At 38.8% G+C, this 144,179-nt stretch overlaps 1 protein-coding gene across 2 annotated transcripts; it reads left to right on the plus strand.

The window, feature by feature from the left end:
* Nucleotides 1–16,048: 16,048 nt before the first annotated feature.
* On the plus strand, nucleotides 16,049–89,316 carry TLE1 (TLE family member 1, transcriptional corepressor). 2 transcript variants are annotated; one of them, XM_058824173.1, is made up of 20 exons: nucleotides 16,049–16,605; nucleotides 17,193–17,293; nucleotides 18,811–18,874; nucleotides 18,969–19,013; nucleotides 37,411–37,473; nucleotides 38,283–38,387; nucleotides 57,186–57,390; nucleotides 58,146–58,162; nucleotides 65,437–65,553; nucleotides 68,589–68,642; nucleotides 70,235–70,387; nucleotides 71,234–71,378; nucleotides 72,077–72,267; nucleotides 73,692–73,768; nucleotides 81,248–81,497; nucleotides 83,158–83,405; nucleotides 85,097–85,244; nucleotides 85,655–85,805; nucleotides 86,227–86,303; nucleotides 86,468–89,316. In XM_058824173.1, the coding sequence occupies exons 1-20, from the start codon at nucleotides 16,582–16,584 to the stop codon at nucleotides 86,573–86,575; spliced, it is 2,343 nt and encodes a 780-aa protein (XP_058680156.1). In that variant the 5' UTR covers nucleotides 16,049–16,581; the 3' UTR covers nucleotides 86,576–89,316. The 2 variants fall into 2 exon arrangements, with proteins under 2 accessions (XP_058680156.1, XP_058680155.1); XM_058824172.1 differs by having other exon boundaries at nucleotides 38,283–38,357.
* The last annotated feature ends 54,863 nt before the right edge of the window (nucleotides 89,317–144,179 follow it).

The following is a 144,179-nucleotide window of genomic DNA, read 5'->3' on the forward strand; positions in this document are numbered from 1 at the left end:
GCAACTCACTTGTTTTTTTTTCCTTATTTAAGAAAGGCTTATTAATTCTCACTAAGATACATCACAGGTCTAAGAAAACTGAGTCAAGATTTATAAAATGGCTAATACGAAAAAAATCACAGAAATTACTTTTGTAAATAATGTAGGACCTGAACTACAGCATAAAGAGAAGTATATTAAATGAGTTTTATTATTTCAAACATACATATAAAAATATGAAAATGCCTGACTTTCTGCTTATGAGAAAGCTGAACATACATTTGATTTAAAATGTAAGTTGATTGATTTTTTCATACTTTCCACAGTTTTTATCACTTAAGCATAGATGAAACAGAGCTTTTTAGTATTACATAAACCAAACCACACAATCTGTATAGAAATGTCTGACTTCCAGCAAAAGATTGTTTTAAAGTTGTTTTTGGTCAAAGGTTAGGAGAAACTCTACCAGAAAGACATGCCTTATGACCAACATTATCAATGTAGCATGTGCTGGCTAGCATGAAATCCATCTGTCTGTGGATGTGGCTCCTTCCTTTTAGAGTTACTGCATCTCTATTAGATTTAGATGTTTAAGAACACTAAGCTGTGATTTATGTTGCTTGGAGTTCTTTCTTCTCATGTTGGCTTAGTTGCTAAGTCTTTGGGTACTCCAGATGCCTCTTACTACTTTTTTTCAGTTGCACCTCTTTTCTGTCATGAATTTTTAACTAAAACCTTAATATTTGACAAAAAAAAAAAAAAAGTATCTTTGTGGTTACATCTGACTACGCACCCCAAATTTTTCATGAAGAAGATGAAATTGGGGCAGTACAGAGGAACCTGCACAGAACTGTTCCATGTCAAAAGCACTGTTTTGCAGTTACCAGGTGAAAGTATCTGATAATAGCATCCCCCTTGGCACAAGGAGAGGGGAACTACTTGCAGTGCTCCTTTACAAGGAATGTCAGCACCACTCTCTTCTGAAAAAGTAAGCTTCTTCTCTTGGTGTACCTATTTCCTATCCCTATATTTTGTGGAAAATGAAGACAGTGTTCCCAATGGCTGGTGTTGGTCCTCTCTCATGCTGGCGCTTTATCTTGTTGTGTTAGTGCCATTTCAGCAGTTTGCATTGATCAATAAAGTATGGTTGCTATTCCTGTATTTCAGCACTTGTAAATGCCAAATAAAAAATTTTAATACATGAAAAATTCAACGTTTTGACAGTTGCTTTTTTCCAGTGGAGGTCTGAGTGTGCTCTTTGAAAGTTATACTAATATATCATTAGCACCCAATTATATTTTTTCAGTTCTTCAAGGTTGTTTTGTGGTTATTACAGCAAGTTCCCCATTGCAATGGGTTGGACTACTTCACCCTTACTCCAGAAGGGAAGTCAGTGTACTGCAAAACTACAAGAAATTACAGAACATTTTTTTCTTGCAGAAGTGCTTCAAGGACCAGTTTCCACCAAAATACCCAGCACATGGTTGATAACAAACTCTAAATGAGATAGCATGGACACTGGAAGTGACCTAGCTGTGACCACTAATTGAAAAGCAGGTTTATGTATCTTTACTGTATTTTGGCATGCTTCCAGTCCCATCTTAAATCTTTTCCACAACCAATATGTGGGCATAGACCCACATACTTTGAAGAAGAATCATAAATTGTGGAGAATAGTTTGGTCAAATGAATGTTTGTTTCTACCCTTAAAAGCACATCTTTGATGACATGAAAGAAAAATATAAATATGTCCCAACAAAAATCACACAACAATCAGGTAATAGAAGCTAAAACCTGGGCAATTAGCAAACTGCTCCAAAGCAATTATTTAAAAAGTACTTTTAAAGAAGTATTCAGGGTTTTTTAGCCAAAATTTTTATTGCATTCTAGTTAAAAGAGATACAGCGCTAGAATAAAATTCTATGAAGTTCCTTTTAGGCGGAAAACAAAAAAAGCAAAAGGGACAAACCCCAACCTTCTTATTGTAACTGCTTCCCTCTGTAACCTTCAACACCTATGGAATCCTGATACTCAATTTACAACCTGCAGACTTATTTTTGAAACTAAAAGGAGAGGTCTTTTAACAGGAAGCTGTAGCTGGATTTTTAAGTTGTTACTCAACTGGAAAGAATCACTAGATGCATAACCAGCCTCAGTGACAGAACTCCCCACCATGTCCTTCAGGTACCCGTGGAAAAAAGGTTGGGTTTACAAATAGCAGAGAAACGCCTGAGCCCAACCTACCTGCAACAAAATAAAAACTCCACTTGACTAAGCCCTTTTTCTTGAAATACTTCTAACACATGAATATTCAGCTGATTTATGTAAAAGATTCGTTTTAAGTGGCAACAAACAACAGACACTTTGATCCAGACTGATTAAAACAAAATTTTGAATTTGAATATTTTTAATATAACAAAAAATGTTATTTGACTAATTTATTCTTTGCTTTACAGAAACATTCTGACTTCCCTTTAAAGTAAATGGGATAGACATCAAGCTAGACTTTTATTTTTTCCAATCTGGAATTACAAGACTGCATGAAACAGGGTTTCATATTTGTGGTTGTTTTCACCCTTAAACCTGAGGGTGTTACTTGGTATGTTAAAAAAAGAAGCCAACCAGTGATTATTTTGTGGGACCAAACCAACACCATTGCACACGCAAAGTGGTGTAGGAGTGTCTGAATTTATTGGCTACAATGTTCTTTCATAAAACCTGAGGGCTACATCACAGCAGAAGTTTTTGGATTGCCCTAGTAAACCACTGACTCTTTCACTTTGCTGTATATCTGCTGAAGAGCAAGATGTAATTTCTGAGTGTGTCCTGACAGGATTTTCTGCATCCTTGCATGACACATCTTTTCCCCCTCTCACCAGTAAGTAGGCAGCAGGGATAATTCAAATGGGAAAAGAGAGAATGGTGTGTGGAAAAGAATATAATATATTCTAAAAACAGTAATGGAGAGCTTTATTTTTATTTTATTAAAATATAAAATACAGACATATCGCAATTCTATATGAGCACCAACGCTCCAAAAATCTTAGTCTGGTATATACAAAATCTTCATGGTACAAAAATCTCAGTCTGGTACTGAGTACAGCTTTTTTCTTGGGGACCAGACCCAGTGTAAACAAAGGAAGAGAAAAGGTGGAACAACAGAGTCTCATATTTAAAAACATGGGAGTCAAAACCCATCTGACTGAATCATATAGCCCCAGAAATGGACAGAGTGACTTGCAACAAAAAAATCCATAAAATGTCTAAAGCACAACTTTGAATCTGTTAATATGGTGTCACTTTTACCACTGATTTTGCATTTAATAAAATCAAAATGTTTAATAAAAAGAAGCAATATATGTTGCCTTATTTTTGTATAAAATTTGGAAAAAAAAAAGAAACAGGAACTCAATATGCAAGAATATTCCACCATGTCCTTATGTTAAGTTAAGGTCTTTTGGACTCCTAATTACAGAACCATCTCCAGGAGCTTTTTTCCTCTCAAGGTACCAACAGATATATATGATTTAATTTAAATTATTGTCCATGTATTATTTTGTCGTAAAAGCTATATTAATATGTCTGTTTTCCCAGATACACACGTTTTCAAACAGATGATCTAAATGAAGGTGATATGCCTTCCAGCAGGCTGTTTGCATTTATCAATGTCATGCCAATACTTTCAGCGCATTTTAACACCATTTTTCAGGTGCCAATTCAGTTTGCCATTTATACTAAGGAACAGAAGACCTCAAATGCTGAAAACAGAAGACAACAGGATTTCCTAGCATCTGATGCTCTTAAAAGGAATGTTTTTAACCAGAATGTTAACATGCATTTTGAATAATCATTTGGAATGGGAAAAAAAAGGGGGGAAAAAAGAAGTGAGGTTACTTTGGTTTGACTTCATGGCAGGAACTAAAAGTTTAACACCTCTGGATCTGGATCAGGTTTTCTTCCCAACCCTTCAGGTTCACTGAATGCCCTCCCTGGGAATTAAACAGATCAGTATTTCTTATCTCATGTATATTCTATGTCTACATGGATGTAATTACATGTATATATATATATATGTATATATATATATGTATGTATATGTGTATATATATACATATAAACATAAACAACTTCCTTATTTACTGAAGAACAGTAAATTGTTTTTTCAAAACAATCAAGAAACAAAATTACACCCTGTATCATATAATATTTTATGTCTTAGCCATAATTTTGTACATACCACACAGTGCCCTAAACAGTACCTGTGAGTTGACCTTCTTGCTCAGCTAATGCAAGATAAAGCTGGGAATAGCATTTAAGCATTTTTCTATTATTTAATATGTTCAGGATATTTATAAAATATACTTTTCCAGAAAATTTGGGAAAGCATTAATATTCACTTTTTCATTCAAGTGATATATCTTATTCCTATGTGGGCAGCTAATTGTCAGATACTGGATGGAAGATGGAGTTCAATCAGAGGCTTAGGGTAGTATATTCTGCCCTCTATAAAGCAAAAATCTTCCTGGATTGGCTCAGATGCTAGTAGCCCAGGTTCCTGTAATAATCTCTCACTCAGTGAAAAAATATCTAAATAGGCCCAAGACATCATGAAATAGTTTCTCAAATGTTTTCAATGGAAAAAAATTCAACAAAGCAAATATCTAAAGCAGCATCTCAATTAAACTCTATTTTCCACTCTCTCATGCTTTTAAAATACTACGCCAATAAATCTTCGTTTTTACTGGAGATTTACTGTAGATATCTTGCAATGATATAAAAAAGTTCAGGGCATTATCAATGTAATCAACTCATTGATTTGAATTGATTTCTATTTTTAAAGTTCTGTTACATTCCTATTAGAAAGCTCTGTTAAATGAAAAAATCCAAACAAATGATTGATAAACCAAACCAAACCAAAAAACCCAAACCACCTGCCCAAAATCCTTCCAAAAAACAACAAACCAAAACCCCCCCAAAAAACTCCACCCAAACAAAAGCAAGTGACAAAAGGATACCTTGAGAAAGAACTCAGGAGCTGCTTATAAATATTTTTAGTACTGTATTCCAGATAAAGCATATTCTAGTACTTTGTGCAAGTAAGTAAACTAACCCCAGATGTTCTTCATAGACAAAACAAGAAGATATTAATGCAGAGCAGCAAAAGCATGAAAGACCTTGAGATAAGAGGGACGAAGAGAGACAAGTATTCCCTATGGTAAAATTCTGCACCCAGCAATACTTCTGCAATTTTCCAGGTTCCTTGAAAGGAAAGCTGTGCTGGACAATTACATCAACACAGGTAATTCTGGACAGTTGCTTTTTTCTCTGAGAGAAAGGAAAATTCTCAGTATATCTTAGGGCATTCAGTGTATTTTACTAAACATGTCAGACACCTAGGATGAAATCCTACTTCTCCTGAAGTGAATGAGACCTGTTAAATGCACAGAGCCCTACAGTTAGCCTGTACCTCATTCATTGAAAGTCTTTCATGCTTTATGACTCAGGGGATGGGGACACACATCAGCTTGACTTATGCTATTAAACAAGGTAGGATAATGTGTGAGGCAGAGGTTAGGGCAAGGGTTAGGGTTGGGTTTAAGGTGATGAGGTTTATGGCTGTGCTGCAGCTGGCAGCCCACATTCAAGGGAAACCATTAGAAGACAACCATCCCGGTGTAATATTCCATAAATGACCTGTTGCACTCCTAGGACCTTCTGTGAAATGTCCGACACCCTGGGACAGAAGTAAATTGGGACAGAAGTAAACATGCTTCTCTCTAGCCCCTATTGTTTTCAAACACAAAATACACCAGACTTTGTTGAGCAATTTGCTTGTGGGGAGTTTCACTCAATTGAGAATTCAGAAGTTGTCTTGCGGTTTGGTTGACTAGTTCAAAGAGAAACAACCAATACTCAAAACTTATTTAAAGACATGTGGGACTTTGTCTGCACCATCTGACCAGTTCAGCAGGAGTCCTATGAGAACCACTTAAAGAAAAATCCTTTAGAGCACAGTCTCTTCATTTCCTATTACATCTCAGACTAAGACTGACCCAAAGTTCAGCAATCTGTGATTTTTTTTTTCCTCCCTACATTTATTTGCTTTCTTTTTCCTCCCAGAGAAATTGATGGAGAGGAGAGGAGAGGAGAGGAGAGGAGAGGAGAGGAGAGGAGAGGAGAGGAGAGGAGAGGAGAGGAGAGGAGAGGAGAGGAGAGGAGAGGAGAGGAGAGGAGAGGAGAGGAGAGGAGAGGAGAGGAGAGGAGAGGAGAGGAGAGGAGAGGAGAGGAGAGGAGAGGAGAGGAGAGGAGAGGAGAGGAGAGGAGAGGAGAGGAGAGGAGAGGAGAGGAGAGGAGAGGAGAGGAGAGGAGAGGAGAGGAGAGGAGAGGAGAGGAGAGGAGAGGAGAGGAGAGGAGAGGAGAGGAGAGGAGAGGAGAGGAGAGGAGAGGAGAGGAGAGGAGAGGAGATTTCACTTGCAGATGTAAAAAGAATTGATAAAAGTTCTCCTTATTGTCCCACCTTCAGAGGACTAATAATGTATCAAGTGAAACATCTTATTCAAAACCAAAATATGGACAATATAAAATACTTACTTCAGTGTATAATAATGCTAAATGCTGCATGTGCACCTCTATTCCTGTATCCCTTGTGCTGCTTACTCTCTGCTTTTTGGGGTTTACATGGGTGAGATTTGCAAAAAAAAAAACAACTATTTTATTGCAAAATTAATGAAGATATAATGGTTTCACTTATGAGATTCAGTCTGTTCCCAAAGTACAATCCCCTGCCAGTTTTAGGGCATAGACATTCTCCTGAGTTATGCTCTACGGTCATGTTGCATTGAGATTTTCTTCTTCATGGATGCTACTTAACTCGGACAGCTGAGCACCTGAGCATGCATAAGCACATTAACAGACAGTAAAACTACAGCAGAAAATGTGAGAGGCTGGGTAGAAAATGTCTTACTACCAACTATTGAATTTATAATAGTAAATTATGAATATGTGCCTACTTTTCATTGCTTTTGAACTCAGGCAGATAGATGGAAAATCCTTCTTTTTCAAAAGACACACACACAAACCCATCCAAACAAACAAACAAACAAACAAACAAGACAACAGAGACCCGAAACAATGAAATACAACCCCTCCTTGCCCCCACCATTCCCTCCACACCCAAGCAATGTTCAATACCTCACCTATACTGTACTCATTGCTCTCTTGTTTTCAAAAGGTATCCTGTCAGTGACTTTGGCTGCTCTCTCCGCAACAAGCAGTATTAACTCTTCATCATGCTTTCTTACTGATAAATATTCATATATTTGCACGGCTAACCATGATTACTCTACTGTCTGTGTAATCATGATGTGGTTTTCTGCAACAGAAGGCATATCAATATTTTAGAGGCAGTAATTGTAAGTGGAATTTAATGGGATGTGTCTATTTTTCCTTACCTTCATACAAACTCCTTATTGGGTGATGCCAATGATTATGAGCATACCAGTGTATCAGAACAGATGAATAGTTGCAAGACATGCCTTTTTGATTGGATGCTTCATGTAGACATTCACTTGATGATACATATTAGTGACAATTCTATGTGTATGTCAAATGGTGGAATTTATCATTTTGCATTTTGGAAAATGGATATACTCTATTAATAATCACTGTTGTCATTACATGTTAGCCCCTCAGGATATAAACTGAGACTCCTGCACTGAATGTAGTGGAAGGGCAGTGTAAGTAGAAAAATTGAGAGGTGGATAGTGCTGAATGACTGAGACAGTTAATTATTTCCTTTTTATACTGTGAGCAACTGTTACAGTTCACAATTTTGCCTGAAGTTCAATGGCATTTTACTGAGGAAACTTCCATATTTGTTAAGAACTGCATCACGCTGGTACTGATATGTTCCCTCCTGATTTAATTCCTCTCCACAGTTCTCCTCCCTATCACTACCATCACAACCCTTGAATTTCTCCACTTTTCATTGAGTCCTAAAAAATACTTTTGTTAATTCCATTCTGACAAGAATATGGGAGCCCAGAGCTTTTGAGGGATGGGAGAAGTTGGAAACAGACTTAATGCCTTTTTGCCACCACTTCTGGAAAAGCATTTCCACAGACATTGCAGCTCTCGCACGCCAGCCCATTACAGCATCTGCATTATGAAGAGACAGCAGGACAGGACAATCTGCTCTCATCTAGATTCTACCAGACTGAAATCTGAGGTCTGGACTAGAAGGTTGGTACAAGAGCAGCTCATACAGCATTTATAACCTCAGTGGGCAAGAACCTCTTCTGAAGGACAGAGAGGCAGAGGTATAATAGGAAACAGCTGCCAAACTCCAGCCAGCTTTCAGCTGAATCTGCTTCCTATTGGCTGACAGAGACCCATGATTCCACACAATATTTCTGTACTACATCTGTTCTTAAAGATTCCTAAAGGCTGCTGTTTTTATAGGTGGAGAACAGATACTAGCATAGTACTAGGTAGGAGGATAGTACCTTCATGTACCTTAGCAGTGGCAAGCTGGTTGCTGTTCCTAATCCTGAAATGCCAGGGCACTTGGAGCCATCTCCCCCTCTCAGACAATCCTTTTCTTTGTACAATGGAAGTTCCATCAGCCATTTCCACAGATGTTTTGAAAGCATCATTTCCACAAGACTATTTGCCTCAACGCTATTTCCCCTGTGGTTTTAAGTCTAAGAGTCTTTGGTGATCTGTAGACTCTTACTAATGTTATTGACAGCTTAGGGGGGAAAAACTCCTATTAATCCTGTCAAAAGACTATGTATACGGAACCAAAACAGGATGGAAAAGTTTTCATAATTTGCCAGGCAAGGAAAAATAATAGAGCAAGGAAAAACTGAAGTGCAATGGTTAACTGTACTTCTGTGGCAACCTTCCCTTTTAGGTAGCTCCTGAAAAGGGTGATAAAACTTCCACAATTGCATGGCGTCATTGGTAAAAACACAGGTGTTTTGCATATGTATGTCACACCCAACCTACTATTCTGTATGCATGGCCATGATCTGGTGAAGTCTGACAAAAAGACGTCTTTATTCAAGCAGGTATTGTCATGGAGTTCAAAGGGACTACTTCCAGGAGTAAAACGTTGTCGTGTGTGATGACAGGATCAGGGAGCTGGTATGATCATGCACTCTCATTTACCGTACAAAATAGACACAAACTGCTCCTTTAGTTGTCACCTCCGGCCTCATTCTGCTACGGACTGAAGTGTGGTACGCTGGCAAGTGGTCTTTATTAGAAAGGTCATTGACACTTTCAAGCAGCCTTTGAAAGGTGGCATTGCACCTAGAAGGTTATCAGGCCAGAGTCATGAAGTCTACAACAATTTCTCTGTCAATATTGTAAACAGGTAATACATCTGACCTCTTTTCGTACTTAACAAAACACAGATGATTAAAGTTCTTTTGCTCCTCTTTCACCATTCTGTCATCCACGTATACACTTTCCCCAAGCTTTGTCTTGAAGTACCCTGCAGAAGTAGTGAAGTTGAGAAAGAGCTACTTTAATTATAAGTACCACAGTAATGAATTCAAGTGCACTCATTTATCATAAAGGGCTTCCCCATCTGTCTCTAAAGTATGCTCAAAAATGCTGTGTATTTGATAACATGAATGTTGAGAATTTAACACATTTTAGTTTTAAGCACTCCATTTTGGCTAGCTTTTTGTAAGATTGTACAACTGACTTTTGACTAAAGGAGCAGATTGGGGGTGGAGGGGGGAGTGTGTGGGGGGGTGTGTGTGTGCATGTGTGTGTGTGCGCGCGTGTGTGTGCATGTGTGTGTATGTGTGTGTGTATGTGTGCGTGTGTGTGTGCGTGTGTGTGTGCGTGTGTGTGTTCATGTGTGTGCATGCGTGCGTGCGTGTGTGTGTGTGTGTGTGTGTGTGTGGTCTCTTCCTAATTTATTTGCACTTCAACCCACTGGGATCAAGCTGCAATCCCTGTAGGCAAAAGAAGATTAGGGAAAGCGACTGACTGTTTTTTCCCAGACACAGAAGGGAAAGCGACTTCTCAAGTACCGCAAGTTTTTCTGGCCACTGTACAAATTGTTCCTTAGTATGGAGAGTTTCCAAAAGACCTAATTAGTAACTCGCTACAAACATTTCTTTGCATTAGCTAATGATCCGGCTACACTTGTAAGCAAACAGTACCAACATATCTAATCAATGCAGAAAACCAACAGAATGCCTATTAAACATCTGGATGTAATTTTCTAGTTAGACTTAGAACAAAATGAAAACATATGCAGGTTTCTTTGATCTATGCCTCAACAAAGAAACTGTCGATAAAAAAAACACACTGGCCAGTCAATGTGTCATTTTCATAAAGCTCGGTCATTTCTTTTCAAATGTTCCCAGTTTAATTTTTTTGGTTTCCTGCAATCTCTAATTTTACCATATTGTGTGAAGCCAAAAGGGATTCTTTGGATCTGATTCTATTTGAGGTTTTACTGCTGCATAATCTGCTACTGACTTGGGTTTTTTTTAAATTCAGCTCAGGGATTTTTTATGGGTGAAGGAATGGGGGAAGTGAATACAGTCATAATGGTAAAATGACCTAGTGCAACTTTTTGAACATTTTTGCCTACAAGGAAAGCTACTAATTAAAAAGAAATCAAATTACTAAGAGGGTATGCAATGGCTATTAGCCAAAAGACAGTAAATAATTAGAAATGTAATTGCTTTACCCTGTTCACATCATTTGCACTTCACAAATAAATGAATATTTAAAAAGCGATACTGTTTTTCATGTCCTTATAATAATTACTATTCTTTCAACTGTGTAGACAGTTACTACTGTACCACATGTACTGTATGATTCAGGGTTTTTTTCTATTTCACCTGCACCACATTAAAAAACAAACAAACCAAACCCTAAAACAAACAAACCAAATAGAACAACCCCCATCCACATTAATACATGCATGTTTCTCTTTCAGTTGAAAATCCAGTGATCTATCTAAAACTTTGAAAGCGTAAACTCTACTGAATTCTAGAATTGCTTCCTCTATTGGCTTGCTCTCCCAACATAGAGAGTAGAAGAGTGGGACAAATCACACTAAATTGTTTACTGCCCACCTGCAGCTAACACCTAGTGATTAACATCATCAACATCTTTGTTTTATGTGCCAGTTTGCACAAAGTTAAAAAATATTGCTCATAAAAAGTACTGTGAACACTGAAGAAAAAAATAATACAGTGCATTAAACAGAACATTATGGTTTCACTAAAGAATGGATGCTACCTCTGAAAAACTTCCAGTACATTTAACCTACATTTTGGACCCAAGTGTGCTTTTTTTTCACCCAAAGCTCCAACTGCTTCCAGTGTGAATTTTCAGTAGCCAGTTTAGGACTAGGCCCTTTGCTTTATGAGGTAGGAAGATGACACTAAAAGTTTTACAGTAAAAAACAACTGACTTCAAGCAACAGAGTAAAATGGGTGACTGGACAGGTTGGTTGGGAGGGTTAATACTGAAGGAGATATTTTTATTTTTGAAACATGAGACAGACATTTAAAACAAGTATTTTTAATCCAGTTGGACAACTGTGTAGAGTATATAAAGCATTGTGGCAGAATGATCTGGTATGAAATGCTACCTACTTGAATACAACATGCCTAGCTATATTTTGCTGTCTTTCTATGGTGTAAATAGTGAATATTGCTATGGAATGAGAATGTTCAGTTTCCTGGAATTCATCCAGATTTATGCCCATCCAACAAAAATAATATTTTTATGCGTTAATGAGCCAGTGATGATGCATTATAATTAGTTAAACATCAGATCATGTTGGTTGTTATTCCTGCTATGTAACGTCAGTAGCTCTCATTTGAAAAAAAACCCAGCACATTTGATTCTACTTCTGCTTGTACAGCTCTTCTATCTCAAATACAATGAGTAAGATTCAAAATGCCCTTAAGTGTCTGATTCCAGAATCAAAGTAGGTTAAAAGCGCTTACTAACAAGAACCAGGAAAACAGAGCTTTTCTCTCTCTGTTAAAACATGCCTTGGACGTCTTAATGTTGACAAATACAGGTAACGAGACATTTCAAGTTTTCATGTAGGTGAGCAATTAAGAAAAAACCAAACCCCTTTTGTTTATGTTCCAAAACACAGTGTTGTTTTAATGTCATATCTGTCAATATCTCATTAACAACTTGTGCCAGCAGGTTAAGCAAAGTACAGCAAAAGTTAGGTAAGTGTTACATTATTATAGACTCCATAGCTACTAGGTACACACACAAAGTATATAATCATGGTTTGCATTTTTATGGCACCTTTCATCTGAAGATCTAAGTACTTTAATAAGCATTAAGTAATTAAGCTTTCCATTGCCATGAACAGAGCAGCGAGTTGGCTAGTCCAAGACAACAAGGGAAGAGCTGGAAACAGAATGCAAGATTTTAAGGTTTGCTTATGCAGGTGGAACACCAGACAAGTTTACATTCCCATCCTGGGAACCACAATCTATCAAAGCTCACTATCGAGGGTATTTTGTGCCATCTCTTAGAAACCAGTAAAAGCCCACGTTTATTTATATGTTCACCAGGATGCACGCACGTATGCACCATGAACATAAACAGAAACACACATGTGTTCCTATACACCTATATATACCTATAGGTGTATATGTACACCTGCAGGTACAGACCCCATTGCACGCAGACATAAATATACATATATACACACATACGGATGTGCACAGAGACACAGATGTATCATTGCTCATTGACAAAACTCTGCAGTCCGGGAATGAAGTCCAAACTTTTCACGGCAGAAGACTGAGGAGGTTTCACTCCCTTTTGTGTTGGATGTTTTAAAGTAAAAATACATAATATTTTAGGAATAATAATGGGAAATTATCACTCTGAATGAGCAAAGCTTTGATATTCAAAAACATTAAATTTCCTATCAAATATAAAACAAAGACTACTCTTTCTTTAGGATACAAGATGAAGCACAATAGAATTCTAAGGAAGTAATTTGTATCTAGTAAAGACTAGTGGGGAATTATAAGAAAATGCAGACTGCAACAACACCCCTACCGTGTTTAAATGATGCGGTTCAACATTCTAAGACCTCTTTTTAGGCAGCACACAAGTATTTACCAACAGCAAAAGTGTGTATTAAGGCAGTGTTTTAAGTCCAAAGGTATTTCACACTTCATTGTGGAATTCTGCTATGAATAAGGTGCTTGCTAATAGAGGATATGTTTTGAAGTGTACTTCCCACTGCCAGCTATGTCACCATTTGTCATCTCCCCAGCAAGCACACACAGTCTGTGGAATTTGTTTGACCCTCATCTATCTCAAGTGGGCCTATAAACCAAAGTTATTGACAGCTTTCCTCTATCAAGCCCCTCTTAAAAAGAAGCCAGTTTTACCCAAAGGACAACTTCCGTCTTATCAGAGGGTCATTCCAACCAGCACAGCAATTGGCGTGCCCCGAGCCGCACAAGCACGTGGGAGGGCTTATCCCTCCGCACCTCGGCGTTTCCGCGGCGCGCTGTCAGCAGGTGCCACGGCCCCGCCGCCGTCGTCTGGCGGGCGAGGCGGGACCGTGCGCCCGACCCGCCCGCCGCGCTGTGAGCGCGCGTCGCCGTGCAGCGTGCCCTGTGCGGTGTGCCCTGTGCCCTGTGCGGTGTGCCCTGTGCGGTGTGCCCTGTGCCCTGTGCGGTGTGCCCTGTGCGGTGTGCCCTGTGCCCTGTGCGGTGTGCCCTGTGCCCTGTGCGGTGTGCCGTGTGCCCTGTGCGGTGTGCCCTGTGCGGTGTGCCCTGTGCCCTGTGCGGTGTGCGGTGTGCCCTGTGCGGTGTGCCGTGTGCCCTGTGCGGTGTGCCCTGTGCCCTGTGCCCTGTGCAGCGTGCCCTGTGCGGTGTGCGGTGTGCCCTGTGCGGTGTGCGGTGTGCCCTGTGCAGTGTGCCCTGTGCGGTGTGCCCTGTGCCCTGTGCGGTGTGCCCTGTGCGGTGTGCCCTGTGCCCTGTGCGGTGTGCCCTGTGCGGTGTGCCCTGTGCCCTGTGCGGTGTGCGGTGTGCCCTGTGCCCTGTGCGGTGTGCCCTGTGCCCTGTGCAGTGTGCCCTGTGCGGTGTGCCCTGTGCCCTGTGCAGTGTGCCCTATGCGGTGTGCGGTGTGCCCTGTGCAGTGTGCCCTGTGCGGTGTGCGGTGTGCGGTGTGCCCTGTGCGGTGTGCGGTGTGCCCTGTGCGGTGTGCGGTGTGCCCTGTGCGGGGTGCGGTGTGCCCTGTGCGGGGTACGGTGTGCCCTGTGCGGTGTGCCCTGTGCAGTGTGCCCTGTGCGGTGTGCGGTGTGCCCTGTGCAGTGTGCCCTGTGCGGGGTGCGGTGCGGTGTGCCCTGTGCGGTGTGCGGTGTGCCCTGTGCGGTGTGCGGTGTGCACTGTGTGGTGTGCGGTGTGGTGTGCACGGTACCCTGTGCGATGCGCGGTGTGCGGTGCGGTGTGCGGTGTGCACGGTGCCCTGTGCGGTGTGTGCAGTGCACTGTCCCCTGTGCGGTGTACGGTGCGGGGCCGCTGCCTGTGCCGGACGGCGCTGTGCGGTGTGCCCTGTGCCGTGTGCGGTGTGTGCGGGGCCGCTGCATGAGCCGGACGGGGCTGTGCGGTGTGCCCTGTGCCGTGTGCGGTGTGTGCGGGGCCGCTGCATGAGCCGGACGGGGCTGTGCGGTGTGCCCTGTGCCGTGTGCGGTGTGTGCGGGGCCGCTGCATGAGCCGGACGGCGCTGTGCGGTGTGCCCTGTGCCGTGTGCGGTGTGTGCGGGGCCGCTGCATGAGCCGGACGGCGCTGTGCGGTGTGCCCTGTGCCGTGTGCGGTGTGTGCGGGGCCGCTGCCTGTGCCGGACGGGGCCGCCCGGCAGCTCGGGCGCAGGCAGAGGGGTCGCGCGCAGGCGCCGCCCGCCCGCCGCCGCCGCCGCCGCAGCCCCGCCCGCCCGCCCGCGCGGACCCCACGTTACTTTGATTGACAGCTCGGCCTCCCGCTCTCCTTCCCGCCGACCTTCCCCGCCCCCCCGCGGCGCCGCGCGCTCCGCGCACTCCCATTGGCCGGCTGCGAGCGCTCGCGCCGCTCCGCCACACAAACGCTCCCCAGCCAAAGCCGAGAGGCGGTGCGACTCCGGCGCGTGCCATTGGCTCGCGGGGCCGCGGCGCGTCACGGGGCCACGTTGGCGGCGGGGCCGGCGATTGGGCGGGCGCCCCCCCGCGCGGCGGCGTGGGCGGGGCCGCGCGGCTGGTTAGCCGGCGGAGTGTGAAACCGCGTGCTAATGTAAGCGGCGCGGGCGAGCGCGGCGTGTCCAGCTCGGCCGCAGCCGCGCTCAGGTCCCGCCTAGCGCCGCCCGCCAGGCCGCCGCCTCGGCTCCCCCTTGCCCTTGGGCGGTGCGGAGGGGACGGGGCAGAGGAAGCCGGTGGTGTTCCCTTGCGCTCGGGTTCGGATTTTTCAGCTGGGGGGAACTTTATATCCCGGGTCGACGAGGAGCGGCGGGCCACCGCGGAGGAGAGCGAGGATGAGGATGATGCTGCTGATGTCGCCGCGATGTATCGCGCTTGGAGGGCTCTGGTGAGACGCGCAGCTCCCAGATCCGCGCCCGCCTGTAAGAGGCTGTAGTGGTGCTGTTGCACGAAGGAGCTTCCCGTCTGATTTAAACCTCACACGGACGCTTTCATCTCTATTTTATTTTTTTTAAATCTTCCCCAACGGGGCTGGTTGCCTGGACGCTAAGGCCAGCGAGCATCTTGAGGGGTTTGCTTTCCTTTTGTCCTGGGGACTTCTCTGCAACTAACGGAAGAGTCTGTGCTGCGTGTGTGGTACCCTTTCCTCTGCCCTCCAGCGTTTCGTGCATGTGCTATTGGAGCTGCTCCGATCGGCGACGGCTGTGCAAGAGCCCCCGCCCGCCTCCTTCCTCCTCCTCCTGCCTTCCTCCCTTGTTCATCGCTCTGTGTCTTGCCGGTGGTTTGGCCCCTGCGCCGACGCCTGCGAGCAACGCGTCCCTGCTGGAGACTTTCTGTCGCCCCCCTCGGCTTGCGACGGTGCGGCCGCGGACACTGCGATCCGCTCCCTCCGGCTGGATTTTCCCCTTTTGACAAGGGGCAGAAGAGGAGAGAGGAGTCTCCTCCGCCTGGGATTTTCGGCCTTACAATCGCATCAACCACTTGCGAGTCCGTGAAGGGGATTATTCGCCGCCTCTGAGGGGCGGCTGTGGCCTCCCGGCTGCGCCCCGTCGGGTCCCGTCCCGCCGCGCCCGGGCCTTGCGGGCGCCGCCCGCCGGTGGAAGCGCAGCCGAAAGAGCGCGGGGCGCTGGTGACCGTCCCAAGCGCGGCCCGTACGCCTTTCCCGGACACCTTCAGCCCTCCTTGGAACAACAGCAACAAAGGACGCCGCGGCTGGGGAATGTCCCCGCGGCGGGGGCACTGAGCCGCGCCTCGCCCCGCTGCTGCCCGCGGCGGCGGAGGGAAGGCAGTCGGCGAGTGTCGACGCTCCTGTCCCCTGGGCGCACCGGGTGTGAAGCCGAGGCAGGGCGGGGAGTCTTGCCGCGAGAGCCGCGCTGCGAGGGAGACCCGCCGCGGCCGGAGCCATGTTCCCCCAGAGCCGGCACCCCGTAAGTACGGCTCGGGCCGCCGCTCCGCGGGCGCGGTGCGCGGGCCAAGGGCAGGGCGCTGCGGAGCGCACCTCCGCTCGCTTGCTCGGCTGGAGCTGGGGGGCAGGAGGGAGGGAGGGATAGGAAGACGCCCTCACAAGTTAATTCTCTCCGGGATCGAGCGGCTCGTCCTGCCTGCCGGAGCGGCCCCCAGTACTTTTGTTGCGTGGGCAACTTACTCGCCTTGGGCAGGACGGCGGGGGTTCGCCGCCGGGCCGGGCAGCATCCGCCGAGCACAGAATGGGGCTGGCTGTGCCGCCGCGGCGGGGGTCGGCGGGAGGAGTCGGCACTTCCCGCTTTCGTGTAGATGGCGGCGGCAGGAGCGGGTGGGTCGGAGCCGGAGCGCGGTTAACCTCGGCCCCACCGCAGATGAGGGACGGGAAGGTGGGTAACAAGTGCGCAGCGCCCCGGGGCGGGAACGGGCCGGGCCGGGCGCTCTCTCCATCCCTCCGGCCCGGCCGCGATGGACAGCGTCCCCTCCTCTTGCCCGCGGGGCGGCCGCGCAGTGTCTGAACGTGCATCTTTCTCCCGTGCCGCCGCCGCGCCAGACCCCGCACCAGGCTGCGGGCCAGCCTTTCAAATTCACCATCCCGGAGTCGCTGGACCGCATCAAAGAAGAGTTCCAGTTCCTCCAGGCGCAATACCACAGGTGAGCGCCGGCGGGCCGCCCCGGGAGCAGGCGCTGCGGGGCCCGGAGCAGCGCGGGCGGGGGCTGCAGCGAACGGGCGCGCCCAGGCGGTGGCGTGCGGCTCGCGGAGAGCCCCGCCGAGGGAGCGCGGGCAGCCCCGGTGCGCGGCCCGGCGCGGCTTCCGGGTGCGCCAGCCCTGGGACGCAGGCCTGCCCCGGGCACCTGAACTGTCCGAACCGGAGCGTTCGGCGTCTCTGCGCGTTCGAACAAGTGCAGTGTGTCTTGGGAACCCGTATGTGTGTATGGGTCACTTCAGTGTGTCCCGGGAAAACCTGCGCCAGTTCTGTGGCACAGCCCGTTAAGGAGGTTACTTCTCATGTTTGCTCATTTGTGTGTGGTGTTAATGCAAAAATTAATAAAAATTCCAGCGTCCTGTGGTTAAGAGCCAGGGAGGACGGTGAAAACACACAAGTACTTAGAGTAGTAACACAAAGTTTACCATAATCCATGGAAGTTGTGGGATGCACTCCTCGTTGCTGCTCTGCCCTTCAGAAGTTCTTTGTGGGTGTGTGCTTGCTGCTGAGGTCCTTTCAGAGATTTAGGGTACAGGTTCTTTTTGATTCTGGTCATCTGATGTCGAGGATCATTAACCTTCACTGGTTTTGTACTAATGTGCACCTGAAACATTTGGAGTGAAGTAAAAGCTTTACGCGTTTTCCAGTCAGAAATTGCTTGGTTCTAGTTATGCTTCCTCTTCCTTTACCTATGATACTGTAGTCCTAACTTGCTTAAGCCATTTATTGGTTAAGAAATACAATGTAAACTCTAAACATGTGGCTTTGTAGTTGTGAGTGAAAAGTACTGCTTGCACGCTAACTCGCTAACTAACACGCTAACTATGTTCCATAGGATGCTTGCAAGTATCATTAAAAAATCAGTTTGATAGAAAAGGAAACATTGAGGGTCAGTGAAAGTAATCAGAATTATATCACAGTTTGTGATGAGACATGCAAATGCAGCTTAACTTTTGTTTATGAAAAGAAACTTGCCAGTAAATGATAGTCAGAATTACCAGTTTTCAAGCACTGGGCAAGGTAACATTTGCTAGAATGTATTTAAGGTAAGAATTATACTCAAGTTATAATTGTAAATGTGAGTGGTGTAACTTGGCAGTCATTTACTAAATGCTGTATAGAAAGAAATGCCTCTCTTTTTATCTTCTTACTCCTGAGAAGTACTTACGGGAAATTCAGACCCTATTCTAACTTGTAAGTTGCAGCACTTAATAGCAGCTCTTTGTCAAAGTATGAAGAGTCGATATGTTTAGGTTCTGTAGACAGTTCAGGCCTCATACAGCACCCGTGAAATGTTCTTTAAATTTCTTCTTTGGCCTTTTTATTTCAAGTATGATTAAGTCTTTCTATGTTGAAAGTCAGTTTATGAGTTTTTTTTAATTAGCAGCTTCTGTCAAAATACAAATAGGGAGGGTAGATGCCAAAAAAACGATGTGTTATATTAAAACATGATCTGTTTTGTAGCCTTAAATTGGAATGTGAGAAACTGGCAAGCGAAAAGACGGAAATGCAGAGGCATTATGTGATGGTAAGTATATTTGTTTTTATCTCTGTTTCAGTAAATATCTCCTAATACAATGTAAGTCAGTTTAAGAAAATAATGTATGTTCATTTATTTGCAGTACTATGAAATGTCGTATGGATTAAACATTGAAATGCACAAACAGGTAAGACATTTTGTTTTCTAAGCTGCAAAATCTGCAATCTGTCTGGTGCATTTAAATGTAGCTGTCCTGTTGGTGATCAGATGATGGTATGGTGTCTGAATCAATAGCCTGATTTGTAGCCTGATTAGTAGACCTTTGCTTACCTCCTGTCAGATGAGGTGTAGATTAGGTTAAGCAGCAATACCTTTTTTGGTACTGGTTCTGAAAGACTTGGGCATAAATAGGAAAGGTCTTGTATCTGTGGTTTTAAAAATGCAGTTCAGTAACTTATAAATTTGAGGGTTTTTTGGGTTGGGTTTCTCTTTGTTTGTTTGTTTTGTTACTGGTAGAGGTGCTGACATGTAGAACTGGTCCCATGTCTGTGTAGCATATGTAGTCATAGTTACTCAAATCCCTGCCTTGTAAAGGTATGAAGAGATTAGTGACTTGGAAAGCTCTAGTTATGACTGAGTTTGCAAGTTCCCATAAAATTCACACTTATGGCCACTATAATGGTGAATAAAAAGAGTATTGAACTGGAACAAGACACTAAGGACCTCATAAGAGAAGAAAAGCTAAATGATTGCACAGCCCAGAGGACCCTCAATTGAGTAGTCATTGTCTGCCAAATAAAGCATTAATGGCAGGGTGTAAGTATTCTGTAGATATGCTGACATTCACTTTTTCATCAAGATGCTAGTACAATAAGTCTTTCAGAAATCGATGGCCTCTTAAAAAAATTATCATTAGATGAAGTTGCACAGTTGGACACATTTCAAAGTGCAACAATACAATTCTTTCTTGATGTGTATGTGCTATTTCATCTAAAACTCTTGTTTCATTAAATTAAAGAGCATGGCTGACCGGCTGGGGCACAGCGAAGAAATTGATTAGTTCAGGCTTCAGATCTTCAGTATATTCAAAGACATTCATTAAGCAAGTGAATTACGGAGTTGAGTTTTGCTTTTGTAACTCTGAACTCTTTGATTTTTTTTTTTGTTGTTTGTTTTGTTTTCCCCTGAAAATGCCATATTTGGTTGGGTGGCATTGTAATTCCATGATAGCTTTCTATCTCCAAATCTGGGTAGGTACTCTTTAGGAGTTTGGAGGGTTTTTGCTTGTTTCAATTCAAAATGCCATTAAAAGAAGTCATTATGACTACCTTTTTTTTAAAATAATGAACCAAATAACCAGATGGAACAGCAAGCTTAGTATTTGACTTGGTTCTGTACTGTAGCCTAACAAATTTTCTTGTGTCTTGTGTTTTAGAAGAATGTCAGTTTTTCTGTGAGGTGACTTTTCATAGCTTTATGATTTTGAGATTTTTTTCCCTCGCATTTTTTTTCTTCAACAATTTCTTGGCATACTGTAACCTATGAGGATGCCGGTATCTGTATAGGAAGATCATTTGCTGCAAAATGAATGTTATTTTCAGGAGCTCTTTGAAGAGAATGTGTGATTTCAGTTAGTGTACTAGGAATTAACTTTAGGTAAAATCAATTAAACCCACAGGATTAAAGTGGGTGAGAACTAAGGTTCCTACTTTGACCTTAACATATGTATAAAGGTTTAATGTCCTGTATGTGTGGCAATTAGAATTATGTACCCAGTAGGCGGTGATACTTCGGAAGCTTTTAAGATTTATGACAGAGCATTATATCTGTGTTAGTTGTAGCTGGGGAGAGTAGTGCACACTTGCTCTGTGCGTGCTGTTAAGAAAATAATAGGCTTTTGAAGGTATAAGTACATTTCTCTGGATGTGAGTCTCAGATACTATGCTCTTACATGTTAAGTAATTCTAATTTCTGGTAAAAGTAGCACCTTCATGTTAAAGGCTGTTGATTTAGATTCCTGCAGTGAGGATGCCAAATGGTGTTGCAGTTCAGTATGTAGGTGGCCTTAGATTACAGGAAGAAAAAAACCAAAACAAGAGAAAAAAAAAAAAAAACAACACCAAAAACCCCCCCAAAAAAACTAACAATGACATTCTTCTGAATTTCCACTGCTAACGATAAGTTCTGAGGAGGCTTTTGACAGATAGTAATCATAATTCTTATTAACTGGTGACGTCTACCCCCAAGGGTGTAGCCAGGCTCAAATTGATGCTTTTTGCTGGCTGATCACCAGCATGGCCTAAGTGCTCATTATGTTGTAGAAAGGGCCTTTGGAGCTCTCATTACGTTTGACAGGAATACTCTCTAGGGGGAAACTGGGCATTAGCTAGACTCCTGACAGGCTGAAATTATTCCTGCTTTATGGCTTATAACCAAATGCTAGCAAGGCATCATCAGGGGACACGAAAAATTGTCATTTCTGACAACATCTTTGTTACTGGAAAATGCAGTGATGGGGAAACTTTCCAGTGAACAAGCTTTAACATTTTTAAGGTCTTCCTCCTGTTTGGATGCTGTACTTGCTCTGTGTGAAACTCTTCAGATTGCTTGGGCTGCTGTTTGAAAAACAAAATTACACTGCAGCAGAGCTTATTTATGGAGTGTGGTGTGTACATCACTGTTAAGGTACAGTCACTTAGATAAAATGAAGTACTTGCAGTTAGCCTGCATGTAAATGAGTTTGAGTTCTTGTACTGATGGGTATGTGTCAGCAGTTCTGTCTTAGTTTAATTTAATAATCTGTTATAATTTAACTAAAATAAAGTTAGTCAAGACTTGAATGTTGCTATAAACAGACTTAACTGAGGTGAACTTTGCATACACAAACAGCAGAGCTTTTCATTTGAATATGTTGTATTTAAGTCCAGGAATGGCCACAGAAGGGCTTCCCTCTCAAATCTAGCTTTGGCCCTTTGCAGTGCTTAACTGCGTGATGTGTGCTTAAATCAAGGTGCTGCTGCGTTTCAACCTGGTGGCTGAAAAGTGGTCGGGAAATAATCTTTTTGCCATATTTGTATCTGGTTTAGATTTGGTTTTGTTTGTTTCCTTCTTTTTCTGCATAGGTTTTTAAACTTTAATTTAGGAATTCCAGAGATTTTTTTTTTATGAAGAGCATGTTTTATGTACACACCTACACTGTGTTCGTAGAAATTATTTTAAGGTGAGTAGTTACTGACCGAGTTTTGCATATCTGAAACAGAAACAACCACCTGAGGATTTGTTTAGGTAGGATGTGGTTGGATTTAGATGTTGTTTTCATATGTGTCACGATAGAATGAATAAGAACATTGTGTGGTCTTCAGTTTCTTTTCTGTGTTATGCTGTCCAAGTGAGATTTTCCCCAGTGTGACATCTGTGGCTGGCAAAGCAGATGAATCAGCTGCTATTGCCAAGATGAATAGTTGGTTGGGTGTTAAAAATCCTGCTGTACTTAGAGTTCCTGCCCTTGGCTCCTAGGGCACTCTGTCTTTAATTTTCACCATCTCTGCTTGTCATCTTCTGTCATAAGTCAGAAGATAAGGTTTCCTGTGCATTTAATGTCTGGATTGGTTAGGTGCAAGATTATCTTTTGTTCATTGGCAGGCAGCCACAGGAAAAAAAAAAATCAGCAGTGCTGAACCAAGTGCTAGACTTATAAACTACTGCAGCGTCTGGGTTTCTGCTCTCCCAACAGTTACAGCAAGGTTTCCTTCTCTTTGGGTGGGTCTTTTTGATCCCTGTGACCTGCCTGGAGGCAGACCTGTCATTCAGTAGCTTGCCTGTTGTAGAAAAGTATACAAACTCCAAAGCTGCATTGTGTTAACCAGTTGTACAGGAGTTACATGTCTGTTTTATCCTGGACTGTTCTGTGGAATCATTTCTAATGCTTCATGGCAAAGGACAAAGTCTTTTAATGATATCTCATTAGAACATCAGTCTTCAGGAGAGGGTTAAACAGGAGGGAATTAAGGAGCTTAGTTAGCTCTCTGCAGCTCTTGAGTAGGATGGCTTTGCTGTTGAAAGGAATTTAAAGATAAATTAATTTTCCTCTTTTTTTCCTACATTTTAATTATTGGAATGAAAAACTCCTTAAGGTTTTGGTGGTGTGCAGTGAATGTTTCAAGAACATTTTACAGTTGGCACAGCCACAAAAGACATGCAAAAACTGTTTTTATTTAAAAGAGAAAATGGTAGTCTTGATTGTGACAGTATTTTTCTCTGAAAAAATTGTACTTATTCTACAAATATTTGGTTTCTAAATGAGTACAGTTGTGTCAGCAGCCTAGCTATTTCAACCACAAAAAGAGTTGCCAGTTTTAAAGAGGAGAAAAGACTCGAGTAATTACCTCAACTTTCGTGACTTTTGAACCATATTTCAAGCTTGAGTCCAACATTATTGTGAAGGAGTTATCTGACAGATTCAGGGCACTGTGAAGTACATCTCCATGTGGCTTTCATAAAACCGTGTTGTCAGATACCATCCATTATGTCAGCTCCATATAGAACTTAATTCAAAAGCGTGTCAGAGTGTAAACACTGTACATATGTTAAATAGGGCCTGATCATCTCTCATTTTAGACTTAGTCTACCAGATTTCAGGTTCCTCGAGGAGCCAGAGTGAGGAACATTATTCCTACCATCTACATTGTTACATTTCCCTTGCATTGCAGCGTCTGTTGCTGTAGTTTGTGTCTGTTCAGTTCGAGGGAAGGAAAAAAAAAGTGCTGGTAACTTTCAGGGTTGGGGGAAGAGTAGGAGGGGAAATGCTTTCTAAATCTGCAATATCCTTTTGTCACAACAGACTGTGGGGAAAGCTTAATGGTTTTCCTCCTTCTGCTGGTTGTTATACAAAATGAAGCTGAGCATCTGAATTGCCTTTTGTCCCTCTCTACTTGAGTGTTTGCAGCAAAGTGCTAAAAATGCAGCATCTCCTATGCAAAATGGAAAATTAGGATCCTTTAGACTTGATGGATCACCACTGGCATACAGTAAAAGCCTTTTAAACCAATTTTGGATCAACTGGCACTTATCGGAAGACTGCACAGTACCTACTTTAAACATGATGACAGCTTTGAATGGAACTAATGAAACTTTCAACTTGGGGTAAGATTTAGGGACATCTAATGGCAATTATGTCAAACACTACTATTGTCACTTTCAGCATCCAAATTAGTTGGATTCTTAAGTGTAGGTATTTGAACAATAGTTGCTTACATAGCTCCTCTCAGAAAGGGGAAAAATAAAGGCAGGGAGAATTCATAGTTTTGTCCTCATTTAATTGTCAAAACAACTAGTTTAACAGATTAGTCCTTATGGTTACTTGGAGGCTACGACTTTTGAAGTTCTTGCAAGTTGATCCCATAGTCAAGCTGAATTTGTAATCTGTGTTCTTGTAAGTGTCAAATTTCTACCTAAAACAGTTTTTTGGAGGTAATATTGCATGACATGTCAGGGCAACACTTTCTAGTGTTTGACCTGCCCTTATTGTGAAGAATTTTGTCCTTCACCAACTGGGAGTTTACCTTTCCGCACTGGTAACCATTGTGTGCCTTTTGTTCTTCTACTGTGCACCTCTGAGAAGCAGCTGACATAGTCCTCTCCATAATCACTTCTTTTTCAGCAATGAGGTCTTGTCTACCCATTAATCCCCTTCTTCCTGAAGCTGATCAAATATATTTTCTCCCTGGTATGATGTGTGTTCTGATTGCCTGATCATCTTACTGGTGGCACTTAGAGACTTGCTCCAGTTTACGAGCATCTTCCTTCTTGCCAAACAAAGGGAACAGAAAGGAGAATTGTTTCAGTCAGTTTGTAGCCAGTTGGTTACAGTCATTCTCCTGTGTCTTCACATGAGGTGTAGCCTCCATCAGCACATGAGTGTGGGGCTGATGCATATTCAACTTTTTCTCCAGAGCCCTCCTCCGCAAAACTGCTTTCTACTGTGTTTACACTATTGCTGAGCTGTTGTGGGGAGAAAGTTGTTCCAGATTTAGGACAACCCCCCACCTTTGTTTGCTTTGTACCCGGTTTCCACTGTATTAGATGGTCACTGCTTCTCAGGACAGAAGCTGTTGGTGCCTCGCTGTGTTTTCACTGGAGCCAAAGTGGTGTATCTCTTGCAGCCCATCTGTGTTGACTCCTTTTAAGGTTGGGCAGTCTCAGCTTAAACAGTTGCGAAGCTTTCTTTGATCGCTTTCTTTTTACTCAACCTTTTTGAATTTTTAACTTAGACTTTTGAAAAGGGGAACCAGAACTATATGCAGCTCTCAGGATCCTGGTGAATGAGAGATTTGTATTATCACCTTTTTCTGTTTTCTGAATGGTTTTTGTTTGGGTTTTACTTTAATTTTTATTTCTTTTTCAGTAAAATTTCCCAGTTTTTCCTTTTCACTGCCATGAAATGCTTAAGTGCTGGAGACTCGTTTCACATTTGAGTTCTTACAGTGAATGATAATTGTAAGCTCAGGGACCATCATTTTACGTGGCTAGGGATGTCTACTCCTAGTGTATGTAAAACTTGTTTATGTACAATTGTTTCATTGCACATTTACTCTTGTAAGGTCTCTTTGCAATTCTTTAGCTGTTGCTTTTACTTTCTTATGGATAAAATAATGTATTTCTATTTCCTTGAAGCCTTTGTGTTTACTTTCTTTCTAATTCTTTTATGAAGTAATTCCTTTTATGGAGCAAGTTTTCTTACTTGCCGCTTGCTGTCTTTTCCAGGCTGTGCTGCTGATCATATTAGTAAAACAGATTGCAGCAAAGGCCCCTGTGAAACTCCACTAGTGAACTGTTTCTGGCTTAGTGCTGGAGGTGATTGAAAAGTGGATTAGAGCTTGCTGAAATTGAGTTTAATCTTAACCGAACTCTAGTTAAATCAGGTTAGACTTAAAAATCAGTTATTTCCTGAGGTTGTCTCTTTTAAGAAAGAAGCCCTAGTGCTGCACAAACAAACAAAAACCTCCAACAAAACAAAAAATTTAAATGCTACAACCCTGTCAAATAATACTGTAAGCCTTTTTTGATTCCAATTTCCCTTGAAAGTATTTTGATTATATTTTCAAGTTAGAGATTTTAATATTGTTTCCGTAGGTTTATATGAATCTTGACAGCATCCAGGTGGGCTGTTTGGGTTTCTTTTGTTTTGAGTGTTAAGTCTTATTAGCAAGCCTACTTATAAAATACACTTTCTTGTCATAGAAGGAGACTAGGACACCAGATGGTTCATCACAGGTCCAGTTTATTGAAGAAAGCATCAAACACTTACACAGCAAATAAAAAGCTTATGAATATTCTGTAAGCCAAGCAATCTATTGGTTAAACTATACCATAAACTCTTCCTCATTCCTTAGGGGTTACATCTCTCTTTTCTCATGTCTCTTTCACTGTTTGTTATTATACTACAGCTAGGCCCAAGGACACGCTATCTAGCAGGTGCAGAACTTGGAATTAGCCAGAGCTTTGTAATTTTCCAGTCTCTAGCAGCTAAATTCCCAACACTTTCTAGTATGGGGAAATCAGTTCAGGAAATTGTGTTTGGTGAGTGTCCCTGAATTTTTTTATAATGATAATACTCAGTGTCTAATGAGAAATTGCAGAGTGTATTAGAAGTGTCTAGTCGCTAAGTGGAGATTGGCGAAGTTGCTCCTGCCTTTTCTTTTTGTTCTTCAGAACATTTGTTCTTTGTGAACAAAGTAGCACCGATGATTAAATTACAGATTTAAGTTCTTTAGGGGTGTTAGGTAAACTTTGTGTCAGGGCTGTCTATCTGAAAGTATTTTGTACTTCACACATGATCTGAACAGCTAACTACCCTTTTTGGCTATGTGATAATAAAACAGAAAACTGAGGTTAAATTGTGTTTTGGTTTAAGACTTCTTAGTTTGTTTAAGTTTTTGGATTTTTTTTTTTTTGTCCCCCTCCCTCAGCAACATGGATGTTCTCTTTTTGCTGCTTGTTCTTTTTTTTTTTTTCCTTTGTCTTGAAGCTTTTTGATGTTTGTGTAAACAGTTGGTCCAAGTAACTTACTTGTAAGGTGACCAGTCACTGTATTGACACAAGAACAGACACAATAGAAAACTGCATTAGGAGGCAAGCCGCTGGGATTTGCAGTAAATATATTACAGAACACAAGTGCATTGCCGATACTGCTTGTTTAGCAGTTTGCAAGGGCAGTGGTGGTATGGATTTTTGAATTAGAAGGGAAGGACTGATCTTTCTGTGTGCTGAAACGTCTAGTTGATGGCTGAGGATAAAATTGATTTAGAGAACAAAATGCTGCCATCTCTACTTGTGCCATTTTAAAGTCTTCTATGGATTAGCAAGCAAAAACAAAAGATAGCTTTCATTTTGGAGAATGGGAACAGGAATGGGTATGCTTGCTGACCTGCATCTTGATAAAAGGCATTAAGTCTATGAGAACCTGCTTTTGTTAGCTCAAGAAAAAGAAAGGAACGTCTGAAACTGGGTGGGTTTTATGATCTGTGGAAATCTCCCTATTTATGAGTTTGTTTTTTAAGTGTTCTAAACCCCTTGAAATGCCATGCTCTCTGCTTCAAGACATGATTATCTCAACTTCAAGTATAGAAATTTGAATTAAGCTGGGAAGAAAGTGTAGGGTTTTCATCCTTTCTTGGGAAAAATGACTTACAGAAAGATCATTCTTTTGTACTTTTGCTCCAACAGTTCCTATTTACAACAAAGCCTTTTGTTTTGCTTAAAAAAAAGGTAAAACATTCATCTTTCTTTAAGGTGCAAGGGTGTAAGGTCATTCTGAATTTCTATTGTTGTAAAATATTGGTGTAAAATTTCTATTGTTGTAAAATGGCTGGTTATAAGCTTTCCAGCCATTACTTTTCAGACAGAAACTAGTCTAGCTGTCTGTGACCTCAGATGGTGACTATAAATTGTCAGTTAAACAAAAGCAAAATTTTCAACAAGACCTATGGAAACCTTTTAGGTTGTTTATTCAAACTGAAATATGAGCTCTAGAATCACGTCATTAGCAGGGACCTAGTGCCTCCCTGTGTCCTCCTAGCAGGATCAGCTATACCAATGTCATTACTGATAGGATGCTTGTTCTATCTGTTAGCAAAGACTTCAACAGCAGTGGCAACCCTCAAGCTCTTCAGGTAACAGATTGCTTTTATGTCCTTGCTGTTGAAGTGCTTCTTGAGTTACAGTTTCAGTCTTTTCTGAAACTTCAGCTCTTTACTATGCGTTTTCTTCACCCTGGACAAGGAGAGCAAATCATTCCCCTGCCTTGCAGAACCATGCTGCATACCTCTGAAGTCGAGTGTTCATTCTCTGAATGGTGTTGCCCAGCTGAAGTACAGTACTCCAGGGGAGGAAATGCCTTGCTGAGTGGCACAGAAGGCTTGCTCAGAATACGGCTTACTGCGGTGGCAGCCTTTTCTGCAACAGCCTGCTATTGACTTATGTTCAACTTCTGATCCTCTGTGACCGAGAATTTCATTCCTAAGGCCCATTATTTCCTTTTCTTTTATGTTCCTGTCTAGGCATGCTATGGGCCTTTATCCCTGTCCTTTTTACTTTTCAGTCCATTTTTCCATTCACTGTAAAGTGAGTTCTGAAGCTATTCTCTAGCATATTCTGTCTTTCTCAGCTTGAAATTCTTTGCAAATTGAGGATTAGGGTAAATGAAGAGATCCTTATGCTTGTTAGTGGGAAACACTAAAAAATACTGGACTTATCATGAATGCAGGACTTCTTAGTTTCAAAAAAAACTCAAATTATTTTATCCGTACATGGTTTAATAATCAAGTGGTTTTGTCCTTTTTCCCATGAAATTTTTGATGTGCTGCTAGTGTTGTTCCTAATAATGCTATGACTGTCAGATTCTTAGCAAAGATGTTATCATCTTTCTCTCTTCTCTGTAATTACTTTACCGTTTTTGGACTTTGCATAAATCTGATGTTTTTTGCTGAAAAATATTTCGGACCTGTGGTTTTTTATGGCATTTTTGTCTATTAGAATGCAATTTAGATAGTCTTTTTACTATTGTTTCTATTCTGTAAGCAACAGAATATATATAAAAATAATAAAATGGGTAAGGAATTTAGTGTCATGTTCCCAAAGTTTTGCTGAAATATTTCTGAACCTTTTTCCCTATGCAGTGAAAATATCCATTATGTTCACCTTCCTTACAAATCCTATGTGGTGGGTAGTTCCACTAGTTACTATCAAAGGAGTTGTCAATCCTTTTAACTTGTTATTCATTAGTGAGTCAACTAATGGCACCTGAAGCATTGATATGAATAAGTGTTTAAATTGTTTTTCTGACTTGATAGATTTTTGAAACTGAGCTGTGACTATACTAAGTATTTTAAAATGGTGAAACTGCATTTAGAGTAGTACATGTGACTTAGTTGGTATACTTACTTTGGTAGTTATTTCTAAAGTCTGATTGTTGCATAATTATTAGATTCCCCCCCCCTCCAATAGTTCAGACCTTTGTCTTAATATTTCTCTACTTATTGTTCTAGTAAATAAATTCTTGTCTTACTGCTGTTACAGTCTTACTTGAATGTTGACAAGAACAGAATCCTGACTGCAGCTTTGTTATTGACTTGCATACTGTAAATGTATGTGCTTGGTTTGAGGAACTTCATGCTCTGATTTGTGAGAAACTGATTCCTGGTACTTCTCCAGCTCTGTAAGAGCTTTGACTTTCTACTGCCATCCCAATCAAACGGCTCAGTGTGACAAGTACTGAAAAGATATTTGCAGAAATAGGAAATAATTTTAAAATAGCATCCTAAACTAAATTAAGAGCTGCTGGTGCTCTTTCCTGGTAGGAGTGTAGCAGTTAGGGTTATACTTTTTATGTTCTTTTATCTTTCTGTGCTCTTTGTCTCCTCTGTTACTGTGTGGTGCAGTGTTGCTCAGTTGTCCAGAATAAATCAAGTTCTTAGTGACCTTAAAAATAATACTGCAAGGTGTGCTGGGTAATTTTGGAGACCATGCTGCTTATAGAGCACCATAACAACTCGTTAGATGAGAAGAGGGGAACTCATTGATAGCTTATGTTTCTCAAAAAAACCTCTTGGTTCTCCTGATACTTTGGGCTATTCTCCTACTGGATGGATGTCTCCTGTGAGTTTATTTAGCTACCTGATACAGTGGTCTACCAAGCCGGTCCTTTCCCAGTTTGTATTATAGCAATGTTTTCTGCCTGATTAGTTGTTGAGATGTTTGGCAAGTCTCTAGATGTCTGCAGTATGGTTCAAAGAAATTGTGTCCCTGGAGGCAAAGGTGGCAAAGACCTCTTCTGGATTGGAGTCAGCCGTTGATTCTCTCAGCATCTCTTGTAGTCTAAATAAAAGTGGGAACTCTGTGTCCTGGAAAACAGCTTGAAAGTAAAACAAAGCTGTGTGCTCAGTTTAGAGATTTAAATACTTCTGTGTGTATTTAAGGTTAGCTTAGGCTTGGAAACCAAACAATGGAACTAAAATTTAGATAAACACACCTTTTGTAGTTGTGAGTGCTTAAGCAAGATGGGCTGAAGTTAGATTAGAGGAGAAATGTGGTAACTGCCCTCTTTAGCCAAGTTTAAGAAGAGTCTTGACATAGTCAAGATATGTGAAAGGAGCACTTCGACATCCTGACAACAGACTCTTTGTTGCCCGTTGGCTTTGTTTCAACAGGACTTACAGCTGTAAATGGGACGGGCAGTTGTGTACAGTGGTTCATTGAGTTACACACAGCCTCTCTCTATTTTTATAAAGCATTGAAATTAGACATCTGAAATATATCCAGTCACTTTACACTTGAATGGGATCCAAATCTGTAGTAGATAGTTGGCAAGTGTAGCTGTTGTCTTATGCATCATATGTAGCTTATGTTTAAATTATTGTGACCTTTCTGTAATTTAAATGAACATCTAAGAGGATTCAGATAAAAGTAGTTTAGGTACTGAAGTAAAGCTCTCTAATTTCATTTTGGAAACTATGTAGCATTCAGTATCTTTACAATTTTGAATTTTTATTCTGTTAATATTTCTGCTACTTCTTTTCCCCACTCCTACTTGCAATAAAGTGGTCTTTTGGTTTTTTTATTGCTAAAGATTTTTCATCCCAGTCTTCTGGGATTTTAATATCATTTTGTGGGTGACTGATCTCAAAATGAGTAGTACTAATGTGGGGCATAAGGAAACTGTATTTATTAATTACATGTCATGCTAAACTGAAGTTTATGCCCAAAATTCAGAGATTGTTTTTGTTGCTGAAATGAATGCTACCCATTGCTTCTTGTCAGATTGATTATCAAGTATCTGTTGAGAGTAAACCTTCTCACTCCTTCCTATTGGTGAGAGTACTAGTGATGAAAGTGTTTGTAATTTTAATTACAGTTGGAAGGCCGACTTCCACAATTTGTCACAGGTTGGTTAGTACAGCAGTAAAAGGGGAGATGGATGTGGCTACTTGTGCAAGTCTATTACTCAGGAGGCCTGTAAATTTGATTGGCTGCTGCAGTTCTTCCAGAATCATTGGATTTGAGAGCAATAGAAAGATAAGATATCCAATTACCCAAATGATTTGCAGGGTTAGCCAGTGTTGTCATGGAAACGCAAGTTGGAAGAAATTAAATTTTAAGCAATAAAATAACCTTAAAGCACGTCTGGGAACAAGAAAATTTGGCAGTGGCACTTACCTGAATTGAATCTCAGCTTGACATGCTGTTGTTTGACATTGATATAGTGTGGGGGCCTAAACTTTTAAATAGCATGTTGCCTTTATTTTTATTTTTTTTTCTTTTGCAGCCATTGCCAAAGTGGAATGTAGTGTATTAATTTTAAATAAAAGGGCATTCATAATATATGCATATCTCTGTGCTCAACCTGGATTCAATAACATGAACAGCAAAGTTCACAGAATGCTAGCCTTAATCATTTGAAGCTTTTGAGTGTTTAGGTTTTGAGATTTAATTATAATTCCAACATCCCCTCATCCCCTGAATTCTTAGCAACTAATTTTTGGAGATGCTGGAGTCTTGCTATAGCAAGTACTAACAAAGCATGCAGAAAGCTAAGTACAGTGAAATGCATTTTTTTCTGTAATTGCTCTCTGAATGTGTCTGCTTTCTCTTGTTTTTGAAGATTTTGATCACACAAAGAATAAAGGCTTTGTCATTTAAGTGCATTGCTTGTTTCAGTGATTCTGTTGGAAAAAATAAAACACTAAATGGATATTAAATTTCAACACAAGACTAAAATATACAGTTTCTTACTGCATTTCACAAGTTTTGGGTATTTGAATGAGTTCTGCCTTGCAGCAGGAATTTAAAAAAATGGTCAAGCATGTCCCAGAAAGAGGGCTTTTATTCACATGCCTTATAGACAGATGGAGATGAAAACTGGGCTGAGGTCAAGCCATTCACAGCATTCTCATAGGCTTCGATTTTTCTTCTCATCCCCACCACAGATAATCTCAAATGATTCAGTAATGACCAAAAGTGCAACGTTGACCTTTCCTCCCCAGTGGATTACTGTGTTACATGCTGTAAATGGCAGGAAGTCCATTTTGTCCTTCCAGGAGGAGTTCAGTGTTGTACTTGGCTTTCTAATTCCTGAAAGTGTAAGCAGAGGCAGAATGCTTAAGAATTACCTTCTAAAGCTTTTGTGAATGTGTTTTAACAGTATATTCCTTTGTGTGCATTAAAGGCTGATTCTCTGATTCTTTTGCTTGAGGGGAATGATTTGGCACATGTTTCTTTGGTATTATCAGAACATTGGTGGTTTTTGCTTTATTTTTAATCAGGTTGTTCTTAAGCTGTATTTTTCTGAATTTATTACAAATTTTACTTGCAAAATTGGATCAAAATAATAGCAAAAATAAAAATGTAAAAGAATACTTCAGAACTGGTGATAGATCAGATCTGAAAGCACTGCTCTAACTTTGTGATACTGGAAGTTCAGTGCAGGAATGAATAACAAGCTCCTGACATGAAATGGACATTTTTAGCCAAGCATCGCTTTGTAAAATAGAATCTGGACAGCTTTGATGAGCCTGGGCCATAATAATGGAGCAGCTGTTGCAGGGCAAGTGATTGCTAAAACTGAAGTGTTGTAAGATTTAATTTTTGTCTTAAATCACCATGGATCCTATAGCTGAAGTTAGTACTGGGATATGTATTGGTAGACACTGGTTGGAGAAAACCCAAAATTACTCCCCTTGAAACCTCTGAAACTGAAAGGGGATTAACTAATTCTCCTCAGAGAAAGTCTGTGTTCTTTAACTCCAAAGTTAAACTGCTGGTTCCCATAAGTTAGGGCTTTTACTTAGAGCTAAAATACACATGGGTGTTTGTTATGCCGTGAAATACAACCTGAATACTTGTATTATACTTCCTTTTAATTTCATTGCAAAAATTTGTCCTTTTCAAGAAATTGTGGTGATTTAGGTATGATACCTTATGTGGAACTTTGGAAAGTACAGGCTATCAAAGTGCAAAATTATCTGGAGCAGACCACTCTAAAGGAAAACAGGTCAATACTTTTTTTCTAACAATAAAGAAGGAAAACAGAATTCAATTCTACAAACAAGTTCAAGTCCATAGTAAAAAGCCTTGTTTAAATGAGTGTTGTATTTAGTAACTAGTCTGGCTGCTTTGTTCTTTGTCATTATGTTAAGAATTCACTTTAACAAGTGTGCAAGACAAACTTAAGTACAAACACTTGAGTTTGGCAGTGGTTAGGTCAAAACATTTAAGTCCTTAACTAAATGGAACAGAGGCAAAAAAAAATTACACAAGTGAAGAGAAAGAAATCCATCTGCTGAACTTAATTTTACAAAATGCAGCTGAATTCCTTCATGTTAATTTTTAATGATACTTCAGAAAGGAGGGTAGCACTTCAGTCAGGGGTCTGACAAGCTAGTCATTTGCAAATAAATCAAAAGACAATCATTGCAGCAGCAAGAACCAGTGAATGATGTAGTTTTGTTATTCTTTGATGGGCCTCACACTCAAGTTCGCTATTAAAAATGAATGTATTCAAGAGGCTCTGCATTAAGAACACAAACAATTAAGGGCACTTCAGATGCTTTGCTAAGAGCTGCCGTAGAGCTCAGAGGACTTTCATGAGAGATGCAGGCTTCTGTAGCCTGCTTTACCAAGGAGCCACAGAACATGAGCAATTAGTCATGTTGGTCTATGTTTGAGCAGCTTTCTGCAAAGTTTCCTTTGTTTATTCATCCTTAGGACCTCTTTATTTATATGTCTCAAAATGAGCAGTTAGGTAATAGTTATGTTATATTCGAAGGCCTCTAGAAACACGAGATAAGTACCTTTATTTTAAGACTTTCAAATTCTGAGCCCCAGTCTGTGGGCTTACTCTAATGACACCAGTAACTGATGTCTAGTCTTGGTTAATGAAACTGTCCTTGACTCTTTCAGAAAGGGGTTTTGCTTTCCGGAGTGAATGTGTACACACTTACAGGCACGTGTGCACGCATACTCAAGGGTGTTTCACCTTAAAAAGCAAACATGCATTGTCTATTGAACTGTTGCATTTACATTTAAAGTAACAAATGTTCATTATTTCTCAATTCTTAAGACAACCTCTTGCAACTCTTGATCAGCAAAATTACATAAATTGTGGATTAAAACTTAACTTCGACAAATTGCTAGACAACAAAAAATTTTTTTGACAGGTTTGTGAATGACTTTTTTTACTTTATATTAGAGTGCAGCAAACAGGAGCTGCATGAAATTCCATAGTAGATAAACAGTTCTAAGTACTTAAAACGTGTGTGAAAACTCTCTTAGACAAACTGCCTTTTAAAGGCAAGCAGACTTTTTTATGGTTAATTGACTAGTCATTTCAATTTTCAGTGTAGGTGTCTCTTAACTGGCACTTGTAACAACAGCAAGAAATCTCAAAATAAACTTATTTTAGGCATGTACATTTAAGTTTCTCTAGCACTGTAGTTGAATTAAGATTGCTGTTCACATATGGTCTTCAATGATGCCCAGGTTTGGTAAAGACAAACTAAGAAGAATACACTTTTTTTTTTTTTTCCTTTCTGTTCTGACACTGTTGGGCGTGATAATACTTTAACAGAAGATTGGTGTGGAAAGTGGGAAAGTTGATTATGCCTTAATTTTTAGAAAATAAATTAAATATCTAACTGACCTTCACTGGATGGCAATTATAACCTGATGCACATGATACTGCATTTTTGTCTTACTGTTTGATGTCATGTATGATATGTTATTACAGTGTAGGTCAGATGTTTGGGATTCAGAGCAGAAAAATCCAATAATATGGACAACTTGCATGTGTTACAGACTCTACTAAAAATAGGATTGCATTTTTTCCCCTTATAGCAGCAATAAGAACATTGACCTTAGAATAGGGTAAATGTATAGGCCATTTGTGTGGCCCATACAGGCCAAATAACTTTGCAGTAGACACCAAGTGAGTTTCTTTACTTTATTCCTTCTCTATCCTCTCTTGTCACCTGCTGTGATTCATACTTGTTCCTGGCTGAAAAACAAAATTATTCCCATTGGTCTAGGGCAATTAAGTCTTGGATCCTAAACATCTTAGCTAAACATCAGCCAAACAGATTGCTATGCAACAGACTACCTTTCCACAGCTGATGTACCCTGCTTTCTGGAGAGATATACTAGGTATGTGGAAAAATGCCCATTAGTACATGCGTTCGGTTTTTTTTTTCCTTTAACATAGAAATACCAACAGATTTGGTAATAGTTAAGTCTGATGACCAGTAATAGATAAGCTGGTAACTTCCAAGTGTTGACTTTGCTATTATGTGTGTAGTATGAGTACTAAAGGCTAAATATGGAATTATAGATGTTTTGTGGTTGTGGCCCAGACAGAACTCTGTGAAATGATCGCTGTTTCTGTTGAGAATAGAGATATGTTCACCTTCTTGCAGGGGGCAGAGATTTCCTGTAAAGCAACTGTCACTTCATTGCCCTTAGTTAAGGGAAACCTTTTAATCCTAGGAAGAAGCCATCCCGGAACTTCTTTGGAAGCTTCTGCAAAACTGTATAGTTTTGGCTGTGTCAAATATCAGGCTTTGGTCAGGTGGAGTGCTTCATGTCAAGAGAGATGAAGTGTTTTACAGGTCTAGATGCCATCATGTATTTTCCCTGTGTCTGTCAGAGGTTTGGAAGGAGGTGTTAAAGTTGCTAATTATGCTTAGATCCCAAATCACCTGTCTCCTGAGACATAAAGCTAGAGGGTTGATTTTGTATTCCAATTAGGATGTGACTGATGTATGAAGATCAACATACCACAGCATCTTCTTGAAAAACCTCAGAATTATGGAAAGGTTCAGGAAAAGGCTTGGCAGAGAGTTAACAGTTTTAGTCTGACTTAAGTGAGTTTATCTTTGCTCAGCTTTAATACATGAGATTTCATAGAAGGCCTAATGATTCATAGTAGTGACTGCTTGTTTCTTCTGTCTTGAAACATTTAAAAAAAACCCCAACTAACCAAGAAATGTCTTTATGGATTGATTATATGACAGGGATGGACAGGAGCTTTTCAGTGTCTCTTACATGAGTTGTGTTCTTGTCTAGGTGCTGATTTTGGTTTTGTGCAACTGTGCTACAGTGACTGAAATTGCTGTTTTTAAGGAAAACTGAGGGAATTGTACAGGTAGCTTGAGGGTTAATTATAATAGTAGCTCTGAATTGTGGGCAGATGTATGGGTCTGAAAGGCTGTAAACACAGATAACACTGAGTAATGAGAGAAAAGGATCCTTTTACCCCACCAGGAATCCAGGGTTTAGGTTGACATGACAAAATGGGACATAGAGAAGTACAAGATATATGAGGTTGTTGAAAAGTGGGACTCAAATTCTTTGTCCTGCTGTAATCTCTGTTGATTTCCCTGAAGGACTGTTCTGTTCTTTTCTGGTTCCTAACCTTGTTCTCCTGCTTTTCAATGTTTCACAAATATGCTGTTCATAAGATCACATTTTCTGATCTATTTCTTTTTTCCTTGTTTGCATTATTTTAATTCTCTTTCAATATGGATTTTAGAAGACTGCACTTTTTGTCTCCATTCTTACTCACTTCTGTTTTAGTATTTCTTTTGTATTCCCAATGGTGCATTTCTGTCTTTTTACCTTCTAATAGGCAGATAAAATTGATCAGGAAAGAAGCATTTTTCTTCTACTCCTGCTGCCTTCATATTATGCTGCTTGATAATTTGAGTAATAATAAATCTACCTTTTAAAAGGCTTTATCTTGGAGTTAATGGGTTTCAAAAATCCTCTGCTTAATAATGAAGTATATACAAGGACCAGATTTGTGCCTAAATGTGTGTACAGATTAGGTGCTTTAGACATGGCAGATGTCCTAGAGTAGCTAACAAAATCTCTTTCCATGTCTGGGCTTGTATGTTAAGTATTTATATTTGCAGTAGTGTGAAAAATGGATAGTATTTTGTTACTTTCTTCACTGTCTGAACTTAATATAATCCTGTATAATAGTTAATATGTCAAACCCCTAAAATGCAGTTTTTAATCAAAATACTTTTACTCTGTAGACAGAAATTGCGAAGAGATTGAATACAATTTGTGCACAAGTCATCCCATTTTTGTCTCAGGAAGTAAGTAAAACTGTTCAGCTGTTAAAGTGTGATTATGTTGTTTTTCTGTTTGCAAATTAGCTAGTTTTAAGATGTTAATTTTATCACAATACACAAGTGTAAGGAACATCTGTTATAGCTGAAGTGTGCAAACCCCCTGCTAATTTGATCTAACAAATCTGAGTTCAAACTAGTGACAACGGCTCAGCCTCATTCAGTGCCTGAGGAGAGTGGGAGTCTGTAAAATAGCAGCAATACAAGAAAATGCTTTTGTTTCTAATCATGGTGATTGTTTATTAGATATTCAGTTGTCAAGTGTAGGTCTAGTGAAATAAGAATGCTTATGTTCTCTACATAATTTATATCAAAGGTGAGTGTTTAGCTCCTATGCAAAACACTATTTAAGTTTTTAGACCTACATTTAGTCTGAATGACTGAGATTTTAGCATGTTGTGGGAAGCTTTTCCTTGTTTAAAATTTCAGTTGGTTTTGCTATGTAGGCACAGAGTCCATAAATGTTAAAATTGAAACTAATGTACAGTTGACCTTGTCCTGTTGGCTCAATTAAAAATGATTATTCATCTGCCAGACAACAAATAATGAAGGGACTTGGGGGAAGAGATAAGCTGGCTGCCTTCAGGTCTCTTCTTTCCTTTTGAGCAGGTGAAAAATAGGGTATTGTTACCTTTTACTTGCATGAGATGTCTTGCAATGGGTACTGTGGGCTTCTGCAGACAAACTGGTTATTCAAGTATTTGTGATCCTGGTTTGATACGGTGTGGTAATACCTTAACACAAATTCCTCCTTATACCCCTTCTTCTTTCAACAGCATCAGCAGCAAGTGGCCCAAGCTGTAGAACGTGCCAAACAAGTGACCATGGCTGAATTGAATGCCATCATCGGGGTACGTGGCCTTCCAGGTCTACCTCCTACAGTGTGTATAACTTGCTTTCATATCTTACTGCTTTGCTATTTTTTTAAAACAAACTTAATGTTTTGATTTCTGACATTGTTTTTATGCCCAGTGTTGATGAAGTGTTTTTGCTTCACACAGATTTTAGCAGAGATAAAGGTAGTAATTTACTTTGTCAGAACATAATTTTGGCCAGCGGTGCTGCATGTAACAAAACTTTTCCTGCAAGAAATAGAGTTTTAGGAGAGTTGCTTGTTTATTTATGGGTATTGTATGTCAGTTGAGCTAGATACTTTTTCCTCATGCTTTTTGTGACACTTGAGTTCTTGGAGCTTATACAACTATTCATTCTTCTTTCTTTCCCTTTCTTGTGAATCTTTCATGAATTTTAAATTAGCAAGCTACTGAATAGAAACTTCACTTCCTTTTGAAGTAGTATTAATTGTCTGACACAGTGTTCTAATAGCCTTTCACCAAGAATGTGCTTTTAAATATGCTAAAAAAGTTAATACTACTTGCTTGTGACTGGTTGTCAATCACAAGTCATTTGCTTTGTATTAATGAACTTTTTGAACCATACATTCCTTCCACTGTATGAGTTCATTTCCCCTGCCACTAAGTCTGGAATATTTCTCATGTTTTCTGCCCTTCCGACTAAGTGAAAGAAGTAGCCGAAACAAGAACCTGTCCTTTCTGATTTTATTCATATGTGAGTGCCTTGAGCGGATTCAAATTACTCATTTATCAATTTATGTTAATTGCTTGTGAGAAGATGCCCTGCTGGTCTTTATAGTTACCTCAGACACTTTGTAATGATAATTAGACATGCTGCTGTACGGATTAACAGTGCCATAGTCCAATGACGTCTACAGACAATGGAACCAGTTAATCCATCTGTGCTTAAAATTACATCCCAACTGGAGATGGAAAAAAAAAAATAGGAGAGAGGGAGGATTAAAAGAATGAGCCTCAGCTTGAAAATGCTCCTTTCATCAGTTTCTCAATTGCAGATCTGCAGTCGGTTTGCCTGTGGTAAGCTATTGGCAGTCAATTAGGTGAAATAAACTGGGAGGGTGACCTTCATTTCCTTTTAATAGCTTTTCCTCCCTGAAATGGGGAGCTTCAGTGGATTTTCAGCTTAAATTTTATTCAAGCTGCTTTATTACACTTGACAGATTAGCTTTGCATAAACATACCCCCCCTTCAAATCTGTGCTGTTTTTCCTTCGTATCAAATTTTGACTGTTACTTAGTTGATTTGCTAATCACATCTTAGAAACCCACACAATTACATCTGTATTTGTCAGAATCTCCTCTATGCTTTGCTGGTGTAATGAATTAGTTTATGAATACCTGATTTCATCTTTGAAATATGCCACATGTACATTTGTGGTATTTGATTAGCAAAGATTAGAGAACTGTTCTTTCTTACATTTTTTAAAACAAATAGCTTCTTAAGGATGAAAATGGAATGGAAAACTCTTCATTATGAAATAGTTTTAAAGAAGAGTTTATGCAGTAAAAGGAAACATATTAAAACATACTTTTCAAGATTCTTTCTTGCCTTAAAATAGTGCTACTTAGACAAACCAAATTTTGCTATCTCAGGCATGTCAACTGCTTTTTTTAATGTCTGCACCAAAGTCTTAAAAGCCATAGGATCTACAAGTACCACATGCAATTAAGAACTTTAGGGGTTTTGGGGAGCAGGGAGGGAAGCTCTTTGGAAGCAGAAATAATAGGCTCTAACATTTTGGTTTTATAATCATCTAAGATTTACCTGAAGAAATACTGTTCCTGTGTCTTCTGAAAGACTCCTGAATGATGCCATACAAATCCAAAACTGCGAGTGAGGAAATTAACATGCTGGGCACAAAACTTGTTTGACCACGGAGGTGCATGCATTTCCATAATGCCAAAATTAGATGTATGTCCCAGTGATCTTTTACAGTCTTATTAATCAATAGTTACCTTGTGCTCCACAATAAGTTTCATGCTCTGACATATGCTTGGTTTTGTTTGAAAGGGACGGTGTATGTCCTGGAAAATCTGAATAGCATAAAATCAGGCTGACAATTCAGTGGACCTTTGCTCCCCCTCACTGAGCACTGAGGGTGTCAAGCCCTTTCCCCAGAGGGGAGGACACATCAGAGGCCTGTCTGTTCCTACAAGCGGCAGCTGCACCGAGGGTGAGCACGGCACAGTTTGACAGCAGCTGTCAGTATTGTCCAGGGGCCCGACTTAGCGTAAAGAACAATGGAAGGGCCATGCTGCTGAAGTGCAGTGTCTTTCAAGATAAGAAAAGATATAGTAATTTAACGGTTTAGACACCTATTATGGGCATGAAAGATCATCAAACTTCTTTTCAGGGTGCAAATAGGCTGGACCAGTCTGTAACTGTAGAAGATGCAATTGGTGTCACACTACCTAAAATACATGCATATGATAATTCTTGAGGATAGGAGGGAAGTTTATTTTGCTAGCTGGTACTAACTTGCTTGGTTTCTCTTTACTAAATAAAATTCTGCATTTCTGCTAGGATTTGCCTTTTTTCCCCCTCTTCCTTTATGTCCTTAAGGGCCATTGTTTCCTGACACCAGATGATTCAAGAGTTTCCCAGTTGGCTTTTTTCAGTTAGAGAAGTTCATGTTAGTCCTGTGCAATGTATGAAATCTGGAAGGAAAAAAAGGCTTTTAAATTACTGGAAAAGTATTTTGAAATACAAAATTATTTTGAACTACATTTATTTTATACTTTTTATTTCCAGTTGAAAGGAGGGAAGCCTATTAGAGGACAGACTATGAGAATAGAGACTTACAGTCTCACAGGACCAGGATTTTTCAGAGAATTTTACTACAAAATCAAAAGCTAGGCTTTGGAGTAGGTGTATATTAAGCACGTACGAAACAGAATGAATAAATTGACACATTTTTTTAAAGAAAGTAATATAGTTGGACTCAGTGAGCTTGCAAGCAGTGCTAATCCTCTGTGTTGATTAAAAATTCTTACTTCAGGAAAAAAACCCTGGATGATGTTTGGTTATTAACAGTCATACTCTTGGCCTTACACTCATCCTACATGTTCTTGAAGGCTTTTACTGTCAGCCATGGGTTAGCAGTGTGGCTAAACAATCTCCTTTCAATTTTTTTCAAAGATAGCACCATTTAATATTTATTATATTAGAGTAGAATGAAGTAGCAATTTTGCTAGATAAATAATGAACAAAGCAGAAACCCTAACTAAAAGGATAAGTGCCCCCATTAACTCCTTGGCCTTGCTGCAGCTGCCAGTGGCGTCCACTTCTGTAGTTAAGGAAGACTGTAGATCATGGTATGAAAGAATTAGGTAGACTATTATGGTGTAACTTGAAGGCTTGTTTTGGCTTTTTTGTGGATGGTTTGGGTTTTCTTGTGTTTTGTTTCAGTGTCTGCTTGGTTTTTGTGGGGTTGTTTTTGTGAGATATGTCTAGAAAATAACAGGTTCATGTTAGGGAGTATAAGTGATTTAATAAGTTAAATTGGTGTGTCTAGGTGTGAACAAATTGAAGGTTAGATTTACTTTCCAATCAATAAACTAGTTTTATGAGTCGAATATGAAAATATCTGAATGAGAAATACAAGCAGCAAACAGGAAACTTTCTTCAGCACAGTATTTTTGATGCACGATTTCAGCATACCACTGAGAAGCCAGGTATGTCTTATTTTTCCTGTTGAGGTGTGTTGCTAATGATTTAGTGAAATATAGTATCATTTGGGCTGACAGTTCTCCTGAGACAGATTGAGTTGTTGGCCTCTGAGAGGCCTCTCCGCTGTTGCATGAGGTGATTGGCTAAAGGATTAGCAAGATGTGGGATTATTTTTTCTCTCTTGGCTGTGGTTGCCAGCTATCTCTGGGATTGTAGTGTGTGAAGCTTAAGAGGATGAGGTTAACCTCTTGAGGGTTTATTCTTATGAGTGTGTAGTTAATCCTTAGAAAGCCTATAAATAACTAGGCTGTATGTTTCATTATAAAATAGAAATACAGACTAGAGCAGAAATGAATGTAGAATTTAGTGCAAGGGAAGAGCTAAGCAGCTGTAGCATTACTTTAGATCCTTCTCAGGCATGATCTGCATTATGTGCTGAGGGAGGGGAAATTGCCTAGTTCTTTTAAATTAAATAAAATGAGATCTAGTGAGCACAAGACACTCTCCTCACTTTTAACATAAACTGCATAACCGCAAGTCTAAATTACTCAACTCTGGCAATAGGAGCTCTATTGTGTAGCAATATCCTGGGTTATTCTTCATATTTGAGAACACACAGAAACTCCAATTTAATCCTAGAATTCATGGTACTTTTAGTAACTACCCAACTTAGTTAACCAGTTTAAAGTAGAAAGCACAGGAGGAAGATACCTGTCAGCATGATGCTGAGTGTTCTCAAAATACCAGTCCCCAAACAATGGTCAGATTTTTACTGTTGGTGCCACTAAGATTGGAGGAAAAATATGGAAGTGGTACTGGTATGTATTGGTAGCTTTTCCTACTCAAAAGAAAAAATCTGGTAGAAGGTGTGTAAAATATGAAAGAATGGTATTAATCAAACTTGGTTTCCTCTTGATGCCTCACCCCCACACACCCACTCTCTGTGGACTGATGGGAAATGAAGAATCTTGGAGCAGCAATATAGAGGAAGGTAGTATCTAAACAAGACAATTTTCTGCAGAAGAAGATATTCTCAGTCGTTCTGGAGAGAGCAAAATTGCATCCAAAAGTCAAATGGAATGGAGTTGCAGGCCAGACCTCCCTTGTCTTGTAAGGCTTCATGTGGGTTGGATGGAAAAAGCTTCACCTTGGTTCTTGCCCAAAAAGAAAAACAAAAGAACTTCAGGTGGCTCTCATAAGATCTAGTATCTAAACTGCAAGTCAAAGGTGAGACCAAGTATGCAGTTGCAAATTTGTGGAGCCTAAGAGCTTTCAGGAAAAGAGTGAAAGTGTGACAGTTGAACAAAAATATTGTTAACTAAATAAAACCTGAGGATATGCAGCTGCAAATGAGAATGCCGAGAGAGGGCAGATTCTTATAACATAGTGGATACCAAATGTGAGTTGGTGCCACTTGCTGGATTCCTTCCTATTGAGTGGGTGTTGTGTACACTTTGAATGCTGTAGATCTCTAAACTGGTCTGTTTCTCAGCAGAGGTGGAGTAATTTTGGTGGTAAAATGTGTGTGTGATGATAGTGAAAAAAAGTCTAATTGGAACATGTGGTTTCAGGAAGGGTTAGATAGAAGGATTTGATATTGGAGAGTTGATTGATTCATTTTGTGTACTTGGCTCCAAATTATTCTGTTTAGACTGGTTTAGAAAGAATGGCTTTGGTGACATATAAGGCACAGAAGTTGGATGCAAATGCTGGAATAGTGCAGTTGAAAGAAAGAATTTGCAGAATGTGGTTGGAGCAGTACGCGTATATATTCATATATTAAATTGGCATGGAGGGCAAGTTATTTAATCCTAGAGGAAAGTATTACTTCCTCTAGAAAGTGATTTAACTCACCTCTCTTGATTCAAGTGTATAAGCAGAATAGCTTACGTGCTTTGAAAATAGTGTTAAAGTGGGTAATATTCATAAAAATGAAGCTTTTAAGTAAAAGGAGACAAAATGAAGAGATGCACATAATTTTTCTCTCTTAAAAATGTCTTCTTTGCTTTCATACTGAGATATGTGGGGGAATTGGAGTAGATAGAGTCTGTGGGCTGAGATAAAATATGATGTAACCTTCAGTACTTGTCTGGAAAGTGGTTGGAAATGTGGTGTGTTGGGAGGAGGAAGGAGTTGGGTGGGAGAGCTGAACTCTGGTTGGTGCAGACAAAAGAAGAATTCAGCTTGGACTGTGTATGAGGAGAAATGAAATGTGAAGAAGTTAGTTGAGTAAGGACAAAGGGTGGTTCTGTTCATGGAGCTGTCCCTCCCAGCGTGAGTAGGAGTAGAGAAAGTTGTTGGGACTTAGTATGTTGAACAGTGTAGAGCTGCAGGTTGACCTGCTTTGCAGTAGAAGTGGTGCAAAGAATGAAACATACAGATTTTGAGAAGAAAACACTGGTAAACTGAGGTGAACTAATTGCCGCTGTGTGGATGGGAGTGAAGTGGACTGTGCAGGCAAAATACACCTCTGACTAGGTGTCAGTGTCAACAGTGGGGTCACTTGAGAGTAGGAAGGTGCAGACAAAGGTGCAGGTGGAGGAAGAATAGGGGGACACAAGTACTGTTCATATTAAACATTGGAATTGTACAAGAAAATAGCAACCTGCTTGCTGTGTTTTTCATGGAAGAAGAGCAAGACAGACTTGAGATAGGGGCTGTGGGAGTACTAGACAAGAAGCTTGCTTTCCTTATTCTTGATTACAGAGAGGCTAGCATAGGCAGTTGGGACAACTTCAGGAGATAGTAAAGGCATGACAAAGATATGATTTTTCCACAGTAACTCTTCAATATGCATAAGAGTTTGTTTCAATTGCAGAATTTGTGCTGTCTAGTAACTGCCTTGTTTTGGAATTTTTCAGAGTACTTGCTGAACTACCAAGGTCATTATCTTGTATAACAGTTAATTGCCTGAAATTAATACTCAACTGCCTGAAACAGTATCTCATACTATTTATAAAGGTGCTGGCTAACTGGCTTTTCAGACTGAGTACTTACAAGCAGCAGTAGTTAGTAAATAAAAGCAAGAATTAGCAAAAGTGCTTAAATGCCTGTTCAGAAGTAATTGTTTGGTGTGTCAAAGTTGTTGTGGAATGTAGAGAAAACATACAAGTTTCTGATCTTGGCTTGGAACACTAAATAAAGTGCTGCTTTTCTTATGACTGTCATATTTTTAATTTGTTATTGTCTCTGAAATGTTTTTGTAGTTAGTAGTAGGTGGGACAAAAGGATAGTGAGTATAATTTCAAATCCTCTATTTACCTTGTGGATTTTAATTTACAAAAAGCCTTGCTACTTAATAATTTCTGTCATGTTCAGGAAGAGTTAAATTTCTGGAGACTAAAAGTGCCTGAAAGGAAAATAAATACTTTTTAAGATAATCATACGTCAGTAATAAAACCCTCTAGAGCAATATCTGTAAGTCATTTCCAAATTGGTGCGTGCTTGAACTAGTTGTTTTTGGCAACTGTGCAGTAGGAGCATGCTTTTGAAGTGTTGTTGGATGGTGCTGGTATGCTAACAGTAGCTAAAAAGGCAAATACTAGATTTGAGGTTAGAAGGTGAGTAATAGCAGGAATTTATGATTGCCGCAGAAATGAAATGTGCTGGCAGTTTCTGCAGAGCAGAAGCAGTGGTGCTGACAGCTTCATTCTAGAGACTTCAGGCTTGCATCTGAGCCTTCAGAGAAGGCAACATGTACTTGTCTAAAATTAAAGAAGAGCTTTGTTCTTGAACTGACTTACACTGACAGTGATAGAGGAACATGAATGTTTTCAGAAAACTAGCCTTTGTCTTGTCTGGACCAGGAGATTTTAAGGTCATCTTCTGCCACTTTTAGACTGTGGTTCTGAATTTATTACTTTCTCTTAGAGTCTGGGAAGTCCTTTGATGGAGACATGTTTTCCCAAGCAAGGATCATTTTTTCTGTGGTGACTCTGACTCTCCCTTCCTGTCCTGTGGCATCTGTTTTTTACAAAGGCTTGTCTGGCTCTTCCATTGTGGCAGTCCTTCTCTCCTGGTTGCCTTCGGCTTTGCTGTTTATCCCTTATTTATTCAGAATTTAGCCTAAGAAATGAAAAAAAAACAATAACAAGATTTTATCTAAATTAAAAACAAGGTAAATAACATAATTAATACAAGGACCCTTAAAAACATGGTCTTATGATTCAGTTCTGTTTGGTTTTTTGAGGTTTCTTTTGCTATGAAGTAATTGAGACAGGTATTAATCTTAAATGAGCTCTGCAATACACATTTTTTCATATGTTCAAACACACCGAAGAGCTACATTTTTACATAGAAGCATAAACACTCAATATGTATGTAACATACGCAGAACAGTACATGTAATATATAATAAAAGTTGTATGTAGCAATATATTAGTGATACATTGAGATGTAAAATATTGCGTGTATGTCATACAAAGTATGGTGTGTTTGTACATACATAAAAGGTTAGACGAGCAAAAGGCCTTCTTTGGTTTGTGGGCTGCTTGTTGTATTGCTCTACTCATGCTTCAGTGGGTCAGCACTGCACTGGTACAATCTACAGTTTTAGGTTGACTTGCATTGCCTAAAAGCACAGGGGAAGAAAGAAAACCCTTTTCTGTCAGCAAAAGCCTTTGTGTGGGTGCAGCCATGGTAGGGGAGTGTTAATGCACCTTGGGGAGATGTCACTGGGCTGGAAGAATTCCATCTGCTGGCCATGCCCTGCATCCTTGCTGCAGGGCTCTCCCTGTGTGCCGTGGGATGATGCACAGGGGCTGCCCAGCCTGGAGAGGCTGCTAGTGCAGACCTGCTCCGGTGAAAACGCCAGTCCTGCTGGCAGTGCTGTACGATTATTCCCTCTGTGATAATGGGAAATCCTGACATTTAAGAATTATCACTAAAAATTTGTTAAATACTTCATTGCTGGTCACTTTAGTGGAAAAACAGCCGATGGGCTTATTCAGTGGGTGTGGTGGAGAATCATTTGGGTGAGGCCACCCACACCTGTCATTTACTGTTTACAAAAGTGATCTGAAGTGTATTATCTCTTATCTTTCTAATTCTGGTGCCTGGGCTTGCCCTCGAAGATGCCAGGAGAAAAGGCAGTGAAACCTAGCTGTTTACAGTAAGACAGGAAGGCCCAGAGATGATAAGAGTTGCGGCTCAGGTTTGTACAAAGGGAAAGATAAGAATCATTTCTCCCTTGCAATATATAGTGGAAATGTGGAAAAGAATCAATGATAAATAAATTACCCTTGAATACTAATTTTAAAATGCTTTTTGAATTACATTGGGAAGCACTGAGGACCTGTTTCTTAGTTCTGTAGGTGTAAAACTAGCTACATTATTAAAATTTAAGAGTGGGATCCTGTGATTCAGCAAAAGTACTGGTATGTACTGGTACTAGCCATGTAATTAAGAGCAGCCCAAGCCTTTCTGGTATTGGAAGAATTTTATTCTCTTCATGTTGAAAAAATTCAAAATTTCTCATAAAAGTAGAAAATATTTCAAAATGCAAGCCAAAGAATACATATATTCAGAATCAAAGAATGGGTAAGGTTGGAAGGGACCACAAGGGGACATCTGGTCCAGCCTCCCTACTCAAGCCATGTCATTGCTAGAGCACATGGCACAGTACTGTGTCCAGATGGTTCTTGAATAGCTCCCTTGAGGGAGACTCCAAAACCTTTCTTGGCAATCTGTGCCAGTGCTCAGTCACCTGCACAGTAAAGAAGTTCTTCCTTGTGTTCAAGTGGAGCCTCCTGTGCATCAGTTTGTGCCCATTGCCTTTTGTCCTATTGCTCAGCACCCCTGAGCAAAGCCTGGATCCATCCACTGACACCCTCCCGTGAGATACTGCCAGACACTGATAAGCACCCATCCGTCATTCTTCTTGAGGCCTCTCTCAGCCTTTCCTCATATGGGAAGTGTTCCATTTCCCTAATCACCTTAATAACTTCACCTGCTGAACGCTTCACCAGGGCTGAATAGAGGGGCTGGATTACTTCCCTTGTCCTGCTGCCACTGCTCTTCCCAATGCACCCCAGGACACCATGGCCCTTCCTGGCCACCAGGACACACTGCTGGCTCATGGACAGCTTGCTGTCCACCAGGAACCCCAGGCCCTTCTCCTCAGAGCTGCTTCCTAGCAGATCAGCTCCCAGCCTGTGCCGATGCCTGGGGTTATTCCTCCCCTGTGCAGAACCCTGTATTTGCACTTGGTGAGTTTCAGAAGATTCCTCTCTGCCCGTGTCTCCACCCTTCTGAGGCCCTTCTGAAAGACTGCCCTCTGGGGTATGGCCACTGCTCCAGCTCTGTGTCATCAGTGACACATTTGCTGAGGAGGCATCTGTCCCTTTGCCTGAGTCACTGATAAGCAAGTTAAACAATAGTGGAGTCATTTTGAACCTTGGGGTACATGCTTCCAGTCAGGCTTCATGTTGTTTGGAAGTCGATTCATGGACTACTTTGAGCATTTTGCTGGACCTTCTGCATCTTTTTTATTTTAATAGTTAAAGTGACACAAGAGCTTACTGTACTTACAGTAGAGCACTGAAATACAGCTTCTCTGTCTTATTTTTTACCTTAGAACTGAAATTATTTGTGGGAAAAGGGCTGTTTGGTGAATGTATGTGCAAACTGCCTTTATCCCTGTATAGCATCATTTTCTGTTTTATGAAAGGCAATTTATGCAACCCTTTACTGCTTAAAAATGTTGTTGTGGAATTTATACTTATTAGTGTGGTTTGCATTGTCTGAACAAGTGAAAACAGGAAATAGGAAAAATTTTGAAGAGCTTTCTGTTCAGAAATTTAAGACTTGAGTTAACTTACATCTTCTTTCTGACTTGGATATTTGCTTTCTGACATAAATTCTCTTCCCACTAAAGTTGTGGGTGTCATTTGGTTTTTTTGTGGGAGAGGAAAATCAGTGTGAAGACCCCAAGACACTAACTTGTACATTTCCTTTGATAAAGCATGAAAAATGAACAGGATTTCACCCATGAGACAGATGGGCCTTTAAGTAATCGTGCCACTGACACACAAATTCTATATGTGTGAAACATACGGTTTTGACTAGCTTTTGCCCATGTTGTCCTTTTATGGACTTAAATTTCTGTAGTACCATGACATTTCATGTGGTTTATAAATGGAAGAGACTTACTGAAGACTCTATTCTTTGTTTCTGAAGGGACATTCTCTTCCCACATTAGGCACTGTGGCTTGTACACATAAGGATAGTTCTCAAACAACTTCTGCTAACCCACATTCTTGTTTCATTAGCTAGACATGCAGTGGTGGGCACTTTAGAGTTTGTTTACTGTTGTAGAGTGTGGCTTTCTTCCTGTCAGAATAAAGGATTTAGAAGACAAGGAAGCAAGGAAACCAGATTGACCAAAATAAACAAATATTTCAAAGGAAGTATTTAGAAAATTAAGAAATTATAGTAGTAGGTGACTCACTTTAATAAAACTTGTTTAAACAGGGAGACAACAGTAAGCAGTGAGAATTGGCACATGGTCTAGTGGCAGGCCTGTCACTAGCAGGGGGCTACAAAGTTGATTAAGGAACTGAACCATCTCACTTAAGAAGAAAGGCTTACAAACTTGGGCCTGTTCAGCCTTGGGAAGAGATGATTGAGATTACTGTGATGTCCTTATCATAGTCGATCCGTATCTGGAGAGAGGGTGTCAGTGGATGGATCCAGGCTCTGCTCGGTGGTGCTGAGCAATAGCACAAGAGACCACTGTCACAAACTGATGCCATGGAAGTTCAATTTGTATATGAGGAAGAACTTTTTTACTTTGTGGGTGACGTGGTGCTGAAACAGATTGTCCAGAGAGGTTTTGGAGTCTCCCTCACTGGAGATCTACATGGGCTACATGGACACAATCCTGTGCCACGTGTTCTGGGATGACCTGGCTTGAGTAGGGAGGCTGGACCAGATGTCCCCCTGTGGTCCCTTGAAGCCTCAGGTGTTCTGTGATTCTGCAGTCTGCAAATCATAAAATTGGTAAAGTTGGAAGAGACCACTGGAAGTCATCTGACCTACTTGCCCCTGCTCAAACAGGACCACTGAGGACAAGTTATGCAGGACCATGTCCATACAGCTTTTGAGTTCAAAAATGGAAACCCCAAAGCTCCCTGGGTAGCCTGTGCAAGGGCTCAGTCAAAAATGAGTGTGTTCTAATGTTCAAGAAGAGCCTCCCATGTGTTAGTCTGTGCCCATTGCCTCTTGCCTTTCGTCAGGCCATCATTGGTGATAGGCTATTAATGTAAGGGACTGGGGAATGTCCTATGAGGAGGGGCTGAGGGACCTGGGACTATTTATATTGTTGGATGCTCTCTATTTTGTTCATATCTCATGTAAGGAGAAACTCAGAACAGGACATGGTAATCCAGCTGTAGTTTCCACAGTGAAAAGTAGAGATGGATCCTCTCTCTAGACCTGCTGCAATACTTTGTCTGATGCAGCCCAAGACTCACCTGCTTTTCCACAAGGGAACATTGCTGCTGACTCCTGCACAATTTGGTATGGAAGGACCTTTTCTGCAAAGCTGCTTTCTAGCTGTGTGGATCCCAACATAAATGAATTTATGGTATTGTTCCTCCTGGTGTAGGATATTGTACTTGCCCTTGTTGAATGTTGTGAGATTCCTGTGAGTCCATTTTTCCAGCCGGTTGAGTTGTCTGTGAATGTGATCTCAGTTGTCTGGTGTATCAGCAGCTCTTCACAGTTGTGTACAGTCAGCAAAAGAAAGCAAACTCAGACCTTAGTTTTGTAAATTGCTGCAGTGGTACTGAAGATTAGGGCTGAAATAGGTCAGAAGGAAGTGTCTTGTGGGGACTATTAACACACTTTATTGGTGATATTATCAAGGAAAAATAAACATGTAGAAGCATCCTGAAGGAAACATGACAGCTGCTGCCAAAGCAAAATTGGGAAATGGAGCAGTAAGCAATGCATATTTGGTGTTTCATAAATAAATCTGTTTACCTATGATAGAAAGGTTTGGATTGGAAGAAACGTTGAAAGATCAAACCAAAACCCTTTGCCATGGGGACAGGAACACCTTTCACAAGACAGGTTGCTCAAAATACCATCCAAACTTGACTATAAGCACTTCCAGGGATGGGGCATCCAGTGGCTCACCACCCACCACATAAAAGTTTTGTCATTGTGTCCAATGTAAGCTTACCACCTTTCAGTGTAAAGCCACAGCCTCTTGTTCTGTAGCTACAGGCTCTGGAAAAAAGTCTCTTTCCATTTTCTTATAGACACACTTTGTATCTAAAGATCTCAGTAAGGTGTTCCTGGAGCCTTCAGGCTGAACAAGCCCAACTTTGTGATTTTCCTTAGGAAAGCGTTCCAGCTCCCTCAGATCATTTTTGTGGGCCTTCTTTGAACCTGCTGTAGCCCGTTAATGTTTTTCTTGCACTATTGACCCCAGAGCAGGGCATGGTACTCCAGTAAGCATCTCATGATGTAGAGGGAAGAAAAGGAACAGAACCACTTCCTTTGACCTGCTGGCCAAATCCTTTTGATGCAGCCCAGGATACAGTTTGGTTTCTGGGCTGTAGATGCAGTAATCCAATGATTTGTCTTCCAACCCCCCCCCAGTCCTTTTCAGCAGGGCCATTCCCAAGCCCTTCATCCCCCCCGTCTAGAAATTGTCACAGGTCAGTGCCAGACATTGCATTTGGCCTTGTGGAACCTCTTGAGAACCATATAAGATGGTCCCACTTCTTGGACCTGTCAAAGTCCATCTTGATGTCACCCCTTCCCTTAAGTGAATCAATTGCACTGCATGGCTTGGTGTCATCTGCAAACTTGCAGAAGGCACAGTTTTTTCAGTCCCATTTCCTGTGTCATTGATGAAGGTATTGAGTAGTGTTGGTCACATTTTGGGCTCCTGAGGGACTCAGCTCATTCCTGTTTTCCACAGAGGTGTGAAGCCATTGACTCTTTGGGTTAAGTTTCATTGACTCTTCAGATGCAGTTCCTCATCCATGTAATAATCCATCCCTCAATGCAATATTTCTTTGAGTGGCAAGAATTTTGTGAGGGGCCGTATCAAAGACATGGCAGAAGCCTTAAGTAGGTGATGTCTTTTACTCTTCCCATGTCCACTTTTGTAGAAGAATGTGAATATATTCTTCCAAGTGCTTGTTTGTTGTCCTGAAGCATGTTCTTCCCTATAGCTGAAATACTCTTTAGAAAGTACTTACAGAAATTTAAATGTAAGTATTAATTAACAGCTTAGAGTGTCTGTTGAGTTTCCTCCTGCCAAATTTGACTGTTCATACAGTGGATTGTACATACACAGCTTTTGGCTTTTTTTAGGATGAGGGAAAAATGGGATGTGAAAGGAGCATAGTCTTGAGTTACTTCCTTTTTTGAAAGGTTATATTTGAAATATTTGTTTTAAGAATATTTCTAAACAGTGATGGAAAAGGTTATTCCTTGATCAGCTACCTGTATGTGCTCAGACAGTGTCCCTCTTGTGTTTAGTGGTTGCAGATATTTGATGCAGGCACTCATTTCCTTAAGAAATTCAAGGAAGCGAATGAAAGACTGGAAGATGTTCCTTTGGAAAGGAAGTGAATGTGATAATGAAACTGAACACAGTAATGTTTTCCAGATACTTTTTCAGAACACCTCTATGGAACTTGGAGGCAACTGTTGATAGTATTGCTGATGCTAGTGCTGATAAGATTTTGGAAACGTTTTTCTGTGTTTGTTTTTCAAATGTTTATTTAGAAAAAGCCCAAGAGAAGACAGCTCTTGTAGTCTGGGACAAAGCATAACCTTTTTTCCACCGTTCATTTGCAGTAACATCTGAATTTTTAATTCAGTGCTTTTCAAGAGATACAGAAGAGTACATCATACATCTGTTTAAGAACAGAAGAATGCTCTAAGTACTTAATGATAAGGATTAAAAACCTTATATTTAAGTGAAAAAGGTGTCAAAGTAAAATCAGGTGTTTGAGACCTCACCAGAGCTGCTTTAAGGTGAGGAGTAGGATTGTAAGAGCTTGTTCTCTGTCTTTATGAGCAAGGAGCCTATAGGAGACCTATCTCTGTTTAATTATAGGAGCTCTGTTTCACAAAGACATACTAACTCTGTCTTTGGAAGTCTTTGTCGGAGATTGAAAATCTAATTCCACATTTTAAGTCTTGATTAAAGATCTCTTCATAGCTGGACTTCGCCTAAAATGTGGGAGATAAAAAGCTGTACTACCTTTAAAATTGTTAGGAGGTGCTTGCTCAGGCACAGTAATGCTGTTTTTTATATGCCGAGTTTCGATCTTTACGGTTTAGTTATGGAGACACTGGGAAATAAAAAACTGAGGCAATAGAACCTACATCTAAACAGTACAGTAACGTGAGTTTGTAATTCCTTTTCTCCCTTTGCAAATATGAAGAACTTCTAGGTTTGTAACAAAATGGTGGGTGAACTACAGATATTTTTAAAATCACTGCTGTGGCTAATTATCTTAAGTGCAGTCACTTAAGTATGCATCATTGCACTCTTCTCTACCTTCCCACTTTCCTCTGAAAGTGGACACAGCCTTTGCTCTGCAAGTAATGATAATAATTGGTACTAAGACAGACCTGTTACTCATCCTTTTTTGAGCACATTTCTTATGGCAGATGTCTAGTTTTTAATTAACTGCTAATGAACATGCCTAGTAGACCATGATACTGCTGCCAGCCTACTCCGTTTTATATCTCACTGCTGCTAAGCTCTTAAAAGGTTACAGAGCAGGCATTAGTGTCTTTGAAGTGATGGGAAAGTGATTATATGCATAACATAATTATTTGTAGGATCTACTATGGCAAATATTTAGTTGTTAAATGCATCTGGTGAACATTGCTGTTATCCCTCTCCCTATTCTTTATTTTTTTCCTTTGTGTGCAGCACATATTCCTTTTATCCCTTCTACAAAGATAATACAATGTAGTTTTAAAAATTAAGGTTTTTTTAAATAAAAATAATATGAATTTCTGGAAAGGATCATCTTTATGAATGATCCTTCATCTCTTAGGGAGAACTTCAAACCTGTTATGAATAAATAACACATAAGCAATAAATCAGTGCATTGAAGCCCTGAACAGCGATGAACATCAGATAATAAACATGAAATCATGATGTAACATTGGTGGCTTAAAAGACCATGATCAGGATTTCAGTAATAAGTCAGTTTCATGTAGTGCCATATTTACAGATCTTTGTGTACCATGCCTGTAACTAAACATTTGGAAAGCTACAAAAATGTGCAGGGCAGCTTTGCAATGCACTTGCGGCTCTCACACCACACCTTGCCCATTGCTCCCCACTGTCTGTGTGCAGCACCACCAGAGAGCACAGGACCCAACCCTTCCACTCTCACCTTCACAACCTCTTACAGAGCATTTATCTGTTCCTCGTTTCTCAGACTTTCATAATGTGTGGTATGTAGGCTACAAACCAGAGCCAGAGAAATGGTAGGTAAGGTGCCCCTGACATTTCTTAAAATGTTAGCTTGTGCTTCTTGAAATCAAGTGTGTTAACTTGTTTGCTGATTAAACCAAGCAGGATAGAGATGAATAAGGGTTATCCTCCTACACTTCCCAAATAGTAGGGGCAAAAATGGAAACAATTTAACTCCTGTTCCAGGTTTCAACCTTCCCATGGTCACTCTGCAAAAGAAGTTAGTTTGGGCTTATTGCTGGAGAAGGGAGGAGCCTTTTTGCCATGAAACGAGTTAGGAAGGAATAAATCAGTTTTTATTTTTAGGCAGTTGCACATAAAACTTGGTAATGTGGGGTGATAGTGCAGCTGGAAACAAGTAAGACTGATGCCCACAATGCTGCACAGTACTGCTCATTGAAGTTGCCTCAGAGCTAGAGTGCAGATGACTGACCTGGCTGAAGTGGTCCGTGAGGAAGGAGGTGACTAAGTTACCATCTCTGAGAGAGACAGCCAAAATATCAGGTTATCACCCGTTTTGAGGAAATGTGCTGGAAACTACTGAAGTCTTATTAAAGTCAGTGTGGAGAGGGATGTCATATTGCTCTTTAGAGGCTGGATTCAAAAAACAGGCAAAACCCCCAAACCAAACCTCTGCAGACCTGTCAGAACTTATAGTGCTCCTTACTGATAGTTCTTCATTTAAGTGAAGCTTTACTAGCAAAAACTTGTTGATATTGTAGAAAGTGGTCTACTGTGTTAACTACTTTAAAATCAAAATGATTCCTAATGCTTCCTTCAAAATGTTGCCTTTTGTAAACTCATTAAATTAGAAGAAGAATAATAAGTTCTCTTTTACCTTGTTTTCCAAACAAACTGAAAAGGGTGATGATCAGATGTATGTTTTGAAGTGTATACTAGCATGGCTTTTTATACAGCATTCAAAAATAAATTCCTGATATGTGTGTGAGAAAGATTTGATAAATATGTGGCTTTACAGAATTGACTAAATGGATTGTGGTAAATTTAAAGATTGAAATTTAGAGATTACAATCTTTATTGTAATTTAGAGATTACAAGACAAAGATTGTCTTGTAATTTAAAATAAGTAAATGCATGACAGTTAGGACAGCAGAAAAGTGAAAAATTAGCAAGTGCAGTATAGAGTTCTTGAATGTCAGCCCCTGTGTCTGCATAATTTTATAAACAGCTCAAGGCATATCTTGAGATGGGGTTATGAGAAGTAAAAGTGTAGGAGTTCAGTAGTAATATATATAAATAGTGATAAATAAATTCATTCATATACCGGTAGATGTTATACAGGTATGGTTGACTGGTTGTCTTGAAAAGACTTCACATGTAAAGAAACAGATTAAATATTGCTGCATTATTTTGAGTTGAGGTTTTTTTGGTGTGATGCGTGAGATATTGTAAACTGCAGTCCAGGAATGATTTCAGTAGCTACCAGCAGTACATGTAAAAATTTTACATGCTGCTGCAGGACCACTAGCATTCACCTGGTCAGACTTGAGTTCATCCTGTTCAGACATACATTTATTTGTCTCCTTTTTGATCCCGTGAATTGGATGGCACTCCAGCTTTTTGCTGGTGTCTGCCTTGAGCAGAGAGGGAGAGTGACCAAGGTGGAGAGCATTGTTCTGTCTCCTATTCACATGTCCAGACACAAGGAAGCAGGAGAGAGAGGCAGAATACCTGTTAACCTGGAGCAGATTATGGGAGCTATGACTAAGCTAAAGGTGTTTTTGAAGCTTCATTTTCTAAAAAAAAAAAAAAAAAAACAAAACAAAAAAAAACCAAAAAACCTGTGCTAAGCATTTTAGGCAAATTAAAAGGATAGCTGAACTTGGTAAACATTAATAAAACCATGGAAGCTTTAACTAGAAAATACTTAAGCTATGGGGAAGACATTCTAACGTAAAAACTCTGTTTCTAAAATCACAGATTATTTTAGCAGATTGGTTACAGGGTTGTGTGTCCACTCATTATGATTTTGATCTTGCAAACTCCTTTTAAAAGAGGTGGATGTATTCATTAATACCATGCTTCTTGTTGAGAATTCCATGCTCTCTAAAATACCTGGATTTTCAGCTCAAAGCTGGCTCCTCAACAGAACATTGTCATGAATAATTTCCCCTCTTTCCCTTAAAAACCTTGGCTAGAATAAAATACAAATAAAACTTTACTAAATATGGTGTTCATTGTATCTTTTACATTCTTTAATATTTAGGATAGAAAGGTACTTGCTGCTTCCAAACTGGGGAAAGAGAGGGATGTGAGTTTAAACCAATCTTGCTGCTGGAACTTTTTTTTTTTCAGAGCAGTGATACAGCTTTCTCTGGAAAGGGAAAGGTGTTTGATTCTTCTGCTGCTGTTCTGTGTTGTCAGATATGCTGTGGCAGGCAGTAGCTGCCCAAAACAACCTATAATTGCTGAACTTATGCGTCAGGCTGCAAAATAAGTTTTTCTGGGATGTGAGCAGAGTTGTCCTCAGACAGCATGATACAATGCACTTATATAGTGTGGTGGGTTAAAGGGGAGGGGCTAGATTAAGAGGAAACAAATAAATGTCAAAATTCACTCTAGAGTCTCAATAATTAACCAAACTTCTGCCTTATCCTTCCCAAACTGTCTGCTGTATGTTGTTCTTCTGGGGATGATGATACCACTGGGAACAGCAGCAGCAGTTGCAGGCTCAGCATCTCTCCCATGGCCACGGACCTCCAGTGCCTCTAACACCGCATCCATCAGGACTTCAGCCTCCAGGAATCCCTCCACTTGGAAGCAGTGCTGGCCTTCTTGCCCTCTCCAGTGCTTTGGGTGGGCAGTCTCACTTGGCAATAAAAGATGACAAGAAGCATCACGATGCAGACCACCACAGAGGTGAGAGGCATGGCAGGCCTGATTAGGACATTGTCAAATTTGCGCATTGCTGCAAATTATATGCATCTCTAAAGAATTCAAGTTATATAGAACAAAAAAAAAAAAAAAAAAACTGTTGGCAAACTTTAAAATGTCTGCATATAAACCACTGAAGAAAAATTCAACTTGGAATTTTTCAGTATTTTAAAGGGGATCACTAGGTGTCACCTGCTCTATACTTTGCAGGGCCTTTTGACATCCTGGTAAATGCTTAGTTGTAATAGTAGTGGCCTGCACCATATTGTGGAAGATTGTTAAACTGCATAATGGTGATTTTTTTCAAACAAAGTAATGTTGTTAAATGGGTGGGTGGGAAAGTAGGGGGAACAAGAAGTTAAATTTTGAAGTGAATGTGTTCAAGCAAAGGGTTTAGATAATTGTATCTGTTACTTTAGTTTCATAAGCTTAAATTCTAGTACTCAGTTAAATATTGGGCAAAATTGCACTTGACTAATTTTTGAAAAGAAAATAATTTATTCTGTCATGAAATAAAACTAGGCTTTGTGTATGGTTAAACTGTAAATCATGTTTACAAAATACTGTAATTTTCAGGAAATCACTGTATTAGGAATGTGCAATGACTTATATAAATAAAAGCCATTTTAAAACTGTTTGTGGCTTGTGTTCTAATTTTTTTTCCCCCCTTTTTTATTTCTGTTCTTGCCTCTGTGTCTGAACGGGCATGTCTGTCCATTTCTTGGTTACTGCGGGAGCAGACAGAGAGCCAGGCACAGTAAGTACCAACATTGCTGCTAATGTTTCCATTTCCAATAATGTGATAATCGGATGATGTGCTGTTTGTGTGTTTTGTCTTCCTTTTAGTTATTTTCATGATACAAGGTGTGTGTGTTTTCTGTTAAGATATGTCTTGGTTTATGTGGGACCCCTGATCATCTGTTTGATGGACTGTATGAAGGAGTCTTGTTTCTGAGCAGAATGCTTTTAGGTAAACTTGAACTTTAGTTTGCTTATTGAAGGCAGAAAGGGGGCACAAAGCTGCAAATCAAAAAGGATGTTGCAAATACAGCATTTTTAGTCCAGACTTGAGATTTTCAATCTCTAGGATTTTCAGGAATCAGAGTTGGAGAACAGGTGAGAAATTTAATTGTGAGAATTTTAAATGTGTCATGATGGTGTTTGGCCCTAGGAGGTTTTATTAACTGCATATGTTGAAGCCATGCTAATGTCACTGCTGCTTAATTTATGCTTCAGGTGTAACTCCTACAGTGATACTTTTTTCCCTGTAGACAGAAGGTGCAATAGATTTGGCCTTCTCTGAAAATCCCTCTAAAGAACTATTTGCTGCTTTTCGTGCTGTTTTAAGTGGTATTGCTGTATTAATCTGTTAAAGATGGTCATGTGCAACTTAATTCAAGTAACAAAGTTCATTCTGTTTGTTTACATCAGAGGTGAATTTGAGCTCTTTTCTCAATTACAATTTTGTTCCTTTTCTCAATTACAAAAGACAAGAACTAGGAAGATTTGACAGATAGTTGTACAGTGCTAAATTTCTGACTTTTATTGCTGCTTATTTAATATATATAAAAATTATTTCCAGTAAAGAATTGCTTGACAATTATTTACTGGAAACTATCTGCATATCTTTTGCAGCAGTCTTTTAGTTTTAGATTGCTAAGCAAGAAGCATTCATTTCAGCTTGCTTAATGTTATTAATGGCAGTGTGTCTGCAGAAATAATTTTAAGTTGGGTTTTTTATTAAGTCTCTGACTTATTCAGGGCTTTTTGCTCAGTGTGGGACATACTTCTTTGAGTGCTCTTAGTTGACTGCAGGAATCCCCAGCTAGTGGTGGCTCTATGTTCAACTTCTAAGTTCAACTCTATGACTAAAATGATCAGCTGGGAATTATGGGCTCTTCAAGCTTCTCTAATTCTCTTACATTTTTAATGGAATTTTCTTTTAATGCAAAATACAGTTTTAAGGATAATAGAATATGGGTCCCAAGTACACAAGGGATAGCAACAGGTTTGTTTGGTTGTTTTGTGTGGTTGAAATCCCTTTATAACATTTGGGTCATCAAGATAAAATCAATTTGATTTTCAGAACAGCATTTTAAAAGTAATGGTGCTGCTAAAAATCCTGACAGGGATGCTTTCGTCATCCAAGCCACCAAACCCCAGGCAGTTTGTAAGTTACCTATATCCACCATGATGTTTGCTGTTACTGTGCAGTTCTACAGTATGATTTCCATCAAATATGTCTAGCATGACCTTCAAGCCCTATCAGTAAAAGCTAAAAGCTGGAAATGTCAGCTCAAAAAGTTAAAATTTAGCGCCTGTCTATGGGGTTTTAAATTGAGGTTTTTGTGACATAACTTTGGGTTAAAGTGCACTGTGACAGATTGGAGCATATTAATTTTTAAATTAGATGTGGATTTATTTTTTTAAAGTCTCCTTAGATAAGCAGTAATGAGCTTTTATGTATTGTATATGTAAAAATACACCAAAATGAGTGACATTCTTGTATTATACAGACATGGTTTCATTATTTTTTATTTTGGCCAGTTTAACTACTTTTGTTATATCTAAATTAGTATGATGTTTTTCTTGTATATATTAGCTCAAGTTCCAGAAAGTAAAATGAAGAAAAGTTTTTTGGTAAATCTCACTCATTTGTCTAATGAGTAACATATAAGTTAGTAATAATAGTATACTTCCTACATGAATGCTAAAACTGTGTTGTCAGGTTTAAATTACATGCCTAGGTGGGTAATGGCTGGTGGGTTTTGACTGATTTATCTCTTAACTGTCCCAAACTGAGTCGTGTTATTGTGCAAATGCAGGCGTCCCTTCTAATGTGGCAAATTCTGGCTGCAGGTAGTGAAGCCAGACAAAGGAAGCAAGTTTTGCAACTGAATCTGAAAGCTTTGGGAGATACCAATATAAAAGAACTTTGATATCCACATTTTTTTCTTTAGGAAATGTGCTTGCAGCAGTTTTCAAACTCGTTGTACATTTTCATTTATCACTTGTCTTCCCACTAGTCTAGTATCCTGTTTGGACAGCACAGAAATGCAAATGTTTTGATGCACTCTGTTGTAACAGTAGTAATTTTCAGACAGTGAAATCTTACTTCATTGTGTGTTTAGGATTTACATTAGTTGGTATTTTTCTTTTGTCCTCATGAAAAATACTGAGCTTATTTTCTAAGGCCTAGGAAGTATTCATAAATTTTCCCAGATATTTTTTTTGCATTCATTGTTAAGTGTAAATATTGCTATTGTTTTGTAAAGCAAATGCTCTTTTCCTACAGTTGAAAAATATTCTATGCCCTGAGCTCTGTATCCTATTCTTTGTCTCCCAGTCTTGGAGAAGTTGGGCATGAACAACTGAGTGCTACTTCATTGAAGATATTATGTGCAAGCTGGTTTTGTTTTGTGTTTTAATTCTTTCAATGGGGGAAAGAAATTAATAAAAGTTGTTATATGGAAGTCTATGGTACTGATCAGCATACCACAAGTATGTTTCTTGGACTTTTTGAAGAAAGAATGGCTCCAGGGATTGCTGATATATAAGAGCTCTGGGTTGCTAGAGCAGTTGCAGTTTAGTTTGTAGCTGATAGAAGGCAGGATAAGGTTGATGACAAAGGGCAATGGGTTTGAGATGGTCTGGTAAAAGTTTTTATGGATACCTTGATTTTGACAAACAATAGCTCGAAAATACTGAAATCAACTTATTCTTTGTTAATGTCTTCTGATTGTGAACTCAATATAAATTAAAGTGGTACTTGAAAAAAAATGGGAGGTCAAGTAGCTTTCCATCAGGAGTAATTTACACAAAACTTACTGACTTCCTAAGTCAGCTTTTGCGTTTTCGACATGCATGTTTCCAGTAAGCATATTGAACAAGTTGAAGTTGGTAATTCTGGAACAGAATAGCTTTGAGTGCAATCTTCTTTTGTCTGTCTGGGGGATATTAAAGTCCATCTTCCAGCATCTACTCTATTCCTGTCAGTGAGTCCTAACAAGGAGCAACTGGTGTTTTGGGTGTAGTTGCTAGACTTGATCCTGTTTTGCCTACTCAGCAAGGAATTGTACCTGTTCCTGTCCATGTGTGCATATCTGTAGATAGCACTGCTGTGTGGTGCAGTGGCAGGGCAGCGGTCCCGTGCATGGTTAAATAAAATAACCACAGAGGCTCTAATGAGCACAGCAGGCAAGCCCAAGTTGTTAGCTGTGGTAACTGGCTGAGATGGCTGAGGGATGTACAGCGAGTCAGGGAATGGCCAAGCACAGAGCAAGCCATCACACATCTTTGGGGAAAAGGGAGCGAGAGGACTAAGGAGCCCAGCACTAGAGAACATCTTAATTGGGACCAGGTGCAGTTGAACCATCTGCACAGATGTAATGTAAATACTGTTATTTAATTGATGTAATGATCAGCATAAAGTCAGTTGTCAGTTCTGCATGTGCTGTTCTGTATGAATTGTCTGTGCTGTATTAATGGGATAAATGAGGTTCTCTCAGCCTGCCCCTCTGGCCCAGTTGAGGTTGGGAAGTGATTCCTGTGGGGAGCAGTGTGGCAGTCAAAGAGGTGCATTTGAATAAAGTGCATTATATTCCTAGTAGGGAGCCTACATTCTTACTGTGCATCAGGACCAGGTTTTTGTTTCGCATTTGCCTTCTGGTGGTTTCAGTATTAAACTTTTGCTGGCAGCAGAGTTGCTTCCAGATCACAAGTTACCTGTTGTACAGCATTTATACAGTCTGGTAATTCTGATAGGAAAACACATGGAACTGATTTTGACCACTTCCTCTGACCTGAGCTTCACGATTTGTAAATGTTGCATTGGTAATCCTTAATGAACTGAACTCTTAAGTATGAAAGGAGTATCCTCAGTCATGTATCTAATCTGTTGAAATTAAGACAAAATAAAATTTGATGCTATGCAGTTTCTCTTTAGGATATAAACTGCATGCGTATATATATATATATACACACATTATTGCCCGTTTTTCTGAATCATTATTGAAGAGCTATCCCAGCTAAAATTTTCTGTAAAGTTATTTTAAAAAAATTACAACCAAATTAAGAATTCTTGTCCCGTTTTTGAAAATAAGTCAGTTGTTAGTAGACCTAGTTAGGAGAACTAAACAGATCTCTCTTCAAAAGAGAAAATAAGGAAACTCTAATGTTGTGAGGCTGTTGCTGCTGCCTTCTGGCTGGCCCTGTTTGACAGTGGGCATACAGCAAGTATAAACTCTACCAGAGATAAAATGAGGAAAGGTGGCTTTTAGTATGTTCTCACTGTTCTCTGAAACTTATCATTACAAAGGTAAGAGATATTAATAGCCCAAGGCACCTATGATCATCTCTTTACCAGTTCTTGTATTTTCATTTATTTAATTTTTTCTTCAGTGTTCTCGATTTACTATTTGCACTATTGGAAAATATTCATATTTTCACATTGTTGAATGAAATCTTACCTATTTGGTAGTTTGAATTATGGTAGTACTTTACAGTAGCAAGCTGTTTTTTCTTTACCTGGTTTTAGTCAAAGTTGTTAGAACTTTCTTGAACTTCTATGGGAAACAAAGCAGGAACTTTTTAATTTTTGAGTTTACTCATAGATTTTGCCATAAAAAGAGCAGAATCTTATTTGCAATTTCTGATGTAGCTGCTGGGAAATGAGCTGCTCTACAACAGCTTCCTAGCATGGATGCTCTGATCACAGAGAACAGTGGTTTAAATTAATGTGGTAAGTTATAGGTAAGTGGTGTGAGTATGACCATAGAGGATATGTTTTGCAGAATAAGCTTGTAATGTAATTATATGTTAGTGTGAGAAACCAGTCTTTTGGAGAAAAAACAAATCTAATAATCTTTGTTTGGTGTTTAGGACCCAGTGGGAACTGGCATTTCCTATGTTATATTTCACAGTTTTGAAATTCGACAAGACAAACAGTATAAAATATTGTCAGCATTGTTTAGGTAGAGTAGATTTAAAAAGAAAAAAAAAATCAGCTATAGTAGTTATGCCTATAGGTTGTCACATTTTGCAAGCTGTAACTCCAAATAGCAAGCTTGCTAAATTTTTTCCAAGTGTTGCCTCTTTGCCGCCTTTCTGCTATTCATACATTTTTTTTAAACTAAAGTGAGGAGCTGACTTTTTTCTCTTTACTGCATTTGCTTTAATTATTTTAATCTCAATTCTTCAGTAGAAAAATAGAAATTTTTAGTTATTGTTATCAAGGAAAGTATCTCTTAACCAAAAGACTTTCTTCCTTAAGAGGAAGATACCTTCTGGTCAAGTTTTAACTGACATCTTACTTCTTAAGGTGTTTCTGCTGCTTCTTGAGATGCTTCTACTGCCACAAGCATGATGGATTTAACATTAAAATGTTGAAAATTAGTTTTAATGGTTTTCAGACTAGTGAACCCCTGAGTTTGTGTGCATCTGGGAGGAGATAAGGGGTTAAATTCCGAATGTATTTGTCAAGGCAATTAGTTCAATGATCCAACAAGCCCACCTTTTAGCCACAAAACATTTCGGTAAAGACATTATTTTGAGCTTCTTTATACTGAATTTCAATAGACCCTCCTATATGCTTTATGTAAGCCCTTTGGCATTTGTTTAGCTTGAATAGTCATGAATAAAAGAGCTTAGAGTTGGCTTTAAAGTGCAGCTTCTGAGTTAGGAAAAAGAGGATTCAGATTGCCTTATATACCCTGTTTCCTTGTCCTTCTCCTTGGGGCTAAACATTTGTGTCTGAGCAAAACTATCTTCATGTCTTCAGGTTTTGAAGGGGAAGCTATTCAGTGCACAGTTCACTGGCTATATGTATAAATTTATGATATATTAAAGTAAGTATCTGTCTCTTGGGTAGATCTAAATATGTCCTTTGAGGGCTTACACCGAAGTTCATGTTGGTATTAGACTTCTCTCTTGAGAGAGATGTGTCTGGATGTAAACGCCTGTTTACTTATATATTTATGTGAGCCTATATTTATTTATCTAAGCATGTACTTAGCTTTTAGGATCTAGGCTTACCAGGTCTTTGTGAAAGGAGATTTTTTTCTCAACCCATTCAGTATTGTTCGCAGCATTAACACATCAGTGAACAAATTGCCCTCTTGCATATGCTAATCCTGCACTTAAAAGAACTCATTGTAACACATTTTAATGCTTTAGCTGGAACTGAGATGGAGATGGGAATCGGGAATCACAGGCATATCAAATTGTCATGTGACTGAAAAATGTCTAAAATGCTCTTTGGGTCAACAGTTTGTACTTAGCATAACTTAGCATGAATGAAAGCAGTCCATGTAGTTTGAGGAAAAGATTAGTCTTTGCTTTTGTCTTTTGTGTGCCTGTGTTGGCCTGGGTTTTTCAGATCAAGTCTGATTAAGCAACACTTTAGCCTTAATTTCACACTAGTAGTGAATGTTATGCTGGAAGTAATATATTTGATCTTTGTTTGCAATCCATTTGTTGAAGGAATCAAATTGGAGTTAACTCCAGCTAACAATTGATTACTGCATAACCGTATTCAGCACATACTTGTTATTTTAGGCATTAAAGGCAAGCTGTTGTTTATCTGTCCATACCTGCAGGTGTAGGTACCAAAGCCACATCTATTTATGATGCTCTAAAAGTGACTGATCAATCGGATTGTGTAGTAAATCCCTTTTATTATATGTAATCTGAACATTAAAAAAATAATTAAATTGTTGTTACTTGCTCATGAATAAACTGCAAGCCTTCTTCTTCTCCTAAACAATAAATTCAGTTGAATTAATTAGTTAAATACATGGTGACTGACAAGTGAACTAAACTTTTGATAAGTTGAACAATGAAAAGCCAAGCTTCTTAGAAGGTGTGGAGTTGTATATGTTTGCCTGGAGGACTTTGTTTTGAATGAAATTGAATTAAAAGACTTAAGTACGTATCACGTTTCTAAAACATCTATCATATGAATTTGAGTTTTTAGGAATATATGGAGGAATCCTAAAAGGAATCTTTGATTGACCTTGGTTTTTGTCTTTACAGAGTAATTCTCTGTTGGTCCCCGACAGTCTACGAAGCACAGATAAACGCAGGAATGGCCCTGAATATGCCAATGACATCAAAAAGAGAAAGGTGGATGATAAGGATTCCAGCCACTATGTAAGCAAATCTGTGTCTAGGAAATTATTAATTTATTTGCACATACTGTGCTTGTATGAGGAGTAAAAGAGCTGTGAAGACCAAGGCAACATTCCTATAGATAAAGTAGTACATGAATATATGTGCCAGAGAGGCACAGATTCAAATCTTAGGAAGAGTTGTGATTCAGTAGTTTATATATTGTGAAGTAATAGTCCTCAATAGGAGTAGCTGTTTGGGATTCACTGTGCTCTGGGGCATTTTTCAGAGTTTGACATTCTTTCTGGACTCCTCTAGAAACTGCAGGTTTGTTAGAAATGGATGGAGAATTTTGTTATTGAAAGGAGTTGGTAAATTGTAATGATAAGTAGTTATTACCATGCTGAGTCATAATTACCATTACAAATTGCATATGCTGTCAAGCTGTACCAACTTACTGAATTTTAATTCTGGCTGATAAGGCAATTCCAGCAGAAAGTAAATTGAAATGTTGAAAGTTCAGAGTTTTGTGTTCTGCATTTTTAACTAGCTCGCTTGTTGCTTGGTTTTAAAGAGACACTTCAGTGCAACAATGTGAGTGAGCATCAGAAGGCTCACATAGGCTTTTGACTTCAAGTCTAAATTCTCAGCCAAAACACAGGATGGTACTTAAACCGGCCTAAGAAACTAGGACTGGTGTGAGAGAGTACTGAAAAGCAAAATTCAAATCTATTAGAACATACTGCACTTTAATACAGCAATAATGTGGCAAATTATCTGGTTTATGTGATTTGGATCACTAATTAGTTCTTGGTTACTGAAACCCAAGACAAAATTAGGTGCCATTTTATTTTCTCAGTATTTGGTAGGGTAATTTTAATTTCTCTCCACTTGGATAATGTCTTTGAGCAGCTATTAGATATTTTAGTGCTGTTAATGGCTTTACAAGTTGTATTTCCACCACTTTCTAATAATAATGTTTTGATTACAGAAGGGTTTGGCAAACTTCCCCATCTTACTCCCTCAACTTTAAGGGTTTGATACTCTATTGGCATTTTTCATTTTTAATATTTGGAGATTAAGCATTCTTAAGGTATGCTTGATATAAAAAAAAGGAAGGAAAAGCTTAACTTACTTGTTTTTCTTGTGTTTCTATCGTAAGGAAATGTAAAGGATGCTATTGCACAGTAGAAGCAGTTTTTAATCCACATTTTAAATGTTTTGCCCTCTGTTTGTTTGACGTGGAGTTTACAGCTAAAGGCAGCATCAAGTTAAAAAATATCCAAGGATATTAGAAAGTTCCAGATTTATTCTAATCTTGAAGATAAGTGTTTTTGGAAGACCCACCAATTAAGCAAATACAGATCTGCTGATTTTGAGCTCATTTTAGATTAATCCCTTGTAGCAACAAGGAAATACTGCTTTTGTCAAAAGGCACATAAATGAGTTGTAGGACCTGTAGCTGTGGAATAATAATAAAAAGTGAATTCTTTTCCCCTTTTTAACTGTTGACTAATTTTCATATTAGTACCAATATAGTTTCACTGCATGAATTTATTAGTGAGGAGACTTCTGATATTGGTAGAAGTTACTGGAGATGCCTTTGATAGTCCCAGGAAGTTTCTATTTATTAAGATGACCGAGTTGCTAGGGTTTACTTAAACATGGCTTTGCAACTTTTTTTGTCCTCCTCCAGAGGGGCATTTCTGGCAAACCAGTGCCCCTTCTCCCACATTCTCCCACTGTTCTAGCACTCTGGGTGCTTCATGCTTCTCAGGAGATGGCAGATAAATGGAGCTAAAGCTTCCAAGTCTTTTGTTATCACCTGTTGATTGGATAGCTTCCTGAGTTGCAAATAGAATGACCATTGGTGCTCTTGGATCCCTAATATCCCTATTATGTTATTTCTTGGAGTGAGATTCAGCTGTTAACAGAAGGGAAGGGTTGAAACTACCTGTTGATTAGGGAGCATTTTTCAGTTCAGTTTTGGTGGGTGTTTCTTTTGGTTGGTTGGTTGGTTGGTTTTGGGTTTTTTGTTTGGTTGGTTTTGGGTGGCTTGGTTTTGTTTTTTTAAAGCGTTGTGGCCTGAAGTGAGAGAAAGTATTTAGTTTTATGTGTGAAAGCTCAAACACTTTAAAAGCAAGAGATGGAGGATAGTTGAGCAATCTTGTATGTCTGGTTTGTTTGTGTAGAAGCTTTTTAACTAAAAGTACTTTTATTGGAAATGTCAAACTTCTTCCCACAAAAATTTAAAGTTTTGACGTTCACTTCATTTCTTTGTTTGATTTTGAGTCAGGACTTGCCTTCTGATTGACACACTCTGGGGTGCTGTGGAAATCACTAGACCTCTGTATCTGAATGTGTCTACTGGGGCATCCTGGCCCCTGTTGGAGCAAGGGACCAGGAGCACTACAGTGACAGCAGTCATTAGTAGACCAGCTCAGGTGAACATCAGTCTAAGTGAAACAGTCAAAATGCAGTTTGACAAGCTTCAGCAGAACATTTCTGTTTAGGAACATCCTAGTATTTTGCTTTTCTTGGGCAGAAATGTTGAAATTCCTTGGCATTTCTGAAGTTTTTTCTTCCCAGAACTTTTGATTTCAAAACTTGCCTTTCTGTAAAAGGGAGAAAATGGTACTATCACTTTAACAAAGATGATTCATCAAACATGGCAAAAAGCTCTATTTTCCTGACATCTGTTTTTTGGTGTTTTTCCAGGTATGCACAAACAGCACTTTCTCCAAATTAACACAAGTTTAGTGTATGAACAGAGTACCTTTCTCTTTTAGGGGAAGTGATAACACTGTTTATGGTGGTATTGAAGGGTGGGTTTTGGACCATCTTGCTGACTGATGATGAGATCCCCATTCTTCAACTAGTTCTACCTTACTTGGGTTTTACTATTATAGCAGAAATAAGATGTTGTGTTTCTTTTTTAATTATTGTCCCTGCTGCTAATAACTTAATGAAAGGCTGTTTGTTTTCTGTTTCTGTTTTCTGAGTAGATGCGTAATTTTTCTGTCTGGGCTCTTATTGTACTAATTGAAATGAACACTATATTTATTTATTTTTAATAGGACAGTGATGGGGACAAGAGTGACGATAACTTGGTTGTAGATGTATCCAATGAGGTAACTTTTTTCATTTTTGTAGTCTTGACGTTTGCCCAAAGGTGAAAGGAAAAGTACATTTAGTTGTTAGAAGAGAAATAATCCTCTGTGGATATGTTAAAATATTCACAACTTCTCCTTTTTATTAGTACTATGTCTTCCTCTGAGATTTATCTGGTTGCCTTCTCAGTTTTTTCTTCTGCTGCTTTGTCCAGGTCTTCTCTCTCCGCAGTTAACATTCTGACCCTTCACAGCTGCCCTGTAGTGTAGAGGGTTGTGGTGAGCTGCATGTGGAAGGCTGAGGTTTTCAAACTCCTGTCTTTGAATGAAAAAGGAAGGAAGACATTATCTAATGTTCTATTTCATAGTAGGGTTGTTATTTAAAAAATTACCTTAAAAATTGCTGTTTTTAATAATAATTTTAATAAATGCTGTTTTTCTAGAATGAAGTTATTTTACAAGATTGTAGACACTTTTACAAGATTATAGACACTTTTTTTTTCTCCAGGGCTGAGATTTGGTAATGGCATCAAGGTAAAGGGATGGGTGCCCCCTTTTCTTCATCTTTTATGTCCTATAGCACACAGATTTAGGATGCCTGATTATGGTAGTGAGGTTCTTCAGGTCTGTGAAATGGAGAGAAGCTGGTAGGGAGAGAAGTGCCCTCAGCAGCCCAAGGTGCCCAAACAATGTCAGCCAAGTAGAAAAATGGGTGTCCAACTAGTGATTTTAGTAATCCTTTCAGAAGGTCGGCTTACAATGAAACTGCTTAATAATCAGTCAGTAGACTTATAGCCCTTTTGTGAGGTGTGATTTCTCCCTGGTGCTATTCTTATGAGCCAGAGGAGCGTGGAGAACCTGCAGAGCTCTGATAGCATTGTAACTCATGGGGCTGGCTATTTCAAGTTGAAGTAAATGCAGAGAGTGCCTCTGGAACAGAGAAAAAATAATCACCTGAGAGGTGATTTCAGTTTTTCTATAGATGTAAGTGGCAAGGCAATTACAGATGGTGTTTAGCAAAAATGTGGCAGCTATTATGGCATCTAAAGATCCCTGTATGAGCCATTCCACTTAAGAGGTGGACTCAATGATCCTTGTGGGTCTCTTCCAACTGAAAATACTCTGTGAAATCTGTGAAGGCATGAGTCTGCCTCTTCTTCTGAAGGTAGAGATAAGCAAGGTTTTTATCACCTGTAAGAGATTTTTGAAATGTTTATTGCAACTAGCAGAGCATGGAGAACATACATGATAAAAACTGTGTCAAGTTACTGCAGTTTCTGTTGGTCTTCCTTCTCTTACCACATTTGCTGCACTTTCTTTAGTTTGTACTTAGGTACGCTTTGCAAGCTCTGTGCTTGAAAACAATTTATGATTACATGTAGCGTACAATAAAAACAGATTCCTTCATGTACTTCTCTAGGTTGATGAAGGGATTTCAGGTTTTTTTCTACAAAGATAACAAAACATCTTGTCATTTGCGCTTACTGTTTAAATTCTTCTAGTTTGGTGGGGGTTTTTTGTGGTTTTTTTTTCTCCCATAGACTCCTGAGTGGTGTTTGTGTACCAGTTTATGACACAGTTCTATGCTGTTTTTCCCTTCCCATTGTTTCTAGGATCCTTCTTCCCCAAGGGCAAGTCCCACTCATTCACCCCGTGAAAACGGTATCGATAAAGCCCGCCTACTGAAGAAGGATGCCTCCAGCAGCCCAGCATCTACAGCTTCTTCAGGAAGTTCCACTTCCCTCAAATCCAAGGAAATGGGTCTGGTAGGTAGCAGTCAGTGGTCCCGCTAGTCTTCTTTCTTGTAAAATCCGACTCTCCACTTTTCTGCAACTTCTTGTGGCACAAATTACCCCTCATTAAACATTTGAGGCTGCAATTGCCTACTGTTTTCCCAGATCTTTAAAGTATTATTGAGCTTTCTTCCTCAGCAGTATTTTCTGCCTTGTTTTGATTTCTTCTATTTCCTACATTTCTGTCAAATGAGTTGCAAATTTATTACAAGGAGCAAGAGTTGCTTAAGCATTGGCTTGGTGGTTTTTTTGGAAGCAATAACTTATGGTTTTACATGGCATGTAAAACCACCATGGCATGTAAAAATCACTAAGAAGTTCTTCAGACTTTTTTTTTAAACTCTTCTAAATAGGCTGTTATTCCTTCGAGACTTTTTCTTGTAGTATCCCTAATAATTTGATCTGATTCTCTCTGTCATGTTTTTTTATGCTCTCAACTATATTTTGGTGGTATTTTGGTTTTTGCAGTTGGATTTTCTGTGTCAAATAATAATTGAGATATTAATGTTTTCAAACTAAAATGGTTTGGTAACGCATACTGTATTTTCCTGAAGAAAAAAATTAGCTCAGGCATTCCTTTTTATATGTCAGTAGAAGAGGGAAAATAACTTTCTACGTTTCTTATTTTAATTTTGGCAGCAATCAAAAAGGTCAACATTTCTCTCTCACGAGTTAATGTTGTCAGCATTGTGTGGATTTGTGAAAATTGGCTGAGGGACTAGGTAGTAGGTGCCCAGCATCCCAGCTGCTGTTGTGATAAATTGTATAATATAGCCTGGATTAAAAATAATACTCATTTAATTTGTTTAATGATACCAGCATGAAAAAGCCAGCACGCCTGTTCTGAAATCCAGCACACCAACTCCTCGAGGTGATGTGCCAACCCCAGGCACTAGTGCAACTCCAGGACTCCGTCCAGGCCTTGGCAAACCTCCAACAATGGACCCTCTGGTTAACCAAGCTGGTAAATGCATTACCTCATTGTTTTTTATGGTTCCAGAATTAATCTTTTTTTTACACATGTGACTGCTAACTAAATATATTGCTTTGTTCTTGATATCAAGAGAGGGCTTGATGAGAAGCAGATGTTTGGATTATCAGGAGTTTGAATATCTTTCTGTCTCTTAGTCTTCTTTGTTTACTTTTGTCTTTATCTTTTTTTGCAAATAATCCAGAGACTGAATGCAATATAAAAAGACTTCTCAGAAGTTTCTGGTACTTACTCTGCATGCAATCTCTTCTACGGTCTTTGTCTGAATCTACTAATATTTGCTGCAGTGCACAGCTTGACAAATGCCGGGGGAAGTTTACTTTTGCTATTCAGGCTGGTACACACAGTTGCTTCAGACATGAGCTGTGTAAACCATGTCTGTCAGCTTTACTGCTTAATTTGGCAAAGAAGAGATTAATGTAAACAGGGGAATATTACAGAAATGGAAATAGGTAATGCTAGAAGAGATTGCTAGAAGTAATCAGCAAGTTCAGACTTCAGTAGATCTTATTTACACTGAAAAGAGCTGGTGGTACTGACAAATTATGGCAATGTTTCTTGACAGCGTGTGAGGGGGGGAAGGCGAGGTGTTTTAGGAGAGGAAAAAAAGGGGCTTCTTTCCTGTATGCAGGAATACATAAATAAACCCACTTAATTTCATGATTCTGTAGCTGCAGGTTTGCGGACCCCGTTGGCAGTACCAGGACCATACCCTGCTCCGTTTGGAATGGTACCTCACGCTGGCATGAATGGAGAGTTAACCAGTCCAGGGGCAGCCTATGCCAGTCTGCACAATATGTCACCCCAGATGAGTGCTGCTGCTGCGGCAGCTGCCGTGGTTGCCTATGGAAGATCTCCTATGGTAGGCCATACGTTGCATGCAATCTCAGTCCTGTGAGTTGCGGTTCACTGAGAAGAGCCGCATGCTTCATTTACCACTGCAGAATTCCCAACTCATAACAGTGCCAGAGGCTTGACAGCTTCACTGCGTGCTTCACTGCATGCTTCACTTTGCTGTGTGGCTGAAGAAACAAATTTGCACCTTGAAAGCAAAGAATTTCAGTGTATTAGTGTATGTTTTCTTTGTCCTTCACCTTCATCAGGGTTTTAACTGATGAATAAAGACCAAAACATTATTTTGTGCTGCTGTAATTGAAAAAATAGTTTTGGTACACACAAAGTATTTAATCTGCTTTTTGGTTGCTGAACCACATTTGTATTCCATATAGACATAACAAAGTAATCTTGAAGCATGTAAATGTTTTTTTCTTATCTGGGTCTCTGTACCTGTTTTTTTGGGTTTTTTTGTGGAAATCAACCTGAGAAATTGGTCAGTACCTATTTTGGAGCTCTGAGATCAGGTGTGTTAAGAATAGTTGCAGTTGTGGGTGTAGTAAGTAAATGGAACCTGGTAGTTACAGTGGCTGTCACACAGAATAACCTAGGGTCCTGACTCTCTAAACATGAGCTTTGTCTATGCAGAAAGCTGCCATAAACTTACCTACTTGTAAATTTGCAAAGTTGGATTTATGCTTGTCAACTTCTCATTACTGTTTCTACGACCACTTTTTTCAAACTGGTAAACAGGGCTTTTGTGTGAAAATGTTCAAATTTTAAATAGCTTACACCCTCCTTTTAAAGTAATAACAATGTTTATTCGAGTATAACGTTCAGAAGAAAAACTAAGACATTTGGTCAACTTTTTCTGCTTGGATTATTTGATAAACATACTCAAGATATAAAAATTCAGTGAAATTGCAGTATGTAAAGAGAATGTTGTTTTTTTTAAGCTGTGGATGAGCTTGTTTGCACCCCACAATGTGTCTGAGAGATCTCTCAGCTGCTGTGCCCACACAGAATGCTGTGGAGGCATTGAGATCCTAGCTGGGGCCCAGAGCTACTTTCCAGCACCTCACTGTGCCAGCCTGAATATGTGCTAGCTCTCCCAGGAGTGAAAAGCACTGGCATAGCTTGTTGCTGACATGGACTCTGATTCCAGGGCCAACACAGGACTCTCCCTGCTAACCCAGACTGCTGGGTAATGCTCAGTGTCTGAGTGCATGATAAATTATTTTCTGCTTTCGTATGAGTGCTTCTATCAAAAGAATGCTCAGAGAAAAGGTCTGGGTTTTGCCCCCCGATGGAGGGGCAGTGGAGTTGTCTGATACTGTGGGTAAAAGCCACCTTTTGGTTAAATGCAGAGTATCTTGGGAGTGGAGAAAAGAGACTTGCTGAGAAATGGATGAGAAATTCCACATGTAAGATTAATTCACTTTTTGTTGTCAGGTTGGGTTTGATCCTCCTCCTCACATGAGAGTACCTGGAATCCCTCCAAATCTAGCAGGGATTCCTGGGGGAAAACCGTAAGTAACTTTTAACATTTTGGTAACTTCTGCAATATTTAGAGGGAATGAAGTTATATTTGTCAGTGAACAGGGATTCCAAAGCGGGGGGTGGTGTTTGGTTGTTTTTAGAGGGTGTTTTAGACTTCTCTAGGTAAAACCTGCAGCATAAAAGTTCTCAAATGTCAGTTGTCATATCCCAAAACAGGTATGTATTTCCTAACAACCTATTTCCAAGTCGTTGAAGGTAAATGTTAAGGCTTTTTTTATTTCATTCTTTCTCGGGAAAGTTAAGGGGATGACAAACTAAACAGTAAATAGTGGTAAAATGTGTTAGATAAAAATATGTTGAAACTAAAATTTGCACTACATCAGGATAAATGTGTATTGCAAACTTGCAGACTCCTTGTCTGGCACTTGTTTTATCAGGCATGGGAGTCTGCAACTGATGACAGGAGGTATCTGGAGCAGTTACTTTAGCAACAGATTACACACACTTTGCATAATGGAGCAAGCTATTTAGAACTTTTGTGTGAGTACAGCTGGAGAGCAAAAGGATGATGAAGCAGTTGTGGAGCAGGTGGTGCATAGATGTAGAAGAAGTTCCACAATAAGTATTTTTATTTAAAAGTTTTGGTTATTGGTGTTAAAGTTATTAAAGTTATTATTAAGTTATTAAATAAAATGGTTCTGTGATGCTGCAACTTATTAGTGTCTCAATAAAATAAGTTCAGCAGCATACATGAAATGTTTCAGTAATTTGGCTTTGGTAGACCATTGACCCTGAACTTCACCAGTGCAGTAGACTCACGAGCACGTATGACCTCTGAAAATACACAATTAATGTTTACGTATTTCTGGACGGGTAGTCTATGTGGCTACTAACAGAGCAAATTTAATTCAGCTGTTTTTCTGGAGAGAATGAGGCAGAGAGCACTCCTAACAGTTTTTTCAACACTGTTAGAACCTGTTCTTTGTTCACACTTGACAGTCAGTCCTGACTTCTCATTCAACAGGAGCTTGCAATTAGAGCAGTTTTTCTCTACCTAGCTGCTTACATAATTTTGAAACTTATTTAACACATTGGACTTTCTGTGCAGGATGTTAATGTTTCATAATGCCTATTTACCAATCTATATTTAATTTTTCCTTTTGCAGTTTCAGGAAACATTTAGAAACTATTACTTTTAGGATGCCAAGTTGTCTGACAGGCTGTGGTGAAAACCATATACTCATGCATTTCTGTTTGCTTTGATTTTGGACTAGTGATACCTTCTAATGTCAGTCTTGCAAACATCCTTGAAAGAATACCAGATTACAGGCCAAAAAAAAGTATGTTTTCTTCTGATTTTTTTCCTATAACAATAGGGAAGCAGCAGACTTGGTTTGGAAAGCCATCCTGAATGTGTTTTTGTGGTTATCCACCATGCTTCTGGGAACAGGCTTAGCTATCTGTTGACAGTGTGAGAAACCTGTTAAATCTTGGTTGTACTTAGAGCTGGTGGTGTGTTGACAAGATTAGTGAAGTGAGGGCACAATGAGTTGGTGTTGTGTATCAAATGTGGTGTATTTAAATTTAGTGCAGTAAGGATCAGGCTTTGTACTCAAAACTCAGACATAGTCTTGCTGACTGTCATACAATTTGGCATACTTAAATTAAATGCTTTTGAAAATCATATAATTGAGTGGCTCTATGTTTTTACTTCTAAACAAGTGTGTTCATAAGCTTTCAATAACATATTTCATTGCCTTGCAATATTTTATATTGTAATCTAGTGAAACCTATTTTTGTTTAGAAATTTTGTTCACAGAAGTTTTCTGTGGCTGAGTTCTAGTTGTTACACTGTTCAAGGACAGCATATGTATACTACTCTACTTTGTATCCTGGTAATTTAGCTGACTTAATCAGGAGTGGGGGGAAACTGTGGGAGTTGCTTGGGTTTTTTAAATGTTTTTACCACTTCATTCGCACTGCTTCATATGTTGCCTGCTTCGATACATACGCCCTAGTCACCACTTCATTTAATGTGTTCTGCAGTGTTTGGGGGTTTTTGTGGTCATGTTACTTGTACATTTCTTCAAAAATTATTTCTTTGCTTATCTTAGTGAAGCAAGTCTAAAATTTTTATAAACTTGTGGAATTGTCTTTCCATTGACAGCTATAAAACAATCTCATGTTCTAGTCTTGATTGGCTAGATGCTGTCTGCTACCTGCAGCATTTGCAAGTATCTCACCTACTTCAGGTTTTTCTCCTGTAGTTTCTGTAGAGAGCAGATATAGTCATGCAAACTGGTGGAGTATGCTTTGTTTTTTTTTCCAAGTCAGGCTTTTTCTTGATTGCCGATACGCTGACGCATTGAATTTGTTTTATTAGATGTGAAGTTTTAGTGAGTCTTGTTGCAAGTGCTACAGAGAATTTTTGAATTGAACTATTGAATCCCCACTCATATGTGTATGCTTTAGGCTGCACATTTTTAATCAATGGTTATGATTATACTGTTTTTTGACCCAAGAGAAAATTATGCTCCCTTCTTTCTAAAGAAAGACGCTTCTGATAGCACCCAGGTTTTTGTAAGCCTTGTATGTTCTGAGGTCTGTTATTGATCTTCTTGTTAGAAAAATGTGTAGCCTGTTAAAAACCCACTTGGACATGAACATGTGGTGTCTGAGTCCTGAATGCTTTTGTTCTGATGCTTTTAAATATGCCCTGGACTGTAAGTTTTTTGTGTGTTGCTCTAATTTTTTTTTTTTTCTTTGCATAGTCTTTCTAACAAGTACTTAGCTTTTAGTGTTCTATAGCTGCTGAAATAACATTCTTATGGATTTCTGGTTTATGTGAACCATGCCTTTTAATAGCTGGATTTTGGACTAAATACAGAGTTTCAAGATTAGTGGTAAGATTTATGTCCATAGTACTGCTTCCTTGGTGTATAAAATTCTGAATTAATGTTAGTATTGAGAACAAATGTATTTCTCAGCGTGTTTTCCTGGGCAGTGAAAGCAGCTGAAAATATATGTTTCTAATTCTAGTAGGAAAAGGAGAACTTTACATGGTAAATGTTAAATCTTCCTGCTTCTACTTGTAAGTTGACTTTTCACTGTGTTTGTGGAGAGGTACACTATACTCTTTTGGAATTGCTTGATTTCAGTTCTGTTCTGTTCTTCAGATCTTCATACTTTTACAGTGAATGTACAATGAGAGATATTGTAAAGGACAGCTAATTTTACTGTATTATAGGAGATTAAGGGCTGTGTGCATCCCTGCCATTTATCTCTAAATAGAATCATTTGGTGACATGTTTGAAGATGAAAATTCAGTCATTTCTGTACAAACATATCTATCATTGTTTCTTGGCATTTTGTTCTATATGATGAAACAACACACTCAGATATTCATGTTTTTTTGTGATAACTACAATTAAAAATGAGCTGGAGTGCAAAGAAAAGCTGAAAGCAAAATGCAGTTGTGAATGGAAGGAACTTTTTGCTTTCTTATTTTGCTGTGGGTGGTACTGTTCTGCTAGTTAAAGAAGTCTGCTTGAATTGAAGGGATGAAGTGGAAGTTTTTGAGGGATTTTTTTTTTAAGACCTTACTTTAGTAGGCAGGAATTGTGTGCATTTGTACATCAATCTGAATACTTAGAGTAGCTGGCAGGTAGTTTAGTTAATTTCCCATATTCTTGGGTAGTGAATTAATTATCCTGAACTCTCCTCAGCATGTCAGATGGTACTTACTTGCTGTATACTTATTTGGAAATTTGAGAAATAAGCTGAGAAACTGGTTTGTATTAGTATCACTTAACCATGTTGCTGGGCATAGGAATTCTGAGTACTGCTTTGACACATGTGAGAGAAGTCCCTGGATGCAGTAATTCAGAAGATTATTTCCATTATTCAGAAATAATATAAGTATACTATTTCTCAGAACTCTTTGAAGCAAAATGCACAGACACTTGTCTTATAATTGTTCTTGTCATAATATTCTGTTAATATGTATTACTTGATATGTACTTACCTTATTTTTATATTGCATATTTTAATTGCATTTTTAGAAGATAATTTTCTTTGTTTGTTGTTAGCCCAACACAAGGAAGACTCTCCTTTGACCAAAGAGGGATAATCATGGAATCAATGATAGGATAGCCATCTTTCATACAGGCAGAAAGTTCTGAGTGAGACAGAAAACTGTGCTAGTCTTGAGACTAAACAGCAGTTTCTGGCATACATGATCAGTTCTAAAAGAAAAATGGGTGGTCGAGTGGTGCCTGTTAAGTCCTGACCTTTAGGGAACTCAAGAATTTGCCAGATTTTGCTAGTTGTTGACTCCTATGAGGTTAGATAATGAAAATTCTTGCAGTTTTTGAGAATTGAGGCCTGTGAATATGTCTAGCACACTAAAAATTGAATCTTCTGTAGGTGTGGACCTGTAAGTACAGTCCTTCCCAGAAGTAGCAGGATCTCTTTCATGATGAAGAGGAAGCCAAAGACTGCAGCGTTTGAGCTGCCAATAATCCTTTGCACTCCTGCTGTCTCTGGTCCTGTGTTCTTCTGGAGACAGACACTTTTCCTTGTCCAAGAGTGTCTGGAGTGTCAGTCTGGCAAGCCATGCAAGCCTTTTCAAGGTTAAAAGGTATCATGTAACAAAAGTTATACCATAATACCTAGCAGAGACGAGTCGCTAGACTACCATACCGTAAGTATGCTGGCAGTGGTGATGTCAGCATTACATGTGACATATCTCAAAGCAAACAGGAACATTTACTGCTTTGTGTGCTTGTCTTGGCAGAGGGATTTGGCAAAGTGTAGCCATTTCTTTCTAAAGTGGATTGCAGATAAGTTGCACTGTAGAAAAAGCTGTCTTGGCTTTGTAAGAAACTGGTCTGGTTGTTAGGCCATCAAACTAAGCAAATGCTAAAAAAGAGGAACTGCTTCTATGATTAGTATAGCCCCTCTTTAAACGTAGACATAGTGGTAAAATTCTACATGATTTAAAAATACAGTAGGTAGGCCTCTGATGTTTCAAAGCATAAGAGTCACTACAGTTCTACAGTAAACAGGAAGTACTTGAAAAATGTTTCTATTGTCTTCCTCACACCCCATCTCAGCAAGAACTGAGGAGCTCTGTGTATGCACCTAAGCATTTCAAAACACAAATTATTTAGGTAGTTTGAATTGAACAGAACATTTAAGCTGTAACCTTCAAATTAAAAAAAAATAATGGACAAGTAGATTATTAATCTTGGACATGCTGGAAAAAATTGCCTAATAAGTGCTTAATTGTTTTGCTTCAGTCCATGATAAAAGCAAGGGTGGGCTGAAACTTCAAAGTTATATGGTTCTGTGTACTCTTACTGCTAACAATTACTCTGCAACTGACTTCGATCTGGAGCCCAGGATGGGGCAAAGCTTTTCGGCAAAGCTTAATGCTGTGACTCTTTTGTTGGATTCTGTAGATGAACCGGCGCAGTTCAGCCTCAAGCAGCCTTGTTGCCACTCCTGTTCTGCTTTCTCTCCTGCCCCGTGTCTGATCTGTTTAGTGAATACCGACTTTGGGATTCAAAGGCGGGATTTGTAGAACCTACAATCTTGTGTCTCTTCTTCTTCGCAGAAAGGAATGGGTTTCTAGTTAAGCCTTTTTCATTACTGTAATTCTTCAAAAAAAAAGACAAAAAGGTTCCCACGGGACAAAATACATTTGATATACTGTGTGCTTTGTGTACATGTAAGGGAGTGAACACTGCACTTCCTTTCTTACCTTACATTTCCTATTCCTGTCATTTCTGTGCCAAAAAAGATGTCATCTTTTGCACTTGCTCATTCTCTATTTCTGTGTACTCTCTGAGTAAGCTTTCTGCTTATACGCCCAACCATGAAACATGAATGAGTACAGGAATTGCATGCATATGTACTATTCGTTTCTCCTGTGTTTAAGAGCAGTTACTGTTAACCATTTTTTGCCCTTCACTTAAGAAAAGACTTGGGATATTGCATAGATTGACTGTTTCCAGTCTTAGTTTCAGTATGGAAGAGCTATGGAGTTCTTTCATCTCTCCTCATGGTTTTTCAAAGGAATATCTTATGCCCAGAAGCAGAGCAGATTCAGTTGCTTTGTGATGTCTGTTCCAGAACCAGGCCTCTTCCTTGTTCCTTCATTTCAAACTATGTGATACTTGGGAACATGTAAAAAGATGCCTTGAAAATACTAGCTTATTATTCAGGACTGAAGATTTAATAGAAATAGCTATTGTTGGGTTCTTGGAAGATGGATGGAGTACTAATAGTTGAACTACAGTGATTGAAGATTTCCAAGGAAGAAAGTAGATTTGGAAAATAAAAGGCAGTTCTGAACAGGAGAATATATTAGAAAAATAAATGTTTCAGTAGAGTGATGGCATCTTATTAGTGGAAAAACCAAAAAAAGAATACTTATCTCTCAGCGTTTTTTATCCACTTCAGCCTCTTGAAGGATGTTGTTGATGTAACAACAGCATCAAAAGCATGATGGATGCACTTACAACAAAAGTAACAGAAAAGGAGCTCACTAGTATAGCAAAAGCCAGCATTTTACAGTAGCATTTTCATTAGTAGTTAAAATAAACAAAGAACCCCCTCCGCACCTGAAACCTTTATTAGTTGGGATTTGTGCACTTGCCCTTGAGCAGAGCTGACTTACTTTTCAGTGACCATGAAAAAATAATTTCATGTACTTTCCCTGAAGAGTGTTTTTATTCAGTGCTAGAACGTCACTTCCTCAACCTTCAGTTTCCACAAACTGGAAATCATGCAATGAATACAGATAAAAGGTATTTCTGAAGTGCCAAAAGTACCTGGAAAACTGAGCCTTTCAGGTTTTTCAATGTACGTATTCAAGAAAACATAATTTTGAGAAGATGATATCAGCTTTCTGATGAAATCTGTGTGCAGCCACTCTGTGTTTCTATTTTCTGTGTTTCTGTTTCCTAAAGCACTACTTACCAGCTGGAAAGACGGGTATATGAGCACAGGCAGTGGTGATGTTACAAATGAGGTGCAGGAATCAAGCAAAACTTTGTTTTGTGGTGCCACAAGGCAACAGGTGCAAGCCTCATGGAAGGATGAGTGGTGCCTGGTGAGGCACTGCTGCTGTGGTATTTGTGTTGATGAGACTTGCAACTGCTAGCTGGAAACTGGGGGCTGAAAGGTCTTGCGATTATCCAAGTGGCTGAGGGATAGCAGCCATGACCTTGGTCTGTAGAGTTAAGAGTGGAATTTAACCTGCTTTCCCATGGCACAAATATTTCAGCTGAGTCAAAGTGAAAATTTCTATTGTGACTCTTTCTCTCCATATGAGGTTTCATCTGCCTGCATTACTTGGCACTGTAGCACTTTGCTACAGTAGATTTTTGCGAGATGATTGGCAAAGAACTAAAATTAAAAATACTGTGTTTTTCTTGCATTGTAGTTCTGTAATGGCTGATTTTTTAAATTGTTTTGTCTTCTCTCTTTCCCTTCCCCAAAAGAGCCTACTCCTTTCACGTTACTGCGGATGGTCAGATGCAGCCAGTTCCTTTCCCTCCTGATGCCCTCATCGGTCCAGGAATCCCTCGCCACGCCCGTCAGATCAACACCCTGAACCATGGGGAAGTTGTGTGTGCAGTTACCATCAGCAACCCCACGAGACACGTGTACACGGGTGGGAAGGGGTGTGTCAAGGTTTGGGACATCAGCCAGCCTGGCAACAAGAGCCCCGTCTCTCAGCTGGACTGCCTGGTAGGTGAACAGGAATTCATGCACAAGGGTAGCTTCTCCTCAGAGACTCAAAAAAAAGTCCTTGTTTGGATTTTGTTCATATAAAAAGGAAATAGAAGATCTGTTTCCTGGTGTCCTTTTCTCTTTTTTCAATACATAACAGTGTCATGGAGAACAGTGCTGGTTTGTTTAGTGATAATTATCACTAAGGGTCAAATAACAGATTAGCTCAGATTTCTGAATAGAATGTGTATGTCATGTTTTGAATAAAACACAGTATTTTTTCCCTTTTTAGTTATACTGATGATTTTTGTGCATGAGTTTAAAAGGAATATAGCTTGTCTTATGCAGGGCTGCAGAGAACCTTCCTAGGTCTTTCACGAACACAAGGAGCAAAAACCTCATTTCTGTAAGATGATAGCAGCCACATACTGGAATAATGAGACACAGTACCAAAGGTCACTTAAAGTTTTGCTATGATTTTTGTTCACGATCCACTAGTTATACATATAGGCTGGTTATTTTCACATGTGCAGGGTACAAAAGGGACTGGATGCAATAGTATATAGGTAGCTGAAAAGTTAACTCAAAATAATGGCTCAATAAGAGATGCTTCTCACTAGAGGCAGCGTAAAGGTCTGTGCAGTGTTAACTGAGAAGACAATGCTGTCAAGCACAGCAATATGTATTGTGAATGAAAATTCTAGCTTCAGTGTAGATCTAATTAAATGTGGTGGGTTTTTTACCTTTTATCCTTTCTTTACTGCTATCATTTTGTAATTGCTGAGTAGTAATAGTGAAGTTGAATAGGTATTCTGTTCTGTGGCATGTATATCTGTCTGGATGAAGAGCCTTCATTTAAGTCGGGTAGCATTAATGACTGATTAAGTCAACATTTTCACTGCCCTACTTCCTGCTCCTTTGCTGCAAATTACAAAAATATATCATAGTAGGAATACTGTTAACTAATTCTTGCAGTGGTTTTTTCTGTCTTAAGTTACAGATCTTTATCATCAATTTTGTAAAAAAACTGTTGCCAGTCAAGCAAGGCTGTAATAAGGCAAGGTAGAAATGTCTTCTGTCACTAACTCCCCCACAGTACCTCTCAAATCAACAATAACATCATGAAGGAGAGATCAATATGTACAATAAGAATAATGTTGAACAACAAAGGACCAACATAAATACAGGACCAATACAGGAATCCTTAATCTTTCAACTTTAATATTGTGAATGAAAAATAGTATTTGAAAGAAAAATTCAAAAACCTGAAGCGCATGAGACTAGAACGACATTTTCATATAGGGCTGTTAAATGCCAAATGAAAGGTCATTTGCTTTAATATTTCTATTGTTGGTGACCTTCACTGATGGAGTACATTTGCAGAAAAGCAAGCTTACTTTGGCTCTATTTTTGTGTAATGAGATAGAAAACTTGCCATTTGTCACGTTTGAAACAGAGTAGACTGTGGCAACAGGAGTCTGCAGTTTTAATTTCTGCAGCTGCAGTTTCTAATTAGTGATGAGAAGTAGGTGTTTCCAACCTTTTAAGATCTGCTGGCTCCTCTTCAGTACTTTGGTAATGGAAAAATTACCACACTGCTTGAAACTTCGATGCAGTCAGAATTATGTTAGTGGTCATTACTGGCAGGCACATAACTGAGGTGATTTGTATTGTACAGAACAGAGATAACTACATCCGCTCCTGTAAATTGCTGCCTGATGGATGCACCCTCATCGTAGGCGGGGAAGCCAGCACGTTATCCATTTGGGACCTGGCAGCTCCAACTCCTCGCATCAAAGCAGAGCTGACATCCTCAGCACCTGCCTGCTATGCTCTGGCTATCAGCCCTGACTCCAAGGTGTGCTTTTCCTGCTGCAGTGATGGGAACATTGCTGTATGGGATCTGCATAACCAGACATTGGTCAGGTGAGTTGTTGTTTACAGAAAATTTTAATAGAAGTTACTCTTTGGACAGCTACATAAATATTTATCTCCCTGAATAGGGTTTATAACAGCAAAGTAAATAGTGTCTCTTATTCAGGGGAGTGGTTTACACCCAAGTCAGGCAGAAACTAGTTTTGGTAGTTTCAGCCTAGTCTTGGAAGATGTCTTTTAGGATTTGTCCATAATCTGCTGTAGTCAATGTGAAAGCTCCTGCAGGTCTCTATTATTTGGGATTGGTCTGCCGGTTTCTACAAGCAGTGTTCTTGCTGGTTTGTTACTGGTATGGACTGAACATGCCTTCTAGGGAAGGTTTGAGATTTACTCTTTTCCTTTGTCTTAGGCCTTGTTAAGTAGAATAAGACTATTTTCAATTCCTATTTAGCAAGGATAAGTAGTAAAATTAATCTTACAATTAATCTTACTATTTTTCCTAAAGAACTGATCCTCTCAGTTCTTTAGGAAAGCAGAGGGGCTTACTATAAGATAAATTTAGTTTAGGCTTATCAAAGCAATGATGGCTTACAATATTTTGAGAAGAGTTCTGAACACAAAAACTAAAGAATATGCTTAGTCCGCTGTGTTTCAGTTAAACTTCCTGTATATCCACAATTAGCTGAAAATTGCATACAGAGAGTCATGTTAATGTGCATGCAATTTTTTTCTTTCTGTTGAACTTTAGGTCAATAAATACAATTTTAGTTACATAAAGTTTTCACTTTATCATGTGCATGCTTAGCCCCTGTAAGGTTGCACTGTGCAACATCTATACACATCTGTGAATGTCTTGCCTTTTAAATGTTTGCTGTATGTGTTCCCACCACTTGCACGCTGATCTTGCTGGTTGATAGCACATGGAATTTTGAGACCAGAGCTACTAAGCAAAACATGCCATGTGACCTTTCTGTGGCAGCTCTTGGTGATTCATACCCTTCCTTCGCAAGCTAGTTGTCTTTTCCCCACCCGCCCTCCGCCTTTCGCACTGAGGCACAGGACTTTGCTAAAGCTAATTGCTGATGAAAAATGCAGAAGCTCCAGAATGCTTTTGCCAAAGGATCAAGAAAAAGTTGAGATGACCTTCTGGTTGCTGAAAGCTGAGATTTGCTAATGAGAAGGTTATAAAACTGCTCCGTTTAGATTTTTCTAATCTCCTGCCACAGAGAATGCAACTTTGTGACTCAGCAATGCTTGTGTTTAACTATCTGGATCTCTATCTGGATCCCTTTCTATTAGTATATCTGCTTGTTATTTATCTTCTTGACCTGCAGCCAAAGAAAAATGCAGAAGCTGTTTTCTGAAATTGGAGGTTTTATTCTCTGACCGCTTCAATTTTATCTGAGTTATCCTTAGTGGTTTTTAACTCTAGTTACTGGGCTTTAATATTCTCACAAATGGGTATAGGCTTTTTGGGGGGTTTGTTGTTTTGTTTTCTTTTTTCAAAACCTGATAGGAAATAGTTTACTTTATTCAGCTAGCTATGATGCAGATCATTTCTCTAGCACCTGGAAAATGTTTTTTTTTTAATACTGGTATTTAATGCTCAGTGAGAGGCTGATTTTTGCTCATCGTCAGACACAGAACAGATGACACATGTTCAGAGTCCAAAACTAACACCACAAAGTGTTTACCTTGAGCTCTGGCAGGAAATCATTATTCAATCTGGTTTGTTTTATCAGGCAATTCCAGGGCCACACAGATGGAGCCAGCTGTATTGACATTTCTAATGATGGTACCAAGCTCTGGACAGGAGGTTTGGATAACACTGTCAGATCCTGGGACTTGAGAGAAGGGAGACAGCTACAACAGCATGACTTCACATCACAGGTAACTGGATTTTCCTACAGCTTGTGGCAATATGTCGGGTGGGAAGGAAACCCATAGGATCAAAGGTAAGACTGAGCCCAGCAGAAGTAGCAGATTGTTCCCTCGCTTCCTTTTGGCTGCTCTCAACACAATATTTTGAAGCTTATTTATGTGCTTAGATTACAGAAGAAAATGATAGCCTGACACTACTCTTTTTCTAAGTTAATGTGTAAAAACAGGGGTTATTTAGTTACTCAAATTTTGAACTGCAGTTTTGCTATTGAACTACGTAAATTTGCCCTTATCTCTCTCTCTCTCTCTCTCTCTCTCTCTCTCTTTCTCTCCTCCCCCCCTTTCCCACATAATTTTAACTGCAGAAAAATTATCTATAGGAAAATAATTAAAAGGTGTAAATATGATATAATTTTCAGATATTTTCCCTTGGTTATTGTCCTACTGGTGAATGGCTAGCTGTGGGAATGGAGAGCAGCAATGTCGAAGTGCTACATGTAAACAAACCAGACAAGTATCAACTGCACCTTCATGAGAGCTGTGTATTGTCACTCAAATTTGCTTACTGTGGTAAGTTGCCCTGAACATAGAACTGGAGGTCAGGGCTCTTAATTCATGTTTTGCTGATTATTTATTTCATAGTCATTAGTTATTACATCTCAGTTTCTCAAGTAATGCATAAATATCTCTGCTTTATGAATTCAAATGCACTTATCTACAAACAGCCATCTGTTTGTCTAGAGGCTGCTGTGAGGATTGATTCATGTGTAAAAAGCTATTTCTGTTTGAAGTTTAGGGATTTCCTAGTATGTAACACACTGCAAACGTGCTGAGCATCCACATTGATTGTAAGCAAAAGTACTGTGTTGATTTGTAGTAAGAGCTTTTATAAGGGCAATTAGTTAACAGATTTCATTGATGTGAATTGAAAACCCAAAATCTGTCACATGTCTCTTTCACTTTTCTGTAATCCTTCTGGTTTATATTCTAGGTAAATGGTTTGTGAGTACTGGGAAAGATAACCTTCTTAATGCATGGAGAACTCCATATGGAGCCAGTATCTTCCAGGTGAGGATAATGTTGCTTTTCATGAAGAAAAACAAAAAAAAAAGCAGAGTTCCGGGAGTGGATTCAGATATCTTCACATATGTAATCTACCTAAAATGAGATGATGGAATGATGGTAAACAGACTTTTTTTTAATGATGTAATATATTTCTATTTTTCTTCTAGTCCAAAGAATCTTCATCAGTGCTTAGCTGTGACATCTCTGTGGATGATAAGTACATTGTCACTGGCTCTGGAGACAAAAAAGCTACAGTCTATGAAGTTATCTACTGAAAAATATGATGGGGATATTCTTTTAGAGGTTGAACTGGGCCAAAATTGTTTGTAGAAGTAGAAAGGTTTTGAATTTTTGAAAGGAACAAAAGTGTTGAGGTTCCAGACCTTGCCATGAAACGACTCCGATTTTTCAAAATAGAACGCAACGTTCTGCAACTAAGTATTGGCTACGTGGACCAGACGGAACACAGAGGCAAGATGGACAAATGTAGCCTAGGTTTTTGACATAATTTTTGAAAGCCAAGTCTACTGAAGAACGTTGGAGCCTTTTATTTTTTTCTTTTTGTGACCTCATGCAATTTTTTCTCATTGCCTGAATATGGGGGATAAATACCTTTCTGTTCCTTGCAGTTCAAGTTGCATTCTCTCCTGGGTAGAGCAGCAGTGTCTCAGATGAACTTGTTTCCTGGTTTTGCATCTTGTGATATGTTTTTGTATTTTTGTTGAAGGTCAAACATTTGTATAAATTGTAAATATATTTAGTTTACTACAGTAAAGGCTTTAGTACCAACAACCAGTCTTCCCCCTTGCCCCCTCCCTGCTTGCCCTGCTTATTTAAAATTAAAAACCTTTTGGGGATATAAGTACCTTTTTAGAAGCAAGAGCAAACACTATGTATAGTTTGAAAATGGTGTCTTATTCTTTATAACTGTTCTTAGATTCCTTTATCATACTTCAAAGTAGTTGATTTGACATACTAGGATATCAAGTCCAGTAGATATTGTCTTGTTCTACAGAAAACTTAAAGGCAGTTTTGTACTAATTATAGTGTAAATATAAAAATTGAACATTTCATAAAGCTGTGCAGTTTATTTTGATGTCCCATGTATATGTTCTTTGGCAGATACAGTAATATGTGCCTGATCATAACACATTTGGTCATTTCTCTAGGAGAGGTGGTGTCTTCCCTGTCCTTTTTCCCCCCCAGCTGAACAGAATTCATGTGAAACTACATTTCAACTAAGTACATCAGAGCCTTTATTTGTTACATGAGGATGTCTGTGATTAGAGAAGTTGCATCCTTCGTGTGTTACAGAGAAGTGGTAGTTAATGGCCATTTCCTTTTTAAAATCTTGTCTATACTTAGATACTCAGGTAAATTTAACTAAATTACCAAAAGTGTGAGTTTACAGGGGATTTCCTAAAGATGTTTTAATACTTGCAGGGTAGCAAGTGAAGTGAATTAACCTAAATTAAGTTAAAATCGCTTCTTAATTTCTTGTGAGAATAATGACAAAGGAATGTTTTGATTTTTAACTAATCCACTCTACAAATTAATTAGAATTAATTTTCCTGAGTGTCCTATGTTATGCAGGCCTGTAGGCTCTATGTATTCATGCTGAGCAATCTGTGAGTCCTTTCCATTGTTGCATCACTGTGTGACATCTGTGAAGAGCCATGATAAGCAGCCAGTTACCAAAGCTATGCATCTTCAAGTTTTCTTGGTGTACTCAAGAGCAATGGATGAGGAGAGAATGTGTTCACTTTATTTAATTATTATTTTTTCAGGCTAATGTGTTCTACCACTGTGTGCTAGACAACAGACTTTGCTGTTGCACTGGTGGGAGCTGTACATTTCCTACATTCTGTAATTTGGTTATAATTTCTGTTGCTAATGGAGAGCACAGATGAACAGAAGGATATCTTTGAACAATTAATTTAGATTACGCAAACTGGCAGACAGAAGAAGAGCTGCTTTCTCATTTCCTAGCATTTGACGATGGCCTATATCCCTGCTCTTTCAAAGACACGTAGGTAGGAAGAAACAAGCTTGACTGACAGATGTGTTGATTGGATAAAGAATTTTTTATGTGGGGGCAAATTTTATCTAAGATTCTAGTCTGAAGGGACATAGGTTTTCCTTTTGATTTACATGACCTTTCTACTGAAACCAAATTATAGCGTCTAAAACTGTAATAGCCTTAACGTACTAACATTCCATCCAGAATGTAAAATATTACCCATTCAGGATAATCTGGTCTCCTAGAATTTTAAAAATAGCATTGTATCGATATGTATCCATATATTTCTTTGTTGATTTTTAGTTGTTAATTTGTATCTGTATGAAAATGACAGACAAGTTTAGATGCTGGGCATGTTGCTTTCAGACATAGTGGGGCAGAAAGCAGAATCATGAGGCTTTTCAGAGAATTAACTGTATTTGCTACACTGAAATACTGGCAAGTGCTGTGCCATTTTTACAAGGGAAAGTTTTAAAACAAGAGTATTTACAAGATTACTTGATTTTTACACTTTTCATATTGAAATTTCTCTGAACATCTGGTTCTGGCAGTGATCATTGACTTTAGCAACACTGGCAAATTTGCTTTAATTAGGATCTTTTGGATTTTTGCCAAACTGCTATCACCTTGGCTTTTACTTTAGAGGTATCCTTTTGCTGTTCTCTGAAGTCAACATCACAGGAGCCAAGAATGCAAATATTCTTACACATCTATATCAATTTAAAAAGACCCAACAAGTGTAATTGGTCTGCTGTATGTTGTGGCATAGGGCTTGCCAGCAAGGTCACACTTGTCAATCGGAGGTTCAAAATCATAGTGTCAGGAGAATCATAAAATACCTTGTTTTCTTGACTTCTACAATGTACAATGAGTCAGAGCAATTATGGAATCAGAAATTTATGTGCATGAATTTAATCATATTTGTACCATGTATTTCTTGATTGTAATTAAGAAATTAATTCCTTTCTTCCCCCCTATTATAAGCCTTGGGTCTGAAAATTAGTGGATACATCTGAAAGCTTCTGGATGCATCATCCATACTTGTGGATGAGTAGTTCTCTCCATCTGTTGTTTCGGATTTCACTTAATGTTTATAAAATCGTGAGTCTTTTGATTTGTCAAGAGAGTAAAGCATATTCTACTTGCAGATGTAATTTTTAATGAAAAGAGAGGTTTGCTGAACTTCTAGCATGTCTGTCTACACAATCATGTAAAAGATGTAAAACTTGTGAAGCTTAAAACTTCTGTAAGATCTTTTAGCCCTGTGTAAAGTGGTGGGTGGAAATAATTGCTCACTGAATGAAGAAACAGACTAACCAAGGTCAGCAGTAACAGAAAAGGCACTGGGGAAACCATGTGGAGAAGAGAAGTGCAGCAGTAGCTATTGTATAGGTAATTCTGTTTTTTGTGGGAGGTCAACCTAAATACAGTCCTAAAAGATTCCTTTGGTTAGCGCCTTTTGGGACAGTCTTTGTGTGCTAGGTGGCCTTCAGTACTCAGAGATGTCTCAATGGCACTCTGGTAAATGCCAGTTCTGGATAGAAGCAGGGAGTCCTTACAAAAGACATTTTGGATGTCAATGCAAACAATAACTGATGAAGAGGGGATTTGTGGTGATACCAATTCAACTGAACAAAATCCTTTGTCAGCTTTAATATGTATATTTTGTATATGTGCACTTGGTATAACCCTTCATAAATCAGTTGTGCAGAAAGTCACGATATCATTCTACACAATGTACTTGTCAGTGTGTCAGATGTTCTTTTCAATTATAATTCCAAGCAATGGCAGTTCCCCATGTTAGCCTACAAGCTACTGGTGTCTTGAGAGAGAATTTTCATCTACATTAGTTCTCTCTAATTCATTTGGCATTTCAAAGGCTTTTGTTCTTTTAAAGGAAAGAGAGACCACTAAATGAACATCATTTTCACAGACTGTTACAACAAGCATTATTTTTTAATATAGACATCAATGTAGAATCTATGTATGAATGATTGACCATAATTTTTGGGTCACATTTTTGCATTGGTGTGATACAAGTAGAATTTCAGAAGCTTCTAAGTTACTCAAGTAGCTTTAACTCAGATTGACAAACTGATTTTTTGTTTGGTGTTTAATTCCTGATAAAGTTTTTTGTTTGTTTGTAGTTTTGTGTAATGGCTGGCCCACTTAGGATCCCAAGGGATTATGTAGTCTAGGTAAAATAGTCTTTCATATTTTCTATTTTATTGGTGCAATTTTGAGTTGATGGGGAAATTCCACCAGTCTATTAATTAAGAAAGGTGGATTTTGAAGTTTTTTGGCTAAGGAGGAGTACAGACTTCTGATTTCGCACTACTGATAAAGTGTTTACCCCTTAAATCACTTCACTGGATAATCTGGACTGACTCCAACTCTGCTGTCTCTTTGAAGGATTTTGGGTTTTTTCTCCTACCACAAGCGCACAGAAAGAATTTGAGAATGTAGGTTTATGTAAGACTTCAGCCAATTCATTCGGTCCTGCCAGACAGACATAATTCATTACATAATGGGAAAGGTGGAGTAACTCAGAGTTGAACCTGATAAACACCAGAATGCAGGTGAGTTATGGCACAGAAATTCATGGACAGAACCACTTGAGTTAAAAAAGCCGTCCAAGATGATCTAGTCCAATCTCTGACTGAATATTACGTGTGAACTAAACCATAGCATTATGTGCTGCATCCAGTCATTTCTTGAACACCTGTGGGATGGATGACTCTACCACCTCCCTGGGCAGCCTGCTCCAATGCTTGACAACTTCATCCATGAGAAAATTCTTCCTGAGGTCCAACCTGAACCTCCCCTGGCTTAGCTTGAAGCTGTGTCCTCTTGTCCTGTGGCTGAGAGGAGAGACCAAGTGACACCCAGCTTGCTACAACCTCATTTCAGGGAGTTGTGGAGTGAGCCTTTTCTCCAGTCTAAACAATCCCAGCTCCCTCAGCCACTCCTTAAAAGACTTGTGCTCCAGACCCTTCACCAGCTTCTTTGCCCTTCTCTGAACACACCTCAATCTCCTTCTCATGAGTGGCCTAAAACAGAACATGGGATATGAGGTGCAGCCTTTCCAGTAACAGGGGCAGGGAAAATCCCAGCCCCAGTCCTGCTAGCCACACTATTGCTGACACAAACAAGGACACTATCAGTCACCTTGGACACCTGGTCACACTGCAGGACAAGAGGAAATGAGAACTAGAAACACATACATTTTAGGTGTAATCTAACATGCAATCTACGCAATTCACCTAGAATGAGATTTCAGTCATAAAGTTCATGACATCTGTTTCTCTATAAAGTTGTTCAAATGTTTCTGCAGTTATTCAAGGACCCTTGAGTTGTGTGTTTGAACTAGAAGTGGACATTTCTTTGATATCCATAAACATCTAGTCATCTCATGCTAAGAGGGAAAAGGAGTTAACTCACAGCCAGTTCTCTACATTTACCATTACCTTTTATTTCGGTAGCTCAAGATCTGCTTCCAAGCACTAGATAATCCCATTTTCAGCAACATGCTCCCAAATGTCCCACTGCAGCTTACGCACTTAGTGCTGTGTGTTAGGTTTTGCTAGGGAAATCAGACATGTAAGAGCTGGGTGCTTGAAAAATCTGTCCTATGGGTCTATCTTACTGACATTTCTGAGAAATTTACCCAGGATTTCTGCTTAGCTATATAGGAGAGCTCACTCACTGAAACATTTTCTAAATCAGCAAAAGGTGTGTTTTGAACATATTTTAAGCACATGGGTGGGCTTGGGGGTTTTTTGGTTTGGTTTTTCACTATTTTCTGTTGATTGATTTTTTTTTCTTCTGACATTACTTTAAAAAGTATGAATTGAATATAACAAGAAAACATGAAGGGAAATCAGAAGAATGAATAATAGTCTTCAGAGGGCAGAATGTTGTTGAAGATGCAAAGAACCTACTGCTTCTGTGATACATTAGTTCTTGAGAGAGCTGGATTTCTATTTCCTTGAGGCCAAAAGTGCTGCTCAGAAAACTGAATACCAAAAATGTCTGTTGTGGGGACAAATGTTAGTTATCATTTTCAAATCTGAGCAGGGTTTTTTGTGGGGTTTAGGTTGTTTGGGTTTTGCCCTCCCCATATTTCTTAGATCTGGGTCTCACAGTTCACTCTAAGAAGCTGAACAACAGTCCGTGTTCTTTCTGGCTCTATGTTCTACTATACATTAGTAAGAACTTAGTTGCCTGTTAATGATATACAGTATACAGGAAAATCTGATTGAATATTTCAGTGGATAGCTGCATAATTATATTGGGCAGTGTCTGGTGTAGTGATTTCCTTTACTAATGCAAGCACTCAGGTATAGGACAGCTGCATTATTCTATACTCATATTTTCATTGTTTATGAATCCCTGGTTTGGCATAGTTGACTCTTCATAGAAAAAATTCTGTGATGGTTTCTTTGGTAAAACATAAAATTATGAGATTTTTCCTGTCCTATAATTTCACATGTGATTTTGCCAATATTTTTAAGATTATGTTATTTCATAGAAGAGATGCTGCAAGCAACTCAGCATTTATATTGTGTACAGCTTGGCAAGGGTTGCCTTTGCTATGTTCACAGCACAAAGGTATCTCTCAAACCCTGTTTCAAAACCCTGTTTTCTGCCAAAAATTAGTTTGAGGTGAAGATAACACATAGTCTGGAGACTAAGCAATCAAACATACTGTTATCATTATCCCTTTTGTATACTCTGTCATTAACATAGAAAATGGAGATGATAGCCTGTAACTGCAAACAATAAATGCTGTTTTTCCTTTGAGCACTGATTTTAATGGCAGTTTAAAAAAGTTAACAAGCAGAATGAAGGGGTCATAAATGAAAGTTAACCCACAGCAGTTGGAAACTGAGAAATCCTTGTTACTTTTGTGGTAGTGAGCCTAATTTGTTTAAAATAAAATCCATCTGCTCATTTCACAGTCTTTGTCACACTTCCTTCAGTGATCCACAGTGTGTTACCCCCTTACTTTAAAACCTGTCTGAAATTATGATAAGCTAATAACTCTTATTTTGTGGTTTGCTGTAGCATAAAGTTTTGCAGTCCAGTGAAGATGCCCTTTATTCTTAAAAAATAATCAGCTATTGGGGTTTTTCTGCAGTTGGAAATGATTTTTTTAAAATTGGATTTCAAATAAATATACAATCTGATGGTTTTGCAAATTCAAAGTATTTTCTAATTGTTGATGAATCAGACAAACACTGCTGTTAAGTATGTAAATGTTCTTAATGTCAGCCTGGTTTTTGCTTAGCATGCCATGCATGCAACAAAACTTTGGAGTGATTCAACTTTTCTGGCCACATTAAGTTTACTTACTGGAATAAGTTTCCTTTTTCATACAGAAATCAGTTTACTACCGTGCTCCTTTATGTTTCCTCCTGGATATACATTAGATCTCTAGAGATGTTTTAATGAGTTATACATACATAATGCTTCTCATTTTTCTTTGTCCTTCTGATTGTTAGATATGTGAGATGTGTATTTCTGACAGCAGTTGAGTGAATATTCACAAATATATGATATAATTGAATTTTTGAATGTGTACTTCAAGAAGTTTATAGACTTGTATAGATAAATCATTGATTTTCATTTGTCAAATTCAAGATTTTCAAGTCCTGATACTCTTTTATTTTTATCAGTGAATCTGTTAAAGGAAATACTTCTGGATTTTGAATGGTTTTCATTGCTTTTTAAATTTGTTTATGTAGATACTCTTCTTTGTTGAGTACAAGTTATTGACCTGGTATTCTATTTATAATTCTTCCTGGTTCTTCAGTATTTTATCTAGCTGTAACTTATTAAAAACCACAAATATGAAATGGGGATATTAATGACAAGTGGTTTAAATGTGAGAGTTTCAAATGCATGTTAGAATATTTCAACACTTTGTTCACTGTAATTTTACATTTTTTCATTACTTAAGTAATTAAAAAAAATCCTTAGGGTTGAATTATAGTAAAATTTTATACATCTCAGTACTAATTTTGTCTCCCAGTGGACAGCAATAATTTAGATGGGATTGTTTTTACTCTACCTAATTTATTCCTGGGCAGGGGGGAAGGGGAAAAATATTAACCTTGCAAATTTTGCTAATTATAACAATTTCATTGCTATTGTTAATTGTTTTTAATAACCTCCATGCCTTCAGAAATTTGTTCTTCTATATTTTGAAGAAAACATCCAGATATACAGGGTTCTGTAATAGAATATGTTTACAGTATTTATCCCCTGGGTTAGCTATAACAGTAAGGGGAAGTACAGTGACAGATACCACTTGCAATAGTTGCTAGTGCAATGTGCCTTTGAACCATTTTCTTTAGTTATTAAATTTTCTTGTAATCTTAGGTGAGGTGAGCAGTTTTAAATCAGTTTCATTTCTATCAAAGTGGATATGACAACACATTCTTAGAGCTTTACTAGTCTTACTAAATTTAAATCTGCATGGTAAATGGTTACATGGATAGTTTTGAACTGATTTGACTGTTCAGGTTAACTTCTTAGGTTTCAAAACCTGCTAGAGTAGAGGGAGAAATTGCCAGTTATATTTGGGGGTTTTTTATTGCTTTCATTTTGTACTATATATATCAGTGGGACTTTCATACGACTGTAGATGTGCTCAGTTTTAATGTTGCCATAGTTTGCTCCATCTGTTTCCCTTGAATTTAGCTTAAAAATTAATCCCTTTCCATAGGTGTCTGCTTTGAACCTTAACAAATATAAAAATAATCAAAAAACCACTATTTGATAGAGACACTGTTTATTTCTCTGTTTCTGATGTGGATATTGTTTAGCAGGGCCTATCTAGTTAAAAGGCAGTTAAAATAGTAATCACACATGATCTGTGTCTAACTGTCATTCGTAGAAAAAGTGCTACAAAGTGATATATGGTGGTAACAACTCGGAAGGAAAAGAATATGAAATTCAGATAGCAGCTTGAACAATTTACTGTTAGCATGGGGCCCAATAACACTACAAAGCTATAAACTCTGTCTTTCTAGATTGCCCAGTTAGATGGCAGAGATGCAATTTGTCTTTTCTGAAGCCGCCTGCTGCTAGCTAGCTCCATCTCCTGTCACAGCCTATTAGCTCCCCAAGAAAATTGGTGGGAAATTGCCTGCAGATTGTAGGAAATTGCATCTCCAGACTCAGGAAAAAATGTAGGATAGCACAACACTGATCCTCCCAGAGCAGCTATTAATACAGCAAAAGCTGACCTTTGGCATGGCGTGAAACGACTTTGCTGAATAAAGACTGTGTTATGTGTGGTTGAAGGAGGGAAGGAATTATTATCCTAGCTATGCTTGTAGTCAGCCTGTTCCAGGAAGCTTAAGTATGAGCAGCAGGTTCTGCTGCCCCTCATTCCCACTGGAAGGTGGAAGAGGACATTTTGCAGCCTTATACACAAATTTCGTTGTACAGATGGGCAAAAAACTCATTATGTATTTAAATTATGTTAGTACATATAAAATTCAAAGGTTTAGTGACAAAGTTGAAAGGTAATTTATGAAGCTAATTGCAAAAAAATTAATAGGTATCTCTGCTCAGGTGAGTCTTGGTCAGACTAGGAACATCTTTTTGGCTATTTAATTCTATTTGTATATACATATTATACATTTGATTTTGGAGCAGTTACAATGAAAAGGAACTGATTTGTTCTGTAACTGTGAACTGTAAAAAGTCATGGAATACACATTACTTATCACAGATTTTAGCATTAAATTCCTTGCTGCTAGGAAGCTCATTTCTGCTATGTTTAAACGAATTCCCATATGTTCTTTATGGTGTAATATACAATGAGTTTCATCCTCTGTCATTTCTACTACAGCTACCTTTCTAATTTTGTACTTTACCTCAGTTTTATAGGGCCTTTCAATAAAAGACTCAACTTTTCTGTGATTTCTGAGAGAGGGGGTATGTATAGTAGGTTTTGTTGCAACATAAAAATAAATGTCAGTATTTTCTTTGAGCTTGCAATTGTACTTAGTTGATTCAAAGCCTCCCGAGGAAGATGTGATTGTGAATCAGAATGGTGTATTGATCAGAAGTGAGTGTGAGGAGGGCGGCAGCAGCAGGGAAAAAATCATTTTGCAATCAAGAGCATTGGTAACTGGCAGCTGCCCAGGGATCTAAGTGAAACCAGTGGGTTCATTTCCTGTTGTATTAGTGTCCACTGTTGTAAATGAGCTAGCAGGGCTTACGAACACTCACACCGCTGATTAGAGAAAATTAGTGGCCTGCCTTATGGAGCTGAGGCAGCAGGGTAAAAAAGGTATTGCACATAGTTCAAAGCACAGCTGAAGGGGATCAAGAAACCTTCATGTCATGGGGCTCTCTGGACTGCTGCTTTGAATTCTTATGATCATGAATGCACACATATGTCAGTCTGAAATGCTAATTCGTTGAGGCATTGATTTTCTAATTTAGTTATAGCACCTTTTATGGAAGTTATGCAGTTTAGTGCTGTGTGTCTTTTCTTGTAAAACAAATACAGGAACAGAAGAGCTGTGGTGCTTGAGCCTTTATTCTGTATTTACAATAGCTGTTCATCTTCCAAGCTATTACCTATTAATTGCATTCTCAAAATAAACCTTGCCATTTAGTAACAAACTGGGTTTTTTGTATAGTTCAATACATATATTGGATGAGCAAAGAACATTTCAAGGACACAGAAAATCTTCCCTGGCTAATCACTGAATTTGCTTTTTCTTGTAACAAACAGACAAAATAAATTGGGTAATACAGTATTCAGGATTTCATTTCCTCTGGCTGATGGCACTATGTGCACTGTTACCCGCATGCATACTCTGAGGCCAAGCCTGTTATTCTACATAGAGCAAAGAGAGCTAATCATTCTGTATGAAAGGCAGACGCTTTCTTTCCATAAATTCAAAGCTGCAAGCTCTTACTTTCCTGTGGAAAGAACCAAATTTAGACTGGGCTGTGAGGAATTTGGAGTGCACCAAAAGCTGCTCTGGACAGTTGGTTGGCATAAAAGAGGACTGGCAGGGGAGAAAAACCAGCTCCTGACAAACCAGTTCTTGGCCAACACTTAATGACTGCAAACCATAAATAGCACCCTTTATCCTGTAACAGTTGATGAGCTCCAGCAAAAGACAGCACACTAAACTTAGTTCAAAGAGAGTTTGTTGTCAGTCTATGTTCTGATCAGTCCAACTTTGGTCAGACTATGTTTTTCATAATGCATTATTACAACCAATAACACATCAGAAAAACAAAATCCAAGTTCTTTAATTAGTCTGATTTTACTTTTTTAATTGTGCCTTCCTACATAATGCTTCTCACTTGCCACAGTATGGAAATGTAGCTTTTTCTTAAGCATCTCTGTTCAAATTTCCAATATTCCAAGTGCAGAACCATGAAATGGTCCTAATTTTCTGCAGTATGATGATGAACATTTGTCTTTTTTGCTAGTGTCATTTTTTCTAGCCTCAGCAGAAATTTTTACCTATTTTTTTTCAACTTTTCATTGTACCAAGACATCATATTCATGGTTATTCATTGAAACAATTCAGATTGTTTTTCAAGTTCTTTATCAATGGCATTTATTGGGTGTTTAATTCTTATGAAAAAAATTGTATCTGAGTATTCCTGAACTCTGTGATAGTATCCTTTCTCTTGCACCATAACTTTCTGATACTCTAACTGAGAGTAAACCAAGTCCCCACCATTTTCTCTGAAGAATCTTGACACTGTGAAAAAAATTCCAAAATTGCTTGGTTCATTTAGCAAAAAAGCCTTTATTTCTTTGAACTCTCCCAACAGTTTTATTTTATATTCCATCAAAGATTAAATTTTCTGCTATAAAAAGGCACTAAGAAAGCATATAGCATAACTACAGCCCTTCCAAAGGCTTTTCATGCTGGGATGGTGTGGGGGTAGTTGAAATAGGGTGGAGGGAATGAAGATGAAGAGCAAACCCTCCATTTAGAATCAATTGGACCATAAGCTGGGAGATACCAGTGGCCTCCAAGACAGAGCCAGCAAAGGTTTGGAGGAGGAGAGGTGCCATGTTCTGGTGGACCCCTCATAAAGCTGGTCACAGAGAAATGTAAGCAACAGTGTGCATGCAGGGTGGTATCTGTATTTTGGCCTCAGTTTTGCCCAGGCAGCCCCTGTTAGAGATAGGGCTGGGGCTGAAATGCTGGGCAAGAAGCTGAGGAATGGGGAGGTGCAGGAGAGGAACCAATGTTTGAGGACTGCTGGGAGAAGGGCTGCTGGGAGAAAAAAGGGAGGAGAGTGTCAACAGGGGGAAATTGGGATAAAAAGACTGTGCATAAATCTCTTGGATGAGGATAAGCCCCAAAATTTCTAAATAAATAATTTACAGCCCCATCATCAAGTGTTTTTGGGGATCTGGGCTTGTCCAAGATGATCCAGGGACAAGTGAAGAAAAAACCCAGGAGTGAAGGGGTTTGTGCAGTGACACCGTCTTTGGCTGGTCATGGCCACTTCCACCTGGGGCGTGTCCACTAATTTCATAGTGAACTTCTCATCTCCCTCACCTCCCTACAGCAAGCTGCTGGGCAGTAGATTCAAAGCACCTGAGGGGAAGCAATCGCACACCCTGGCTCTGCTGCATTTCTCCAGCCAGGGCAAAGGCCTTTATCTGGGGCTTGTTTACTGGAAAAGAAGGTAACTGTGGACTGGATTGGAAAAGAACGTTGTTTTTCTGCCATCAGGGAAGACTTCCATTAACAGAAGAAATGGAGATACATTAGAAATAGCACACTTGAGCAGCAATGAAGATGAAACATCAAAAAGGTAAGCCAAGACTTTTTACTTGATTAAAGATATTCAGGTGGAATATTACATTTGCGTTTAACGAAATACGGAAAGCTGGAACACATTATTGGTTGTTCTGAGTTTTTCTTAGTACCCTCAGGAAAGAAGGCAGTGGAAGAGCAAATAACCAAGCAAATGTTTATCTGTGTGTTTGATAAGTTCCTGAGAAATGGTCTTATCCAACCAAGTAATGGCTACCAACCAGGTTAAAGTATAATGTGCTTTTGGCAGAGATTTCAGCATTCTTGGTTGAGACAGCTTGCTTTCAATTGTTCTAATTAAAACAAGCTGTATGTAAGTACCATCAGAGGTCCTCTCTGTTCCCAGGAAAGTATCTTACTTGTAAGGAATTTCACCTTCCTGTTCAGGAGTACAATATCCAAAAAAGACTGAAAACACCCAGCACAAGTATGTTGATTATTAACTCTTGATCAGTCAAGCTGGAGACTTTGAAACCTGGATATATACAGTGAGAAACAGATCAGGTATTTGCCCAGATGAAGGCTCTGCCTTTTTTAGCATTACATAACTACAGTATGACGTTACAAGATCCTGTTTTGATGTAATACAGGCCCATGTCACTAAGTGCTTAACATTGTATGCCATTTACCTACAAGAATAAAAAAAAATTCTTTGGTAATCTTACTGAAAATTGTTTACTCTTTAATTTTTTGAAATCTGGCAAATAATACAGAAAACCACAGGTATTGTTCAAAATTATTGTAGCTTTTCTAGATCTGCTGCCATAAAAATCCTTGAAAGTGGGTTTTATATTTATGTGAGTTGTTACGCTCATGTGTAGTGACAGAGTACTGTTTGGCCATGTTGCTTTGAAACATTTCACATAGCAGTGTCTTCCCCACTACACTGCATTTAAAAGTCAAAGACTTATAATAGCAATTTCCCATGCTTTCATCCAAAGCCTGAATATATGCCTTGAGCAAGACATTAAATCAAAAGGAAAACATTGCCAGCTATTTGACTGTCTGTCCGGCTCCTTGGGAGGTAGTTTGCTGCTACGCCAATGTGAAGAAATTCATATTACAAAAGCAAAATGAAAGAAAACAGAAATTAAACAATAAGAGCAACTTCAGGTCTGAGCAATTCTCTGAGTATTCCACAGCAATCAACTTTTCCCTTCTAGAAGAACAGCTTTAATTTGATCTTACTTTCACTGATTTATTTTCTGCTTCAATTTTGAGCTTTTAAAAGGAAGTGTTTCCTTTTTCCAGTGTCTCTAATTGGAGATTTGAAGAACCTCTCTAACATCTGTAACTCTTCTACTCTTTTTTTTTCTCCTTGATGTTTGTTTGTCTTGGAGTTGCACATAAGCAAAACATCCAGTTCTGAGGAATCCATGTGGTGAGTGTGTTGGGTTGGGCTGCTGGACTATTCTGCATGAATGGGTAAATTAGGACTAACCTCTTTAGATGAAACTAGTTAAAAATGGTTTTAAATCTCAATCTGCTGCATGTTGGCAACTCGGGAGGCAACAGTGGGTAGTAACTGCTTGTATGGGCAGAAGGAGCTTTCTTGTCATTTCTGCTAGCTTTGCAATGAATGTCATTTTGCGCAATCAATATGTGCTTGATTTCCTGCTGTGGGTGGAGGGAGGGTGTCTCATAACTAACAATTCAGGCATCCAGCAGGAAATTTGTTGGGAAAAACTACAACAAAACTACCACAAACAAACCAAATAACTGACTGGAAAAAAAGCCTTTCTCCCTAGACCTACTTGCTCCACCAAGGGGAGGATGACACATTTCACAGCCACTGTAGGTCCTCCTCTATTATACATCAATGCCAGTCTTTGCTAAAATGTAGTTAATTTTCAGCCAATTCTCTTGTAATTTTCCCATAAAACAACCCCATTTACTTAGTGTAGGCCCCTATCTCCATATAGTGTTCTTGGTCCCTAGTGTCTATTCATTACTTCAATAAAACCAAGGAGGAAATATAATTCTTATGCTGATGTTTATCTTAAAGGCTTCTCACCTTCTGCCAGCTCTTTTTCAAAGCTGAGATGCTTAAGACTGGTCCAGTTGGATTTTGCTTAATTCTGAGAATAGAGATACCAAATGTTTTCTGGACAACATTTCAGTGCCTACATATTCACATTATGGCTTCTCTGCTTTTTGGGGAGGATTTTTTGCTTGGGGTTTTTGGGATTTTTTCAAAATGCTATTGGGAGTAAGGACCGCTGCCTCTTTTCCATTTGCTGTGCAGATCAAAGAGATGTGCCTTATTCTGTCTGGCAGAAATAGCTTGGTGGGAAAAAAGATTTGTGGACCATTCTTTCTCTTGAGTAGGGGAAAAAATGGTAATTTTAACTCCTCCATGGTTATGATTCAGTCTTGAGTGGGCTGTAAAATCATGCCATGTTTTTTCCCCTTTCGTTATATGAAGAAGGAATTTTTATCTTAAAAATGCCATTGTGGTTTCCATCCTTGAGAACTGTTAAAACTCTTCTGTTTCTAAATCACTCCCTCCCATGAAGCAGCTGAGATGACTCTACCTTAACTTCAAATGCAGCGCTTGCATGTGGCATTGACTTTATGGAGAAAGACTTATTCTTTTGCAGGTGAACTGCAAAAGCACTAGAAAGCTCTTACTGTACTCAAGTTGTCAGAAAAGGTCTTTGTATAACTTGAGCAGTCATAGGAACATTAAAATTAACTTGGAACACTGGAATGAGCTTGGCTAGTGATAATAATGCAAACTGTAGATTCAAAAGGACCGTAGTCTTTTCGTGGTCATCTTCCTCTGGGCATGCTTAATGGAGAAGGGCTGCGAGTACTCAGCACTCCTGTTGGTGCTGTAAGATATGCACCTGTATCCAGGACACAGTATGATGGACCAGAGGAGATCCTAAGAGATCTTCTTTTCTGTTCCTTATTCAGCTATTTGTAGCTTCAGCTTTTCTAAAATCCATTGTGCTCTTGTCTACTTAGACACTATGTACTCTACAATGGCATTGAGCTGTACAGATTATGTTTGCTAGTTGCCAAATGTAAGTTTAAGTTCCTGTGATGCAGAAATACTGTTTTCCCAGTGTAATAAGCATAGAACAGAAACGGTGTGAGGATATTGGTGCTAATGCAAAATGTGCCCTATGAGATGAAACACAGTGAATAATGTAGCTTGCAGACAGAGGTGAAAAAATTGCTCCAGGAGATTCAAGGTTCACTGCAGTGCAAACAGAAATCAGGGGCGACCTGTTATGTGTTCTCAAGACATAGTAAATACATCCTTCTTGCCACTGCTTACCTTTTGCTGGGTCAGGTATTTTAATACACCATGGGACTTTTCTCTTTGAGAAAAAACTCCAAGGCTCAACTTCCTGTCTTTCAAACAGGATTTCATTTTGTTATCTTTGCAGATTTTAATTTAAGTGTGTTTGAAACTTCAATCTTTGTTTAAGAAAATGGTTGTAAAATTCTTGGTTTTAGCAGGCGGCAAATTCATCTCCAGGGCAGAAAGTTGAAAAGTTTTTAGAGATGAGCATGACCTGGGAATCAGTTGTATATAATTTTGTTGTGCTTCATGAAGGGCAAGTATATTGTGCTGAATGGAGAACCGGGCTACTTCAGCAGATGTTGAACACTTTCCCCTAGTTCAGGATTTTGTATGTGCTGTCTGTGTACTTTAATTGTTGGCTTCTGCATTGCTGTTTGCTAACCCTAATATAACAAGTATAGCTTGTCTGTTCCTCCTTTCAGGTGAGTAAGGAGAAAAAGTGGAATATCCATTTATCTTGAGGAGAATAGAGAAAGAGTGATAAATTTAAAGAAGTTATTCTGAACTACGCACATTTTGCACTCTCCTAGGAGCTCACAAATAACATATATCTTATGGGCAGGTGCTAATCTTTTGTGGTTTTGTTCGTGTGTGTGCAAAATACTAATTTTAGACACTAATGGACTCATGCATTGACTTGGGTGTCTGTAGATAGTACTTGCTGAAAAGGAAGAGCAATAATAGTGGCTGTCTGAAGGAAAAGAAGCTACCAAATAAGGTTTTCCTTATTTGTCATTTGTCATGATGATTCCCATTCAATTACATAATTTTGGAGCAGGTACCAGCAGGCTTTCAAAAGAGCCATGGAGCCTATCAAAGATTACTGCTGTGCCAAATATGATGTTGATAGTCATATACGTGGGACTGGAGGAAGAAAAATACTCAGCAATCTGCCATAACTTAATCCAGATGGTCAAGTTTATGTTTTCTTTAAAATGCAAACTGTCTCCAGTGAATTCATTAGAACCATATTGTAGCTTTCTTTTCTAGTATAATTTTAGCAGCTAGGTTAAAAAGCCTTGGTCTGCCAAACTAATCTCAAGTGCCCAATTATTTTATTTTTGAAGGATTTAAACTATTCAATAGTTTAAATTGAATAGTTTAACTATTCAATAGGATTTAAACTATTGAATAGTTTAAAGTCTTTTTCTCCCCCCCCCCCCCTTTTTTTTCTCGTCTAGTTTTTCTTTCCCTTTTCTATTTCTTTTTTAAGTACCCCAGGGTACAACACTGAATTATTGGCTTAGGGTATCTAGAGATAGCTTATACATTGTGTTTTGTCTGGGATTAATGTAGATGTTTGAACACTGTGGAGTGGTAATTGTAATGCATTCAGCTGATGCTTCTGCCTTGTTACTACCTATGGCTGGATCAGTTTATTGAATAAGAATTATTGGTCCTAAATAAGATAGATTTCTTTACCCATGCTTCCAGACTCTTCTTCCTATAATTTTTTGTTATTTTGGATTTCCTTCTTAACTTATTTCAAAGATTTGCCCAAAATACCTAAAATTTGGGACAGAGGCTCTTATTTAATAATTCAATTTAAATTTAATCCTATTTAATCTTGTTTAATTAAAGAAGGCTAAAGTTGAAGTAATTCTGAGAAACTAAATAAAATGTCTTTATGTGAATTGATTCTGGTAGAATTAAATCTTTAAAGACACTCTAACACCTGCTACTACTGGAGATAAAAATTCCATCTGAATAAAAGACCCCAAGAAAATACCAAACTACTAGCACCAATGAATGAGTATGCCTGGGGTTTTCATCATATGTATTAGGCAATTTTCAAGTGAAGCATTTTCTGTTATCTAAGATGCTTCCATCCCTGCGGTGAACTTTAATATTCAGAGACCAGTGCTTGCACATGAGCCAGTGAGATGCAATCAACCATAGTAATGTTTGGACAGTGTTTGCTGTACCTGGAACAATGGGCTTACTTATTTTGCTGAAATGCTGCTTTCAGTATTGAAGTAGTGTCCAGTAGAAATCAGCATTTCATTAGGCTCCACTCGTTGAAACAAGCAAACCAAAAAGGCATTTTGCGCTAAAGACTGTAAGGTCTGCTTTAGAGTAAATTAAACAAACAGGCAGAAAAGTGGAGTGCTAGACCAGGTTAAGCACTGTAAGGTTTGGGGGTTTTTTACTGGAAAACAAAAGAAATAAATGGAAGGGGCAGCTTTTTTATAACACAAGAGAAACAAGCACTGCTGCTTGCAAGGTGTTTTTATTTGTGAAGTAGCAAAACATTCAATGGAATATGCCAGTGTTGGTCCAAGACAGTACTGCACAACAAGGTGCCGTGCAATGATATTCACATCCAGCCTAGCAAATTTTGTCTTGTGCGCGAATGCAGAAAGAGATAGAGGTGGAATCAAGATGCTTAGAAAGTTGCCACCTGTCCCAAAATCTTTACAAATGCATTTCAGGTATCATGGGAGGATTTGATAGAAGATTCTGAGATGCTACGAGGAGACCTAGGACCACAAGACAGACACCTGGTACAAGTTACTGGAATTACAGTAAGACATATTTCCAGAAGCATGGGAGATTCAAACTTTGGGCTCACAATGGAAAGATGGAGGAGTTTTGGGTAAGCTTTTGAAAACATACATTCATTCAAGCTTGTAGAAATGCTGTCATTGCAGTGAATCTGGAATTTTATCACATTTTTTCAGTGCCACGTTTCTAAAAGCCTGGTCTGCCTGACAAAACATCTAAATCTATTTTATTTTCAGTATTTCTTCAGGGGTTCATTGAAGACCTAGTGGAAATATTCATAATTGCATTTCTGAGTGGTATGAAAACACATGAGAAACTTCCTTCTTTTGTTGGATTTCTTTTTTGTTTGTTTGTTTTTCAAAAAATAATGCTTTGTGATGATGAATTACCTGAGGTGGTTTGTGCCTGTTGGAGCTCTTGTTAGCTTATCCACCTAAACTTTCAGCAGCCCTTTTACTGGGGATGCCAGTATTTCTTGGGATACCTGAATCATAAAACAAGCTTATTTCCCTCTAGGCACTACTAATCTCAACAAATCATGATTTAAATGCAGTTTTGGACACAATTTCCAAAAATCAGTATGTCTTTTGGTGAAGGATTTTTCTGACAAAACCCAACAAGTCTTCCTCTAGGAAAGCTGCTTCTTTTAGAGGAACTGTCACCAAAAAGAAGCTGAGTAAATACTAGGTTTAGTGCATGGCAGGGGATGGCTCTAGGCAGCATGAGTGCTTTTCCTCAGTTAACGATCTTCAATTTTCTGCAATTCTGTTGTGAAACAACAGTATAACAAAGACCATGACAGCACAGCTAGCACTTTTAACTTACAGCTATACACCATACAACTTCATCCTTCTGCTTTTTTTCTCTTCTGCCAAGAAAATAAAAACCTGAATAGCCAGAATTAGTGCTCCTTTAGTACCAGTTCATTGCTTGCCTAGCAATTTTATTCAAAAAACCAGATGATTTGGTATGTGAAAGAGGGCTGGTAGGGACCTCTCTGTGAGGTTCTTGGAAGGGTAATCTCATTCCAAAAATCTAGGTGGCTGGAATTCCCTCCCCCTCTCCTTTAATACAAATCCTTAAGTGTCAAGTCAGGCAGAAAATTAGTCTAGTCCACATTTATTTTACTGAATGGCAGTCAACTCCTGCCTAATCTTTCAACATATATTTGTTCAATGGATCAACAGATTGTGTAAGCAGCATGACGGATGGGTTTAGAAATGTGTCTGCTTATGTTTATTTTTTACTGAACCACTGATCATTTTGTGTGTGAATTCATCATAAATTACATCTCCAGGTTACCCAGTACGGGTGAGGAGGGGAAATCCTTGTTCTCAGTGCTGAAAGGCATCTTACACAGCTGTCAGCTTCCAGAATGGAAGCTGAATCACATCAGTACAACTTTCGCTCTGTTTTTCCAAAGCTGAATGGGTATGGCTCTGCTTTCACAAGATTTTGCTAATTGCAACTCTACTGCTCTTTGAAGATAACATAAGGCAAAAAGCAAGAACTGTTATTGTGAATTAAATGTGTGATGATTAGGGAACAAGGATGTGATAGGGATTGTGTATGTTATTTTAGGTGCATTTGACAAAACCAAGACTATACAACACCAGAAATAAGCTTTTTAAATAATGAAAATACATATTAAAATTTCATTGGTACAACAATGAAGAAGTGACCTGATGGGTTGTATTAAATAAAATGTGAAAGCCAGCTAGGAGGGTGCCACATCAACAGGAGTGTGGACTTTGATTAACTCTTGATTAACTTTGATTAACTCTTCCTAATCTGAAAATTGTTTTTAATATACTCGATATGTAATTACTGCTACAGTGGGAGATGAAGGAACAGGAGGGAGTTCCCAGATCTAGAAAGTGCTCTTCTGCAAACAGGAAAATGGGACATTTCCGTGTCCCCTACTCCTTGCCTGAAAATGACCAAGGAGTAGGGGACATGGAAATTACCAAAGTCCTGCCAAGCCCCCCTTCCCAGAGGCCAGGAAACCAAAATACAGTGTCTTCTACCTTTGGTGATTGCATTGGTTTTGAGCCACTGCCTACACAGAGAGCATAGACATGTGGAAAATGCCACAATGCTTCCTTACCCATATGCATCCTTTCCCAAGGTTGGGTAAGGGCTTAGAAAGGGAGAAAATATGAATAAAGGGTCACCCCTATTGTTGCCACCCATCCTCACTTCCATCTAAAAGTTACGGTATTGAAAATAATTTTGAAGATGAAAGAGGGTTGCCTTATTCTATCTACATTTCTATCTACATTACATCAGGCAGTAAGCCCCTGATGTGACTCCCTGCAGCCTGCCCCAAGCTTTGGTTAAACAAACTAAACTAGAACTAGAACTGAATGGCATTGGACAAGAAAGACTATGGGAAGAGAGCCAGAGAAGAAAAAAGACACGAGGCAGAGCGTTAGGTTTCTTTATGTAGGCAGTGGGGAGAAACTGAAGGAGAGTGATGTTGGTCACTTTGCTCTTGTAGATGGTTATATTCTCATGAAGGCAAGTTTTTGACTCATGTGGGGTTTTTGGTGGGATTTGTGTTATCCTCTTTTTTTAGTCTTTTGTGCATTGAAACATTTAGTCTCTTGTGCATTGAGAATTTTTAGGATTGGTAGAAAATTTTTTAATTTTTTGAAAGGCTAGACTTCAATGGAAAGCATGCACTATTTTTTTTTAAAGAAAGCAGAGGAAAAAAGCAAATTGTGTCAACCAAAGTGCATATAATTATGTTTTCATTTAATTCCTTTAATTTTGTGTTGAAGAGTAAATTTGTCATTTCTCTATGGAATAATGTTTCCAACTTTCAGTTCAGCAGAAAAATAATTTCTTTCTGATGATCTCTAATAAGATCTGAAGAACCTGATAAGGAAAAAAAAATTGAGAAGGAGGAAAGCAGCTTAGACATTACAAAGAAGAAAGTAGGAATGAGAAATTGAGCATATCTATAGAACAAGATTTAGGGCACAGAAACAAAAATGGAGCTTATAACAGAGAGTAGCATGAATGCTACCCTGTGAGCTTGAATCCACTTTTTCTTACCCATCATCCTCTAAGACAAAAAAATCTTACATCTATTCAGTATAGTAATCCCTGGGATATCATTTTAGTAATTTTACTTACTGTATTTCTTTTATATAGGTCATAATACTGACTGAAATTTCCTCACTCTCTTCTGTCTTGCTGAGATGCAGGGGGCTTTAGAAACTGCTTCTAGAATACAGTATTTTCTAAATATTGGCTCAGGGAATAAGATAGCTATGAATGCCCATGTTTGCTGAAATAAATAATCCTACACTGTCCTTGTGAATACTTCTGTTGTTTTTTCCATTCCGTTAAAAAAAAATAAAGTTGAGTGGTATGGTTTGAGTACCCCCTTAAGTACCATTAAAGGTTTCAAATATCACATTCTTGCTTTTATCTTTAGGTTTTTTTCAGCTCTTCCTCTAAACAATACAGAGTTCCTTTCTTAACCAAAAACTATAGTATTATTGCCAGTTCCTTCATTTTGAAAAAAATAAAAAAATTTTTGAAAAAAATAAATTACATTATTAATTCAAAACAAAAATCCTTTCACCCAGGAACAAATGAATAAACTTACCAATGCACAGATAGAAATATGAATAGATATCTTTACTATTTTTACAGCTACTGCTTAATATAATACGCTTTCTACAAATGTAAGTGTTGTTTAGTGAATGACTCCATTTCATCCATGCCCTTGTGTGTATATACACTAAATATCAAGGTTGTGACATAATTGCTTGAATTAAAATTCATCATTTTCTCTCAGTGTGAAGTATTTGTGAGGCCAGCAAATTCAAAATTGTACAAGAAAAATATTAATCAGCTCATTTGAGAAGTAATTCCTTTAGAAGTGTGTATTATTTCTATATCACTATCTAATGAGAATTTATTTGTTGTTGTAATGATTAACTACAGAAATTCAGTTAAAATATCTGCAGCCCCTCTACCAATAAAAAGGGAGTTGCTGTTTGTAGCGAAGGCTAATTGAAAATCTGATTTGTTTTCAAGAATCATGTTATCTTTTCCATAGAAAATCTATTTTTGTTGTTGAAAATATAATTCCTTCTGTTGTCAGATGCTGCAGTCTTCTTTGTCCTCAGGTTCCTCTTTCTCCTAGTGCTTAAAGTTTCTGACTGGGTTTCATTGTGGGAATTCTGGAGGAAATACAACCACTCTGAATACAACTAATGCATCTCAAGAAAACATGGGTTAACCGGGCAGATTTATCTACAAGAAGAATATGGACATGAAATCTTCAAATTAGAAGCCTCATGTAATATGATTATAAAACATATTTTTAAAACTTTGCTTTTGCCCCTTGAAAATCTATCTCCACCTTGCCCCTTTCTTCATAATACTTTGAATAATTTCAAATGGGAAACATAAGTCCTCTTTTGGAGCTTGAAGTTGCCATGCAAGTCCAACAATTCAAAAGTAGGTCTCAAAGTGCTTTTCATTCTGTTTTGAGTCCTGCACTCAAGGTACACAAATTACAATTTATTCTCATTCCGGTTGGTTTTAAACCATATAATATAGCTAAAGTAGCATGAATCCACTCTTCAAGGTGTTGAAAAATATCCACAAAGAGAGGATAAACAGCAGAAAACTTATGGTGTGTCACACCGATCCCTTTGCCAACACTGGCAAATGTTTAGTTGTCACTGAGACAGAGGATGCGGTGCTGAGGCACACACAGGTGTAAACAGTGTTAGTGCTGCAATCCTCTCTGAGATGTCTTCTAAGTAGTCTTAAAAGATGTCAGACATAAAGAGGATCAGAGACTCTTAAGCATGGTCCTCTATGCATGTTACACATCTGTTCCCTTCTGCAAGTAACCAAGAATTTCAGCATTGGATGTCGAGTTCTGCTTCACAGATTTCTCTTTCTTGAACCATGTAGTTGGAATTTTGTTTATTCAAGCCAAAGACTTCTCTCATGGATGTTTTAAATAAATATTTTAAAAACTTTTGGCTTTTAAAAACTAGGAGTTTGCTATTTTTTCCACTTGGTTTCTAAACTGGCATAAACTACCTTTGTTTTATTCCATCAAAAGGGTGCTTCAATGTGTTTTTTTCTTTTTTCTGTCTGCTGCTTAACTTGCTTTTTATTAATGTTAGAGATTAGTAAAAAAAAGCTTCAGTGTTCTTTAGTGAAGGAAGATACAGTACAGCACAGTAGAGTAGAGTGGCTGGCTAAGAGCCAGCTTGTTTTTAATCATCTGCTAAAGAAATACATTGCAGTTTTAGAAGGTTACTGACATCTTCATATGGAAGCATGTTTTGATTAGTGTCTTTCTTTGCTTTCCACTTATAAATTGGGAAGGTTTCAAGTGGTTTCAGCAGTAGGATCTGGTTTGAATAGAGTCTGAAAATATGGCACTGGAGCATGCTAGAACAGAGAAAGCACTCCTAGTGAAAAAGCAACAGAGAATACATTTTAGGGGAAGGCTAGCCTGTGGAAGTGAAGTCTTGCAAGGTGCCTTGTGCCTTGTCCTTATTCTTTTGCAGCATCAAGGGTTCAAGATCCATAGCATGGCATGGAAGCCTTACTCTTTGAACCCCTATCTCCAAGTTGTTTCTGAAGTTTTTCTGGCAGGCAGGGAGAGATCATTCTGGCTCAGAATGTTACTGACCCCGTGTAAATTGTCAGGAATTGCTTTTCTGAGCAGCCTCTTGGAGGCTTTTTAACCACACTGTCTCTCACTGTTATTTGTCTGCTTAATGACAGAAACATTGCTTACCATCTTCTGTATTGTGCTTGAGATTCACATCTAAAATGCCATGTAAAAGCTAGGCAGTGCTAATCTATAGTGGCAGCTTGTTAAAATGTCATGGTGATGCATTTGTAACAACTCTAACATAAGATAAATGTGACAAGTGCTAATTCCAGTCACCCACAATCCTGAAACTGAGAACAGCTTAGTAAAGCACTTTGAATTTCCTAAGGACATCTGAGGTCTATGGTTACAACATCTCAGTCTGCTTTCACCTGAGCATCTCAGACTGCTTTTACCTGAAAAATTAAAATGTTACATTAATTATTCAAGATTAAATGATGAATGCTTGTTTTAAAAGAGGTTAGGGCAAAAATGTTACGCATATGTTTGAAATCTGCAAACATTCTTATTCTCCAGACAAAGAGCAGGAAACTGTGGGGTAAGAATAGATGGATTACCCCATGGGAAAACAAATAAGGTAATACCCAAGCACCTAGACCTATGCATTAGTACAACTTCATTTGTGAGTGTCCCTCTTAATGAGATTTTCCTGACAAGTCTGTGTCATGGGCACAAAAGATCCTGATGTGAAGAGGAAGCCAGTCTGGGAGAGGAAGATATAACTGTTCTTCAGATGACATGTTATTAGAATGATGTCCTTTTTTGGTTTGAGTGGGAGGTTCTGTACACAATAGTGCTGAAAGGTGGCCCCATCAGTATACAGTGAAAGCAATAACAATTGCAGGGATTTGGAAATCTTCATTTCAAAAGGAGAGAGACAGAGAAAGTGAAACCACTTTATCTTCAAAATACTTTTATCTAAGGGATTTCCATGTGGAAGGTGTTAAAATAATGAAAAGCCTGATGTCAAATTAGAAGAAAGTGCAAGATATCAACCACGTCCTGAGGAATCACTGAACAAACAAGCACCTTGCCTGTGCTAGTGACTTCAAGAAGGTGAAAGGCCCTTGTATGACAGTAAAAGGTGCTGGGGTGGTGGTAATATCGTGCAGCTGCAGAACAAGGACAGGATGGTGGGCAAAAAAAAAAGACAAGAGGTGTGTGAGCAGTCTGCAAACCACGAGGCAGGGTCTCAGCTATACTATGTTGGGTTTGGAGGTTAAAACATAGTTTGTGCATTATTACCGCACCTGAGTGGGCACAGCTGGTGAGAGAGAGACGGTCAATCTTGTTTCTTGAATCAGAAGGCTTGATTTATTAAGATATTATATATAATACATTATGACTATACTAATAGAATATAGAGAGAGGTTTTGCAGAGCTGCTAGCTAAGCTGAGATAGAAAAGAATCTACAACAAAGCTGTGGCCAAGGACTCAGTCCCCTGGCTTGCACTGGTGATTGGCCCTTCATTATAAACATAAAACATGAACCAATCACCAATCAAAATAGGTGCTCCTGTTGCATTCCCCAGCAGCTGATAATAATTGTTTACCTTGTCTTCGGAGGCCTCTGGTCTCCCAAAGACACAGAAATCCGAAAGAAAGGATTTCTGTGGAGAAATGTCTGCGACAGTGCATAACTGCTAGGAAAGAGTACAGAGAAAGCTCTTTCATACAGCAAAAGAATGATGCTTATAATGGGGATGTGTATCTTTTACTATGTGGGGCTCATTTGGAACAGTGGGATTATGCAGAAAGAGGGATTCCTTTCCCATCATTAATCTCATACACTGATACTTTTCATCTCCCAGCAAGAGCAATATAAGAAGCTTCACTAAAAGAACAATAATTACGGTATCTTTTCCACTATTCTTTCTAGGTTGTTCTGTTGTGAAATAATTTTCCAGAAACTACTGTTCTCTGTAGATATTTAGACACAGGAAAAGGTTTCTGGGTTCTAGATCACAAACAATTAAAAGCTGTGTGTGTAGAGAATAACTACAAAGAAGCAGGGAGAGAGATAATTAATCTTTATCCTACTTGCTAAAAATTTCACTTAGCCTTGAAATAGATGATGTATCTCTATCCCATTTATTTTTATCTATATTTTTATTTTTTTTTTCACCTCTAGCTCTTAACCCCTGAAAATATCCTAGAAATTGTAAGTTTTCTAATAGAGGAAAGTATTTTTTCTTTGATATTTTTTCCTCTGAAGCACATGATGCAGTTATTCTGCATACTTACAGCATTTTCCCTGACACTCCACTACATCTTCCTTTGGTTTTTGTTCCTTTTGTGAGATGTGGTTGCTTTATTGAAGTTATGATCTTATCTTCATGAATCACTAAAGATCAGCCAGGCTAAACTTTCTGCATTAAAGCTCGCCTAACACTATTCACTCTAACCCAATGTTTAAATAAAATATCTCCTTATTATACAAACCAAGTGCAATAGTAAGTATGTAAAAATGTCAGATCTACCAGTATCATTTACTTATTTTTATCATAGAATATCTTAGTTTGGAAGAGACCTTAAAGATCATCTAGTTGCAACCCCCCCTGTTATGGGTACAGACACCTTCCACCAGACCAGTTTGTTCAAAGCTCCATCCAGCCTGGCTTCAAATATTTCCATGGGTGAGACATCCATAGCTTCTTTGGGCAACCTGTTCCACTGCCTCACCAGCCTTACAGTAAATTTTTTTTCCTAATATCTGATCTAAACCTATTTACTTTCAGTGTGGAGCCACTCCTCCTTATCCTTATCACCACATACTCTTGCAAAAAGTCCCTGTCCAACTTCCTTGGCACTGGAAGGCCACAATTAATTCACAGTAAAGTCTTCTTTTCTCCAGGCTGAACAATCTCCATTGTCTCAGCCTTTCCTCATAGGAGAGATGCTCCATCTCTCCAATCATCTTGGTGGCCTCCTCTGGACTCAATCCAATGTCATTCCTTTGCTGGGGACCCCAGAGCTGATGCAGCACTTCAGGTGGGATCTCACCAGAGTAGAGGGGCAGGAAGAATTTATAAATGGTCAAAAGACTATTTTTCTATCAGGTAGCTATGTAACAATTAAAAATGTTGCAAACTTTAATAATATTCCAAAGCACTTGTTACATTGAAACAAAGCAGAAGTTTAGTCCCTTAAAAATAAAAGGAAAATTATTTGGATTTTAAAAAATCTGCATGCAGCATAAGGCAGGAAAAGAGCATTGAAACTCTTTTTCTTACCTTACACTTACTTTGAAATTGTGTAACTCATGTGTAGCTCCTTCTCATTTCACATAGTTTCTAATTATAAACTGAACAGGAGGAACTGTTTTTCCTTCGATGTGGTATAACAGCCGAAGTCTTCAAGTTAGGTGCTGTATATCTGGAAAAGAAACTTTCTGGCTTAATTTTTATACCTTTCTCTTCAGGAAATACCTTCTTCAGGGCTAAGATTCTGTTTGGAAGCTAGACATCTTAGTACTTAAATTAGCTCTTTTAAGAGGGAAGTTAGACAGTGAGTTGGTATCTTGTTCTTCTGATCTGGGAAATGTCTTGTAGAACTACATGTACTGTCAAGGGCAGGAGTGAAAGTTGGGGGAATTTGAGGCATTGGTAATACAGCTGCTTTTAAAGGCTAGAGGAGCATGAAGACTCCCCCTAGGAGGCTCTGTCCAGTGTGACCAAAATCTCTCATTAAGATTTCCAGTAGAAACTTCTAAATAAATGTATTTGTAGTTCTTTGACCATAGTTGTAGTTTTGAAGTATTTTTTGAAGTATTTTTTCTTCATACTAGGCTTTCCTTTCTGCTTTAATGTATATAATGTGATATCTTTGCATAATCTCCTGAGGTTTTACTGTGCAATTAATCTGCATGTTGTTCTTAAGCCTAAAGATAAACCTGTTCTATAATGTCTTCCTTCTCTTATTCCATTATTTGCAAATCTGGGACATGGTCACTGAGTTCAGAAGGCGGTGAGACATGACCGTCCATGGAAACTCTCTCATGTACCATTAGAGTAATCAAGGAGACAGATGATGAGTGATTCTGTACTTTTCAAGTTGTGGGATTTTAAGTTTTATGACTTTGGCTGTGGAATCTGCTGCTGACTGTGAGCAAACAGCTTAATCACTCTGTCTCTCTATAAAATGGTTATAATAATTCCTTGTTGCATCAATGTTATGATGAAAATGAAGCAATGTTTCTAAGTGGTGGGTAGTGTGGCTGTAAGGTCAGGCAGTGAAAGCTAATCCGATTACATTTGCTGACAAAGGTTATTAAACAGTAGTCCTTGAATTTCTATGCACAACATGCCTGTCTGTGTGCAGGGAAAGTGATATAGCTGTAAATCCATTGCCAACATGGTCTATAAATGAGGGAGAGGGAGGGAAGTTCTGGGGTAGCTCCTCAGGCTGCCTGGAGTGAGGAGTACTGATGAGTCATGCTTAGGCAAGGATGAAATGTGTGCATCTCCCTCCTCAAACATGGATCTATTTTTATTGTTTAGGGCTTTGAAATAACCTTGATCTCTCTCCTTTTGGCATAGCTTGTACCTCTGAGTAATGCCCATCACAGACCTATGATCATAAACACCAAAATTATCTTATGACTGAATCCAGTTAGCCCTGAATCTTCTCATCTCCCCACTCATGTCCACCACTGGATGTAAATCAGCTTAGTGCCAGTTGGCAGCTGTCTTTCCCCTCTTGGATGCACAATGGACAAGCAACAGTGGAGCAGCATAATGCTTTCCTTTTGCAGAAAATAACCTGGGACCAGAGTCTGTAACTGGGTGTCTCTGCCATGGTGACCCCATGCTGCCAAAAACACCCATGTTTTTCCCCCATGCTGCCAAAAACACCCGTTCTCAAGGTTAGTGTTCTGATTTAATTGGATTTTTGTGAGCAGCTGTGGAAAGCCTTGAGGAAGGGTGCTCTCTTTTTGCCAAGGGGGAATCAGTAGTACAGCCAGATAAGCCAGATATTTCCTTCTTCTGAGATCTCAGCTGTGCAAATCTTCTGCAGGTATCCCCTGGTCATGATGGTGCTGGCTGCCTGAGCTGCAGCTGGTGCTGCTGCTGGCCTTGCTTGAGCCTACTTGCCTGGGCAAAACCTGCCTCTGCATTTGCACTCAGGGTGACAGGCCAACAGGTCCTAGTTGTCCTTTGTATCAGGTGCCTACTGTCATCTTAGCTGCCTTCACCATTCAGGCAGCCTTTAGAAGGGTCTAACACTATCTTAAAATTCTAATGGTAAGGACACCAAATGGGCACATGGGAGACTACAGGACAGTGAAGTTCACAGAAAATACTCTTCCCTGGTGTTAATTTTCTTATGATAATGATTTGTCTGCTTGAGACATAAGGTGGTAAAGCTGGTCCAAAAGTCATAATTCTAGCTTTCTGAAACAAGTAGAAATTCTAAACTTTCCTACAGAAAGGAAAAGTAAATATCTTTGTGTTGGGGATTAAGCTTTTTCTTTTTTTTCTTTCTCTCAGGGAATTTTTCTTCCCATGTTGTTGCCCTGGAGATGATGAACAGAGAGTATTAAGAGACAAAAACATGGTTGGGCATCTTCAAATTCCACTGAGATGGTCCTGGGGGAGGAGGGGGGAAGGGGTATGGTTGCAGCAGTCTTTTAGCTGGGGAGTGAGCTCTCTGCTTGAGGGGTTTCTCTTGGGAAGCGATATCATGAGATTCCAGGGTCTAACCAAGACTTTTCTGGGAGTCAGGGGCTGGGCTCAGTCCTTTCTCTTCTCTGCATTCAGAGGGGAGAGCGGCCATTTGTGGTGTGGGGAGCAGGTGCCTGTGCTTCCCTTGACAGGGCTGAGCTGTGGTTTGATCCTGGGGTCTGTCTATTCCCTTTTTTCTGTTTTTACCGGCTGCCGACATCAATTGCTTCTCACTTGGGCCTGCCCACCTTCACCATAGTTGCCAGTGAGTGATGCCAAGGTCTACTGCTGCCCAATTGGACCTGCTTGCCCCTGCTGTTTCCTGCCACTACTCTGGGGTGGTTTGCTACCCCACGTCTGGCCTCCACGGTTTCCTCCGGCTGCACTGAGGTTTTTGCTACATTTCAGTTCCACCCCTGCCCCCCAGGGTCTATGCCGCTGCTGTTACTGCGACTGAGCCGACTGAGCCGACTGAGCCGGGGTTGTTGCTACACTTTGATTTGCTGCCCTTGGATCTGTTCGCCTCTGCTGTTCCAGCCCATTGCTCCAAGGTTTCTGCTACAGTCCCAGTTATGATCCAGAGTAGCACTGAGACTGGCGGCTCCCCATGAGTTTCACAAGAGAAGCCATCTCCCCTCGCCTGAGCTGCCATGACGGCGTGAGGGAGCCCTGGCCGGGCCGCGCACAGCGCCCCCTGCAGGCGCGGGGGAATCACCGCACCCGCCCGGCCCGCCGGGAGCCAGCAGCGCCCCCTGCCGGCCGCCACCGGAACCGCACCAAAGCGCTCAAAGAGCGGGAAGAGACTTGCCTGGGATTTCTGCTCTCGCTGGTTGTGCCAGCAGTGCCGCTGTTCGCTTGCCTGCTTATACAGACACACACTGCTACACACACTACTGCAAACACACTAGCAAAGAACTGGTATTTCTTTTCCCATATCTTTGCCTGAAAGCCCCTTCATTTCAAAGTTTTAGTAATTTGGAGGAAAGAAGGTCACATTTTTCCATTCCAGGAAGTAAGTTTTTGGTCAGGACATTCAATGAGAATTCAGATGTAAAGATATAATGTTGGGAGCTCCATTTTCTAATCCTTTGGCTGGATATTGAGAAGTGTTCAGAAATGGTCATCAGTTTCAATTTCAATAAGTGACAAAAAAACTTTAAGGTCTTGTGGTGGTTTATGGAGCAAAAAATTTATCAGGAAACTTCTGAAGTAGACTTACCATACAGTCTTCGTTCAGAAGTTATCCCAAACAGTGCAGATATTCCTGAAGAATAATGTACATTAATGTGATAAATACCAGACGTAAAGATATATGGCACGTTACTTTTTTTTTTGAGAAGATTTAGGCCTGTCCCTAATATGCAAATTCTGAGCACAATTAGAATTAGAATTAATTACACTTAATTATTTTAAGTGGCAATAATGCATCCTTGGGGACAGTAATGTCAGAGAATTAAACCTCACTTCTTATCTAAACTTTGCTTACTATCCTTATTTATGCTTCTTCACTTCAATTGAAGTACTAGAAAATAACTCATGTGGTGAGGTGTAGCCTTCCTGTTTGGTTGTAGCACAGGGTGATCAGCTTTTACAGGACGCCATGTAGGAAGACCATGCCAATACCATGTCAGCAACTAAAGATGGATAAAAGGCTAAGGCTTGCAATGCTTTCTTTGCCTAGTTAGAATAGCCAGCCCCCCCAAGCTGCAAGACAGGGATGGGGAGTAAAATGAAGGCCCCACATCCAGGAGGAAATGCTCAGCAACCTGCTTAAATTTATGGGGGCCAGAATAGATCTACCTGAGGTTACTAAGGAGCTGGTGAAAGGACTCACTCAGTCATGTTCATGTGGTTGTGTCTACATGGACTTCATTTAAGTCATCGATACAGTTTCCCACAGCCCTGTCCTGGAGAAAGTGGCTGCTCATGGCTTCAACCAGTGCACTCTTCACTGAGTGAAAAACCCCCTGGCCCCGAGAGGGTTGGTGAATGGTGCTGCATCCTCTGGGTGGCCAGTTACCAGTGGGGTTTCTGAGAGTTGGGACCAGTTCTGTTTAACATCTGTATCAACAACCTGGATGAGTGCTCCTTCAGTTAGCTTGCAGATGACATTGAAGTTGGGTGGGAGTGTTGATCTGCTGCAGTGTAGGAAGGTCCTGCAGAGTGATATGGACTGAGACTGAGAGCAACAGTAGGAGATTCAGCAAGGCGAGTGTCTGGGTCCTGTACTTGAATCACAATAGCACCAGGTAGCCCTACTGATTTTGGGCAGAGTGGCCAAAAAACTGCCTAGGGGGAAGGGACCTGGGGATGCTTGTTGACAGATTTGAACATGATTTGGTGTCTGCCCAGGTGGCCAAAAAGGTCAGGAGCGTCCTGGTTTGTATTAAAAATTATGTGGCTAGCAGGACTAGGGAAGTGATTGTCCCTCTGTACCCAGCACTGGTGAGGCCACCCCTTGAATCCAGTTTAGAGCCTCTCATGGCAAGGAAGAGGTGGTTAAGTGTGTTCTGAGCAGAACAACTGAGCTGGTGAAGGGTCTGCAGCACAAATCCTGTGAGGAGTGGCTGAGGGAGCTGGGATTGTTGAGTCTGGAGAAAAGGAGACTGACATGAGATCTTATCACTCACTAAAACTACCTGAAAGGAGAGTGTAGTGAGGTGGGGGCAGTCTCTGCTCTCAAGCAGGAAGCAACGAGATGAGAGATAATGGACTCAAGTTGCCCCAGGGAAGTTTTAAATTGGATACCAGGAAAAATTCCTTCACAGAAAGGATTGTCAAGCAATGGAACAGGCTGCCCAGGTAGGTGGCTGAGTCACCACCCCTGGAGGTTTTTAAAAGACTAATAGATATGGTGCTTAGGAACATGGTTTAGTGATGAACTTGGTAGTGCTGGCATAATAGTTGAACATGACAATCTTAAAGGTTTTTCTAACCTGAATAATTCTATGTTGTATACATGTACTGGCGGATATTTCTGAGCAACACAAGAAGGGTTGGGCCTTAGAGTATTGCTCAATCATCTGAAGCACCAAGAATGAATTGTAACATTGAAATAGTATTTACATGTTGCTGAAGGCATTCTGAGAAAAGACAATGTTTATAAATAGTTGATCATACAACCATGAAAGCTAGAGACAGAAAAAGTAATAAGAATATACATAGTCCACATTCCTACTGCTATAGAATTTTATTTTTCCTTTGGCAGATATGGCTGTCTAGCCCCTCTTTTCCCAAAACCTAATAAACATTGCATTCAGCTAGCATGTGAAGACTAAATCAAGTAATAAAAATATGCATTTGAGATGAGTTTTTAGACCTAAATTAAGTGTCCCTATCTTACCCACCATACACAAGTACACTTACAATTTATATTGTGATGCATTGTCTCTGAATTACATGAATTCTGTACTTCTGTGATAGAATTATTTTTATTGAAAATGGTAATTGAATTTATAATCCTGTGGATTCTTAGGCAATGGGCTATAGGTATCTGAGACGACAGCTTTCTTTAGTTAGGGCTACCAGTACTTGTTGTTTTATTGAGTTTCGTACCAGTTTAATCAGGAGAATAAAATAGACAGAGGGACAATATTAATTGCGGATTAAAAAACCTACACAAAGCCAAGAGTGAATCTGAGTGATGCTGATATCATTGTTTTACTGGATGGAAAAGAAACGTTAAGAATGATGGAGGCAAAAAGGACAGTCAGACATGTAATGCATTCATTCACACTTGCTGATATTTGTATTGAATCCTATAAAGGACATCAGGTATGCTGGAGGCACCAGACCTGCCTGAGCATATTTAAACTCTGAGAATCAGATTTTAGATTTTTTTTTTAGTGACTAAAATGTGGATGATTTTGTGCCTGAGGTTGTAATTTTGAATGAATAGGAGGAAAAAGAATTTTTCTACATGTTGCTGATGTTGCAAGAATAGTTATTTTAAAAAATTCACAACTCAATATATCCTCCATTTACACACACAATTATTTAATCTGCCAAAAAATAATGGCAACCATGAAACCATAGTCAAGTATATAGCGATATAGAAAAAAAGCAAAATAGTAACCTTTATCCTCCTACAAAAACAATGCAACTGTAATACACATTGTGAGTAGACGTTTAATACTGTGGGTATTTCTGGCAGATGTTTTTGAGTGCTCACCTTTGTAGTCACCACCACTGAAGCAACATCATGGACAGTCAGAAGATCAAAGATCTCTCACTAAAGGTTAACATCTGAAATCCAGTTTTGACAAGGCATTGTCATGCTTTGCTCTGTCCAGTCCCTCTTTCCCATCTCTCAGCCCAGGAGACCTCCCAGCTGTGCAAGCCATTGTAATGTACTGGAGCCAGAGAAGTTTCTGCAGTTATGTGTTAGTCCTGTCTTGTGCCATTCTGTCTTGCATTCCTTCAGGTTTTTTGTGTCCTCGGAGGTCTGTTAGTACTTCTATTTGCATTCAGGTGAGAAGAACTGTTGTTCTGCTTTTCGCAATTTAAAATTCAGTAATGGAGTACACATGCATGAAAACTTAAGTCGGATTTAAATTGTAGTGAAAGAAAAAGAATATTATGTATGAATTAAATATTTAAAAAGTTCTATTCTTCTTTTTTTTTGAGGATAAGCAGAAACAATCCTTTGTGCAGGGCAAAAGCAAATTTAATTTTGTAAGTGGAGTCTTAGAATTTTTTTGAAATAACAGGGTTCTTGTACTTATCTTCCTGGTGAAGTTCATTATCTTTCCTACAAAAGACTGAAAGAGAGCCATTCACATTAGATAAGGAGGTATGATAGCTTAAGCCAAAAACTTTTTTGCACTGAGAACTATGAATAATGTGGCAGCATTATCTACAGGTGATTCTGTAATTTCTTATAATCTTCTCCTTCCCACCAACAGATGTAGGACCAATGCTGGTTTTCATGCCTTCTGAATCTAGATTTGTCTTCTGATATGTGATATAATGTCTTAGAGGTGGAAAAAAAGTCATTGCTTTGGGATTTGATGGCTAGTGGACCTAGGAAAATATCTGAGTATCTGCTAGAGCAGACTTGCAAATCCTTCAGCAGGGAGCTTTTAACAGGTCTTTACTGCTCATTCAGCATTGAATAATCTTGTTTTTCCACCCACTTGGATTTTTATCACTCCATGTAGTAGTAGATTTTGCAGAAACATATATGCTGGACAATACCTTGTGATCCCACAGTAGCTGTAGAGGAGAAAGTGAGGTCTTTAAACTTGAAGTTGAGATATTGCATGCTTTTTCTCTTCTCTATAAACCTGGCTATTTAACAGATGCATGCCCTTATCTAGCAAACATGCATCAGACATACTTGGCCTAGGAATGGTGAGGATGGTCACCAAAAAAAAGTGCTTGTATCTACGTATCTCATTCTTTGCAGAGGATTTTCTTAAGCATAAGAGAGCATCAGACCTTGAGAATGTTGTCCAACTGAGCAGTGAACTGATTGTGGGAACATGCTCAATACCCCTGTGACTTAAGGCAGATGGAAGACTCATCACTTTAGCAATTTTCAGGATGGCTTGTAAATTTCCTCTGGCAATCTCAAGTGGACGTGTCTGAAAAATGGGCATTTATGTCACTTAAGAGATTTTAAGGAAGTCTACCAACATGGTGAAAATCAAGAGGAGCATGCTGTCATTCAGATCTGGGCCACACAAACTGCCTTCCCCTGGGAAAATCTGTTCTAAAGAGGCACGTCAGAAACTTGTTGATAAAAAGAGCACCGAACTTTCTTATGGTACAAATGGTTGATGGTTATTTAATCTCAGTTACACTGTGCCAGATCAACTAGGAGTGAATTTGGACTGAGAGAAAGACTGTGTTTTATGCAAGGGTACTTTTTGCTATGACACATTGCAGGAGTTGCTATAGAAGGGTGAAGAAGACTCTTTCTCACTTTCGCTGTGATGAACATCCTACATTTTACAGGACCAGATTTGCGTAGTACAGAGGTGAAATATGTTATCGCACTTTTTTTTGGGTTATCGTTGCCAGAGAGTGAGATGACTCACAAACTGCAACTATTTTTTCTAGAAGAGTCAGCTGAATATGTGAAGATGCTTCTTCTCATCCCTTTTCAGAAATTTGATAGATGGACAGTAATGCACTGGCAGGAATCCTTGGTAATTCATATGAAGGAATAAAACCTTCTACTTTATTTGGTAATGTTAGAACTTGCAATGTTTTATAATAATGCTTTACAATATTTAAAGTGCCTGCCTACATACAGTATGTACTGTATAAGTTATTTCCAATATCAAAACTAGAATTCTTGGCAAAATCTGAAATGTAAAAATTCATATATTTTTAAAGCAAGAAGGAACTGTTAGATCATCTATTTTAATAGGCACCAAATGGGACACTGGTGTTCTCAACTTCTTCTATACAGTTTATTTTTTACTTAAGTATTCTAGAAGTTTAGAAGGGCAAGAAGACAAATGATCATGAGTTGATGTTTTTCATAAAAGCAGCACAGCAATCTTTTGCTTGAAGGGATGCTGCTAACATTTAAGCCTGTCTGTAGCTGTAAATGGATGTGAATTTATGTTGACTGTAAATAAATGTTAGCAGAATAATGACCTACTGAGACAGCTTTATATTATTCAGTAAATTATTGTACATGTAATTTGTCTCATACAGCAGCTAAAACAGGTGCAACAACAAACCACATCCTTAAAAAAATCTCTAAATATATTAATATTTAAATTACAAAAATCTACTGTTGTTTTTATTGCTTTACTATGGGAACATATTTGTGTTGGTTAGACTTGTCTAATTGTCATGCAAATCCAGGAAGATAAGTTTCAAATGGAGGCATGTGGCAGAATAGAAGTCAGATATATTGCACAGTTGTGTACAGAGATGACAGTGGAAATTTTTTCTTCTCTATTAAAAAAAACACATTATCTATCCCATGTGATGTGATGGTGCTTGCTGCAGAAAGTATCTGCTGCAAGAACTAATCAAAATTTCTGTTTTCCCTAACTCAAAATTAATCTAGTTTCAGTGTCATTATTATGTGCTAAGTAACAAGTTAATACTAGCGCTCAATCCCCTATGCTCCTTCCTGTTTTAAAATCAAAGCTACTGAAGTGAGTTCAGACTGTGCTTTCTGCAAACATATGTTGCTTTTGTTGGTCCTGCTATATTTAGTAGAAAATTGAAATCCTCACTTTAATTCTGACAGTTGGTGGATGCTGATCTTACATTAGAGTGTCTGATAATTTCACTAGTGTTAGCTTGCTCACCATGTAGTGGGTGGATGAGAATCCATCCATGTCTGTTGTTATTTTGCTCTTGAGAAGACAAGGTACCTAATAAATGCCTACAACAAACCTTCATTATCAGAAGTGCTATAGTGCTCTAAATGGACAACCTATGCAGTGAAGGGTATGCTCTGGAATTTATGAACAGCAATGTAAGTTAGGATATAAAAGACTCTGGTCCTTTTCCAGCTACATTGATGGTTAGGTAAAATATAGATTTTTTTTCCTCCACACCATAAACTGCAAACACAGCTGCATAATATACACAGTCAAATGCCAAGGACCTAATAAGATTTTGCTTTCCAGAAATATAAATAATTTAATCAGATTAATGACATTGTTCTACCTGAGGGATTCTATAATTAGTAGATTATTGAACCAGCACACAAGTTATCTACTATTAGCACCTGGAGGAATTCCTGTTGTCTTAAAAAGTGGAATCAAATTATATGAATATTCCTGTCATGCAATCTGTAAAGATAATAAGCCTCTGGCATTTTGTAAGCTATATAAATCCATGGATTTCACATTAAATATTTAAAGCACAGGAGGTGTTATTTGTTAGAATACTGATAAAAATAGTTCAGCCATTACAGCTGCCTTTTCCATTTGGTAAATCCCTCTTTGTTTGATTTGCTTTCAAGCCTTTTTAATTTGTTGGGCGGTTTTTTGTTGTTTAGGTTTTATTGGTTTTGTTTGTTTGGTGGTTTTTTGTTGTTGGTTTTTTGGGTGGTTTATTTTTTTCATTTTTGGGTTTCTTTGGTTGGTGGTTGTTGTTGTTTGGGGTTTTTTTATTGTTACATTTTTCCAGTTCCTCTGGAGGTGTGTTTTGGACTTTTTATGATAAACACTCAAAATATTTTTACAGACATTTTGCCCTTTTAATATAGAGAGCATATTCAAACCAGGGGTATAAACAGATATGAAGCAGGAAAATTTTTTTTGAACACCAAAGAAATGTTGCTTGAAATACATTAAAAAGGGTGCCTTTCTTCTGAATATATTTACAAAGCAGGAGCTTATTCTTTGATGTGTGCTCCACTCTAAGAGTTTGTTTGGGATAATACTGATGATGGAACTCATCAAGGTCAAATATACATTTACATATCATAATGAGGGTGTTGAATAATTCTTTAATAATAGAGGCCATGGGGAAGACGGCTGGTGTCTTAATAGACTGCAGAATTTAACAGAGGATTTTAAAGATGATAGAAATATGATGACTATTTGTCCGAAAGTGACCTCTTAACAGTTTCAGTCATCTGGCAATTTAAAGTGAAAAACTTTGTTAGTAAAAGTCTCTGTTTTTAATGGATTGCCGTGTCAGTCTGGAGCTGCAGTCAGGATAACTGATGACCTTTGAAGTCCTTAGAATAAATTATGATTTGTGTGCAAGAGATGATAATGCAGTTAAAAAGATTTATGTAATAGTTCTTCAAAGAGCTCAACGAATTAACACAGGGTCATAAATTAGTAGGATTTACAAGTAAGAAATTACTTTACTGGGAGAGCTCTTTTCATCCCATATGGTTTTGCCTCCAGGCACTTGCTGATGTTTAAATGAAGAGATACCCGATGAATCCTCCAGGCAGCTGTGAAATTACAGGGGCACCTGTGTTGCTAACAATCCATCCAGCTTTAATAACAGCCAGGTACTTCCCCTGTAGAGAAGTGAGCTTCAGCTTGTAGGACATGTGTCATAACCTTGTCACGAAGTATTTTTAGACCTCAGGCTAAATGACAAGATAAAAGCTACTTTTACCCTTTTTCGCTTTATGGGTGGCCTAAGTAAATCCTTTCTAGCTGTTCTAAAGTGTATTAGCACTCCACCAGGACTCAGGCCTATCAACACATAGATATTTCTTTAGTCTGCAAAAAAGTTTTAACAGAGGTGTTCAGGAGATGCTTGACACCCATGCAACAAATGCTTGATCATTTTTAGTATTCCCACTACTGAGAGAAGATATTTTTCAGTATTTAAGTAGAAAGATATAGGCCTTCAATGACAAGAAAGAAAGGGGCTTTAGTAATGGTATCTGAGCAGTATTGCTTCTTTGGCGAGAATTACAAAACTCTCCTCAGCATAGTCTCACAAAAAAAGAAAAAAAAAATTAAAGAAGGGATATGTCTTTCCCTTCTGCCCCTCACCCCCCACATTTTAGCTGGAAACCTCTGCAATAATTTCACAGCTTCTTTCACTGAGGAAAATTGTCTTAGAGTATGTGCTGATTTTCTAGTGAGCACAACTACATGGAAGCCTAAAGATTTAAATGTTCTGAAGTCTGAGAAATATGTTTTGGGTTTTTTTAGCAGACAAGAGAAACAGCCATTATTTCATTTATATGCCCGATCAATTTTATTTTCTAAAATATTTCAAAACATGAATAATTCAACTTTTTTTTCCTTTATCCTACCTATTTAAGAATAATATTTTGCACAACCTTATCTCTTACCCTCCTGCCTAAGGAGCTAGTGTAGAAACTACTATAATCTCTAAAGCAAACTTATTTCACCTTTTCATGTATTCAAAAACTATTTGTAAAGAAAATGGAGTGAAAAACATCCCCATCTGCTTTCATAAGCAGTCACCTCACCTGGGTCAGCAGGATGTTTAATGCAAACATGGAAGTGTGTGAAGACCATGGCTCCTGATGATTTTGTATGCTAATAATATACAACTTGTTTCTTGCTACAAAGCCTAAAATTTTGCATCTAGAAAAATAAAAACTGAAGGCTAATTTAAAGGAATATATGTATCTCATTAAAACTTATTTCAAACCTGATACAGAGAGGATGAAGTCTGGGGAAATGTCAGGTATTTAATCAGGGCAAATTAGACAACACTATTTTATCAATGCTTCTCATTGTAATAGAATAAGCTTTGGAAGTATCAGTTCAATGGGCTCTGATTATCTCTCTTAGTTCATTCCTGCACCACTTGGGCTTATTTTCTGACTGGTTAGATAAGCCACTCTTGTTTCAGCTTGCATGCAATTACTGTTTTTCTTTTCCTCCAGTTAGCCAAAGATTGTGATAAGGTAGTTCACACTGTTCTCCTACTTTGATTTCTAAAACTTCTAATTCTCATTTAAGACTTTTCAAACTTTATAGGAGAAAGTGAATTAATTGCGATGCTGTGGCTATTTGTCTATGTCTGCACATAAGGATGTATTTGCACATTGTCTTTTTTCCTGATTTTTGTCTGAGCGAGAATGACAGTCTGATTATTGAAAAAGGGACCAGACTGCCATCTGGCTTTATTGGAATATCTGTTTTTATAACAGCAAATTTTTTGATAAAACTATCCTCAAAAGTAGTTGCGTACCTGTAACTTTTCTGTGCTCCAGTCTCCAGTCATCTAGGGATCCCATTTCCTGTCAGTAGTGGATGCTCTCACTTACCCTGCCAAAGACACAAGGATACAACACTACATGCACGTGATATGTGCAATGGACTACATTATCAAGCTGATTCAGGACTGTGGAGGCAAGTAAACTGTGATGCCACTTTCAGAAATTAGTTTGCACCCCATCACTTAGCTGTGATGTAATCGTTTGCAATTTATTTGTGACTGGACTACTGGCTTTGGCCTGAGCTCAGTGCTAGCTGGAGTCCGGTAGAAATTGTTGGGTGAGACTGATGCTTTTCAGCAGCACAGTCACATGCGTGGCCATCCCATGTAGTTAGCTGCTGGGCATTAAAGTGGTGCCTGTATTTTCTCTTCAGCTGTTGAATGGTTGAAGCCTGTTGTTGATCCAAGCCCCTGGCATCTGTTCCTGACCTTTGACTTGTATCTTGGCTCTGGCTCACAACCCTGGGATCATATCCTGGCTCTAGGTCCTGCCTCTTGGCAGCTTGTTTGGTTCCTGTCTTTGGCTTTAGCCTTGGCTTGTATTCTGGCCCTGGCTCCAGACCCTGGGCTCTTAGGTGAGTTCCAGAATTTCAGTGTTTATCCCTGTTCCAGGCTTCAGTCTGAATTGGCTGTGCCCTTGCCTCCTGCAGTGAATGGTCTGCAAACATTTAATAACACTGGGATTGTGTACAAGGGAAGAAAATGTAATTGTTGAGGAAACTTGTCTCTGGATGTTCATGCTGCATTGTCTGTCCCTGATGTTCACCAGAATAAGGTCTTGCAAGGAAAGAGAATATTTTCAAGGGAAAATCAAGCAAATATTTTTCCCTTGATTTTTGAAGCTTGTCAACACACCCAGTCTAAATGCTAGTTTACATATATAGGAAAAGTTTATGTATATAAGGAAGGGGAAAATGAATACTTTAGGTATCCTGGAGTATATACTTGGACTGTAAGCTTTTTCTACAAAACAGAGATATTGTAAAAAGGAACAAACATCCAAAAAAAACCCCAAAAATAATTTTAAAACCACCAAAACACAGAAAGGAAATATGAGTACTTACTGGTAAAATTTGTTCTCAAATTGGCTAAGTTTCTTGGCTTTTTGGACCAGACAACAGTAAGAGAAATAGCAAAGAGAAAAAGGTTTTTGATAGAGAGGATAACTTCTGTATCTCAATAATTTTTTTCTAATTATTTTTTTGTTTGTGTGATGTGATATTTGACCTTAGAAGACTGATCGTGTGAACCTGGCTCTTAATCTCACCTGAGTCCAAAGGAAAGATAAGCTATGGTACAATGCTGGTACTCAGGGAATAGACTTGTACTGTAACGTGTTGCTAGGCAGGAGTCAAGGACATGGAATAGCAAAAAACAAATGCTTGAGGAAAACTGTCAATACTGACAAAAGTCCACCTACTGGAGATTTTTCAATGCCTGTCTGCAGAGTAAGGTGTGATTTTGATTTCTGTTTGTAAATCAGCATGACTTCACACTCTGAGATCACCTAAAACAGGAACAGTCTCATCAGTCAAACTGTCGGGTTCCAGACCCCTCTAGATCTCATTTTCATGCACTCAATATGCAGCATAACTGATAATTACATTGGAGTTTTTTCTCAAAAGACCAAAACAAACAATCAAAACTAAAACACCACAACCCCGACCAAAATGCACAGGCTTTTGACAAGGTTGTGGATGGAACAGTAGAAAGAAGGAGAGGAAAGTAAGAATTTGGTGAGTGGGAGATGTGAGAGAGGCTATAACTTCCTGACAGTGAACTAAGCTTGGCAAATCTTTCAGCAAGGCAGCAGACATAGGGGATGGGAGATGGAATATAGCACAGGAATGATCTGGAGGGTTAGAACAACAGGAGACACTAAGCTTGCATGTAAACATTAGAAAGAAGACAGTTTTCTCACAGGAAGAAATTAGTGTATGGATTTAATTATAGTTCAGGAAGGCACTGAGAGTTTGAGTTGTGTTAGATAAAAAATTTGTTGGAAAAGGTGGCTGATTTTTAGGATAGATATTACTTCTTCCCATGCCAAAAATTAATTCCATTAAGCTCAAACCCCTCCAGAATATGGAAAATTTATTTTCTTTTCCTTGTCTCCAACTGAGGCCAAGCTGGAGCCTGTTTTTGTACAGAAGTTACTATTAAACACTTAAATCTAGACTGATTGTGTTTGTTTTCTCTGTCATTCCTATCATACTTATTGACTACATCAACAGGCAAGTTGCTTTCAAGTCAGATTCTTGTAACAACATTCCCTCCTCATATAAGCATTTTCCAATCTAATTTTTACTGTACATATTCTTTTTGCTCATTTCCAGGATCTTGTCTCTGTAGATTTCTCTGTAATTCTCCAACCTCTCAGTAACAGGATTTGTTGTCTTATGATGAATGTCTTGTTGTTTTAAGTCTTCTTTACTGGATTTTTTTAAAGATGGTAGCCTTGTATCGGTCTACTAAGAAGAACTCTAATATATGCCTGAATGTATGTTGTGGCAAAAGCAGGCAAGGGCAAGTGCAGTGTTATATGTCTTTTTCGATAGAGGTACACAAGTATCTGTCTCTGAGTGGAGATCTCACTTGCAATTCAGGGAGCTGGAACTCAGATGATGAGCTGTATGCAGTTCTTACTTGTTTAATAAAGTACATTCCTGCTTAATTCAAAGTCGCATTCCAGATTGCACAACAATTGTGCCCATAGGTAACCTCTTAGAAATGTCCAACACAGCAAGTCATCTTGCACTCATTGTGTGGCAGAAGTGTATTGTCTTCACAGCTGCAGACTCAGCCTGTCTAAACTGCAGCCACTCTCTCAGTCATTGTGGCCAACTCTCTTTTAGAGGAAGACACAGGGGAAAAAATAGCAGTCATGGTGGGCCTTATTTCAGTCTTGTCACTCTTGTTGGGAATTATGTAATTGCCTAGACATAAGGCCTGAACTGGAAATCGAGCTGCACCAACCAATTGGGAGTACATACAGCAGTCTTCTGGCTGGTTTTATGCTGAGTTGCTTTGCTTTTTATTAGGGAATGTTGCTTATGTTGATTGTTTAGGATATAGCAGTGGAAGAATTAAAATACTTAATCCCTTTGAATCACTGGTTGCATTTGGAGAAACCAGTTCAGTGGCTTTTCAACTGGATATAACTTTTAGCTTCTTTCAGGCCATGAGATTCAAACCCCTGTGCCAGCTCTGTTAGGCTCAAATAATGTTTCTTGGGGTCCTCATGAATCTTACTCAAATCACATCTACGCCCTTGTTTCTGCTTTCCTCTCGCCATCCTGTCCCATGGATGCAATGTATTTCACCAAGTCTCTATCAAGTCTATCTGTCTCTGCTCCTTAGTCATTGTTGCCTACTGTTTTCCCTCTTGCTTTTACACACCTGGTCATTTTCTCACCAAAATCAAGACACTTCCCTGTAAATTAAAGAGCCACAGGACATTGTGTTCTTTTTCATTGTGTTCTTTTTTCAACTGGGATTAATCCTGCAGATCAACCTGTTGTCTGTGCCTGACAGGTACCAGGTTTGCCCACCTATGAGCCACTAACTTTAGTACTTATTTTCAACAGGTTCAAATTTCTCAGATTAAACCTTACAGTACTGGGCTTGTATTTGGGTCAGTAGGATTATTATACCAAATTGTGCTGACTGCTGTCAATCCTACTTATCCCCAAAAATCACCTTGGTCAAATTGTTATGCTTAACAGTATTTGTTAGCTTAGCAGAATTTTTTATGTTCCTGTTATGTCTCATAACATTATGTTTTCTACTTTTCCTGGTTTTTCTACTTTTCCTGGTTTTGTTTACTTGTTTTAGCAAGGAACCTCAAAAAGCTGATTGTTTTACAAGAAAAGCTATGCATTTAAAAATAGCTATTGCTTCAGTATTGCTGCAGATTATGTTATCATGCCAAAATTTGCAGTCCCCACAGCAGCAGAGTGCATGCTTCAGAAGAGTCAGGGTCAACCATTAGACTGTTATTTTTTCATAAAATTGTTTCTCCTGAGAGGGTAAAAACCTGTGAGTTTTTGGTTTTAAACAATTTACTGAGAATAAATGCAACCATCATATCATCTACTTAAGTATATATTAGCACCAGCTGCCTTTGTAATTTGAACTGCCTGGATTAATCAAGCAGCTACCTGATTAAAAATTGGACTACAAATGAGCGAGTAAATACTTAGTTGTTTTGAACAAGTCAGAGTTTGGGGGGTTTGTGTCAGCACTCTTGCTGGTTTTTTGGCAGCTATATTAACGAGCAGCTTTTCTTTCGTTGTTCAAATAAAAGCAAAACAGCCTTTGAATTTTGTACTCAGAAATTCCACTCATCTGCCTAATGTTCTTTTTTTAATTAGAAGGATACACATATGGCTTAATTAATCAAGCCTGTCTTAGGGAATTATGCATTTATTAATGGTTTCTGCACTCAAACACATTATTAAGGGATTTGTGCTAAGTACCTGACATAAAACAGCCTAATTTTGCTTGCTTTGCCTAATGTATTGAGAAACAGCTTGTTGATCAGATTTCAAAACATTCATGCTAAGAACTAATGTCCTATTTAGAATGTTTAAAAATGCAGCAATTTGGTGACTGTATACTCTACTGGGTTGTATTTAAAATGAAGTAAGTGCCAAGTGGAGAAATAAAAAGGATGGAACTTCTTCAACCATAGTGAAGATAGAAGAAATTAAAATAAGAATGATTGCTTTGCTTTAGGCTTTTTTCCTTCCTTTTTTTTTTCTTTTATTTTCTGAGTAGAAATTAAGTGGAATAACCATATTTTATCTATTCATCAGGAAATGGAATCTGTGATTGGTTTTTGTTTTTTAGCATACATCTTTGAGTTCAACAGACATTTCTTTAGTCCTGCTTCGTGACATTCAATATTACCTGGGGTACAAGAGCACTTCTCTTGCAAATGCTTAATTTCAGTAAAATTCCTGTGTCTCATTCTATGTAGGGACTGAATATCCTCTTTTTTTTGTATATATACAGTGTATATGTGCAGTGCCCCATTTACAGAGAAATAACAAGATGCTTGTCCTTAACAAAAGACAAGCTGTTTGGAAGCCATTAAGATCTGTTTATGAGAGTGATGCAGATGAATACACACTTTCACACTAACCTACACTAAGGTAAGCAGAAAGAAGAACTTTCAGAAAGAACTTACGCTGATGTGGTTAGAAGTATGATATCACTGTATAAGGAAAATTTCGAACTTTACAGGCCCCTCCGCAAAGTGAGCTGGCTTCTGTCCATTCGGGTCTGGGTCTGAGTGTGTTCAGTTCTTTGGGGCACTATATTTTACTCTCTTTAGTGTCCTGCCTGAGACGAAGACATTATGTTATCTCATTTTGATTCTGCTAATCCAGGACAGCCAGATTTGCTTAAACTGGTGCTTCTCCGAGCTGCAGTGTTCTAGACACTGCGAGCTGCAGTTCACCTGCCTGGGGAAATGTGACTTATCGCAGTAGAACAAACAATTTTACTATTTTAATATTTACATATTTACTATGTAGCCCCAAGGAACCATAACAAAAACCTGACTTTCTGAAGCTTTGCTCTTCACAATGTTGAAAAACATAATTAAGTCCTATATTTATTTAAGGTTTGGGATTTTCTCACACTGCTCCCTTCTCTACTCCCCCACCTTGCTTTCTTACATTGAAACAACAATTCTTTACTCCTCTGTCTAAAATAATTGGTGAGCGTCCTTCATTGTAACTTAAGGCCTGCTTGTCTCTTTTTAGGGTAATTTGTTACTGAAAAGTTTACCTGGAACTCCCAGGCAGTGACTGCTAACATTTGTCCACTGGTATTTTGGGTGAATAGAAGCTAATCCTGACTCAATCTTCTTTGTTAGTTCAGTTAAGTCTACAGGAATGAGGCACAGAGAGTTTGAAAGGAGTTTAAGTCCCACATGTGTACTTTTGGTCTCATAAAGTGTGCATGGACAGTTTGTCCAAATTTAAATGAAAGCTTGAAAAAGATGTAGTTAATTTTGAAGAAACAGAAAAGTGCCTTTGTAGTGTATGGAAAGAAGAACAGGAAAGGGAAAGAAAGAAAGAAAAAATTGAATTATTTTCTAAAGGTTAAACCAGGCATTTTGAATTAATTTTGAAGTCTCATTTCCTCCTCTCTGACGGTTTGCCTGTCACTGAAGAGGATTAAATCTATATAGGATCTGAACTCATGTAAATGTTAATGTGTTGACCTTATCCTGCTTACTTCTTTCTTTGGCTTCTCATGGTAGTAAGACTAACACTCACAGACTAACTCTTCCAAAATGAACTCCTCTTCCATGTTATCCAGGTTCTTCAAAGAAAAAAATCAGCATGAATAGTGGCAAGGTGTAGAAATGTTTGAGGAGATGTGCTTGATTTACTTCCAGTCTTTGAAAACACTGCTTATTTGTCATCATTCTTTTTTCTTTCTTTTAACTACTAGTCTATAGCATTTTCATTTTTAAATTAGTGAAATTTCTTATACAAAGTTAGTTAGGAGCTTGGTAGAGAATTATGTTGAGAACCCCCCACTCAAGGCATGCTAGTCTAGAACAAAGTGCTGCTTTAACAGGTTGTCAAAGGAATGCAGTTTTCTGACAATACTGGTATGATGCATCTGTAATTTGCATTCTGAGCAATGATTTGTGACTACTTTAACAGTAAAGGCATAGAAATATTGGACTTCACTTTTTATGTTGAAAATTATAGTTTTAATCTGGAGGCAATTTCAAGACCTGACTGTCAGAGTCTGCAAAATGTTTCACAAACAATAGATATGTAATTTTAACTTTCATATCTATAAAATTATCTTAGGATTAACTAAAATATGGGACCATAATTCCCTTAGTTTCAATCATTGGAAATTATTTTGAAGATGTCTGCTTAGAAGACTAGAAAAATTGTGACCTATGATACACAGTAGTTGTTTATAAATTAAAGTTGTTTTTTCTATTATGAAAATGCATTATACTACAGGAATAGCTGATTCAATATGCTCCTACACTATCATTTTAGTCATGGCAAACAAGATATATTAGCATGTTGCCTGGACATTAAATGTCTAATTAAAATGAAAGTGACATAGCATGTTGCCTGGACATTAAATGTCTAATTAAAATGAAAGTGACATATAAGTGATGGGAATTTTTGGAAGCAAGTGTAGGGGAAAGGAGTTACAATCAGTGAGAGAACTCACAGAAGACAAATATTGACAAAATTATCAAAATTTAATGAGTTTGTAAAATAATCACAGATTGGGGTGTTTACTTTGGAGAAGAAAACAGTATTTAATAGCCCATTCAAAAGAGATATATGGTAAACGTGAAAATGGTAGAGCTGTAGTACTTAATGCAGTAGGTAGGAAAAGTGGATTTGTTGTATTGGAAGTAAATTATCAGTAAATTGCAAGGAAATTATGATAGTTCTGGTCTCAAATGGGTGTTCAGTAAGTTTGCAATGTATCATGCATAGGTCAAAACTATTTTTTCTTACCCTAGATATACTTTAGGTTGTGACTTATATCCTCCAAATATTGACGCTTAGCATTATTTGTCCTTTTTTCCCTCATAACCTGTTGGTTGTCCTTGCAGAAATCATACATTGGTTGGCTATCTCCAGCCAAGGTGATGTATTCTTTGCTGCTCAACCAAGCCAGACACCTCCTCAAGTTGTACCACAGCTGTTTCTCAGTCCTTCCTCCTGGCTTTTTAGATTGTTTGTTTTTGTTTTTGTTTTTGTTTTTCCCACAGGGGGTTTGGTTATATGTGTGCTGTGTGCTTAGCACTCTTCCTAGGACCACAGTGCCTTAGGTACTAGAAAGTTGCACACAAGTGCTGCATGCAGTCTTAATTCAACTGAGATTTTGGCAACAGTTTATGCTACTTTATTTTTAGATTGTTTAGGTAATAGTGCTCTGCATACAAGATTTTATTAGGTAACAGCAAAAGGGTCTGTGTACTGTGTGGCAGATCAGAGGTCAGTCTTTAAGCAGCTGAGTCTTTAGACTGTTCATATTAAGCAGTCAGCTACTTCTGCCTTTTCATCAAATGTTTTAACTCCAAGTACTGTATTTGGATACAACTTTTGAGTAGCTGGGTTTGCCTGTACTACAAGCACACATATGAGAGCATATATATTACTATACTGCTGTGGGTTTTGTTTTCTTCAAAGATCTGCTAAACTGTCCCATAGTTGCATGTTCACAGCACGCTGTAAGACACAGTACATGCTCCTAAATAATCTTGTGGATTGTCTCTTGACTGGAATTGAAACTTCAGCAGGGCATTTGTCCAACCAGGAGCACTGATGTCTGACGCAACTTTTAACCCAGGGCATCTCATTTTTCCCCAAGAAAAGACAACATTTGTGTAGTGTGTGCTGGGCCTCCCTAGCTCTGGTCACAGAGAACCTGCAGACACAGTCTTGTGGCATCTATTGCAGTTTTCTAAGGGGGGAAAGAAAAACTAGGAAAGTGTTTAATGATTTTAACTGTTTCACTAGAGGCTGCAGCCTCTGAGGACAGCTTTCTTGCTTTCTTTCTTTCTTTCTTTCTTTCTTTCTTTCTTTCTTTCTTTCTTTCTCTCTCTCTCTCTCTCTCTCTCTCTCTCTCTCTCTCTCTTTCTTTCTCTCTCTCTCTCTCTCTTCTCTCTCTCTCTCTCTCTCTCTCTTCTTTCTTTCTTTCTTTCTTTCTTTCTTTCTTTCTTTCTTTCTTTCTTTCTTTCTTTCTTTCTTTCTTTCTTTCTTTCTTTCTTTCTTCTTTCTTTCTTTCTTTCTTTCTTTCTTTCTTTCTTTCTCTTACTTCCTTTTTCATAATAGCCATGTCCTGCACTGGAATCAATGTCTGGCTTTTCCTTCCCACTTCCAGCTGTTCCTGCAGCCATCCAAACCCTCTCTGCAATAAAGTCTGGACATCTGTGGCAGCAGTTGGGAGCAGGGAATGAAAGCCAGGGCTTTGAGGCCCGCCAGCTCTCTATCTAGTGGTCTTGCTGGAAGCCTTGCTGTGCAGTACACTCCCAGGCTCAGAGGATGGCTGCTCTGGCTTCACAGTCCTCCTCGGGCCAGCACTGGTCCTGGTGTGGTGGGGAGCACAGCCTGCTCACATGCTCACAGTCAGGGCGCTCATCAGTCTTGGAATGAAGAGGCAATCATTTCATCAATACATAATTCTGTTTGGACTTTTAGGGAAAGGTATTTTCACTGCTGGATGCAAAAGGACAAATGGAAGAGTAAATAAGACACGTGGCTCGCTAGGCAGTTTCACAGGGCTGGGTGCAGACAGAGCCTGCAGACCACGGCCCCACCAAGACTCACAGCTAACCACTCCTCCACTCATCTTCTAAGCACACAGGACAGACGGGTCAACAAAAGAACTGCTTCCTTTTTATGAGGGCTGGTTGTGGTATTTGAAATTTGTGCATGCTGAATTTGCTTTATGGGCAGAGATTCAAGAACTGCTGCTCTTTCCCAGGGTCTAGCTGCCGAATGAATTGTCAAGCCCTCAGCTCCAAATCCTTCCTAAGTACAACTACAGGTACAACTTTCAACAAATATAAATTGGCCAATTAAAAAAAAAAAAAAAAAGTGGAGTATTTTTTTTTTTTTTCTAGACAGCAATTAGTTTTTCGCATGTGTGTGTACACATACATGCAAAAAACCAAGCATGCTGGTGGCTGCCTTTGGGAAACATTCCTTCCTTTTCTACTGGAAAATGTCTGGTTGGCCCAAGTAAAACAAAAAGATTTTCAGAAATTGCTAGGCCTGTAAATCCATATGCTTGATTTTCTCTGCCTCTATCAGCAGAGAAGACTTAGGCTTCTAGAGGTGTTGTACATTTCAAGGCACCTGGACAGAAGTGCTTGCTATTGATATGCCATGCACACCACCTGTATTAAGAGGGTTAGGGAAGTACATTTTTTCTTAAAAGGACTTTCAAATAGTGTTACCGTTTCAGTAGGTAATAGCCTAGGTTTGCCCATATAGAGATAAAGAAAAACCTTGAGACAAGTGAGTCTCTGAAGTATGAAAGATGAGTGCCCTATCTCTGTACCTTTAGATGAGGTTCTCTGGCTGTAAAAAGGTGTCAGACTTGCATAAGTGTACATTACTGAGTTGCTAATCAGACCTGAATTATGAAAATGTCACTGAACTCATATAATCAGTGCTAGTGCTGAAGCCCTGGATTATTACGGTCTTTTCTCCCAGTGGCTTCTATTTCCTGAACTGTGACTTACATTGCTTTTTCTGCTTCCTTGCCAGTGAAACTTTTAAATGGAAGAAGAGTAAAAAAGTTTGTAGAATGTAGTGCTTTCTTGGTGCACAAGTGTCATTACTCATATTGAGAAAATGGTTACACTGACTGCAGGTGTTTGTGGAAATAAAAGAGGGGCAAAGACATCTGACTAAAAAATAAATGTGCCTAAATTGAGTGGTTCTTCATTCCAAAGTAGATAGTTGCAAAAACTACTGAATGATATTCAGCTGAAGTTACTGTAAAGACTACAGCACATGATGCTGTTATGAATGGTTTACCTTTTCTATAAAATAAAAAAATCTGTTTTGTTTTAAATGCACTTATATTATAATCAGATTTCACAGAATGGCATTACATTAAACCAGTTTTCATCTGAGAGGGCGAAGTTCAAAGCTTTTCAGTGGTATTTTTAATGACTTTTAGTTAGTGATCAAAAAGTTTTGCTTGGGAATCCATTACAAATCTTAGAGCAGCTGCTAAGGATATTTTGTCCCCTCACATACTAAAATGGTCTTTGAGTGAAATGTGTGATTAAATTTACATGTCCTATCATGCCCTTCACAGAGAAAAATACCAACTTAGTGAGCATGCATGGTCTTCTGGAAACCTGTGGCAAATGCTAATTTGGCACTATACTGTAATGAAACAAAGATATTGTTGTTACTTGTTATTGCTGCTGTTGTTGAAAGAAACATTTGGTTAAATTGTCAGGATTTGAGGGGGGAAAAAACAGCTGCTTTTTAGCTGTGCACTGTGAAATTTGTTTCTTAACTTCCTGATACACTTGGCAAGGCTTTTAAATCAATGTTAAATAGGAAAACATCCTGATCAGCTGAAAAGCCTTGTGTTTCTGAAAGATATTTATAAAATAACTCCTGACTATTTCACAAATAACTACATACTGCATTTACTGGAAATGTGTACCATGTGTTTCCCTGGGGTTTAAGCTTTTACCTCTAGGTACTGAAAAGCAAGTGGAATTGCTTTGAATAAAAGAAAAGGCAAGGAAAAACAGAGAACCTGGATACCACAACAGCTTTCATAAAAAAGAAGCATGTTTTCTGGAAATACAGGATTTTTTACATGGTGGGCATGGGACATGGGGTAGGAATCATTGCAGGATGATAGTAGTAGACTGGGATTCAGACTGCAACAAACTATGGGGATCTAAATTGCCCCATTCTGAAGATTCTTTCTTACAACACACCTGCCAAGAACATTTTCATTCTACAGACAAATCAATTGGCAAGAATATGTTAGTTTCTTCTCATGTTAGAGCCAGGCAAACTTCCTGACTTGTGAAGCATGCCACAGCTGCAGACCCATGATTCAGGCCCCTTTGTTCCAAGTCTGCTGCCATCACCCACTGACGCATCAGACCGGGACTTTCTTGCTCATCCCTCCCATTGATAAATCTCTTCTATTTCTCCTCTCAGCTTACCTTTTGCTCTGTCCTTAATAACTTGTAGAAATAACATAAAAAGTGGAAGTAAGTGATGATTTCAGACTTGGCCGTTATGCTGTGTCGAAGTTGTCAGGCTGAGGCTCTAAACCTTAAAATTTCTCCCATGCTGTTGCACACTGTACGTGCACTTGAAAAAGAGATGATGAAAGACTGTGAACAATCGTGGGGTGATATTCTGGCCCTCAGCATTTCACGTTTTCATTAAACAGATCATCCAGGCTTTCTGCCAATTGACAATTTGAAATGAAAATCTAAATTGCCTAACTGAGAGATGAGAGGAGCAGTCAACTGGTTCTTCATCCGTTTCTCTTAGAGGTAAATAGTGACATGGTGGGACACGTGGTATACAAACTTGAATGATCTGGCCACTGAAAGATGTAGTTTTAAATAATAAAAGCAAGATTTTTTTCTCTTTTTTTTTTATGCAATGTAATTATTATGCAAAATATAGTTTTTTCATAGATGTATTCTACAATTGAGTTTTTATAATTAAATTAACTGTGCCACCCATTGCCAAATTGTCATAAAATTAGGACTTTTTGTCATCCATCTTTTGGGCAGTGGCACAATATTCATGAGTTGTAGAGTTAGGGCACAAACCAGTGACTGCATGTCAAAGCAAATTTAGGTATCCTGCATCTCTCTATATGGATTTTATTTAATTTTGTGATATTCATGTGAGTAAAGAGAGAAGAAGGGAGAAGCAATCTCTCTTGAGGAGATATTCTTGCTGCCATTGATTCCGATGTAGTCTTTGCAAAAATCCAACCCTTTAGGTAAGTGAGAGCACTGACTATTACTCATCTGTACATTCTAGAAAACTGAATGTCTGGTGACCTTATTGTGGATACTACACTTTTAATATAGAAGAGGGTTAAATTCTGCATATAGTTATGATAAAAAGTTTCAGATAGACAAAATCTGTTGATTTTGTGTAGGATGAATTTTTTTAAAAAAGGCATCTGTTTATGTGGACATTTTCTGTAAGACCTTAGAATAACTGAATTCTGGATATCCCTCATCCTTTACATCATAAAGTTTGGTTTGAAAATTAATAAATTATCTGCCAATAAAAACTTTATATGGTTAAAAAAAATAAAAAGACATTGCTGCTTTCCCTGTTGAACTAAAGTTATCTCAAGCATTGAGCGTTTCATTACCTCAACCTGACATTTGAGCACTTCAAGAAGCAAAATATTCTGGCAGAATCACAAGCACAGTTGGTTCTCAGTAACATGTTGTATTTGTGATAAGTGATTCTCAAGTATGCCAGTGTACAATCTCGATCACTCTCTAAGTGAGTAAAGAAGACAACGGGAGGTTCATAGCACTTGTTTGACAGCACAATTTTTGTGTAGTCAAAAGATGGGTATATTCTCCAATCACCAGCAGAAAATCTAATGAATTCATTCTTTGTTTTATTGACAGTGTCTTCCAGACGTGACAGAAGAGGATGTGATACTTGTGCTTTTTTTTGCTCAATTAGAGCCATCTATTTCTTTGAAAACTCCTTTAGGAAAAATAACTTTTCACATGTGCTACACTGACCCTTGACTACTCAAGGGTAAATAATACTATCTTAGAGAGTAAAATTCCCATGGGGTATTTTCCAGCATATCTCTGTGGAAATTATTGAATAGTTAGAGAAGTATGTTAACAAACATATAATCTTGCTGTCCAAAAAGTAAATTATATATTCATAAGGAGCTTATACCTCTTACATGGAAACTTACTACAAAACTTAATACAGCTATTTTCATTTTCCAAAGATACTTTAAAAAAGCCCTAAAATATTTTTAATGATACCTTTGACCTTCAACTATTTTATAAATAACAGTAATTCTTCTGTTCGTAATAAGATTTCTAACTTCCTTCTGAAAATGGAGAAACTAAGGTTGAAGCATTTTATGTTCTTTCAAAAAGAAATTACTGAAAAGAAATGGGATTTGACTCTGAGCTTTTTACATAGGCTTGAATAAGCTCCTTCCTTAAATGTGTGCATAAAACTCAGCATTCCAGAAGGTGCCCCATTTCTGCGCTACTACTTAATCTAGGACTAAAATAGGGTCCTGGCTAAAATAGGATCTTTGGCCCTCCTAAATTCAGGAAAGTTGAGCCAGTGGTTGACAATTGTTTGGCACACCTGGATTCAAGGCCTCTGTTGGTAGGCTTTCTCAGAAAGATCTTCAGTGCCTGTGAAGGGTATAAGTAAAACTAGCCATAAAACTAAAAGTGTAATTCAGAATTCCATGCATACCTTTTATTTCTTGGAGTGAAGTTTTTAGTCCCTAGAGATGTGCCAAAAATGTTTTCTCTTGTTAGTGCAGAGGTGATCAATGCCTGAGTATTTATCCAGTATTCAAAGTAAAACTCCTCCAGTGCCCACCACCTTTCTCCCTAGGCACCATCTCCTGCAGAACCTGGTCGAGTATGCATGTGTTTCACCCATCTGAAGCAAACCTTCGCAACTGAACTTCGTACACAGTACATTAACGACCATCTCTCCCTCTCCCTCTCTCCCCGCTCCTCGCCTTTCTGTACTGGACCAAGTATAGTGTATAGTATATAGAGTGAAAGACTTCAGTTTTAGTTTCTGCTCTCACAGACAGAGCTATTTGCATATTTTGAATTAGAATTATTATAGAAATATTAATATTTATAGCTCAACTATGACATATAGAACTACTCCTTCATGAATATCATCTTGCTGTTTTAGAAAACTTAATTGCATGAGACTGTTCATAAATTTGTGACATTTACTGTTACAATCAGAATAATGGTAAATGCTTCACTGCTTTTTAGTCATTCACATTTCTCTATGATAACTCTTCTTGGAGGGGATTTATTCATTAAGCTGGGCAGCTTACTGATTTTAAACTGTTTTTTGTTTTTTGCTCTGGACATTTAATTGCTGGTGGCTTCACTTCAGTGAACTCTCATCTGTATTTTAGTTTTGGTGCCTGTTTTGTGTGGGATTGCTCTGATTGTGAGCACAAATTTACTTTCAAACAATACTTTTTGTTAGCACTTATCTACAAATAGCAGAGAGACCATGTCAAACTCATTTCACCGAATGAAGAAAAATTGTTGCGGTTCATCCTTTCTTGTTTATTAGTTAGTTCACAGAATGTATTAAGGGAAACTTACTTTTGGCTTGGTTTGAGGTATTTTTTTTAAATCAAAAATAAATAACACCAAGCACCTATTAAATTGAACATTCTCCTAGCATCTGGGAAGTGTCTTCTCTTCACTATCTTTATAAACTGTTTTAGATATTTCTGTTTCACTAGATCACACAAAGGTTGATTGTAACTATTTTCAACTATTGATGATTGAAAAAAATAGCTCTGAGAATGATAGCAAATTGCGAGAATAAAAGATAGCTCTAATAATGATAGCATTGTACTTCACATGCAATGTTCATGCAACTCAGAGTGGGATTTCAATACAGCTCAACGGTCGCTTATTTGCATTCTTCTTGAAGTCCTATTCAACTCTTTTTCTCATCAGAAGAAACTGGCCCAATTTTTAGTATCTGAAATAATATAGAAGAGATCCTACTAATTCAGGAATCATAAACTATCTTCTTGGGAGTAAAGTGAGAAAAATGATGGGCAAGAAATTGCAAGATGTTTTCAAACACCTTCAGCTCATTTCACTACTTATGAAACTGAATTCTTCCCAGTGATGTAATGGTGGTTCAAAATGTTAAGAAGCTGAGGTTGTAGAGTCCCTGAGAAGGACAAGAACAGAGTTGCTCAAGAAACCAGAGGTTACTGAAGAAATAATACTGGATGAACAAGAATTGATCTGTGAGGTTTGCTAAGATCATGAGGCAGTATGAGGTACCCTGTTAGCATAGGTCAATGTGCTCTGTGTGTGTACCGGGGGACATAATGGGGGACTCATTGTAGCATGGAGTCAATATTTTTCCTCTATTCTCCCTATACTGATGTACATACATTTGTCCATCTGAATTGTGCAGTTTTCAGATTCTACTTTATGAATTTTGTCAGTCTCTTACTAGATTTGTACAGTTTCCCTGGTAGTAGATGTCAACTTAGGAGAAATATTTCCCTTTTTCATACTTTGCAGAGATTCTTGGTTATTGTCCCTAATAGAAATAACTTGTAAGTATAATTAAATTTGAATCATAATCTGTGTTTCAGAGGTGCTAAGCCTTCATGCAGTTGAGGTCTAGAATGCTAGAAGCTACAAGCTAGACATTCTTCTTTGTGGATTGTGGATTCTCCAGAAAATTCATTTTTCCACTCCTGGCAAGGAGGTTTGATATTTTAATATTTAATATTTAGTTTAATATTCATGGATTAGACGTGGATTATCCTTATAATCAATCGTGTTCACTGTCCATCATCATCTTTCTGATCATTGCAGCTCAAGAGCGGTCTGCTTATCTTGTTTAAGTAAAAGTCCACATACTTTTCCAGAGCTCAGGGAGATGATAAATTTCTTTCTTTTTTCAGAATAATTCTGTGTCCACAGTAATGTATTATTACAGATGGCAGTCCTGATCCTGAAGGACAAAGCACTATACCCTAAGGGAAGAAAAAAAAATCAATCCTATATATGCAAGCTTCAAATGTGATATTTGTAAAATTTCTGTTCAAACTATGGCTGTGTGTCACTGCTTGCAGCAAATTAAATTTAGTTAAATTTTCCTGAAAATAACTGGGCTGTGAATGTTACCCATTATGCAAAGAACTGTAAATGCAGAAAAATGAAACCAAGTAATGTAAAATCCAAATATCATTTATGGAGTAACTTTTATGCAGTTGGTGACTACTTTCAGATTGGAATGTTTTAGGGAGGAACCTCAGGGAAAAGTTTTCACACTTTGCTCATGGGGTGAGCCTGCAGAGTGTGAACATTAGTACTTTCTAGATATCCCTCACACTCTACTCCACATGCCAAGATGAAAGTTCTCCATGATATTTCAACTTTTTATCAAGAACTGGAGAAATATTCTTGTCAGTGTCTGAAAAGGTTGTAAATAATTATTTTTACTTGTTCTACTTTTAATATATATCTCTGAGTTTGCAACAAAATACAATTTTGTATAGTAAGGAAAAAAAGTAAAAAACCCAAGCTGACATAGTCCTTAAGCACCTTCTTAGCCTTCTTAGCATTAATTTACAATGCCATCTTCCTGCAAATTTAATTTTAATTTTCTTTTATCTACAGTTTTAGGGATTGAAAAATGTCAGCCCCGGGCATCCTGATTTCCTGCACTTTGCAAGCATTGTATTTAGCTCTTGGCAATATAAAATGCTTATAAACAATGTCAGGATATCATGATCCTGTAAATAAATTGCAGAATGACAGATTTGGGGCCTCTCTTTAAATTAAAGATGGACTAAACAGGATTTTGGGTTACAAATGTATTAATGAGATTGTATGCTTCTCCTCCTCCTCAATTCCCCCTGAGAATTTTTTTTTTTATAATTAAAAATGTTTATGCAATAGGAAACTGTAGTTTTACTT

The sequence above is a fragment of the Ammospiza caudacuta genome, chromosome Z (assembly GCF_027887145.1).
Source record: "Ammospiza caudacuta isolate bAmmCau1 chromosome Z, bAmmCau1.pri, whole genome shotgun sequence".
Classification (NCBI taxonomy): Eukaryota; Metazoa; Chordata; class Aves; order Passeriformes; family Passerellidae; genus Ammospiza; species Ammospiza caudacuta.

Bases quoted from the DNA above. Each gene is read 5' to 3' on its own strand.
- TLE1 (XM_058824173.1), top strand. From the start codon at position 16,582: ATGTTCCCCCAGAGCCGGCACCCC. The intron at 72,268-73,691 runs GTAGGCCATACG...TTTTGTTGTCAG, and splicing joins CCTATGGAAGATCTCCTATG to GTTGGGTTTGATCCTCCTCC. The intron at 85,245-85,654 runs GTAACTGGATTT...TATAATTTTCAG, and splicing joins AGCATGACTTCACATCACAG to ATATTTTCCCTTGGTTATTG.